The 144,179-nt window shown below is 38.7% G+C and overlaps 1 protein-coding gene across 3 annotated transcripts; it reads left to right on the forward strand.

Annotated features, from left to right (window-relative positions):
* Positions 1 to 13,518: 13,518 nt before the first annotated feature.
* On the forward strand, positions 13,519 to 70,646 carry Slc16a9 (solute carrier family 16 member 9). Of its 3 annotated transcripts, none has more exons than XM_027931414.2 (6): positions 13,519 to 13,848; positions 37,032 to 37,258; positions 52,729 to 52,872; positions 62,372 to 62,467; positions 66,805 to 67,722; positions 68,053 to 70,646. In XM_027931414.2, exons 2-6 carry the CDS (start codon positions 37,063 to 37,065, stop codon positions 68,229 to 68,231), a joined length of 1,533 nt encoding a protein of 510 aa, XP_027787215.2. In that variant the 5' UTR covers positions 13,519 to 13,848; positions 37,032 to 37,062; the 3' UTR covers positions 68,232 to 70,646. The 3 variants fall into 3 exon arrangements, with proteins under 3 accessions (XP_027787215.2, XP_071466833.1, XP_071466834.1); XM_071610732.1 differs by lacking the exon at positions 13,519 to 13,848 and adding an exon at positions 20,590 to 20,632; XM_071610733.1 differs by lacking the exons at positions 13,519 to 13,848; positions 62,372 to 62,467 and adding an exon at positions 20,590 to 20,632.
* The last annotated feature ends 73,533 nt before the right edge of the window (positions 70,647 to 144,179 follow it).

Consider the following 144,179-nt stretch of genomic DNA (forward strand, 5'->3'; position numbering starts at 1 on the left):
GTCCCAACACTGAGTTAGGATACTTTTCCATGGCAGAAGTTGGAGAAAACATGAGGCTCTCTGTGGTCTTGTCTTCCCTTTGTGCTGGCACATCACAACTCACACTGAACAGTGAACTCTTTCTCTAAGCGTTGCAGTTTTTCCATGGTTACTCTAGGTTGATCATGTTCGGCCCCTAACTTGGCAAAAGACTAAGTGGCTCAATTGTTCTGATAGATGAAGTTAAAAAAGAATTTTAGGATAGCTTTAAAAAAACACAGCAAAGTTAAAATTGTATGTGCTGTATGTTTAAAAAATAATAGCTTTACTGAGATTAATTAATATACCATTCAATTTCAATTGGCATACAACTACATACAATTTAAAATGTACAATTTAATGATTTTTGGTAGAGTTGTAAAGCCATCAACATAATTAATTGGAAAACATTTTCATTGTCCTAAACAGGAACTCTGTACACACTAATATCAAATAGGAGTTACTCCCTATTCCTTCAGCCTGTCCTGCTCTCCATCCCTAAACAACCAATAATCTATATTCTGTTTACAGATTTGTCTAATTCTGGCCATTTCAACGGAGTTATAAAATAAGAAGCCTTTTTTTTTGGTCTGGCTTCTTTCACTTAGCATAATGTTTTTAAATCTATCCATTTTGTAGTATGTATCAGAACTTTTATGTTAGAAAATATTCATTGTATGGACATACCATATTTTCTTTGTTCATTCAACAGTAGTGGACATCTGGGTTGTCCTTTTTTTTTTTTTGCTATTATGAATAATGCTGCTATGGACATTCATATGCAACTCTTTGTGGTGACATGTTTATTTATCATGATTCTATACTTAGGAATAGAGTTACTGCATCATATGATGATACTACATTCAATCTTTTAAGGAACTTCTGGACTGTTTTTTAAAGTGGCTGCCCATATTCTACAGCTTTTGAAATGTTGTCCCCTGATTTCTACGGGGAAAAGAAGCTTTTAGACACTCTGATAATTATTAGGGTTCAAATGTTAAATAGATTATAAGATAAAAACCAAAGATTAAAGCATTTTACTCATCTTCATTTGGTTTGAATTTTTAAAACATTCACCTATTTTCTTGAAACTCAATTTTAGGATATCTAGCAATCATAGTTTTTTAAAATTTTGGTTCCATATTATCAGTTTTAAGTTAAGAATTCAATTATCTAAGAAATTCCTCACATTTTCTCTTAGTACCTTAGGTCAGGTGATGATCAAAATTGACATGAGATGATTTTCACTGATGATAATTAGATGCATTTTCCTTATAATCATTGAGTACTTAGTCTTTATCTGGCATGTGTGAGGTGCTGGGTACTTTACGTGCTCTTCTCTACTTTAAGAAGTTCACTTTGTTATTTGTGTGATTAGAGGAACACTGTGAACTATAGACAATTCCTATGGCTCATTTTCTATAAGCCGACCCTTGGTATATTGAGTTTGTGGCTTTTGGCATTCATTAACTACAGACTTCTTTTAAAATACACCATTGGAGCCGCACCTAGTAAGTCAAATTTAATGCAGATCATAATTCTCAGCACCACAGGAATTCCGTTAGGTATTTCTTTTCCCACCCCATAGCAATGTTCATTTCTTGATTTATTTGATGATAAAATTGTAACACCATTGGCTAAAGAATCTACTGAAAAACATCTTGACCAGCCAAAGAAAAGTTGAACTAGTAGCCTTCCAAGAATTATATCTAAGTCAAAATACAATCCTGGAGTTCATTAAGACCATAGCAGACAGGAGATGTACAGAGTTGTAGAAAAATTGGTGTGATGTGGAATGAGGTTGATGCCCGAGGAATAACAAAAGTCTACTTGATTAAAAAGTTAATTTTTGGATTTTGTTCATCTCTAAACTGGCCACCATACCTGCCTGTCACTACAGAAACTTCCTGAATAAATTTCAATAACTGGTTTTTATGATAACACCTTAATGACTAGCATATATGGCATTAATCCTAGGCACAGTAAATTTATCAATGGATAGTACTGTTCTCTTTTAGCTATAAACAGGAGAGGTGGGTCAGAACCTTAGTTCTTTGGTACACTCAAGAAAGCAAGTACTCATATTGCATGTACTATGTATTAGGCTGCAATAAGCATGTTTTTTTTTTCTGGCTTAATTAACACATCTTTGCAACTACCATGCAAGTTAGGTGTTATTCTCCCCATTTTACAAATGAAGAAATAGACAAAGAGAAGATTGGAAACCTCATCAAAGTTACAATGCAAATTGGTAGCCTTGGCTTCAGGGATTGGGTCCTTGTCCTTGATGCCCTCTGCCTCTTCATTCAACTTCTTGAAATTTCTGTTTCTTCATCAAAATATTAGCAGATTAAATTCTACACTGAGTAAGAAGTTTTACTTGCTAATATTCAGGGTCCCTTTCAGTTCTAAGTTTCTGACTCAAATTTAGCAGTCTCAAAAGAAACCCACTCATAGCGCTGGAGTTGTAGCTCAATGGCTAAGTGCTTGCCTAGCATGCACAAAGCCTTAAGTTCAATAATTCCTAGGATTGAGAAAACAAAACAACAGCAAAATCTGTTGTTATCTCAGTTACTTAGGAGGCTTAAGAAGGAGTATTGCAAGTTTGAGGACACCTCAGCAACTTAGTGAGACCCCTTTTTTTCAGAATAAAAGGGGTTGGGATATAGTTTTGTGGCAGAGTGCTTGCCTAGCATGTGGATTCCCCTGGGTTCAGTTTTCAGTTACACACACAGATATACACACACAGCAAAACAAAAACCCTTGCATGACTGTGAATAAGGGAAATAATCAACATACAAAATATCCTAGGAATTAAAATATTCAGAAACAGCCTCTTTGTGTTTCCAAGCACGTCTGGAGGACCATGTTCAATGGAAGAAAATGCCTCTCATTAACATTGTATGTATGATTGATTAATTCAGCCTTAGCATGTTGAGCACCAGAGTCTGTATGCTTGATCCCAGCATTGATATTGTGGGTCATACTATGCTGTGGATGTAGAAACATGATGTTTTCTCTGAGTACACAGTGAAGGATTTGGTGGAAAGTAAAAGGGTTTTTGGCTAACTTCTATCTGACTTGGCTGTATACCTGCATCTGATAGGTATTTGCTTATTACTGCCAAAAGATATTGCTCTTTCTTCCTGAAGCTTTTTAATCTTAGTCATCCACTCTTGATTCTTCTTGACTAAATCAGGCTATTTCTAAATGAAACTGAAGCATTGGCTTTGACATCCACCACCGCTCACTCTACTGGCATCTAATGGGTTTCCTTCTTTTTGTTTGTGTTGCATATATTCTGTGATCTATGATCACTTATTCCAAACCACAAATAAGAAAACTGAGCCTGACTTTTGTACCATTTTCAGGTGCAAAAGAAAGTTTGGAGTTATTTTAGATTTAACAATGCTGAAGTTTCTCAGATTTTTTACGATATTATCGGAACAACAAGACATAATATTTGGAATCAGAACTGTTCTAGAGGATTCTGCTGTTGTGAGGCACACTTTCTTAATTTCTAGAAATTCATTGTGAACTCATAAGAAACCTCCATGTCACCCTGGGCCTTTCTCTTTGCTAATCCCTATATTCATCAGCTGCAGTTAGTTCTCTTACCTGTCTATGATTTTATTGAATTTAAATGTTCATGATGATGCTGAATTTAAATGTTTATGATTTTTTTTTACCTCAGTTATGAAATCAGCCTTCTAAAGAGTCTCGCTCTCAGTCCATTCTCCACCATGGCTTCAAGGAGTAATAATTTTTGAAATACAAATTCGACCATATCATTCCTCTGTTCAGCATGTATCCACAGTTCTGTTTTGCCTCCTAGTTAGCTTTAATATGGAGATAAGAATGTTCATGATCTAAACCATCAGAGAGGACATTTATTATGTTTGGTTAATCAGCATCCTGATTTGCTTTTGTAGAATTACCTTTTGAACATCCTGTCTTCCCTCACCTCAGAGATGGTTACAAGACCCCAGCCATGTCAGTCATACTCTTTCTTTTGGTCCCTTGAATCTTGAAATAAATAGAAACAAACAAACAAAAAGCAAAACAATAAACAACAAACAAAAACAATAAAATGTTATTTTTATTAGAACTTGATTTAATTTGCATGGTGGTAAACAGCCCAGAATCCAGTCAGAAGGACAGCCTGGGTTAAAATTCCACACATCTGTTTTTTCACCTGTAAAATGGGGCAATAGTGTCTACCTCTTAAGGCTGCTGTTATGAAAACACAGGGATATAGTACAGGTAAAGTGCTGAGCTCAGTGCTAGGTGGTTCAGTTCATTCCCCTTTAACTGCCTGCCACCCCAATCCAATATCTGCCCTCTTCTGGACCCTTTGTGGGCAGCAATCCGTGGACTCCCTCTCTGCCTGGCTTCTTCTTGGCTTTGGCCAATGGTGGGTACCATCAAGAAAACTGAGAACAGAGCAAGAGGTGAGAGTATTCTCTCCACACCAATGTTTGTTGTCTCTGACCATAAAGCTCTTTTCTGTTTTTTTTTTTTTTTTTGTACTGGGGATTGAACTCAGGGGCACTAGGCCACTGAACTACATCCCCAACCCTATTTTTGTATTTTATTAGAGACAGGGTCTCACTGAGTTGCTCAGCACTTCGCTTTTGCTGAGGCTGGCTTTGAACTCAGAAACCTCCTGCCTCAGCCTCCCCAGCCACTGGGATTATAGGCGGTGCCATGGCACCCAGCTAAACCTCTTATCTTTTCCCAATTCCAGCTTTCTTCAGGTGGTCCCTCCTTTGTTGATGCTCTTTTCCTAGGTGCTAGGTACACTAGGTCTTCCCTTTGTCACATAAGCCCCAGAGGCAGTTGTAGCTTCCTACTATACCTAGTGTTGGGATGGCTCTTGTCTATTTCTTTAACCCTGCCCACATCTCCACAGATAGTTGTTTTCTGGTAGGTTTCCCTTATTTAACTGTCTGGGATAAACTCTATTTCCTGTCTGGACCTTGATAGTGTGCCTAACAATTGCTTAAAAATGTAAATTATTATCATTATATATTAAATTATTAATAGTAAATGTTAATATTAAGCATTTAAATAATTAAATGTTAAAGCAAATAGATATTATTAAAATAAAACAGGGGACCTCAAGTGCATATTATGTCTATAGCTGGCTTTTTCCCCTATATTTTTTAATAACTCCCAAGTACTGTGATGGAAACATTTAAGCAACTCTATGACGTGGTTTATAGGGACAGAGATAAAGCAAATCTTTCTATATTAATCTCCCTGAGGTAGAGGCAGATAGAAGTTAATTCATTCATAATTTTAGATGATGATGATGATAAGGAGGAAGAGGAGGAGGAGGAGGAGGAGGAGGAGGAGGAGTCGTCCTGGGGATTTAACTCAGGGGCACTCTATGTGTACCCTTACTCCACTGAACTACATCTCCAGTCCTTTTAAATTGTTTATTTTGATACTGGTTCTCACGAAATTACTGAGACTGGTCTAAAATTTTCTGTCCTTCTTTCTCAGCCTCCAGAGTTGCTGGGATTACAGGGGTGTGCCTCTGCACCCAGCTGAGATAATTTCTATTTGTATTAATTTCAGTCTATGTTCAAATTGTTATGAAACTGTTATGGAAACTGTATGGACTTACATTTCTTCCCTTAGGGGTATATTTTTTTCTTTTTAATTTTTAGCTTTATGAGTTAGCTACCATCTTCCAAATCACACTCAGGAAATCAAAATTATAGCATGTTGAATAGACGAATGTTGAATTGACCACATTTTCCAAAGAAATAATGTTTTCTTGCTGAAACCATGGAGTGAAGACTTTGAACTAACTATAAATTTGGGCTGGTGTGGATCTTGTACATAAAGTAGAAGTCATTTTCTTTTCCTTACATTATGTATTGAAGAAGAGAAGAAAGCTAAAACTTAACATTTTGAACTGAAGAATTGTTTGGAATTGTCTAAATCTCTTTATGCAATACATCAAGCAGATACTGAGGTGGAGGCATATTTTTAAAAAAGTGGCACTGTTTCATAAAAAAATATTCAATTCAATGGTCTTATGCTTATTTTTAAATAACAGTCACCTACTCCATTTGTGTTTTCACAAAAAGAAACTGGATCCATTTGTACATTTGAGCTCAATAGCTGGCCACTGGGAGTAAACCCTTCTCTCCTAATCTATTATCTAACATGATTACACCACAGATCATGTAAGCTGAATATGTAATGCATGACTTCATGCATAAATTAAAAATGTGAGTCAGGTACCATGGCCCATGCCTATAATCCCAGCAGCTCCAGAGGCTGAGGTAGGAGGATCGCAAGTTCAAAGCCAACCTCAGCAACTTAGCAAGGCCCTAAGCAAATTATTGAAACCCTGTCTCAAAATAAAAAATAAAAAAGGGTTTGGGATGTGGCTCAGTGGTTATGCACCCCTGAGTTCAATTCCCAGTACCCAAAATAATTAAAATAATGTGAGAAATGTCCTTGAACTTTCCTTGTTACAAGAAGGAATTTTCTCCTCCTCTCCTCCAGTTCAGTATGAGAACCTACTGTGTGACCAGCACTCCGTTGGATCCTGGGGTACATCTGTGAATAAGCATAGCAGAGGCCGTATGCCTCAAGTGTGGACTCTTGACTCAAACTGCCTGGGTTCACCTTTTGTCTCTGCCACTTTGGTGCCCTCTGGCTCTGGGCAGCTCACTTCACCTCAAAAAACCTTGGTTTCCCTTCCATAAGATGAGTAAAAAGTATGGGACTAAATAAGAGAATGATTGTAATTAGAATAAACAGAGCTTGGCAGAGTAAAGCAACTAAGGAATTCCTAAGACCTGTTGCAGCAAAACTGTTACTGAGAGTATGGACATGCACCCATACGTTTTCTCATATGGTCATTCATTCATTCAACAAATGATTTCTGAGCAAATTTCTACTCTGTTCAAGCCCTTTTGTTATAGGGAAGTATGAAGAACAGGCTGGACCTCACCTGCTCTCAGGAGGATATAGTTTTGCCTGCAAATAGAAAACAAGCACCATCGACATGGTGAGTAAATGTGAACACCTTGAGTGCATACACATTGAGCACAAGGCTAGAGAATGTGTGCTCTGGAGACAGCATGTATGCCAGGGTGTGTGTTGTTTTGGTCAAGGCTTTAAAACCATTCAATGCAAGTCAGAAGGAGGTGATATGGAAAACATGTATTTCTGTATACATGTACTCACATATATACACATAAACACAAGTGGACATCATGCCTATTCTATGTAATAATGTTTCTGATTTCAACTTTCAAGAGAATATAGTGTGAAGGTTCAGAGCATGATTCTCTGAAGCCAGGCTGCCTGGATTCAAACCTCAGTCTCACCTTTCAGTGTCTAACTTGGAGTAAGTGATTCAACTTCTCTCTAGTTCACTTTCATTACCAGCAAAACACAGATGATAATAATAGTATTTACATCTTCGATTCCTTGTGAAACCTCAGATGAGTTAATGTTAGCTCTTACCTGCCTTGAATCTGTGTGTGTGTGTGTATGTCTCTGTGTGTGTGTTCATGTGTTGTTTCTAGGTATTGAAGCCAGAGCCCTGCATGCTAGGTTCTACCATTAAGCTACATCCCCAGCCTTTTTGTTTAGAGACAGGGTCTTGCTATATTGCCCAAGCTGATTCTCCTGCCTCAGCCTCCTGAGGGGCTGGAATTATAGGCCTGTGCCACTGCTCTAGTCTCTTGAATAATTTTTCCAAGGCAAAATGGAAAGAGCATGGGCCCACTCCTTTATTTACCCATTGAGTGATTCAGCAAGTAATTTAACCTCTCCCAATTTCAGATCCCTCACCTGTAAAACAGAGATAGCAATCCTTAATCACAGGAGATCACTTTAAGGGGTAAATGAGATAGCAGACATTGAAGAATGGCATTTATTTCTCTTCCCCCTTCCCCTAAGATTAAAAGTCATTTGAACTAGTACAGTATGATGAAAGGTAAAAGTTAGAAAAATTAAATGACTCTCCCTAGAATTACCAAAAAAAAAAAAAAAAAAAAAAAAGTAGTCCTGGGCAAGGTGGCACATGTCTCTAATCCCAGTGATTTGGGAGGCTGAGGCAGGAGGATTTTAAGTTTGAGACCGGCCGCAACAATTTGGGGAGATCCTGTCATTAGATAAAATATGAAGAGCTGGGGATATAATTCAGCGGTAGATCGCCCCTGGGTTTTCAGTCCCCATTTAACACACACACACACAGTGTAGCTTCAAGGTTAATTTTTAAAAATTTTTTTAGTTGTAGATGGAACTCAATACCTTTCTTTTATTTATTTTTATGTGGTGCTGAGGATTGAACCCAGGGCCTCACACATGCTAGGCGAGCACTCTAACACTGAGCCACAACCCCAGCCCTTCAAGGTTACTTTTAACATTTTGAAAAATTATCCTTTTAAATAAAACTCTGTAAATATAAAATAAAATGACTGACCTACTTTTATTACTTGTGGTCTTTTATCTTATTAGAGTGTAAGAGTATAAAATGGAATTTATTATTGAATGACTTATAGATGTCTAGCTAAAGTTTCTATAGTTTTTACAGTTTCTATAAAACCTAAAGTTTATCTTCTTTAGTTATTTTTAATTTCAAAGTACAATGTTTTTGTGGATACACTGTTACTCATAAATAGGGGAAGAACAACGTGTCAAAAGAAGAAAATAACTTAGGGAGGAAATCTTGGCCAGTTGGGCAACTGTGGGACCCTGCCCTACTGACACCTTTCTCTGCTCTCTCTGCTTCTCCTTCCACACTGGGATGAGGACCAAGGAGCAATTTGGGGTTAATTTCTTTCTCTAAAGTACTGACATAGCAAATAGTTTAGGAAAGGGAAACCTTAGAATATTTCACAAATTACAAAGTTCTCCCCGCCTCTAGCCCTGCCCGGTACTGGGGATTGAATCCACGGGCACTCTACCACTGAGCTACTCCCCAGCCCTTTTTTTAAAAAATTTTTATTTTGAGACAGGGTCTAAACTGTCCAGGTTGGCCTTGAATTTATAATCCTCCTGCCTCAATGACCAGAGTAATTGGGATAATGGACATGTACTACTACACTTGGCAAACAACGTTCTTAACAAGTGCTCCATAATAAGAATAATGCCAAGGAAAGCATTAACTCCCGCTTTTAGGGCATCGGCTCTGTACCGATTCCTTCAAAAGATTTGCCTCAGCCTTCTTTTCTTGCCAAGGCAGGCTCATTTAGGTCCAGCTTATTTAATGACCTACCATTTTCTCTCACTCCATCTGGTTGAAAGTACATGGTTATGGTTTGAATATGAGTGTCCCCCAAAAACTTTTGAAATAGACAAGGCAAAAATGTTCAGAGGTGAAATGATTAGATTATGAGAGCTGTAACCTAAGTGGATTGTTCCACAGAGAGGGATTAATTGGGTGATAACTGTAGGCAGGTAGGTTATAACTGGAGGAAATAGTTCACTGGGGTTTATACGTTGGTGAGCAGAGCTCTTTCTCTCTGCTTCCTGACTGCCGTGTTCTGAGCTACCTTTTTCTGCCATCCCCTTCTGCCATGATGTTCTACCTCATCTCAGGCCCAGAGTTATGGAGTTGGCCAACCATGGACTGAACTCTGAAGCCGTGAGCCAAAATAAACTCTCTCTCCTCTAAATTGTTCTTGTCAAGCATTTTGGTCACAGCAATGCAAAAGCTACATGAACTTTGGGACCTGGTGAGAGGGACTGGACAGATGCTCCTCAGAGCAAGAAAACTAGCAATATCCAACTTACATGACCCTCACCTTGCCAGCAGATCTTGCATTTTTCATGCTGCTGGGAATGAATATTTGGGAGCATAAGGAGGTGTTTTAAAAAATTTTTTGCTCACCAAAAAATATTTTAAGTAAATATTTTAAGTAAAATATCATGGGATTTCCCCCCTTTATTTTCTCTTTTAATACATAAAATGGTTTTATTTTCATTGCTACATATTCGTACATGAGTGTGCGTGTATAAATACTGACCAGTAGAGAGGTGATAATTTTTTTTTCTCTGCCAACCTAACTGCCCTTCCCCTCCCCAGTGATGGAGGCACTTCTCAAGCTTCCCTGGGTCAAATTCCATCTGTAGGTACAGTGTGGGGATTGGACTAGATCTCTGAATTCTCTTGAATGTCTCAGTGATTTGCTGCATTGTGACTGAACGATGACCTGTTACAGGACACAATTTTTACACTTCAGCCTGGCAAGTATCCCCTGTGCCAAGCAGCCATAACCCCACTGACACGTCCTATGCTGAGTTCCCCAGGATGCCTTCTATCTACTTCATTCATGAAACAACCTGGCCCTGAAGCCATTTGAGTTTTCAACCCCTAGAGTCTAGCCTTACTCTAAGCTGTGAACTTGCCTGTGTGTGAGGACAAACTCATTTTCAGTTCTGGGTAGAAATGAGAGTGATGGCTATTTACTGCATCTAAAATAGATCTGGAACAAAATTTGGTGTGGGTAAGTGTAACAAGGGTTCACTTGACGCTTAGACTATATCCCTTGTGGCTTTGAAACTTATACATTTTTTTTCCTTTTTCCCCAATCTTCTTTTCCCTAAACTTCTCCTCCCTGATCTTCTCCTACCTGATCTCTCCTCCCTATTCTCATTTTCTCTGAACCACCTCTATAAAAGCCCCCCTGTACCTGTGGATAGGCAGAATCACATCTTTGGGACAGGAGTCCCCTGTGTTTCTTCTTTGCTAGCAAAGAAATAAACCTTCTTTTCATTTTTCTCAATACCTTGTCTTTGTTATTGGATTGGTGTTGAGGATGGGGATTGAGCTTTCAGTTACATAAGTACATAGATTTCAGAAGCTATTTGGTGTGAAGAAATATTTTTCAAGTAGGGTTTTGTGTTCCTATCATAGAATTTCACATACATTGAGTGGTTTGACCATGATCAAGAAGACATGTGCTCTGATGTTAGAATCTATTTAAATCAAAGAAACAACTTTCTACACTATCTTTTATTAAAGCATATACAAAAAGTTCACCAATTACCAGTGTACATGTTAACACATTATCTCAAATTTAACACACCTGAGTAACTACAAGCTGGGTCAAAAATAGAATGTGATAAGCAGCCCCTACTAGGTCCACCTCCTCTTCAGATATAAGTTTTTGATGGTTTTGACAGTGTTACCCCACCCTATTCTCTACTGTCTAGGTAGCCTAGCTGAACTTCTTTTTCCTCCCAGGGGCTACTCCCTTGCTAGACAAACACTCTACCTTTGAGCTACATCCCCATCCCCCTTTGTACATATATATTTGTACTGGGAATTGAACCAGGGAACACTTCTACACTGAGCCACGCCCCCAGCCTTTTTTATTTTTATTTTGAAACAGGGATCTGCTAAGCTGCTGAAAAAATCACAAAGTTGCTGAGGCTCATCTTGAACTTGCAATCCAATTGCTTCAGCCTCCCAAGGTGCTGAAGACTATGACACTGCACTCAGTCCCATCCTTTTAAAAATATTTATTTTGAGATGGCTAAATTGCCTAGGCTGTCCTTGAACTTGCAATCCTTCTGCATCAACCTCTTGATTCACTGGGATTACAATAGTGGGACACCATTGAACTTCTATCCCATCCTACTCTTGCTTATTTTTGAGGACAGTATTACTAAGAGCCAGAAGTTTCTCTTCTGGTGGGCTAACTGAAACCAGTGGGATTGAAGATGGCTGCTAGAGGAATCATCAGACAAATGCAAACTTCATTATAAATCCTTCTGCATGCTAAATGACACATCCTTATGAGGTTCTTAATCGTCCTGAAAATGACCAGAAAGAATCAAGAAAGGAAGGGAAAGAGATAGCATGTAAATTTGCAGAAAATCTGCACCCATTTTCAGAAAAGGCATTATATTCCTTCCTTTATTAGCCCATCTTTCTCCCTCATTGCCTTTATATCTATAACCTTCCAATCCCCAACAGAGAGGCTGATCTTTGAGCCTTTCTCCCTGCTTCTCTTATTATTGGTCAAGAATAAACCTTCCTCAGCTGCCCAGTTGAGCTCAGTCTTATTTCTAGTTCCGCAATTCCAAGAGAGAAAAAGGAACCAATCTGGGGACAAAGATTGGTAACAACAGCACCACCTTTTCATTTGTTTTCCATCCAGAAACTATTTGAGACCACCTCTCTCCAATTCTTACTGTAGTAATATATTCCTTACTCTTTCTTCCTTTTAGGGGAGGGGGACAAAACAAAAACAAAAACCTGCTCATTTCCTTTCTCATAACCTGGAAGTCAGTAAATTGAATAGAAAGGAATTACATGGGGGAAAGGATGACCTCCACCAGCCAGATTCCACAGGCCTTTTTTTTTTTTTTTAATTCTCATCTCACATAGACTCCATGATGCAAGCAAGAGTCTGGGAATCTCATTCTAATGTCATAAGTAAGGAAACTTATAACATATAAGGCTCAAGAGAGTTACAAAGCTTAATCTGGCTTTCTGAGAGCAATTTTTTTACAAGATGTAGTCTTTGCCCAGGTCTGAAATCAAATCCTTCATTGTGTAAAGAGGATACTCACTGAGTTGGTGCATGGCTCTAGTCCCCTTTCTACTTTGAGTAGAAAAGCAGTGCTGCTTCCCAGAAAAAAAAAAAAAAGCGCGTGCACACACACACACACACCACCCACATACCACACACTAATACAGAAAGTGCCAATCACTGGAGTTGGGGTCCCACACCTGGTGAACCACTGGTATCTAGGAACTATGTCCAGTTTGTTACACTGATTTTTTTGTTGGGAATACGGCACACATCTGTGTTAGCTCCCGTTAACGGCCAAAGATGGTATTGTTAGTGCTGTTCAGTCAACTACTGGGCAGACTGACCATCCTCATATGCAGTATCAGTCTCTCTCTCTCTCTCTCTCTCTCTCTCTCTCTCTCTCCACTCCTTCTCTCTTCCCTCTCTCTGCCTCCCTCCCTCCCTCTCCTGTGCATTGCAGGACACCATCCTTTCTAGCAGAGCTGTCACAAAAGACAACAATTGGCATTTTTTACTTTCCACTGCCCAGGAGCATCGACTTCACAAAGTTCTGGTACCGGTTTCTCTGGATCAATGCCAGCAGGGCGCCAGGTGGCCTTGGAAGCCAGAGAGACTAGGGGGGACTTGCATTCATAGCCAGACCCGGGATCCCCACAAATGCACACGGTCCATGGCCTGCAGGACTACAGCACACAGTGGGCGGCAGCGGGGCTCAGTGGTGCCAAGGAACGCGCGTGTGTCCGCATGGAGAGGGCGCCTAGCCAGCGGTGCCCACCTCTCCTGCGGCCTTGGTGGCTCAGTGTTGGGCCCAGCCGCGGTTAGGCAGTGTCCTCCCTCCTCCTGGCCAGGCCGGTCTGGAGCCACGAGAGCAGGCGCAGCGCCCCTACCGCCCGCTTTTCTGCCTCCATCTCCTCCTCCTCCTTCCCCCAGCCACCAGCGCAGTCACAACCGGTTCAGACTGGCCAGGGTGCCCGGCAAAGAAGAGAAACAAGGGGGAAATACTGGGGGGGAAACTTCGCAGGGAGGAGGAAGAGAAGAAAAAAGGTGGAGCCCAAAAGAGAGGGCAGGCTCCCCAGCTCCATGTGGCCGCCGCCGCCGCAGGTTTCGGCGGGGGCAGAGGGCGGCGGCCCCCGGGACAAGGCGTAGTGGGACGGATTGCCCAATACAGCTGCAGGGGCCGGGTCCCGGGATAAATAGCCGCCTGGCCGCGAGCTGCAGGGGAGAGCGGCAGCCGTGGTCCCTACCGCACCATCTGCCCGGCCTGTGCCGGGTGCTGCGCCCCGGAGCCCCCTCCGAGGCCGGTACTCAGGTAAAGGGCTAGGGCTCGTGGGGAGGGTCCCAAGGGTGTGCGGCCGTTTCTGCTGCCTAGCCTCCTGGAGGCGAGAAGTAACTTCTCGTATGCACTCTGAGCAGTAGAAGGAGATGGCCACGACGCTGTCACCCGCGGACGGTCAACTTGTAACCGGTTTCTTGTTTGGGGTATGTGCTGGGAGCTGAGTGTGCGCGGTGCTCTCACAACCATCGCTAACACCCTGCTCTTGGATGGAGTGCTTCTCCGCGGTGAGCACATTTCCCGGGGAATCTGAGGGCTACATTGTGCGTGGAACAGGCAGAGAAAAAGAAAGTGGGTCCTAGAGGGAGGACGGTGCCCCGGGATGGGGCTAGCGGCGTTATGTCTTAGAACTCCGGAGATAGTTTCTGGAGTTGGGGGCAGAGCAAAGGCGTGGGATCCAGATGGGCCCCCATTTCCTTGAGAGAGAGAATAGGCCTCTGGTCAGGATTGGGTTCAAGCAAGGTCCCCCGAGAGAGTCGGTGTTGGGGCGCACCGGGTGCGCTTGGGCTGCTAGGAAAGCAGCACGCAGGGCTCAGGGCTGGCAGATTACGCCTGGCTTCGCCAGGTTCAGCACCACTGGGGAAAGCCCTTGGGCCAGCGGAGGAGCCCTGCCTTCTCCATGATCTCGAGAGGCACTGGCACCTCTGCTACCTAATCACCCAGCGGAACTTGCTGCTTATGCCTATCTGTGGTTCGACCAAGGTAACAAACCCTGGCTTCAGAACCGCCCAGAGGCTTACCAGAGAGATGATAACTATGTTTAAAAACAAATCAGTGCTTTGCCTTCTAGGGATGCCAAATCTACCTGGCACAAACCATCCAGGAAATATAGACAGCATTCATACTAACTATATAACTTATACAGTAAGCTACTTGATATAACTTTCATTGGACAAATCTCCTGGGCTACCACAGTTTGGAGATACATAGAAAATGTATATTGAAGCCAGGCGCAAGCCTGAAATCTCAGTGGCTGGGGAAGGCAGGAGGATAGCAAGTTCAAAGCCAGCCTCAGCAATTAGTGAGGCACTAAGCAACTCAGTGAGACCTGTCTCTAATTAAAACACACAAAAAAGGCTGGGGATGTGGCCTTGAGTTCAATCCCTGGTACAAAAAAAAAAAAAAAAAAAAAAAGATTGAAAATGTATATTGGCAGTACTGAGCATTGAACCTGGCCTTCCTCTTGCTGGGTAAGCACTCTACCACTGAGCTACAATCTTGAGCAATTTATCAAGATCTTGTCTCAGAATAAAAAATAAAAAGGATGGGAGTGTAGTTCCCTGCTCCCACACACACCCTGGGTTCAACCTCCAGTACTGAAAAAGAAAAAACAAATCCTTAAGGTAGATATAGACAGATCACTGAAGAAGCTAGAGAAGATTATGAAATGGAAGGACAGATTATACATTACATGATTACAGTCCCGTTCAGGTGGTATGTAAATGCAGATAATAGGTTTAGTTTACCAAAACCAAGATTTTCTCTCCCTACAGTTTCTTGAAAGTAGAAATTAGATAATAAAATTCTTTAACCTGAAATCTTGCACCAACTCATATTATTGGTTCCACTAAGCAGCTTAAGAGCATCTTTGGATTGTTCCATTTGTGTATAGGTTCTTGGGATGACAGGGGCCCTTCAGATCTATAGGATGAATTTCTGGAAGGGCAAAAGGTATGGTGAGGGTAGTTCAGGACATTAGGAAATCTTTACTGGTTTGGGATTGGACTCTGAGAAACTGGTAGTGATGGTGGTGTGCATTGGTTTGTGTCTGAATCTATCTGGACAGATTGTAGAGCTAGAAGATAACAACTAGATGTGGTCAGATTTTCAAGTTTTACCTTCTCACCCCAATATTTAGAACCCTCAAATATATATATATTTTTTTCTTTTCTACAGTGAGCTTTATTCATAGAATGCAGGAGAGTGTAGAAGGCCTGTGGGAAGATGAAATGAGACAAGGTCTTGCTTGAGAAACTACAACTTTACAGGAATGTATCACCTAGTGACTTAGATCCACCCCCACCACCACTCCCACCCCCATTACTGGGGATAGAACTTAGGGCCTTAGGCATGCTAGGTAAGTTCTGTACCACTGAGCCACATCCTCAGTCCCATGACTTCAATCTTTTTTTTTTGTTGTTATTTTTAGATATACATGACAGTAGGGTTTTTGACATTTTGACATATTGTACATACATGGAGTGCAACCCATTCCAATTAGGATCCCATTCTTGTGGTTGTACATGATTTGGAGTTACACTGGTCATGTACTCACATATGAGCATAGGAAAGTTACATCTGCTTCTTTCTACTGTCTTTCGTATTCCCATTTCCCCTTCCTTCTCTTCAATCCCCTTCATCTAATCCAATGAACTTCTATACTTCCCCTTCCTACCATCCCTTGTTAAGGGTTTAATTTTAATTAAGGATTGCAGCTGGGCATGGTGGTGCATGCCTATAAACCCAGCAGCTCTGGAGCCTGAGGCAGATGGATTGTGAGTTCAAAGCCAGCCTCAGCAAAAGTGAGGCACTAAGTAACTCAGTGATACCCTGTCTGTAAATGAAATACAAAATAGGACTAGGGATGTGTTTCAGTGGCCAAGTGCCCCTGAGTTCAATCTCTAGTACTACCCCACTCAAAAAAAAAAAAAAAAAAAAAGAAGGATTGTTACAAAAACACATAGTTTTTGAGCTAGCTGATGTTTTATTTGAGAATCCCCCCCCCACCCGCCATGCACACACACCAATGAACTTTCTATGGATAAAAGAATTGAACTCTAACTTAAAATTGAGTTTAAGAGAAAGAATGATCCTTTCCTTTGACGACTTAAGCTAATGGGAAAGATAGGCATGTTTATTAAATATTAACAATACAAGATAGTATGAATGGGGTCATAGGACAGAACATCAATGGGGTGCTGTTGGATGACAAAGAAAAGGAGAAGTTCATTCATTAAGAACTGAGAAATGTTTGTGGTGGGTGCAGCATTTCAGCTGGGTCTTGAGAAGGGAGCTCCCTGTTATAAAGTGGCCACTGGAATGAGAGTGGCACAGAGGTATGGAAGTCTGTTGTGATCCAAGGAAACGGAGCAATTTGAAGTGGGTGGAAACTGGAATTTAAGCTAGATAATACTGGGAGGTAGAATAGAGGTAAAGTATGGAGAACAAGAAAAGTCACGTTAATAAGTTAAAATGTGACAAAAATTATTATAGTCATACCAACAATCTTAGCATCCTTTACCTCCTTTTGACTTTAAATTCAGTTTTGTAAGTTTCCCCCTAAAATGAGCAAACAGTTAAAATCTCAATGATGTTTGCTTCCTATCACTATAAAAAAGGAATGTGTTCCAAATAGCCTTCAAAACTTTAGTCATATCCAACAGTGCTTCCCCCCAAGTTGGCAATCTTATGGTATAATAACTTAGCTGATTCAAATTGTGATAGGGAAACATCTCTATTATCTGTTTCAATCGTTAAAGTCATAGTGTTTATTAAACATACTTATGTAAGGGGAGCCACTTATGTTACCTAGGGAGACATTATTTTTATTTTAGGATGAGAATTTTGATAAGGCAAATCAATTAAGTGAATGGTAGCACAGGAATTTGAACCCAAGCCATCTGCTTCCAGAGCTGATGCTTTGAACTATTGTGATATCACTAATAAGAGTGTCATACATGGTAACTTTTATTAATAGCAGTTAGAAATTGGGCCTGGTACCTGCAGGAGTATTCCTCCATTTGTTTCTTGGCATCCTCATTCCCATCATTCAGATCAATTTTCCCTCTACACATTCAGTAATGGGGCATTTTTCAACATCTTAATACTCCTTAAAACTATTTTATGATCTGACTTGGGAGACCAAGGCAGGAGGATCAAAAGTTCAAAGACAGCCTTGGAAACTTAGCAAGACTGTGTCTAAAAGTAAAAAAAAATAATGTGAATGGCTGGCGATGTAGCTCAGTTGTAGAGTGCCCCTGAATTCAATCCCCAGTACTGAAAAAAAATTATCATATGATCTTATACTTTAATAACCCACTCAAAAGAAATGAACTCTTCGAATAGAGACAGGATATGGGATGAGAAAAACATTCGCAAATGTGGTAGCCTCAAATATGAGGTCCAAACCAGACAGATTCTCTGGAAGATTTCAGTACTTTCATTATTCCCCCAATGCACCAGATACTTTTCTATTTCAGCATCCCATACACATCAGTGTTATGTCTTAATTTTTTTTTTTTTAATTTTGAAGGTGATATAGCAAACGTACTAGTTGTACATAGAATACTAAAGTGTGTTCAGACAACAGTCTGGACTCCACATGATCATGTATAAGTTTATATGAAGCAGAAGAGGACTTCAGGGTCCATAGCATGGTCACTGATTTCTGTACCAGAACACCACTCCTTGGCCAAGCTTTGGGGAGGGTTGTATGGAAGACAGATAAGCTATAGCAAGGGTCTGGCAGCACAGAGAGCATGACAAGAATGTGGGAAGCAGGTAGATGATGGTGCCAATCTGTATCTGTGTGGATGATCCTCATTTTGCCTGTGTTTAACTCTGTTAAATTTCTAGACCTTTCCAACTATTCTCAGACTGAATAATTTACAAAGCCTGCTGCCTTCTCATCTGAGCTTGAGAGCAGGACTTAGAAATAGATGACAGTTCACTGGATTGGTAAGAGATGTTGACACTGGTTTCTGCCCCCACATGACATCTTTAAATCTGTCTCCTTGTGTAAATCAAATTAATATGATCCATGGTGGCAAGTTCATGAGGTTCACCCAAGTGAGACACGTTTTGTAAGTGAGCAAAGGAGCCTGAGGGGGAGGCATGAGGAAGGTGGGAGGTAGCACAAATGCAAACACCCAATGCAATTCAGTCTTGGCCCTTTGTCAGGGAGATTTTAGGAAGTAGGAAGAATTGGAGAGAATAAGCCTCATCCATTGAGGGCCAAGGTTACTCAGGTCCAATTAATTGTTATATAAAAATGATAGCCCAGTGTTACTATACTGACTTTTTGAGTGAATTCTAAAATTCAGATTTTTATGAGAAATCTTCTTTAATTTTTTTCATGTTTTTGGAGATGAGGTCTCACTAAGCAATTTGCTTCCAGAGCCGGTTCTTTGAAGTATTGTGCTATCACATAACAAGTGTATTACACATGATAATCTTTATTAAGAGTAGTTAGAATTTGGACCTGGTACCATAGGAATATTCTTCTAATTTTTTTTCTTTGCATCTTCATTCCCATAATTCTGATTATTTTCCCTCTACATATTTAATCATGGGACATTTTTCACTCTTAATAAACCCTAAAACTCTTATATGACCCTGAACTTCAATAACCCATTCAAAAGAAACTCTTAAACTCTTTGGGAAGAGAGAGGATATGGGATGAGGCCAAGGCTGGCTCCAAACTTCTGGGTTCAAACAATCCTCTTATCGCAGCCTCCCAAGTGCTGGGACTATAGGCAAGCACCACCACCCTTGACTGAAATCTTTCAGTTTTAAAACACTGGCAATTTATTCAAATTTGCTAAAAACAAAAACAAAAGCATTAGCACTGAGCAGGTGAAAACACACAGACACACATTACACACACATACACACACAGAGAGACACCCTAGAGATGAGATTGGCCTTAGTGTTGCCAGTCTTTGATTAGATGATGTCCAGGGTCCCTTCTGGCTTCAGCTTCTATGACCCTAGACCAAATCCACTTTATCTCCAACCTATCTTGCCTTTTTGCTGAAACACGTCAGTCTTGCTCCCTATATCCACAGGGTAATACCTTTGGAGGAGCTCTTTGGCAAGCATGTGACAATCTACAAAACCTTCAAGGTCAAAGGATATCCTTTTCCCATGGCCATGCTGTTGATAGAATTTAGAGATCCCAGCAGTTAACTCATGTTAATTATCCCTTTCAGGCACAATAGTATGGTTTAATTCCAGGACCCAGAGACCCAGAGCTGGTTCTCTAAACATTTTCCTTCCTGCCCCAGAGTGAAATAATAAACTGCTAAGAAATTGATTCTGGTTTCCACTCGGACCAAGTGTATTTGTACACTTGGCTCATGGTGCTCAAATCTTCGTCATGGCTGGAGTTGCAGCTCAGTGGTAGAGCCCTCACTTAGCCTAGCATGTATTAGTCCCTGGGTTTTCATTTTGAGACAGGTCTTGCTAAGTTGCTGAGACAGGCCTCAAATTTGCATTCATCTTGTCAGCCTCCAGAGTTGCTGGGATTGCAGACATTCACCACTGCCCCCAGGGTAGCTGAGTGTTTAAAGGTAAAAATATCTAATGTAACATGGATAAAACATGGATTTATAAAATAAATATTTTTCATTTTTATTTATAATTTTTGAATAACATCACAGTTTCAGTGAAGGAAATGATATGCTTCCTGAGGGTCAAATGATCATTAACGATTTCCTAGTGTGCTTTTAAACAATAAATGAGATTAAAAAAAGAATTAAAACAAAAACAAAACCCTCTGCTCTGCTCATGAGAAAATAGTAGGTGATGATGAACAATGGGAGGATTTGAAAAGTTGAAAGCACAATTAAGATGATCCAAGAACTTTGGTTTGGAAGCATGGGTCTGGTAGCAGCCCGACAGATGAACTGCATCAGGGAGAGAGTGGAAGCAGAGGACCCATCAGTAAGTAGGTGACTGTGACAGGCCAAGGATTTGTGGAGGAGATGGAGAGGAAGAGTATGGTACAGAGCTCATTGTCTGAAGGACTCTGGGACACTGGGTAAGGAGGAGCCAGGATGCCATGAAGAGGAGGCTTTGTGCTTAGGCTGATGGAATTACGGGATGTTGGTTTCCAGATGGAATTCAGGAAGAGAGATAAGGGACATGTTGAGTGTGAGGGGCCTGAGAACATCCAGATGAGATCTCAACATGGACAATGGTGAGAAATTGGCTGGAAATATGGATCTGGAGTTCTAAAGAGAGGTCAGAGCTGGAGATGTCAGATTTCTTGCTTTGCTTGTCTGTGATCTTACTGGAGCTTGGGAGGGTCATATGTGGGAGTGAGTTAACAAAAGCTACTGGGGAAGTTTTGATTTTGGGGGGCTTGTTTGGTTTTGTGCAAAGAAGAGGTGTAAATAGTGTTAGGCTTGAGTAGACTGCATTAAGAAGGTGCAGGGCGACACCATAACAAGGACTTTTTCTTGTTTGGATGCATCAGAAACCACAAGATACTGAGTTGAGGAAATGGAGGCAAATGGAGTATTCTTTCAATTTTTTTTCTAAGGAAATATTTAAAAGATTCAACTAGAGGTCCAGTGGCTTGAGGGCTGAGGCAGGAAGATCACAAGTTCAAAGTCAGCCTCAGCAACTTAGTGAGGGCCCTTAGCAACTTAGTGAGACCCTGACTCAAAATAAAAAATAAAAAGAGCTGAGGATGTGGCTCAATCATTAAGCATTCCTGGGTTCAATTCCTGGCACACGCGCGCGCGCACGCGCGCGCGCGCGCGCACGCACACACACACACACAATGCAACTGTAATACAATATATAACATTTACTAAATCTTTATTCCAAGCAGTGAGCCTAGTGTTTCGCAGCCATGTTTGAAATTCCATACAGGCTAATGCAGGCTTTTCTTTTTCTTCTTAAAGGTGGTATGGGCAATTGAACCTAGGAGCATTTTATTTTTCTTTATTTTTAGACAGGGTCTTGCTAAGGCTGGCCTCAAACTTGTGATCCCCCTGCCTTCTCAGACTCCCAAAGCACTGAGGTTACAGGTGTAAGCCACCATACCATGCCCAGCTCCAGCATAGATCTTGATTGTTAATACAAACATGCTCATGTGGAGCGGTGACCTTGGAATAGAGTCCTTCATTTCCTTTTTGATACACCTTGAGTTGCTACCTGTTTTCTGAGAACTGGTTTAGAAAGGAAGATCCTGAACATCTTTGGAAGAAGAAAGGGGTCTCTTTGAGTTGGATAAAAAGAGGAAAACTGGGGTATGAATGATGTAATGGCAAAGTTGACATGCTTAAGAGACAAAGCAGTTGGTTTTAAAGTCACAGGTAGCTTTTGTCAATTTTGAAGATTAATTTTCATCTTCATTTTACCAAAAAGAATTACCATTGGCAGTCTGGGGATTGTGTTGTGTTTTTTGCCTCCTGTGTTTTTACAGGAGAAATTGTCAGGCAAGGCATGAAATGTAGTAAAAACATAGCATGAAAGCACTCTCAAGAGCAGGGGAGAGAGTGGGCCCTCTTTAAGAGAAGAGAGAAATGTTGTGGCCTCTTTGTTTCCTAGGAGTGTGTGTGTGGGTGTATGTGTTTTACTAAGGATTTAACCCGGCACTTAGCCACTGAGTTACATCCCAAGACCATTTTTAAAATTTTATTTTGAGACAGGGCCTTTTGAATTGCCCAGGTTGGCCTTGAACTTGTGATCTGCTGGCTCAGCCTTCAGAGTCACTGGGGATTACACACTGAGCCACCATGCCCTGCATGCGTCCTATTATTGGAAGTCTTAGGGGAATTTATAGAAAGTCCCACCCAGGTACCACCTGTCAACTTTTGACTTACAGTAAGATTACATCAGATTTTTAAGTTCTTGCTGTGCTTGTTCTTACCCACACGTGCCCAAGCAAAACTCATGGAGGAGGTGGGATTAAAATCATATGCTAAAGATGTAAAGGCAACTCTCAGTCACCTTGGTGTGCACTAACTTGTTCTAATTGGAACTTGTTTTTACAGATTTTTATGGTAGGTGGCTTTGATCAGAGTCATAAAAGTCTCACCTTCAGGGTAGCTTATGTTCTTATCAGCAGGGAGGAATCTTAAAATCAAGAGCCTTAAGAGATATAGCTCTATGGATAACAGGTTGTTTGCCAGGAATGTAACCTATCCTGTTGACTTAAGTCAGAGCAGAGCCAGAATGGCCTTAGGTAAAGAGCTTTTTAAGAGAAAGCATGTGGTGGGTGGCTGTGGTAGGCCCAGTCTGAACTTCATGCCCACCCCCATGTCTATCTGCTTCCTATCACAAGCATCCTGTTCAGCAGTGTCTGGAGGAAGGATGCTCATGAGCCTTGGAACTTCCTGCACTGAAGAGAAAAGGAAGAAAGGAAGAAGGAGAGAGGGAGGGAGGGAGGGGTAGAAGATTGATGGGAAGGAGGGAAAGAAGGAAGAAGAAAGGGAGAGGGAAGGAAAGAAGGAGAGTGGGAGAGAATAGGGAGGAAGGAAAGGAAGGAAATGAAAGAAAGAATATGAAAGCAAACCTTGTTTGGATTTCAGTGCCTCTTGTTTTGTTTCATTTATTTATTTATTTTTAACTTTTCATGGCTGTTTTGACCTGAGGGCTCTTGGTGATCTGAAAAACAGACAATTGGTCACTGTCATTGTGGTCCTTTCTCACTGAGACTGCCTTCTTCCCATTGGTTGACTTTTCTTCTTTCTGTTAAGAAATTGTGCCAAAGGATGTTGAAAATATCATTTCGATATTTTAGGGGGTGTAGTAATGTACGTGTGGGGTGTTTTCAGTGCTGGTGAATGTGAGATAATGAAATTCTAGAACCAAGTGTCTAATAGAAGATGTTCTGTTGTGTCAGGGCAGGAGGGCAGTCAAAGACATTCTGGCCAGACTTTTTGTATAGGCTCAGTATTTTCAGATTTTAGGAGGAGCTGTGCCAGTATTTTAAAAAATCATTTTGTAAATAGATTAGGTTGAAAGGTATAAGAAATAATGATTTATGTTAAGATTGCTGTATGCCAGGCACCATGCTAAGTATTTTATTTAAATTAACTCACATAATCACTGCAACAGTCTGATGAGGTAAATCCTATCATTCCCCTACTAGATACATGAAGCAAGTGAGAGATATGAGTGACCTGCTGAAAGTGACACTGCTACATAATACCACAGCTGGGAAGTGCACTCAGTTTATCTAGGTCCCGAGCCTGTGCTCCCATTCCTTATACTGCATTTTCTAGAATTATATCTCTACATAATAATGTCTGGGTGTGTACTCTTGCAAAACTGTAGTTACTGAGGTACGAGAAAGGTGAAAATCCTGCCAGCCTTTCTTGTGGACAACATGACACTGTTACCAGAAGATCATAGCTTCCCAACCTTTCCTAAACTGAGAGGTGGTTTTGCTAATGTGAACAAATTAATAGGTGACTACCATGTTGACTGCCTTATTATAATTATCCTCCTCCTCAGCAACACCATCATCATAGTTAGAATCTTCTCAGGGTTTTTCCTGACAACCCCATAACTGCTATGCTGGGGACGGCAGAGGCTGGCTGTGGAATGTGGTGTGGACCAGGAAAGTAGGGGTGAGTATCTTGACACTGGCTGTCTGGAGATTCTTGATCTTACCTTGGCTGCCAAACAGCATAAGGATGACACTGTGGGGTGGTTGAGCCCGTGTTTGGCCTTTGTGGACAACAGGAAAGATAGGAAAGGACTTTCTTCTGGCTGGTGATGGTGTGTGCTGGCTTTCTCTGAAGCTGCAAGGGTAAAACTAGGCTCATTCTCTAACCAGAGAGCAGCCAATAGATTCTGGACATTTGCCACATCCAAGTGTGGGGTTAATAGCCTTGTTACCACCCGTGTGGACAGAGCCAAATACCCCAAGTGAGGAGGGAACAGGTGACTGTTCATGTCTCTGTTCTCTCTCTCTCTGCTCCAGTGTGCTTAGGAAAAAGGCCATGTTCTCCTATGAAGGTCCAATTGTTCTCTCTTGTTGTGCCAAATTTTGCTCCTTTGGAGAGAGGTGCTTGCTTTTCTACAATGACACAATTCACTCAGGCTCAATGGCATGTTAGAGATCTTTTTAAAGAGCCATTTGATACACTCTCTTATAACACTTTCTCCAGTTTGCGAAACAACAACAACAAAAACAACAAAAAACCTTTGCAAATCTGCTGATAAATGAATATATTCATCTTTTAAATTTTTCATCATTGGCAGTGTTCTCCTGCATTTCCCCCTAAATTTTGTAGAAAATCAAGAAAACATCTTTTTCCATAGCCATCCTCTCTGTTAGGCAGTTAGTCAGCCATGAACCGGTGAGCAGAGAAAGAACAAAGAGGGAGAACTGAAAACCACAGGAAACTTTATCTAACAGACAAGTAGGGGTGCCTAGTCTGTGAAAAACCTCCCCCACCCATAATTGCATCCCTTTAAGGAAAACCATTGTTTCAAGATCAGGTCACACCCTTCCAGGTTGGTCTAAACCCACTCACAGAGAATGTTTTCTGAAGGCTATTCAAAGGGTTACAAACCAATTAAATGGGAGGGAGGGAACTGAGGCAAGAATTGGGGGGACTCAGTTTCCTTAGCTGCAGTTCTATGAGTACTACACCCTCCTCTCTTGAGGTGGTCTGTGCAATTCCTAGGCTGTCAGTCAAAAGTCAAAAGGCAGACCTGGGTGGGATTCTCTGGAAACTTCCTTGAGACCTCCAATAAAACTGGATGGCAGGAGGGGTACCCTGTCCTTCTCTCTGAGAAGGTCCACTTTCCCTTGAGAATGTCCCTTTTCCATTTTCCTCTCTCTTCAGCAAACTCAGGGCTGCTTACTCTGAGTGACATGTCTGAAAATTTATTGTCGTGTTCGCAAGAATCAGGGTGAGAAAGGATTGCTGTAGTTGCTTCAGCTTCCTGGCAGGCCTTTGCCCTGTAACATTTCCTACAAGCATTTGTTTTCATTTCTATTTGAAACCCAGATACGAAGATTAAGTAAGATCAGTGAGTGGTGAGCTAAATAAGCTATGCCCTTGACAGTGAGGAACAGTGGAGTTAAAAGAACAACTGACTCAGGTTGCTGCAGGGGGTGGCACAGGGTGCTCTATGTTCTGAGTATGAATGTTCCTCCTCATAGATTCATATGTTGAAATCCTAGTCCCGAAGGTGATGGTGTCAGGAGGTAGGGCCTTTGGGAGATGATTAGGTTCAGAAGGTGGAGGCTTCATGAATAGGATTTGTGTCCTTATAGAAAAAAAATACCCATCCCTCCTGGAACCAGGTGAGGACACAGTGAGAAGGCACCATTTATGAACCAGGAAGTGAACCATCCATCACTAGACAGTGCATCTACCTTGATCTTGGATTTCCAGTTCCTGAGAACTCGGAGCAATTCTGTGGTTCTAACCTCCCGGCTGGTGGGTTTTGTTAGAGGAGCCGGAATGACTAAGACAGCGTGAGAGCTTACACTTCCTCCAGTCCCCCTCTTGCCCACAGCTGCTGCTTATCCTTTTCCCTCTCTAGCCTGAGGATCCATCACCTTTGGGACTAGGATTTCAACATATGAATCTGTGAGGAGCAACACTGATACTCTGAACATAGAGGACCCTGTGCCACCCCCTGCAGCAACCAGAGTCAGTTGTTCCTTACCCTCTGAGTTAGAAGAGGGTTTCACGGGACAGTGATCCTGACCCCTGCCTGTACATCAGACTCTCCTGGGAAGCTTCTGAAGGAAGCAGGGGGAGGGCACCCTTCTGGAGCAGTCTGGTGCTGGGTTTTGGCATCAGGTTTGTGTAGCTCTGCAGAGAATTTCAGGCAGGTTGAGAATCACTGTGGTTTGGTGAAGTTTCTCAAAGTGTCAGTGTGGATGACCTGGGTCAGAACCACAGGGTGCCTTTTTAATAATGCACAGATATGCAGGGGAGGTGGCACAGTTCTGTAATTCCAGCTACTTGGGAGGCTGAGGTAGGAGGAACAAGGTTAGCCTGGGCACCAGAGTGAGAAAACCTATCTCAAAATAAAAAAAAATAAAAGGACCAGGATGTAACACACACACACACACACACACACACACACACACACACGGACTCACGCACGCACTATTCGGATTCTAAAATTTTTATCACACTAAAATACTCCTTGAAGGGGAGGGGAGGGGAAGGGGGGATAGGAAGGGCAGCAGAATAAAATAGACATTATTATTTCTGTATGTATATACGTGGCTGTATAACCAATGTGATTCTGCAATCTGTACAATCAGAAAAATGAGAAATTATACCCCCTTTGATTCAAATGTATGAAATGTCAAGATCATTGTACTGTCATATGTAACTAATTAAAAAATAAAAAAAATAAAATACTCCTCGAACCCCCAAACTAAAGGGAAACAAAATTCTAACAAATCTCTTATGCAAAATGCTTGGGAAGTGTTTCAGATTTTTGTGAATTTTGGAATATTTGCTTATACATAATGAGATATCTTGGCAATAGGACTCAAGTCTACACATGATATTTATTTCTGTTTTGTATCTACATAGTCTGAAGGTAATGCTAGAAAACGTTTTTTAATGCACCTGTGTTTTGACTACAACAGTTCAGGAGTGAAATTTTCCACTTGTGGCATCATGTTGCCATCAAAAGTTTCAGATTTTGGAACATTTCAGTTATGGGATTTTTGAATTTAAGGATATTTGTCCTGTAAACACCACTTTTGAATTTATTTCCTTCCTTTGGGGCTGGGGCTCAAACCCAAGGCCTTGACCATTCTGGGCAAGTGCTCAACTACTGAGCTACATCTCTAGTCCTTTTTATTTCTGTTTGATTTTAAGACAGGTCTCACTAAATTGCCCAGGCAGGCCTTGAATTTGTGATCTTCCTGCCTCCGTCTTCTAAGTAGCTGAGATTATAGGCATATGCTACCATGCCCAGCTAAAAGCCCTAGATTTCTAATGCTCTGGGAACTAGTTGTTTTTAGAACAATGAGTGAGTATCCAGTAACTATCCAGTAACTTGAGTATGCAGTAACTGAGGAAGTGGGTATGAAATTATGAGACATTCCTTCAGGTTATAAATTTAATAGCTAGTCTTCATTAAGCATTTTACTGTATGACAGTCATAGAGCTTTGCATTTTGAATCCACTCTTATACCATTTAACATATGAGAAAACTGTGGCTCAGAGCCGTTAAGTAATTAGCCCATAATCACCTGGTAAGTAGCATAGACTGAATCAGAATGCAGATTTTCATTTAAAAATGAAGCCCATGCTTTTAAGCATCGCTCACTTTCTGTCACTCTGGAACCAGATATTAGCCACACTTCCCCTCTTCCACTCTTACCTTACCTACTAGCACTCAGAGGAATAAGGGAGTTTGTCAAGGGAAGATATTGCTAACTTGCTTTAGATGATTTTCTTTTACTTCTTTTTTCCATATGTATATAAAGCAGCCAAAGGTCTCTGGTGTTTGCTTTAGAAACCTGGGATTTATGCTGTTTTAATTGCTCTGATTCTTTTATGATGTTTAGTCATGACTGTGCCTGAGAAGCTTTGTTCCCTTGTCGTTTGAGGAGCTACAATGTCAGTAAAATAAGCAACACAGGATCTCCTATTTTATTGCCCTTGTACAAACATGTTTCTAGGTTAAAAACCTGGGTGTGTGTATATTGGTGGGGGTGTAGACATGAGTGAGAGAAGGGCCACCGCCTGGGAGTGCCTCATAGATATAGATGATTTGATCTCCAAACCAGGCCAAATATACGGTCATTGTAACCATGGGTATTCATAGCATCATTTTAATTCTTTTTAAAATTATATAAATTATTGAAACATAATTTACATACAATAGCATCAAACAATTTTAAATATAATGGATTTTGACAGTTGGGGTCTATATTCATTTTGTAAATAATAGCTTTATTAAATTATAATTCATATACCACACAATTCACCTACTTAAAGTATACAATTTGGTGGAGTTTACTATATACATGGTAGTGCAGCTATCACCATAATCAATTTTAGAGCATTGTCATCATACCCAAAAGAACTCTCATAATCATTAGTAGTCTCTCCTCTTTCTGCTCCAAAACTTCTTAGGCAGCCACTAATCTACTTTCTGTCTCTACGAATTTGCCTATTCTCTACATTTTGTACAAATGGAATTATGCATAAAAGCTTTTCTTACTTGGCTTCATTCCCTTGGTTTAAGGTATTTTTTTTTGAGGGGGGAGTAGTACCAGGGATTGAACTCAGGGGCACTTGACCATTAAGCCACATCCCCAGCCCTATTTTGTATTTTATTTAGAGACAGGGTCTCAGTGAATTGCTTAGTACCTTGTTTTTGTTGAGGCTGTCTTTGAACTTGTGATCTTCCTACCTCAGCCTCCTGAGCCACTGGGATTACAGGCATGTACCACTGTGCCTGGCTAAGTTTTTTTTTTTTTTTTTTTTTGATGTGGAGTCTCATTAAGTTGTGCAGGGTGGCCTTGAATTTGTAATTTCCCTGCTCCAGTCTTCTGAGTAGCTAGAATTACAGATGTGCCACCATCTGTGGCAGTGCTGGGTATCAGACCCAGGGCATCACTCATGCCAGGCAAGTGCCCTACTACTGAGTCATATTCCCAACTCTGATAACACTAATTTTTTTTTCTGTGTGTGTGTGTATGGCTCTACTGGGAATTGAACTACATCCCCAGAATCCTCCTTTTTACAAGGTCTCGCTAAGTTTCTTAGGGCTTTGCTAAGTTGCTGAGGCTGGTTTTGAACTTGGTAACCTCCTGCCTCAGCCTCCTGAGTCACAGGGATTACAGGAGTGCATCACTATTGTAATATTTTTTGAAATAATAGCTTATACAGCTATTTCACATTATAGAAATGTTTATAGAACTGTAGATATAAACTCAGTATATCTATATCATGAGAACAGTGATACGATTTTACAGAGTTTACAATGTAGACTCCTTTTCTTTACAAAACTGATATTGATTTATAATTAAGTTTACTTGACTTTAGAAGAAGAATCATAGACAAAAATTATTGAATGTTAGTGGACAGTGACAAAAATTGACCCAGCGTCTATAACTTCCAAAGGACAAATGTTGGTGAGACAACACTCACTCATATGTAGATTAACAAATAGGTTGAATTCATTTTCAATATGTCTTTGATCTAGATGGAACTTCTATTATTTTAAAGCTTGCTGCTATTTACAATTGTTGTAAAAAGTAGATAATAAGTATGTGGACACCACTGATGACAGCAGATGTTGTACTTTTTAACCCTTGGTAATTACAGACTGAAACTGCTTTTCATTACTGTAACAAACACCTGAGGTAATCAACTTATAAAGAGAAAAGGTTTATTTTGGCTCACAGTTTGAGAGGTTTCAGTTAATGATTGACTGGCCTGTACAACATGGTGGGGGTGGGAGGCAAAGCAAAGCTTCTCTCCTTGTAGCCAAGGTACAAAAGAGAAAGAGGGGCACTGTCCCCTTCAAAGGAATACCCCAAGTCCCATCCCCCACTTCTGACTAGCCCCCAACTCTTAAAGTTTCCACCGCCTCCCTAAACTGGTGTTTAAGCCTTTAACACATGGTCCTTTGGGGACATTTAAGACCCAAATTATAGCTGCAGGAGGGTAAGGATAGAGCTCAGTGGTTCAGCACTTGCCTACCATGCCTGAGGCTCTGGGTCCAGTCCTCAGTACTGCAAAATAAATAGATAAGTAAAATTAATAAAAACCAAGTTATAGCCAGGTGCAGTTGGCATATGCCTCAAATCCCATATGTTCCCCAAAACACAATTAGCAAATTCCTATTGAAGGAAGTGCATACAAAAAAGGGGGAGGTGAAGACTAGGTCTATTACTGGAATCACCTTATTCCATCAGAGGAATAGCAGGTGAGAGGTATGTAAGCAATAGAGGAAACTACAGGAGTAAGGTGAAAATGAGAAGTTGCTAAATGGTATTTTTAGACCATATATGTCTTAAATTATGAGATGACAACAGATCCGAAGCTTTTAGTCATCTCCATAAACACGTCTCCTTAGTTTAAGTTGATATGCATGGGCACTTTATATTTCACAGGTATGTATTTCTAAATATTTAACACAAAGAAGAATTTCTTTGGCTCTTGACCTATATGTTGAAATGTCACCAGAGAAAAGACAAAATAGAACAAAGGTTTGGGATTATTATTATTATTATTATTTTCTATGGAATCAGTTGTGACTTTTTTTTTATTGGTTGTTCAAAACATTACAAAGCTCTTGACATATCATATTTCATACATTAGATTCAAGTTGGTTATGAACTCCCAATTTTATCCCAAATACAGATTGCAGAATCACATCGGTTACACATCCACATTTTTACATAATGCCCTATTAGTAACTGTTGTATTCTGCTACCTTTCCTATTCTCTACTATCCCCCTCCCCTCCCCTCCCATCTTCTCTCTCTACCCCATCTACTGTAATTCATTTCTCTCCTTGTTTATTTTCCCATTCCCCTCACAACCTCTTATATGTAATTTTGTATAACAATGAGGGTCTCCCTCCATTTCCATGCAATTTCCTTTTTCTCTCCCTTTCCCTCCCACCTCATGTCTCTGTTTAATGTTAATCTTTTCTTCCTGCTCTTCCTCCCTGCTCTGTTCTTAGTTGCTCTCATTATATCAAAGAAGACATTTGGTATTTGTTTTTTAGGGATTGGCTAGCTTCACTAAGCATAATCTGCTCTAGTGCCATCCATTTCCCTGCAAATTCCATGATTTTGTCATTTTTTTAGTGCTGCGTAATACTCCATGGTGTATAAATGCCACATTTTTTTTTTATCCATTCATCTATTGAAGGGCATCTGGGTTGGTCCCACAGTCTAGCTATTGTGAATTGTGCTGCTATGAACATCGATGTGGCAGTATCCCTGTAGTACGCTCTTTTAAGGTCTTCAGGGAATAGTCCGAGAAGGGCAATAGCTGGGTCAAATGGTGGTTCCATTCCCAGCTTTCCCAGGAATCTCCATACTGCTTTCCAAATTGGCCACACCAGTTTGCAGTCCCACCAGCAATGTACAAGAGTACCCTTTTCCCCACATCCTCGCCAGCACTTCTTGTTGTTTGACTTCATAATGGCTGCCAATCTTACTGGAGTGAGATGGTATCTTAGGGTGGTTTTGATTTGCATTTCTCTGACTGCTAGATATGGTGAGCATTTTTTCATGTACTTGTTGATTGACTGTATGTCCTCCTCTGAGAAGTGTCTGTTCAGGTCCTTGGCCCATTTGTTGATTGGGTTGTTTGTTCTCTTATTGTCTAATTTTTTGAGTTCTTTGTATACTCTGGATATTAGGGCTCTATCTGAAGTGTGAGGAGTAAAGATTTGTTCCCAGGATGTAAGCTCCCTATTTACCTTTCTTATTGTTTCTTTTGCTGAGAAAAAAACTTTTCAGTTCAAGTAAGTCCCATTTGTTGATTCTTGTTATTAACTCTTGGGCTATGGGTGTCCTATTAAGGAATTTGGAGCCCGACCCCACAATATGTAGATCGGAGCCAACTTTTTCTTCTATCAGACGCAGAGTCTCTTATTTGATATCTAGCTCCTTGATCCACTTTGAGTTAACTTTTGTGCATGGCTAGAGGAGGGGATTCAGTTTCATTTTGTTGCATATGGATTTCCAGTTTTCCCAACACCATTTGTTGAAGATGCTATCCTTCCTCCATTGCATGCTTTTAGCTCCTTTATCAAATATAAGATAGTTGTAGCTTTGTGGATTAGTCTCTGTGTCCTCTATTCTGTACCATTGGTCCACCCGCCTGTTTTGGTACCAGTACCATGCTGTTTTTGTTACTATTGCTCTGTAATATAGTTTGAAATCTGGTATCGCTATACCGCCTGATTCACACTTCCTGCTTAGAATTGCTTTTGCTATTCTGGGTCTTTTATTTTTCCATATGAATTTCATGTATTATTATTATTATTATTTCTTTTGTAGTATTAGGAATTGAACCCAGGAACACTTTACCACTGAGCCACATCCCCCAGTCCCACTGCCCCATTTTTTTTCTCTTTGAGACAGCTTCCTGCCAAGTTTCTTAGGACCTCACTAAATTGTTGAGATTGGTCTTGAACTTGAGATCTTCCTGCCTCAGCCTCCCAAGTCGCTGGGGAGGCATGTGCCACCAGGCTGGGCAATAAAAGGAATTTCTATCTACTTAGATTTGAAAGCCAATAAGAGAGATAATCCTCTCCACTGTCATCTTCTGGAAAATACAAGCTTTCTTCATAATTCTGCTGCTCTGCCTGTGTCAGTGTACTTTTTCTGAAGTGCAAAAATTTGAGAATTTCTGAAAGATGATCCCGTATGCATTTGTTTTTGTACAAATTCTTAGTCTCATCAGTTTCTTTGACTTGATTTTTCCTTTTTTTTTTTTTTTTTGGTCATACTGGGGATTGAACACAGGGGTGCTCTACTGCTGAGCTACATGCTATATCCTCATCCCTTTTTAAAAAAAATTTGAAATAAATTCTCACTAAGTTGGATGTTTGGTTATTTCTATCACATATTATCTATTTAGTTAGGGTAAAAAGATTATACTGAATCTATATAAAGGGGATTCTGAACAGGAATTTTAAAGTACTAAATAGTCATTAGAAGGACTAAAACCATACTGTTTACTTTTATAATGGAGTAAGTATTAGAGACAGTAAACTTCTGATGGAGGGATATTACTGATTATTTCAAATGATCTCCATGTCTGGAAGTTTGAATTGTTTTCCCTTTTAACACAATTGTGTGTTTGACTGTCTACATTTTAGACTCTACAGATTTCTGTACAAATTCTAACATCTTTCAATTTTCAGTTATTAAATATGCAAAGTTATTTCATACAAAGGCCTTTGGCAGGTCATGACATGAGTTTTGCCTAGTGCTCTGAATTTGAAGTGAAGAAATTCACTACAGCCCAGGTAAATGATGGGTGTATCCATGACTCTTGAGGTAGCCAAGAGTCTTAAGAAAGTGCATGAATGGATGAATGATATTCTACTGTCCTTACCTATTATCTGATGAAACCACAGCCAAGGGAATGGCTTGGCAAAACCTGTAGGCAAACAAGATTCTTGTTGAACCTGACTATAAAACTGGCATAGTGAAGAGACACTGAAAGAATAGGTTAAAATAGGAAGGCCTATTAGAGACATGGAGGTTAGGCCTTCAGTCTTTAAACCCATGGTCATGTAAACTTTTTAAACCCAGAGAAGGAAAAATTTTATTTTTTTTTAAACTAAATATCATTTGAAAACAAAACCTAGTGAAAATTAAACCAAACGTAGATAGATATCACCTGTGAATTTAAAAATCCCTCCCCCAAAATAGAACAACATGGTAAGAATTGTGCATTAAGTAAGGAAGATTTAATTCAATGATTCATGAATATTTCAATAGTAGAATATATAAATTTTATCTTGTTAAAATCTAAAGAGGAAAATTCATATTGTCATCATAACTGTTCACTGGAAATTCATTTAATGAAATGTAATAATTATTCTGTATAATAACACTTAAAAATAGAAAAGTATACTTTCTTAACTTAATGAAATGAATCATGAGGTGACACATGCCTGTAATTCCAGCAACTCTGGAGGCTGAGGGAGGAAGATTATAAGTTCACAATCAGCCTCAGCAACTTACCAAAACTCTAAGCAAGTGAGACCCTATTTCAAAATAAAAAGTAAAAAGGGCTAGGGATGTGGCTCAGTGGTTAATGCCCCAGGGTTCAATCCCTGGTACCAAAATTAAAAAAAAAAAAAAAAAATCTCAGCTACAGAGGCAATACAATGGCATTTGAAGGCATTCTCATTAAGGTTAGGAATTAGACTAAAATAATTATTTAACATTATTCTGGATGACTAGTGAAAGCAAAGGAAAAAGAAGGAAATAAGTATAAATGTTCAAAATAAGCAGTTAAAACTACCACTGTGTAGGTGATTGTAAAACTATATTGCATTATAAATTATATATATAACGAAGAAAATCATCTGAAAATCTACTGCTAAGAGGAGAATCTTAGTAAGGTAATGAGTGGGGTGAAGTTCCTTCCCTCTCCATCATTGTAATTCTTTTCAATATTTTCTAGTTATTCTTGTTTACTTTCTTTTTAATTAATCAAATTAATCAACCTAATTAATTAATTTATTGCAGTAATTGGGGATTGAACCCAGGGGTCAGTGCTCCACCGACCTAGTAAGGTAATGAGATTCAGAATTAGCATACAGATACTGATAGCTTTCATCCATATTAAAAAAAGGCAAATTAAACAACTGGACCCAATTACAAGATTAGCAAAAAGAAGATATGTAAGGATACGGTAAGTAGAAGTGTTGAGGGAAATTTTAAACACTAAGAACACAAAAGGACACTTGAATAAATGCTAAACACATCATGTTGTTAGAAAGATTCAACATCATAAAAGAATCAGTTCTCCTAGTCTTTATGTGTGTGTGTTTCTCTGTGTGTGTGTGTTTGTAGTGCTGGAAACAGGCTGATTCTGAAGATTATATAGAAAAGTAAGCCAGCAAGTTGACTCATGCCGGTAGTGCCACCAACTAGGGAACCTAAGGGTGGAGGATTGGAAGTTCAAGGCCTGCCTAAGTAAATTTAGAGATACCCTGTCTAAAGGTCTGGGTATATAGCTTAGTGGTGGAGCACCTCTGGGTTCAATCCCCAATTACTGCAATAAATTAATTAATTAGGTTGATTAATTTGATTAATTAATTAAAAAGAAAGTAAACAAGAATAACTAGAAACTATTGAAAAGAATTACAATGATGGAGAGGGAAGGAACTTCACCCCACTAAAGACTGACATACATTTTAAAAACATTTTTTGCAATTTCAAAGGAACCCTCCCTTTGACACAGCAATTCCTCTTGAGTTCTGCCTGACAGATATGCATATGCAAAAAGAGATGTGTGCATATGTAAGACTAGTCGCTGCAGCATTGCTTTACAAGGTCAGCCACAGGGGACTCATTAAACAAATTAAGAGAAAGCCCTGTACTGGAATACAGTGTAACAGCAAGAATGAGGAAGATAGTGAGCATTAATATGAAAGGTCTTCAAGATATGATGCTGGTGTGTACAGGACGCCTTGTAAAACATAGAGGAAATCTAAGTTTGAGTCTGCTTGTGTGTGCATAAAGAAACTGTAGATATAAAAGACAAGCTCTTGTTACCTGTGGAGATGGGGATTAGATGGGAAATAGGTTGATGGGTGCTATATACCTTTTGTCCTTTTTTTTTTTTCAGTTTTGAACCACACAAGTGTTTTGCCTGTTTACTAAGTGAGTAAAAGAACAAATAAACATGACCATATAGTGAGATACTATGTGCTGATTTAAACAACAAAGGAGTAAGGATGCTTTCTGGGTGTTTGAGGAAAAAACATTTCTAAGGATATTAAGTACATGAAAAAAGGTGCAGAATATGATGTATAATATGATTATTATTTTGTTTTGTTTCAAAAAAGAGGGAAATCTAAGTGCACCTGCTTGGTTTTGCTTGTATATGTGAAAGGATACTCAAGTTGGCAAATGTTGTGGTGTGCTGCCAGCACCTGCCAGCCCCTGTCAGGAATGAAAGATTCCTTGCCCCAGCTGCTGGGACTGCTCTTGGCAGATGGCCATCAGGTGATTGCCCCAGTGGGCTGATTGCCCCCCTGGGGTCATCACATCATTACTCCTTCCTGGGTTGACCTGTATCCAGTGAATGAACAGCACTGGTGTGAGGTCCTGAGGGCAACTCTGAAGTGTCATCCCAACTTTAGAACCCCCTCCTTTTAACTGTTTTGTGGTTTATCTGCTCCCTCTGCTGTGTTCCCTTCTGTAGGTGCAGACACAGTGACACTCCTAATAAATTATTTTCTTGCTAAGAGTCTACTTCCAGGGGAGTCCACGAAACTCAAATCATGGGTTCCCTGCCATTGGGAGGGGATGAAAACTTGGTGAAAGGGGACAAGGTTGAAAAAGCAACATTTCATTTCACTCTGTGCCCTTTTTTTCAAACCCAGGGATGCTCTACCACTAGGTACATCTCCAGCCCTTTTTAATTTTATTTTGAAAAAGAATCTTGCTAAGTTGCCCAGGCTGGCCTAGAATTTCTGATCCTCCTGCCTCAGCCTCCTGAGTGACTGGGATTACAGGTGTGTGCCACACTGTGCCCTGCCACTCTTTGCCTTTTTATAATTAGATTTTTTTTGTACTAATGGATCCAAGATTTCATAAGTGAAAATTTAAAAACTAACTTGATATGTCAGTAGTATTTTATGCCTGTTCATATATATTTAGAGACTCTTTTTATTTCTTAATTTAGAAAGAGATATTTTAATCTAAAAATACTGTGGTACCACAATCTAAGTTTAATTTGCCTTCTTTTTCTGCTTTTTTCCTTTTAGGACCTACAGAAAGCACCAATTTCACCTTACAATGGAATTTAAAAAATCACCTGATGGTGGATGGGGCTGGGTAATCGTGCTGGTCTCCTTCTTCACTCAGTTTTTGTGTTACGGATCCCCGTTAGCTGTTGGAGTCTTATATGTAGAATGGTTGGATGTCTTTGGTGAAGGAAAAGGAAAAACAGCCTGGGTGGGATCCCTGGCCAGTGGAGTTGGCTTGCTTGCAAGTAAGTGGAGAAATGTATGCCCCTCCTTACTGTTTCATCCTTAATTACATTTGCTGCATTGTGCATTGTTAACATTGTGCAAGGCATAGAAAGGCTTTTTTTTTTTTTTTAAGTATAACATGGACTGGGGTGTAGCTCAGTGGTAGAGTATTGCTTAGCATGCACAAGGTTATGGGTTTGATTGCAAGCACTGAAAATAAAATGTCTAACATATTTTCCTGATGTGTCCTCTTTTGCCCCTTCTTCTAATACATCAATATGAAAACACAGGAATTCCATAAAATAATAAATTATTCATGAATGAATGAATGAATTCCTCTACTGTTCTCCCTAAAGAGAACAGAAATCTTAGTGTGCCAGGCAGTGCACTAGATCTAGAAATGAAAAAATGAACTGCAAACCCAAGGTTCCTATCATTAAGAAGCTCATAGTCTGGGGCTGAGGAGGTAGCTCAGTAAATGTGGCTCAGTGGTGGCATGTTTTCTGCATGTCTGAGGCCCAGGGTTAGATCCCTAGCACCACGCAGGGAAAAAAATGAAGCTCACAGTTTCATGAGGGGATTTATATACTTTCTTGAGTACAAATGAATCAGTGATGAAGGGAGTGTGCTAAGTATATTCAAGATGTGTTGGTGACCAAAGGACCAAAAGATGCACAGGAGATGTCTAAGTCGTTTCCACATGACTCTTGATTGCTCTTCTGGTTTGCTACCCTGATCAGATCAAATGTCCTATATTCATGACAGCTTCATAAGAAAAATATGACACAGCAAATTGTAGTCTTGTCTTACAATGATGATGTTATTAAGGATTTTAATCCGGGTTCTGTAAAAGGTAAATGTGTGGTAGTTTGTGTGTCTTTGAAAGGAAGTTTTTGAATAAATGGTTGCATATTATATAATATTGATTTCTGTCATCTTTATGCACTAGAGGATTTTTAATTTTGTTTTGCCATCATATTCTACTTCAATTTCTGACATCATTCTTTGAACTCTGCAGTAATATTTAGTGATCTTCGCTGTAATTTACTTAGAACTACTGAAGCATAAATGTGCTAAGACAGTGACTTAGATAGGGTAAGTAGCCCTGGAATCTCTTCCTGTGTGTCATGAATTTGACATGATTTGCTGAGCAAATCACATTCTTTCTTCTTGTGAGGAAAATAAGAACACTGAATTGGTTATTTATTAGATGTTTTTGAGTTCTAAAATACTAATAACAAAGTGCATTAGCTGTTCCTTCTTTTAAATATGTGTGTCTCTTGGATGTTAAAGGGACTTCTGGGCGGGAGGTGGGGGTGCAGTCAGGAAGCAAGTGCTTCCAATTGTTGTGTTACCTTTTCAAATTAAAAACAAGACTTGAAAAATAATGTTAATGATCTGGCTGTGACAGGTAAGATAACTAAGCATAATTAAAGAAATGAAAATAATATTGGCATTATGAGCACAAAAGAAATAGGAAAAGTTTACCCAGGTTTTATTTGAAAGAAATTTTCAAAATAGGGACTGTTTATAAAGTTGTCAAAGTACAAGTGGATGGTAAATGATGTGCTAATAAAGGGATTTGAAAGTACTGATTTCTAGAAAACAACCTGGAGTGGAAATGAAGAAATTTTTAAAAGTCTTCTAATTTGTCACTGTTATGATTTGGACATGAGGTGTCTCCCAAAGGCTCACTTAAGACAAACAGAAATGTTCAAAGGTGAAATAATTAGATTATGAGAGCTGTAACCTAATTAGCATATTAACCCGTTTGGTGGATTAATTTCTTGAAAGGTCTACTGTACTGGTAGTCATTGTAGGCAGGTGGGGCATGACTGAAGGTGGTGGGTCACTGGGGGTGTGCCTTTAGGGATTATATTTTGTCTCTGGCTCCTTGCATATGTCTCTCTCTCTCTCTCTCTCTCTCTCTCTCTCTCTCTCTCTCTCTCCCCGCCCCCCTCCTCCCATGGCCTTCCTGGCTTCCATGTGTGGAATCACCATACCTTTCTGCCATGATGTTCTGCCTTACTTCTAGCCCACAGGGGTGGAGATGGCCGACCATGGAGTGAGACTTCTAAAACCCGGAGCCAAAATAAACTTTTCTTCCTCTAGTTATTCCTGTCAAGTATTTTAGTCACAGTGACAAAAAGCTGACTAACACAGTTACTATTTCCATTAGGAAATATTTAAGTTAAACAGAAATGTAACTATCCACCTTCCAGCAAGGTTCCAAGGATAATTTTAAAATGGCATTTTCCTTAGTACCTAGTTGGAGAATGAGGCTTCTTTTCATGAAGTCTGTCCAGGTAAGAGAAAGCTGAGGTCTCTTTGAGGTGAGGCCAATTTTCCCTTGAAAATTGAAGGGTAGCTATATACTTTCTTCACATTCCTAGTGGATGTTCAGTTTTCTCCAGGGCCAGGGGCAGCCATCTTTACTTTTAAGCAAGAGGGTACATAATTTGTAGGCCCTGGTTCAAAATGAAAATACAGGATCCTTGTTTAAAAACTTATTAATAATTTAAAGACAATGACTGCAGAGCATTAAATAAAATGTGGGGACCTTCTAAGAGCTGAGCCTTGTGCACCTTATTAGATTATAAGTCCAAGAGGCCAACCTGGCTTGTAGGGGCTGGAGTGATGAAGAATCTTACCAAAATTCAGGGAGAGAACCAGTACTTGGAGAAGCTTAGTCAGAGGCTAACTCAAGTCCTGGCTCTGCTACCATATAGCTGCGGAACCTTGTGCAAAGCCCTTTATTTCTCTAGGCCTGATGTCATCAGTTTGATGAGGAGGCACTTGGACCTGCCAATCTAAGCTTTTGAAGATGAGCATAGAAAAAAAGGGAATAGAGAGTTCAAGATGAGGAAGCAGTGAAAAACAAGACAGCTAAAAAGCTAACACTTATGGGACTGTGTGTGTGTCCTTCGGACGTTGTGTCCAGCTGTGAGCATAGTTCAAGCCACTGAAAATATGTGATGTTTTCCCCGTGATTCTTTGTAGCATAAATTAAGAGACAAATCTTGAAAGCTGAGGTGGTACTGTATAAGCAAGCAGTGTCTAGCAGTATGTAAGTCACACTGAAAACCTGCTTTTTTGACAACTTTGTTCTAGATAAATAAGATAAATATTACTTTGGAATTGGGACAAGCATGTTTCATGTTGGCAATCCAAATGATTACTAGTGGTTCTTAACCCGAGAGATAATTAGAATCATTTATAGAAAAATTTCAGCATATGATTGCTTAGATTTTGCCCTTTAGTCATTCTAATTCAGCTGTGATGGGCCCAGGTATATTAATGTGCGTCCCTGTGTGTGTATGCGCGTGTGCGCTTGTGTGTGTGAGCATGTGCATGTGCAGGCATGCAGGGGATCAGATCAGAACCTCACTTGAGCTAAGCAGACCTTCCACCGATAAACTACAAGCCCAGTCCCGTTTTTCCCCTGAAGTCTCAAAAGTGGTTTTTATTTGGGAACTATACTGGCTGAAACATTTTCTATTTATATTTTGGTTTTGTACTTTTTTGATAAACTCTCAAGTTTCTTTGAGGGTGTGACATTGCTCATGCCATGTAAGTTATGAAAAATAAATTATGTTTCCAGTGACCCTGGTTCTGGTAGTATTATAGTGGAAAAAAATGCATAGATTCAGGGATATGTATGAAAAAAATACATAAATTCAGGGATATGTATGAATTATTTGAGTTTGTCTAAAAAGCATAGTTCCTACCCATCAGTGGATGGAGGTGGAAGTGAGGATGGGAATAGGGTATGGTCCTGGGAATCTGCATTTTAACCAGCTCCCCCATTGATTCTGATGCAGGTAGGCTATGCAATCTCTGAGATACATTGATTATTTTCTTTATTCAGTTTTGTCCAGAGAAGGCCTAGAAGACTTGATGCTTGATCAATTCTGTGATCTGACCTCTAGAACTTTATGATAGCAGAAAAAGGGCATTTGCCAAGAAACATACAAATTCTGCTTTTCATGTACTTAATTTTCCATTAAATTCTCCAACTATTCATTGAGTGCTTGGTTTCTACCAGTCACTTTTACTTGTTTTATCTCAGTCGATCTTCATCACAGTGCAGTGAAGTGGGTATTATTGTCCTCAAGGCTTTAGGGACAATGCTCAAGATGTACATTCTCTAATGGGAAGAGTAGTACCTGAGATCAGGCTTTTCTAACCTGGCAAAACTGGTCACATTTAAATTGAAGATAATAAAACTACCAACCATATAGGATTATTGTGTAGAATAATTGAGATAATGCTTGACCTATGGTAAGTGCTTGATAATGTTAGGTGTTAGAGAAGAAATTGCTCACAAGTAAAATTACTCACCCAAGTAGTTCCAACAAAACTGTAGAACCTGAAAAAGAAAGGGATCCTTCAGAATGAAAGACAAAGACACTTCTTGGAAGAAAGGGTTAGCAAAGAGTGCCAGAACTTTCCTGGGGTTGCAGTTAAACATCTGGACTTTAAAAACCCATCTCTTATCTCTGACAAAGCTGACAAAGCCAGATTTGGACAGTCACTCTTCATATTAGAACTAGGAAGAGACAGGCATGCAATTCTAAACTTTCCTCTCTCCATAACCTTAATTAAAATTTTTTTTTTTTAGTTGTAGATGGACACAATACCTTTATTTTATTTTTATGTTGTGCTGAGGATCCATAACCTGAATTCTTAATAGCTCTTCTTTGAAACTTGAATTGAAGAGAAAATACTTTTTTTTGCCTGAATTACTATTATTAATTCTGGTACTGGGGATCTAACCCAGAGGTGCTCTACTGTTGAGCTACTTATCCCCTGCCCTTTTTCAGACAGGGTTTCTCTAATTATTTTGAGACAGGCTGATCTTGATCTTGTGATCCTCCTGCTTCAGGGTCTCAAGTACCTGGGATTACAAGTCTGCACCACTGTACCCAGCATGTGACCTGAATTATTTGTTTATCCAGATGATCCTTGGGATTGTCACTGGAGGTGGTATGAGTAGGTCCTGGATAAGGGAACTTCAATTCAGGACAATGGGGTCCTTGACATACAAGACAGAAAAGAATTTCAGCACTTGTCAGATGTTGAGGCACAGGGATTTATTTAGGAAAACAAGCAGTATACAGTCAAGGAAGAATGTGGGCCATCTCTAGAGTGAGGGGTGGGGCATGGGGAGGTGTGTGGGGCTGACATCAGTCTGGTGATCACAAGATGTTTTATGGTGGTCTGGCAATTCTCAGGATCCTTGTATTGATGTATTTTCCATTATCTCATCAATGGAGAATGTTAAGAAAGTAACTGTAACAAGGACTTAGACGCTTCACTTTTACATGCAAATGTTTAATGGGTGGCTAAAAACAGGATCAAAGACTTGGCATCTCTGCCTCCATTGCATTGTTTCTAGTTACCTTGGCTTCCAGGAATAGTGCTGATCCAATAAAAATCTGGTGACCAGTCGAAGCTGACTCCCAGGCAATAGCAACTTTTATGATTTTATCTGGAACAAGGCCCTGCCCCACCTATCTTGAGACACTGAGGGACAGACAACACCAGATCAAGATCAGCTGCTTCTGCAGCTATGAAAAGACCCCACAACCCTTGCCCTCATTCCTCTTTCTATAGAACCTCAAAGTCATTTTCAGCTCCTTGAAGACAGAGTTGAGGGCATGGTTACCTTGGTCTTCCCAGAGTAGCTGTTCTAATATTTCTTTCATGCTTGTCACTGCTACCTTTTCTGTTTGTATTTTTTGGGGGTGAATACCCAGACCTGATTTATTGGATCTCCAGAGTCAAATCTCTAGCCAAGGACTCTAGTTAAAACAAACAAACAAACAAACAAAAAGCTATCCAACAAACACATATGCTAGTGCACTAATAAACAGTTTACAGGTCAATTTTTATAAGTCAATGGATTTCTAGTAACTTTAAGATTATGGCTAAAGATTTGTAGATTTCCCAGAAACTTGAGAGTGACAGATCTGGGAGATAACTGGTTCAGGAAGGAAAGATAGGAGGAACTTTAGCACAAGACTTTCAAAACTTTTGTCTTCTTTTTACCTCTCTTTTAAAATTTCTTCTTTCTTACCCTAGGGTGAGTAAATCTGGGCATAGAGGGTCTTCACTTCCTGGCTTGTACATTGCAAATGAGCTCTTCATCATGACACACATTCATAAGGTCTCATCTGTGCTAGTGGTACCAAGATATCAGACACCATTCATGCTTATAAGGAGTAATCTCAGGGAAGAGACATAAAAAAATAACGATTAATTTGAAACTTCACAAATACTAAGGAAATAGCAAGGTTGAGAAAATCTCTAGGATTTGTTGACTGAGAATGAAATCAACCTAGTCAAGACCAAAAAAATTACATTTATTTGGGGCTAATTAGGATCACAATCAGGAAAACAGATTCAAGCATCTTGAAAATGTGTTCTGACAACAAAATGATAGCTTTAAACTACAAGGGGTTTGGGAATGACATCATTTATTAATCTGGAATTAGGATTGGTGCTGTTGGAAGTTAAACTGTTTCATGAGAAAGGGATTGGGCATGGTCTCAGTATCTAGGTAGTGTGGGGAAAGGGGTTCCTTGTACACATGCGACAGACTTGGTCAACTTGCATCCAGGAGTGGGTGTGTCTGCAGCCCAGTTCAAAGGTTCAGCTCTGGATGTGTCTGAGGTCTGCTTAACTATGGCCTCCTGACTCTAAAGTGCTCTAAACCCTGAAACTCCTTTTTGATTTTGTTGCTGGGATAAGTCTGGGCTGCCCACCACTAGAAGGCCAATGTTCCAAAGATGAGCTGGTAGGAAGGAATGAGGTCTATTCAAGGGCTGAAAGGTGGAGGGTTATAAAGATGCATGTTGGGAGTTTCATGGGCACAAAACGTTTTATAGGGAAGGAGGGAAGGAGACAGGCACGAAGGTTGTGTGCTGAGCAGAATCATCTAGGCATTTCTCCTTTCTCTTCTCCTGGAATAGAACCCTATGGACCTCAGCCATCTGGGGCTAGCTCTTGTAATTCTTTTTAGTCAGAAGTAAAGACTAAGGAGGGGCATTGCAAAAGTCATCAGATGTTTTGGGTTCTGTAAATCTAAAGAAAGATTTAGCAGGTAGCATCCTAACTATTTAGGTGGAGCTTCTCTTTAAAATTTAGACTACCAGAGAGAAAGGAGGGACCCAAAAGGAACAGAGAGAAGTCAGGTGAAGAGAGGGGGAAATGAAAGTGACTATTAAGGACGAGTTTCCAAAAGAGCCACCCTGCTATAGTTTCTCTACATCCTGTTTGAAGCAACACTCATTCCCACATTAATCACAATTTAACCTGTCCAGTTTAACCATCTCAGCCTTTGAAGTAAGCCAGATAGGAGGATGCACTGTTTTACAGGTGGACAGGTATGAAGAGGGCTCTCTGTGCAGGTTTCTGTATGCAAAGGTCTGGAGTTTACACACAGGTGACAGCTCTTGGTGGAGGAAATTTGGCTGTAGAAGAAGAAATGTGTAGGGAGGTGGGGAGGAGAAATGATGATCAGTCTTCTGTGTCACCTTGGTTAGGCCACATTCTCTGGTTATTTAAGTACTAATCTAAATATCATTGTGAAGGGATTTTGTAAATATGAATAATGTCTATAAATGGTGAAGTTTCAAAAGGGAGATTTTCCTAGCTAATCCTGGTGGACTTGATTCAATCCATCAAAGGCATTAGGAGCAGGAATGAACTTTCCCAGAAATTCTACCTGAGGGCTGCCGCTGCAGACTTTGCCTGAGAGTTCCAACTTGCCCTTCCTGTGGCCTGCCCTGTGGATTCTGTACTTTCCTGTCCTGTCAAGGGCCACCTGACTATTCACCCAAACCAATTACTTGCCATAAATCTCTTCATATTTATTCCCTACTGATTTTGTTCCTCTGGGTGAAACCTGAAATACGAAAGGAATAGAAGTAGCCAAACTGGAGGACTGTCATGACCTTGCAGTTTTTTTTTTTTTTTAATGATGCATTAAAGCATCTTTTGGCTACTTGTCATCTTCAAATCCCAGAAGGGTGGAGCCGCTTCTCAGGCAACCTAGTTGCTGAAACAGCAGGGAAATCTTCTGTTCTGTAGTTTTGTACTCAAAGCAGATTTCACAGTCTCCTCCCCTATTTTTTTGTCCTTCCAGCCTCCTAGCTCCTAATATGAGTCAGTAAACTTATCCCCAGGTACACAGAATGAACCAACACAGGAAACCCCATTTGCTGAAAGAGTTCTGACTGCCAGCATAGCCAGGTTTTAGCATTAGCCCTCCAACCCTGATAATTCCTTTAAGGTGGACTAATTCCTGCCACCCACAGGATTCTGTTGCCTTGGCCAATTTTCAGTGTAATCTGCAGTTCCAGAATGGGAGTGACTGGGTGTTGGTACTCTTTCCTCCCTTCTATATGAATATCACCAAACCAGCCGACCCACGAGGCAGTCAGTACAAATGAGATCAAGGGTTTCAGTGGGATTCAGCTCCTTTGTACTTTTTTTTTTTCTTTCTCAGGGAGATGCACTTGAGATTCCCAATCTCAGCTGAGCCAGGAGTGAGGACCTGTCAGTTGAGGGCAGCCAGCACTGTAGGCTCCCTGCAATTTAGGTGGAGGGGAGGGCTCTGATGAGCCTAACTGATCCCCTCTGATAGGAAATCCTTGCCGTGAGGCAGGTTGACTACCAGTTTGTATTGTATTTCTTACTGTCCCAGAGGCTAGTTAATAGCTTCAAAAGAGCAGACCTGGCCATCCTTGTATTCTGGAGTCTCTCTGAGACTTTTGGGGTAGGGGCAAAGTGTAAGGAGGTTGAGTTTATTTCCCAAAGGAAATAATTTCTTTCTCAAAGCTACCTTATATTAATCACAAACTGGAAAATTGCATTTTGTTTCTGTTCCTTTCATATAGAATGTGTTTTCATCCTTTTTAAAATTCTTTTTTTAATATTTATTTTTTAATCTGACATAATATCTTTATTTATTTTTATGTGGTGCTGCAGATCGAACCCAGGGCCCCGCACATGCTAGGTGAGCGCTCTACTGCTGAGCCACAACCCCAGCCCCATCCTTTTGTTGATATAACCATATTTCATGGCCCAGTTTACGTACGTCTCAGTTACGAGGCCCAGGACTATCTCTCTCTTATGAAATCTCAAAATGCATGGTTTGAACCTTTGTCTTGGTGCTTTCTGCATGTGGCCTTGGGCTTTGGTTTAACTCTTGATGTGTGTGTGCTTTGCTTTCTAGTCTAGGTCCTGGATTATGTGTGTTTTTTCTGTGTTGTCTTCTAACATGGTATGAGATGCTAGTGTTCTAATACAGTGGACACATGTGGTTGGGCTGCTGGGCATTTGAAATTTGGTTTATATGATGGCTGTAGGCATAAAAATACACAAGGACTTTCAAACACTTAGTATAAACTGGGTGTGGTGGCACATGCCTATAATACCATAGCCACTCTGGAGTCTGAGGCAGGAGTTTGAAAAATCAAAGCCAGCCTTGGCATCTTGGAGATACCCTGTCTCAAAGCAAAAAATAAAAATGACTTTGATGTAGTCGGTGGTAGAGCAGTACTGCTTTCAGTCCCCAGTACTGGGGGAAGGGGTTACATATCTCATTAATGATTCTGTTTTTATTTTTATTTTAAGACAGGGTCTCACTAAGTTGCCCAGGCTGTCTTTGAACTTGAGATCCTTCTACCTGCCTAATTAATGATATTCAAATGATATTTTGGGTATATTAGGTTAGATACAATGTATTCTTCAAAATAATTTTAACTCTTTTTATTTTTAAATATTGCTGTTAGAAAGTTTAAAATTCCAAATGTGGCTCACGTGTGTGACTCTATGTATTTCTGTTATACAGCACTGCTCTAGTAGATGCTTGGTAAATAATGAAGGAATGACAATAGTCTGTTATTCATTTTCTCTTTGATTTACTCATAGACCTAAATATGATGCTATTACCTGTTTTAAAAAGTCAAGTAATTCTTCCTTCCCACTAACTTTATTTTCCTTTCTTTTTTTGCTGTGCTGGGTATTGAACCAGAGAGCTTTGAACTTGCTAGGCAAGTATTTCACCTCCACACAGACTTTGATAGCAAAAATCAAATTCTGTTGATTCTTCCCCAATTCTCTGAAGGGTTAAAGGAAGCAAAGCTCTCTCTTACTTTCTTACTTGTTTAGAAGTGATTCATCCTTTTCATTTTCCTAATTCACCTGTGATCATAACAAAATACTTCTTCAATTAGACTTTTCTTTTTCCTTTCCCTCATTGGTTGAAAATTATATCAATGCATCTGACTAGTAAAGAAGTATTTTCTGTATTTTGTTTTGTTTTATATTTAAGAAGTCACAATACTCAAAATCTCATCTCTCTTTTATTTCTTTGCTCCTCACTTTGATTGGGTTATTTGTTCTCCCCAATGCACACATTTTTACCTTTTTGAGGGCATGTGTCAGCATTGTACCAAAAATAATGGTGCCCAGGTACCATGAAGGAGGGTAGAATATATTTTACAAGATACTGCGTCACATGGCCTAGAAAGGATGGAGCCATTTACCTCCCATTGCCCCATGCTTCCATCTGCCTTCCTTAGATCAGTCCTCTGTGCTGCCAGCTCTGTCAGCTAACAGTTCAGCCAACCAGACAAGAGGGATCTCCAAAACCCAGGTAATAATAGTAGTAGTGGCTTCCAAAGAAAGACCAATTCCAACACTACTAATAATGGCTCTTACATTGACACACACCTTAAATTCCAGAAAAAAATTTCTGGAAAAAAGAGAAAAGGCAAAGAATGTAAAGGCAGTCATAGGATGTGTGTGTATATGTGTAAGATTTTATTTTTCTATTGTCTTGCATTTCATTCTGATATGACATCCTTCTTATGTTTCCTTATTAAAAGATTTCTCCTTTTCCAGGAAAGTGGTGGTGATAATGGATGGTCATCGAATTAGTTAATTAATTAATTATTTTTTGATACCAGGAATTTATCCCAAGGCACTTAACCACAGAGCAACATCCCCAGTGCCCCCCTCCCCCTGTCCTTTTTTTTTTAAATTTTGAGGGGGGTCTCAGTAAGTTGCTTAGGGTCTCACTAAATTGCTGAGGCTGTCCTCAAACTTGTGATTCTCCTGCCTCAGCTGGGATTACAAGTGTGTACCACTGTACCTCCTGGTTGTTTGTTGCATTTTAAAATGTCAATGACAAAATAAGGAAACTGCTTTTTTTTTTCCTAAAATTTTCAGGTTACTGATTCATATTATGGGTTAACTAACTTCTATTCAAAAGGTCCCTTGTGCAATGTGAAAGATGAAGCCTCATAAGAAATCTCCCTTCAGAATAGTCCTTTGATTTTACTCATCTCTTGAAACTTATCCAGTGTTGAGGAGAAATGCATGGTTACTATCTTGGAGAACTTGTGTGTTATGACAACAACTAAAACAACTAAATACAGTTTTACAGATGTGACTTGATAGTTACTAGTGGTACTTTGATCTAATTGTTTTTGTTGAGATATGAAGCTATTATTCTTTGAATCTTTGCAGAGAGAATCTATAAATACCCGCGTTCTTAGGATGAGGATTCTAACAATTTGCTCTAAATTTTTAAATACCAAGTGATCATAAATATTTTGTATTAATTGGATATAAATTTATAAAAAGTACTTACTCTGTTCAGATATTAACAAACATGATTTTTTTCACACATATTTTGATTTTTAGGGAAAAAAATTAAGATCCTGATTGAAATACGTCTCAGTGAGAAGAATGCTGGTCTGACTCTGGCCCTAGCTGGGGCCTTGACTGGCTATGTATGGGTCTTATGCAAATTACTTATCTTTCTGAGCTCTAGTTTCATCATTTAAAAATGAGGTGTTTGAGCTATTTCAATGCCTCTTTTGTCTTCTTTTCTCTTTTTTTCCCTAACTTTTGGTGGTTCTGGGGATTGAATCCAGGACCTATGTGTACTAGGTAAGTACTCTATCACGAGCTACACCCCCAGCCTTACAATTTTTTTGTCTTTAATCTCTGACATCAACATTTTTTTTCTCTAAGTAAGCAGCAGATGGCAATGTGAAAATAATTTTTTTAAAAAAAGCTTTTCATTTATTGTTTTCCTCTGTCAAAGAAGTTTTGCTCATTTCTTCTTAGAGCTCAAAGTTTTCTGGAAAGAATCATGATTTAATATTTTATCACATAATTGATTATGATATTATATTTTTACTTTACTTTTTTTGGTACTAGAAATTGAACCTAGGAGTACTCTACTACTGAGCTCTGTTCTCAGCCATTTTATTTATTTTTTTTTGGGGGGGGGGGGACAGGGTATCACTAAAAACCTGTAATTCGTGATCCTTCTGCCTCAGTTTTCTAAGTCACCACATGTGCCACCATGTCCCAAGATGTCATATATTTTATAAAATGATTAACTTTTATCACTAACTCCAGACACCCCGACTGTGTGGTTTTTGTGGCATTAATAAACGTTAAGGAACATACATTTAAAGTCTTATTTTGAAGATTCAACTTGAAATCTTTCGAGCGTGTCAGTAATAATCTCTCTGTGCTTCATTTCCATTGTGGCTGTTAAATTTATAAACAGTGACTCTCAGTGTCAATGCAGTTTGGTAAACAACAGAGAAGGGTCATGCCTTTATGTTGTCAGACATCCATTTATGAAATTTGATTCTTAAAACCATATCTATTTTTGAAACATCTAAGTATTTCTCATTGGGTATACAAACAGCTCAACTCTTGGATGTTAAGTTTCATCTTTCAAGTGGATTTTCAATTTTAAACACTGGTGCGGAATATTCCTCAGCCAGATGTGGTGGTGCATGCCTGTAATCCTAACAGCTGGGGAGGTGGAGGCAGGAGGATCGTGAGTTCAAAGCCAGCCTCAGCAATTTAGTGAGGTGCTAAGCAACTCAGTGAGACCCTGTCTCTAATAAAATACAAAATAGGGCTAGGGATGTGGCTCAGTGGTTGAGTGCCCCTGAGTTCAATCCCTGGTACCCCCCAAGCCCCAGAATATTCCTCTCTGTTTGTCATATAAATATGTCTGCTATTCTGCATTTGCTCACAGAAGAGGGCCTGAAAATGGCAGAAGCCAGTTCATGGCCAGAGAGGAATGTGGGTGATCCTTAGGTTGGAAGTTATGTGGTTTTAATCTCAATGGTCACAATTCAGTTTTAAATGTGTGTAAATCATGATATTGGGAAGAATGTTGGGCTTTGGGACATGGGATCCTGGCTCTGCCACTAACTAATAGTGTGAATTGGGAAGGCTTCCATTATTTCTCAGTCTAGGGTTACTTAAAAAAGAAGGAAAAGGCTGGGTGCAGTGGCACACATCTATGATCCCAGTGGCTTGGGAGCCTGAGGCAGGAGGATGGCAAATTCAATAATTTAGCAACTTATTGAGGACATAAGAAATTTAGTGAGGCCCTCAGCAACTTAGTGAGACCCTGTCTCAAAAATTTAAAAGAAAAAAAAAGAAATTAAAAGGGCTGGAGATATAATAGCTCAGTGGTAAAGTACCCCTGGGTTCAGTCTTCAATACTGAGAAAAAAAAAGCCAACAGTACATACAGAAGTGTGCACATAGCATATGAGTAAAGCTTAATCAATTTTCATAAATAACATAGCCATGTAATCATTCTCATGCAAACCCAGAACATGAGCTGTACCTGGAACACAGTTCAACTGTGTATTCTTCTGGTTAGTACTCTTCCCCACTACAAGGAAAACACTATCCTTGACTTTTACCATAGATTTTTTTTTCCAGTACTGATGATTGAACCCAGGGTCACTTTACCACTGAGTTTCATCCCAGTTCTTTTTATTTTATTTTTGTCTGTTTGTTTGTTATTCTAGTGTTGGGGGTGGAACCCAGGGGGTAGAACTGAGCCACATCTCAGTGATCTTTTAAAAAATTCTTTTTAGATATACATGATAGTAGAGTGTATTTTGACATATTATACATACATGGAGAATATCTTTCCATTCTTGTGGTTGTATATGATGTGGAGTTACATGGGTAGTATATTCATATATGAACATAGGGTTGAGACAGGGTCTCACTAAGTTGCTTTAGGCTCTCAAATGTTGCTGAGGTTGGCCTCAAACTTGTGATCCTCCTGCCTCAGCCTCCACAGTTGCTGGGATTATAGGTGTGCACCACCATGTCTGATCTAATGATCATTTTGCCTGTTTTTATACTTTTATGGTTGTAATTACATGGTTCATGCCTTTGCATTGTGTGTCTTTCAAGATGTTTGAGAAATTATATTCTTATCATTTGTGTAGTTGTAGATCATTTTTATTACCATAAGTAGTCCATTATAAATATAAATTGGAATTAACTCATATACTCTATTGCTGATGAATGTCTGAGTTACCTGATTTGAGCTGATTTTAAAGTCAGTTACCTGATTTTATTAATAGCTCTGCTATGAACATTTTAGTAGATGACTTTGGGTATAATAGTATTTCTTTTGGGTATATTCATAGAATTAGAACTTCTGGGTTTCACATTGTGTCATGTTCATCTTTAGTAGATTATGAGGATCCTGCTTGCTCTACATATTTATTAACAATATTGACTGCCTTTAGCCATGTGGGTAGATGTGTTTTTTGAAAATTGAAATTATAATCTGTACCTTGCAGTGTTGTTAACTCAGTTAAGGTATACTTCTCTGTGCTTCAAATGTTTTTTCTACTATGGACTTGGACAACTTACCAGAACTTCATTTTTCCTTCACTTAAAATGAGACCCTAATATCCTTTCATAGCTCTGTAATTCTGGTACAGTGTTAGTGGAATTTCACTATTATTTAAATTCCATTACATGAGCACTTACCTTCTCATACATAGAACAATAAATCCAGGTAGTGATCGGTTTTGCCAACAGTGCAGAGTAACACTATAAGGAGGGCACTTTCATTATTTTAGTTCTCAGATGAGGAAACTAAATCAAATGAGATAAAATAAGTTGTCCAAGATCAAATGACTAGCAGGTAGTTATGCTAGAATTTGAATTAAGTGACTCCAAAGCAACCCATTCTCCCTTCCTCTCCTGCTTTCCTTTCCTTTCTTTCCAGGAGTATTCTATCTCTGCTCAACATACCCACCCTGCTTTTAATTTTCCTTCCTTCCTTCCTTCCTTCCTTCCTTCCTTCCCTCCCTCCCTCCCTCCCTCCTTTCTTTCTTTCTTTCTTTCTTTTCTTTTCTTTTTTTTTTTAAGTTTAGGGACAGAGTCTTACTAAGTTGCAGAGCCTGGCCTCAAACTTGGGATCTTCTTGCCTCGGCTTCACGAGTAGCTGAGATTACAGGCATGCACCACCACACCTGTCATGGGGGTTATTTTTGTTGTTGTGTGTTTTATGATAGAAAAAAGGTCATCTTGAACTTATGATGGTTGGATCATATAATTGTGGGAAAGGGATTAATGTTAAGTAAGTGATGATTTCTTTCTTTCTTTTTTTTTTTTTAAAGGTCCTGTCTGTAGTCTCTGTGTCTCATCTTTTGGAGCAAGATCTGTCACAATCTTCAGTGGCTTCATGGTGGCTGGAGGCCTGATGTTGAGCAGTTTTGCTCCCAATATCTACTTTCTGCTTTTTTCCTATGGCATTGTTGTAGGTAAGGAGCTTGGTCACTATGACTTTTGTAACTTCACAAATCACACATCATTTCACCAGAGTCAAGATTATTATTCAATCAAGATAAGGAGTGAAAATGTTCAGTAATAATCTACACTCAGTGAAAATTCTCCAAAAATTGTTGCTTTAACAATGTATCTTCTCAGTGAATCAAAGTGTGTGAAAGGGAAGGCTGACTGGGGTTGTAACTCAGTGGTAGAGCTATTGCCTAGCACACACGAAGTCCTGGGTTTGATCCTTGACCACACATACGCACACACACACACACACACACACAAATGTGTGAGAGGATGAGCATTTGAACAATCCACTTTATGTCTGCTTGTAAGGCACAAGAACGTTTTCATGCTAGCACTTGTCTTGCTGTAAGCACAAAAAAGGAAAAGCAAGAGAGGAGAAACATACAACTTAGATGTCATGGCATCTGTTGCTTCTCAGACCTAGAAGTGATCCCTTTCATATTAGGCAGTCAAGCAGGGCTCTGTTGAACCGTTTGTGTTACACAATACCTATTGCCAGGGTCTAAATCAAAAGTTACCGTGGAAGTATAAGGTAGATTTTATAACACATTATTTTTAAAGATAAGGCATGAACCAGGTGCAGTGGAGGGTGTTTGTAATTCCAGTGACTCTGAAGGCTGAGGCAGGTGGATCAGAAGTTCCAGGCCAGCCTGAGCAACTTAGACCCTATCTTGAAACAAAAATTAAAAAGGAGTAGGGATGTAGCTTAGTGGTTAAATTGCCCTGAATTCAATCCCTAGTACACCCCCTTCCAATAAAAAACAAACAAACAAACAAAAAACATAAATAAAGCATGAGAGTGAAGAAAACTGTGGTAGGGATAATTACTGATGAATGATCTTGGTTACAGAAGAGCCAAGAGTAGAGAGCTCATGACCTAAGGATGCTGACAATGGAGGTGGGTGGCTACACTTGCCAATGTGTTCCACTAATTGCATTCAATGTTAAGAATCACCAGACTCTGTGAGGTGGTACATGCCGGTAATCCCAGCTAAGGCAGGAGATCTTGGGCAACTTTGCAAGACCTTGCATCAAAATAAAATAAGAAGAGCTAGGGCATGGTGTAGTGGTAGAGTACTTGCCTAGCATGTGCAAGGTCCTGGGTTTAATCCCCAGTACTAAAAAATGAAAAAAATAAAAAACAAAATCACTGGACTCTATTCCTAATAGCTGTTGAAATTTGAAAAAGATGACCTATAACTTCCAAAAGTTTCATCTAAGTATCTGAAAGAACCTAATTTTGTTTACTACCAATATTCTTTTTTACTTGGAAATATTTCCCCAATAATGAGTACTGGAAATTATAGCAGCTAATATCATTTACACTTTGTGTGTGTGGGTGTGGTGCTGGGGCATCAAACCCAAGACCTTATGCATGCTAGGCAAGCCCTCTACCACTGAGCTACAGCCCAGCACCACCACCACCTCTTTTATTTGGCCAAAGAACCAAGGAACAATACAGGCATTATACCAACTATCATGTTTTTGTGTTTAAACTAAATATCAGGGTCTAGAGAAATGAAAGTTGGATGGGCCCCTTGGCCCGGTGGACCTATTATTAATAAGACCTGAGTCAGATCCCATATATTACCTGGCACTCAAAGGAGCCCACTCCAAGAGGAGGCCTTGTAAACTCCTCAGGTCCTTAGTTAGCAATGTCAACCCATTCATTCTGTATCCATCAATGCACAAAAGAATTTTCACTTTCCCCAGTATATAAATAAATAAGATGCGATAGCTATCTTCAGGGGAGAATTCAGATTGTCATTACTTACATACCTGTCATAGTGCCTACTGTAATATCCTTCCTTCCAAATCCTGGCCTCTTCTTAAGTTAAGGGTTCTGATTCAGAAAACAGGCCCATGTTTGATAGGTGGTGAATCCCAGAGATTAGGAGGAAGCGATCACTTTATGAAGCAAACAGTGGACTTCAGGACAAGAGATGTAGGTTCTATGACCTTGAAAAAGCCTTTTAATATTCATGAATGACCTTCCCTTCATCTGTGAAGACTGGCTATGAATCCTACCTCATATGGGTCTTGTGAGGGCTAAAGGAAGTCAAGCAACGTTAATAACAATAAAAAAGTAAAAGAATTGAGTTGGATTTCAATGAATGAAAAAATAAATCATTCACTGTGGTAATTGTTAGGGTCCTGCAAGCTATTTCTTGCTAGTGTATTATTAATACTTACTCCCATGATTGGCTTCTTTGTGGTTTTACTTTTTTATATGTTCATGATACAGGGCTCATAGAATATTTGTGGGACAGAGAAATGGGATAATGATGTACAATACCACTTCCATTCTGTCACCATTTGAAGTAATGTATCCAGTTGAAAAATAAATGGCAGGAAATTACTATACAGTCAAATTTCTCATCTCCTTTCTGTATCATGAGCTCCTTAGGGGGGAAAAAAACAAGAAAAGTTCAGTCTAAACGTAGCATTTACTGAACCCAAGTTTTGCGAAGAATCATACTCTAAGAACTCTCATGTGTGTGTAATGAGCTAGATGGCTTCATAAGACAGAGGGTATAGCACAGGCAAAGAGCTAATGCTAACAGGCAGGCTCTGGGGTCAGACCATGGGCTGCCTTAGCCAATTCCTAGCTGTCAGTCTGTAAACATGTTTCATGACTTCTATTTCTTCTATTTTCTTGTTTGTTTTGGGGTAGTGTGGATTGAACCAGTGAGATATATCCCCAGCTCTTTTTATTTTTTATTGCAAGATAGGGTCTCCTTAAGTTGCCGAGACTGATCTTGAACTTGCAATGCTCCTGTCTAAACCTCCAAGTTCACTGGGATTGCAGGCATGTGCCACTGCACCCAGCTGTTCCTTTATTCTTAAATTCCTTTCTGACTTCAAGACTATGGCAGCAGTTTTGGCTGTCCAAGAGGCTGTATTGAATCATAAGTATTTGTGTAATCGATTAAAGAATATTAAAAAAGAAATCAAACCTATATTGGATATCTAATTTCAACCTAAAAGGCCAAAATAATTACCAAAGTATATTAACTGGCATAATTCTCTTTAATAGTTGATCTTTTAAAAAATATCATCTTAAAAATATGTTATCCTGTTTAGGTTTTTTTCTTTTTCAGCTCAAATAAAATTGTGTCTAGTTTTCAAATAACTGTAAGCCTTACAGTCAATCCTGGTAATTTAGACTCCTATTTTCTCAATAACTTTACTAAATCAGAAGAAGACAGTGTGGTGTGAGATTGGAGATTAGATGGGACAGGGGATGGTAATGTAGAAAATGTACCATTAGTGAATTGCTGAAGTCTCTTTCTAATAATTTTTTTTCTGAAAAGCATAATTCCAAACTAATTTGTTTCTGCAGAATTCTCTTTTCTGTGGAATATATTGTCTTTTGGCTGCTTGATTATGATTTTCTTAATACCCCCTTCTTGATTTTTGGAAAAATCCGATTTCTTTTCCTTATTCTTCCTTCATTTTCTATCTTTCCTTCTCCCTTCCTCACTCCCTTCCTCCCTCCCTTCTTTCCTTCCTCTCTTTTTGGTACCAGGGATTAAACCCAGAAGCACTTAACTAAGGGGAGGTCACCATTACCTCACCAGGGGGGTCCTTTTTCTTGCTCAGGAGGGTATAAGCCACTGGAGAAAATAAGTCAGAAATAATTAGTGAAAAAATAAGAAACAGAGTCAGAATTATAGTTTTGAAGCAGAGTGCCTGAGAGATCCAGTCTACACAGGAGCTGGAGCTGGACAATTAAAATTTGGCTCCCGTGATTTATTTAAGGGAGTACATCAAAGGCAGGGATAAGGTTTCAGGGGTGGAGTCTTGCTTCTCTAAGCCCTGCAGTCAGCAGGTTGATTGGCATCTTGGCAGGTCACACCTATCTCTGAGAGGCTGTGTGGCTGTACCAGGTTACCCCATCTCCAGTGCTGTGTGGGACCAGGCAGAGCTGAATAGAAATTCACATGTATTTGGGCTATCTTACCTTGTGCAATTGCCACGGGAAGTTACCAAATACCAGATGTTCCTATTCAAAGGCTACAATGCCAGTGTAGTTCACACATAGCCCATGGATGGCTCTCAACACTTAATCACTAAGCCACATTCCCAGTCCTTTATATTTTTAATTTTAAGACAGAGTCTCACTGAGTTGCTAAGGACCTTGTCAAATTGTTGAGTTTGATCTTCCTTAATTTTCTTGATATCAGTATAATCCACTGATATAGAAGGAGAAAAACTCATTTTCATCTGACTTTCTTACTCTAATTGTGGCAAAAGTAGAATTTTACAAGCCTCTCCTCCACTCCTCCTTTTAAATGGTTATATCATTAAAGATAGTCTTTTGATCATCATGGATATGCAGTTGTAGTAAGGAACTAAAATTTTCTAATACAATCTGAGGTTAAATCTATACAATGCCATAAAACTATAGAATTATAAATGTAACACAATAAGTACAATAGTGAAATGAAACCAGCATTCAGCACTGGTGTACTATGTATGTGCAGGAAGAGGGTGTGGAAATGTAAAGGAGTCTTAAAGGACAGCTGAATATCCATTGGAAGGGTAGTTTGAGGAAGACATTTCAGAGCCCAGATGCTTAGAAGCATGAGATAGAATGGATAACAGCAGTCTCTCTCTCTCTCTCTCTCTCTCTCTCTCTCTCTCTCTCTCTCTCTCTCTCTCCTCTCTCTCCACAAGTCACATGGGGAACTGTAAATATATCAAAGCATGGTGCACAATAGAGGCCTGATGAGAAAAAGTTTTATGTAGTCTTTATTGCAGGAGCACTATGTAATGAGTACCGCTGGAACGCAGCTTAGGTTGGCGGGGACAGCATTGGAGGTTGAGACAACTACTAATTAGGAGGCCATAGTCAGATCAGAAAAGCTGGAGGAGGTCAGCTGAGGCAATAGCAGTGCAGGGAGAGATGATGGTGGTTGATAATGCAGAGAGTGGGTGCAATAAACAGCTGGATGTGCTAACCTAAATAACAATCAGAGAGAGATTCTCTAAAGATCAGTTAAGCTTATTTGAGAGTATACTATCATTGAAATGGGGATATTCATGCCACAGAAAATGATGAGCATATTTAAGGAGGATGAAGGAAGGGGAAGTTTTTAAAGGTGAAATGAGGAGGATTATATAGGATTTTTGGAACAAGGATCCTTGGCTACAAGAATCAATAACAAGGGTGGCATCTGTCCAGTTGTTGGGCAGATGTCCTTGCAGAAGATTTTCCTCCTTCCTTCCTTTCCTTCTCTCCCTTCCTCCCTCCCCTGCTCTCTCTCCTTCCCTCCATCTCTCCTTCCCTCCCTCCCTCCCTCCCTCCCTTCCTCCCTTCCTCCCTTCCTTCCTTCTTTCCTTCCTTCCTTCCTTCTTTCTTCTTTCCTTCCTTCCTTCCTTCTTTCCTTCCTTCCTTCCTTCCTTCCTTCCTTCCTTCTTTCCTTCCTTCCTTCCTTCCTTCCTTCCTTCTCTCTCTCTCTCTCTCTCTCTCTCTCTCTCTCTCTCTCTTTCTTTCTTTCTTTCTTTCTTTCTTTCTTTCTTTCTTTCTGGTTCTCATGGCCTTTTTGCAGAGTTGTAGATCTGGCAGTATCTTTTGTGAATAGTTCTTGCATTCATGCATGAGATCCTCTCTTTTATAACTTCCCACCTTTATTTAGTTTCCGGTTATACATGGACAAAAGTGACTCTTTTTTTTTCTGACATCTTTTATAAATATGAGGAGATGGGGAAAAGGAGGCCTCTGGAATTGTGGTCTTACCCAAAGATGTGTGAAATCAAACAAAGAATGCGGAAAATAAATGTTAGAACATCTAACTAGATTTAGTTTTAATTATTTAAGCAAAGGGAAACAATTTTATTTAACTCATGTTTTATGCTTTGAATTGTCAGCAGTGTGGATATTTTATTTTAAAATTATGCTTCTACTGGAGATCGATGCTCATCAATTTTTTGAGTCTGATCAAAACTGATTAGGACCAGGGAACGCTTTAAAGCAGTAGTTACCATATGTTTTCATCTTACTTTCTTATTTAGGACCTCAAGGAGCTTTTGATTATGTGGATTATATTTTTCTTTATTCTATAAGAATTTACTGCATACAAGATAAGAAATTTAAAAAATATTTGCTTAGTAATTCATTTAAAGAAAGCAAACCCAGTACATGTTAACATAAATAACACATTTATTATATGAAATAACTCTGTTTTCTAAAACAAAACAAAATTCAGTGAGAATTTAGTAAGAAGAATGTTTTTGTTATTGTTGCTTTTTTGTTTGTTTGTTTTGTTTTATTTTGTTTTGTAGTGCTAGGGGTCAAATCCAGATCCTGGGTTTGCTATGCAGGTGCTCTTTCACTGGGCTACACCCCCAGCCTGAGAAGAGTGATATTGTTTTCAAACTTTTGAAAATCTCTTAGTACCTAATTTCATAGAAAACATGGATTCTCATATGTATACCAGTACTGACTCTGTTGCAATATGTTTTTTAACTCATGTTTTATGCTTTGAGTTTTATGAAGAAAATTTGATCTTACAAAAAGATGTAGGTAGAAAAGGGAAGTGTCTTTAATAGCTTTTTCAGTCAAGTGGACATATTCTTTGATACTATATGAAAATTCTGTAGGAGATAGTTTCCTAAAAGATTAATTGCAATGTGCACCTGATACCACATCAGTATACATTTTTGTACTTTGTTATATTAACCCCATTTATTTTGTAACTTGATTATTTTTTTCAAACTTGACTTTATAACAATTATTATTATTTATTTATTATTTATTTGAAAAACATTAGTTTTCTAAGTAATGCAAGAACTTTAAAAATATTAAGATATTTCATTTTTACATCAAAAATCACTTTCGTTAACATTACCAACAAGCTCATTAGAAAATCTTTATGTGTTGGAAAGCTATAAAATTCATGGTGCAAGATACAAGTTTTCTAAAATTCTATTTTTTTTTTAACTGGAAAATTTGGCTTTTATCACTGGTGGTAATTGCTGTCGCTTGCTTCCCTTGTTAGTCCATTTTTAAGGAAATATCTGCCAAAAACACAGAGTGAATAATCACAGTTTATTTATTAGACATTGTACAAATAAAAAACACAGGGTTATATAAAAAAAAACAGTGGCTATTTTAGCTGGCTACTGAAACAATTGCTTAAGTGTTTGTCTTTAGAGCAATTTTTATAAAACAGACGAAGCATTTAAAGCAATTTTGTTTGATTTCACTGTGAGTGTGTGGTGGTAAAGCCTATGAGATATGAAGTTTGGTACAAATACCTTGATTTCTGCTAAGTCTTTTGCAATTTTTTGCCATCTTTTTCTGTACCATCAGCATAAATATGAACACAGTGAAAAAAGTAAACAACATCTTGGCATTCTTGTAACAATATTTTTGGCTTCATGGACTCCATGAGTGCATCTCAGAGACTGTAGTTCTTCACAACCTCTCTTTAATAACTGTTGGCTTAAGATCTTCCTAATAGAGGTATGAGAGTAATGTGCTACTTTCTGCATTTCTGAAAACTTTGAAGAAAATGCATTTTAAATTTCTGCTCTGTTAAAAAAAATAAATAGCATAAACATTAGGAAAATGCTATTAAAAGCACAAAGAAAATAACTGGAAATACAGAGTACATAGTATTACAAAATGCTAAGAATTCTAAATCAGTTATCTTTTGAGATTTTCATGCATTGTTAAAAATAGTTTCCATTAATAATGGAATATAGTTTCCATTAATAATGCAGTTGAGATGATTTCTCATTGAGTGCATTGCAACTTCTGGAAATCAGTAAAATTCAAGAATAAATTTAAAAAAACAAATGCAAAAAGTGAAATAATCTTATTTGACATCCATGAACTTGAAATTATTTTTCAAAAATTCTATGTAACCTAAGGTTAAAAATTTAAAAGTTGTTGTCTCAACATTGTGGGCATTGGCATTTAGAAATCTGAAATGTCTTTTTTCATGTTTCCAATGCCACATATTTAATAGAACCCTGACAATCAAATCACAGAAAATTAAATCCATTTCTCCTCCAAAAGCATTCAAAAAGAGTTTCAGTTAAGGTTGACACTTTCTGGTTTCACAAAATTGACTTTTTAGAACTAGTATTACTTTACATCATGAAGTGTTTTATATGTTGTAATGACAGCTGTATAAATTAATCCAATTAATGTTTAAATTAGTGAGATTTTTTTCCCCCTCAAACATACAAAAATAAAGTATTATGGTACTGAGGATTGAACCCAGGAGCACTCTACTACTGAGCTATATCCCCAGTTATTTTGTAAAATTGTTATTGTTATTATTATTATTACTATTATTATTAATTACTTTGAGCAGGGTCTTGCTTTAATCCACCTGCTTCAGATTCCTGCATCACTGGGATTATAGCCATGCACCACTGCCCAACCTGGAAAAGATCTTAATTCACTTAATGGGTCATGGTTAAAATTCAGTTTTCCGCTTGGCTTAGAGTGAGCCTCAAAGTCATAATGTTGAAAATGACAGGCAAAACGTAAATGCATTAGAGAAAAAGGAGAATTTTGTGAAAAATAAACTGGGGTTATCAGATACTTCATAGAGAGAAAAAGATTATGCTAACAAACAATATAATATAATCTGGAGATAAATATCACCCTTAAGACTCAAGAAGGGAAATTTAGTTGTAAGATTTTTTTAATGATGAAAAATTTCAAATTTACAGGACATTACAGAATAGTATAGCAAATAATCATACTTAAATAACCACTACTTAAATTTAACAATTTTTAGTATTTTATCATATTTGCTTTTTTACACCCAAAGTTGCTTTAGACTAAATTAAATGCATCATCACCAATGCTTCTTCTAAGTTATAAAGTGTGCATCCCTAAAAGATGAAGACTTACAAATATTAATTGTTCTGTTATGAGATGATTGAGCACCCCAGAAGTACTGCCTGAGACCTTTGCTTTGCAGACTGGGTGATAAGCCAAGTTCCAACAAAATAGCTTTTGAAAAGGGGTTATCTAGAAACTGTTTAGGGTACCTAGAGGAGTAACACTGAGTTAGAGGCATTGACTTGAAAGAAAAACAGATACTCAATGGGCAAGTTTGGTTAAATTTTACTAGTTGGTGTATATTTGAACCATTTTCTCTGTCTCCTCATAATGTCTTAAATGACATTTGCATGATTGATTTATGCTTTAGAAATTAGATTTTTAAAAATTTGACCCTGACCTTAAGATAGGTGTAGGGTGAAAACTGCCCAATTTTTTCATTGGGGCATCAGAAGTAACACAGATGGAGGGGTCCAAGAACCTGAACTCTGAGGTTTTATCCAGCAGTAGCAATGTCCTGTTGGAAATACTTGGTTGTTTCTTTCTTCTTTCTTCCCTATTTCTTTTTTCCGATCCTCTCCTTTCCTTTTTTTTTTTTAATTGAAGTATTTCAATCTGTCTTAATATGTGTAATATATTCTTATGCTTAGGTCTCGGATGTGGCTTATTATACACTGCAACAGTGACCATTACGTGCCAGTATTTTGACAGCCGACGAGGCCTTGCACTTGGCTTGATTTCAACAGGTACACTTTCAAAATAAGTACAATGTTACCACTAGTCATCCCTCTAAACAAAAGTTACCAAGCACAAATATGTTCAACCAACCACTACCCAGCTAACAATCAGTCAGCAAAACTGTTGTTTACTCTACTCCTAGAAGGAAATTTCATTTTCCACTGTAAATAGAGGAGTAACTTTCAAAGAAGCCCTAAAATCACTGGGTATTGTGGCACACACCTGTAATCCCAGCAACTTGGGAATATGAGAAAAGGAGAATGGCAAGTTTGAGGCCAGCCTCAACAACTTAGCAAGGCCCTGAGCAACTTAGTGAGACTCTGTTTCAAAATTTAGGAAAAGGGGCTTAGGATATAGCTTAGTGGTAAAGCACCCCTGGGTTAAATCCATAGTACTAAAACCAAACAAGCAAACAAAAACCCCACTAAGATGCATATATGAAAATTCTGGGGCATTGTATGTACAACATCATATATAAAAAGGAAGCTTATGGGCCCAGTATATTGAGAGCCCCATGCTGGGAGGGCTTTGCTAAGAGAAGCAGAGAATGCTGTATAGAATGCTTATTCTTGAGAAGGAAAATGAATACTCCCAGAGCCACTGTCAGAGACTGCTGGCCGTCTCTACACCTCAGAAATAGCACAGTGGTGTTTTACTTTTCAGATTATTCTTTAAACTGTTTAGTGAACTTAGCAAATTTTTTGTGGCCAATATTTTATGAGCATCTTGAGAGGATATAGCTGTCATCAAAAGCTGTAAGTTTACATAAGCTAATTGTTCATAGGCAGTATTCCTTAGAGATCAGACTTCAAGATAGGCTGAAGAACTTCAGTATTTATTCTGGCAACAGGATCCACACTAATTTTTGTTAGTATTGCCACCTAGGAGCAATAAGATTTGTGGTTCAACTGAATTGAGTTGAATATTTACCCCCAGTAGTCCTATCTCCCCACCCCCCATGCTGGGGATTGAACCCAGGTATGCTCTACCATGAAGATACATTTCTAGTCCTTTTTCTTTTTTCTTTTTTTTTATTTTGAGGCAGGATCTTCTAAGTTGCTCAGGCTGGCCTCAAACTTGCTATCCTCCTACCTTAGCCTCCCTGGTCTCTGGGATTGTAGGCCTGCGATATTGTGCCCACTTACCCACAGCAATTTAAGGAAGCATTGCCAGGTGGGAAATGTGAACCATGGTCCAGGAGGAGACATGTCCAGAGTCTGAGGACATGGTTAAAGCAGAAATGGGAGAAGAAATCCAAAACACAGATGATGGGGAAATCAGAGCAGTTGGAATGCAGTTTAAAGAACCTGTCAGTGACCTGAACTGGTCAGTATCCCCACATGTACACAAGAGGGTGAGAGTAGGCATGGAAACTTAAAGGACAAAAGATATCACCTGAATGGTATGTTTTTTTTTTTTTTTTTTTTTTTTGTGGAGGCAAAAAAATAGACCCTGGAGCCAGACTGCCGGATTTTGAATCTTGATTGTTACTCACTAGCTGTCTGGTGTTGGATCACATACTTAACTATTGTGTTTTTCCATTTTCTGAATTAAAAAATGGGGATAGTGCTACTAGCCATCATATTAAGTTATTAAAGATAAAAAGGAGTGTATGTGTAAGACACAGGGTGAGGGTTCTAAAAGTACCTGTCATTAAAATTGACTGAGGTTTCCCTTAATGACCAAATTTACTTGTGTTGAAGATGTTGGAGATTGTATGCTGTGAAAGTGACTTTTGCTTTTCACTCAGTCTAGATGGCAGGACACAGGGGCTGTGCCTCATTGAATCAAAATGGAACAATTATGAACATTCAGATTTGAAGGCATTTTCAATTTCAGCTCAGGAGAGCTAGGTGAGGTGAGATTAAGAAGAGGCATGAATCTACCTTCAGTGAAAGTAATCTACCTTCAGGCAAGCAAAAGAAAAGTCACTGTAGAAATTTTTTTAATTAAAAAGAAACCGCAAATCAAAATATCTTAAATATTTTTGATTTAGTTGAAATGAAGAAAAATGTAGGCAGAAAACAAAATTTTGGGTACACCATCTTTCTCTGTGGTAGACAGGGGTTGGTAAATGGACGCCCAAATATCAATTCTGGTGCACTGTTTTTTATATGCTTCAGGAGCTAAGAATGGTTTTGACATTTTCAAAAATCAAAAGAAGACTATTTCATGGCACATGACAATTATATGAAATTCAGTGTCCATAAATAAAGTTTTATTGAAATTCAATTATGCTCCTTCCTTAATGGATTGTGTCTGGCTATTTTCATGCTTCACTGGCAGAGCTGAGTATTTGGACAGGTTTTATAGAGACCATAATGCCTTAAATATTTACTCTCTGGCCCTTTACAGAAAAAGTTTACTGACCCGTGGTGCCAATGAGTTAATCAACACATGAGTTTGATTAACTCATGTTTCTCAGTCATGCTGTTTCAGTTTCTCTGAGCACCAATTAATATTTTCCCTCTTTGTAATAATGTAAAACCTAGACAAGAATGAAAGCAAAATTAGTGTTTTATTTCGCTTAGTTCTGTACATGACCATTTTTCCAATTAGGTTGTTCTTTTTGAAAATTTAAAATTAGAGTCTTATAATTTATAAAATTGCACAAAGAAATTCTTAGATTTCTGTCCCTTACCCTGAAAGAATTCCTGCATCTTTTAAAACCATAGCCATGTTCTTGTAGGATGTAGCCTGAGGTGTATAGTTTGATTTTTTCCCTCATCTGTCATATAATTAGCATATCATAGGTATCTAATAAGTATCTATTTGATATGTTTTCTTATATTTCAAGATGTTGGCAGATTAACTTGGTTGGCAAACAATGAGAAAGTTATTTTTTTCTTGATTAAGGTCAATACATAGAACATTCCAAACACCAAGAACTTTTTAAAGTATATGGTGTCACATTTTGTTCGAATCTGTACAAAGTTAGTGGTAGGGAAAAATCATAATTGACAGTTAATGGATGCTAATGTAGAACGATGGTCCATGTAGTTTCCCTGCTACATTCAATCATTTTAATTTGTCATGTTCCACTTTTACAAAGATAAAGAGTTAAATTTTTCTTCTATTACTCTCAACAGTCAGTAAAGTTCTACAGTAGGAGGAAAAATGCAAGGGCACTTACTCTCCCACCAATGGTACTATTTCAGCTGCCAATACATTAACCTGAGTCATCAATTAATGTCTGCATGAAAAGAATTATTTCCTCCTTTGGGAATTAAGGAGTAAAGTAGAAAGGGACAACTGAGGTCTCTAAGAAAACAAATTTCTTACAACTCCATGACACTGAGCTATTCAGTTATTTATAAAATCAAGTTTTTTAAAAAATAACATGGGTTTTTACAACAAGCATGTCCATGTCATCATTTATGTGTCAGAGCATATTTGCACTTGTGTCTTGTTGGGGTTATAATATAATTTGATAGATATCCATTTTAAATATATGGTCAAATTGTGTAGACTTTTAAAAAACTGATCTGTTTATATTTCTCCTGCTTTTTCATATGACATTTTCCAATGATACTTAAATTTTAAAATACTTGATGTTTAACTAAAACCAAAATTAGAACCAGATGAGAACAGTACAAATTAATTGAGTCAATATAACTTGGCATTCTGGTGTGTTTAGTATGATTAATGCTGAAAAGGAGGCATATATGTCCTACTACATGATATACAAAACACCACACTTTGTAATTAAAATACTGTATCAAATTCTACTTTACTCTTCTCCAAATTTTGTAATGTGTTAAAATATGAATCAGTCATTCTAGTGATTTAGTAATGGATTTTAGCTAACAAACTACTATAAATATCCTAAAACTAACCTAAAACTAAGCTGTATTTTTCGTCTCAAAAATAAAATATGAAAATTTGCTTTTTCGGTGGCGATAAATACATGTTTCATGGGGTTTGGCACATAATAAATGCAAAAAGTAGTTACATAATGATATTTGTTAAGAATATGGGCTCCTGGAATCAGACCAATTGAGGATGAATCCTACTCATTATTTATAGCTTTGTGATCTCTGGCAAATTTCTCAAGCTTTCTAGTCCTCAGTTACTTCATCTGTAATTTAGAGATAATAACAGGAACTACTCAACAGGATTATTTAAAGGATTAAATAGAAAAAACTATTAGCAGAATTATATAAACATTGTATATCAGTATTACTGTTGTTGCAATTGTTATCTTTAATATTCTTGTGATTTTAACATGGAGGTACCTATGAATATCAGAGTAAATATAAATTGAATTGTGATAAATACTAATGTTTGTGCTGAGAGCCCCAAATTATAGGAAACTAAGACTAAACAACCCCCATTTCCCTTTCAGGTTCAAGTGTTGGCCTTTTTATTTATGCAGCCCTACAGAGGATGTTGATTGAGTTCTATGGACTAGATGGGTGCTTGCTGATTGTGGGTGCTTTAGCTTTAAATATATTAGCCTGTGGCAGTCTGATGAGACCCCTCCAGGCTTCTGATTGCCCTTTACCTGAAAAAACAGCTCTGGAAAATGTGGCAGAGACATACTCCATTTACAGTGAAAAAGAAAAGAACCTGGAAGAAAACATTCACATTCTTGAAAAGAGCTATAGTAGCGAGGAAAAGTGCAAGGGCACTTTGGCCAATGGTGACTGGAAACAGGACAATCTACTTCATAAAAACTCCACATCAATGACTCACACAAAAGAGCCTGAGACATACAAGAAGAAAGTTGCTGAACAGACATATTTTTGCAAACAGTTTGCCAAGAGGAAGTGGCAATTATATAAAAACTACTGTGGCGAGACGGTGTCTCTCTTTAAAAACAAAGTATTTTCAGCTCTTTTCATCGCTATCTTCCTTTTTGACATTGGAGGGTTTCCACCTTCATTACTTATGGAAGATGTAGCAAGAAGTTCGAATGTGAAAGAAGAGGAGTTTTTTATGCCTCTTATTTCCATTATAGGCATTATGACGGCAATTGGCAAGCTCCTTTTAGGAATACTGGCTGACTTCAAGTGGATTAACACCTTATATCTTTATGTAGCTACCTTAATAATCATGGGCCTGGCCTTGTGTGCAATTCCATTTGCCAAAAGTTATGTCACATTAGCAATACTTTCTGCGATCCTGGGGTTCCTTACTGGTAACTGGTCCATCTTTCCATATGTGACCACGAATACTGTGGGAATTGAAAAACTAGCTCACGCCTATGGAATACTGATGTTTTTTGCTGGACTTGGAAATAGCCTTGGACCACCAATTGTTGGTAAGATATTTCTCTTCAAGTCAATTCACTTTTACTATTCTTCATTGTGACATCTCCAGATAAAGAAATACAGATTGTGATAATAGTGCAGATTTGCACAACATTATTCAAGATCACTTTGATATAGTTGAGGAACCAAACATACTTTCTCCGGCGTGGCCCCCATTCTTTATTTGGGAGAAATGTCTGCCCACCCATGTTAGAAGTAAGTGGGGTAACATATAGAAAATTTTCCTAATCCTAACTGCATATAAAATTGATGAACTTGGATATGGGGTTGGTATTCGTACTATTTCTATGAGACTCACTTTTTTCTTACTGTCATTTCAGGTTGGTTTTATGACTGGACCCAAACCTATGACATTGCATTTTATTTTAGTGGCTTCTGTGTTCTGCTGGGAGGTTTTATTCTGCTGCTGGCAGCCTTGCCATCCTGGGATACCTGCAACAACAAACTCCCTAAGCCAACTCCAACAACATTTTTGTACAAAGTTGCTTCTAATGTTTAGAGGAATATTGGAAGCCATTCTTTTGCCATTTTATACCATAGAGCAAAACATATTTTTTAAAAATTCTCAAGCAAATTCTCTACAGTTAAAGACTGTTTTCTCACAACAAAATTTCACTGTGGCTGACTCTGAATGTGGATTTTTTAAAAACAGATTTTATTCTTTATGTACTGTATGTGTAGCCTCTATCTCCTGTATGTTTCCCCTCCCTCCCTCCCCCAAAGTAGACTATTCTGTTCTACTATTATTCATTAGTTTTTCATATTGTAAAACATTTGACCAGCCTCTGAAGATTTTCTCTGCGTAAAGAAGTATAAATTCTTTGCCAACCCCCCTTAGTTCCACTACAAAACACCCAGAGGACTCTCTTCAATTTTAAAATTGATGCCTGCTGGGTGTGGTGGCACACACCAGTTATACTTTCTGGAACCCAGGAGGCTGAGGCAAGAGCATCTTGTGTTCCAGGCCAACCTGGACAACTTAGTGAGACCTTGTCTTAGAATAAAAGATAAAAAGGCCTGGGATGTAGCCCATTGTTAAAGTATCCCTAGGTTCAATCTCCAGTATCCCCCAAAATTAAAAATAAAAATAAATAAAACTGATGCAAGCCTCATGATGGGAGATGTGTGAAGGTCACTAGGAAGTAAATGACTTCCTTCTCTGTTACACCTGCTGCTAGTCAGTAGAAGACATCAAAGCCATTTCATTTCTGGAAATAAAAGTGGTTATAAAAACAACATTAAGCCAGGCATGGTGGTGCATGCATGTAATCCTCATGACTCAGGAAGCTGAGGCAGGAGAATTGCAAATTCTAGGCCAGTCACAGCAATTTAGTGAAAGCCAGTCTCAAAGTAAAATATAAAAGACTGAGGATATAGCTCAAGGGTTGAACACCCCTGGGTTTAATCTCCAGTACTATCAAACAAACAAACAGACAGAAAATAGCATTAAAACTTGCAGTGGAACAAACTGATCACTTAAAAAAATTTTAAATTATAGTCATCAGTTTCCATTATTCTGTTTTATTTACCTTGAACTACTCACATGGTGTTTGGGGCCCATGGTGCATCAACTGTTTTGATTCCTAAGATGTTTGCTGAGATGCAGGCAAACTCCAGCAGCAGCCACCAGAGCCCTTCTTCATGGCTGTCCACTAGAACCTCACTCACTTGTGTTTGTCATCATCCATTCAGCTGACATTTCACAAGAAGTGCTGATTTTACCCATTTCCAAATTGGAAATGTATTTTTTAACCATTCCTCCTAGCAAATAGGAAATATCCATTTGCTTTGGGCACAGTGGTGATGGGTTGCAAACCTTTGCATAACTTCCTGAAAAAGCATTTATTTGCTACTATCAGATCTTACCACTATCACTTTTTAATTCAAGGGCAGAACTAAAAAGTGTGTGGTGTGTGTATGTGCATGTGTGCGTGCATGTGTGTGTGTGCTCTGAGTCTGTGTGGAACATGGGAAGGTAAAAAAATCCTGATAAGTTGATACCCTTTCCAATCTCACTTAATCTTAAGAACAATGTTCTAGAAAGAAAATAATGTTTAATAAATTGATAGCTTTTCCCTCTAAAGAAATGGGGTTTTAAACTTTGGCATGTATCTGAATCTCCTATAGATCCTTCAAAAATTATAGGGACATGGATATGCTTAGAAATTTTAATTCTGAATGTTTTAATTCTGTAAGTCTATTTGGCTGTGGCCAAGCATCTCTATTTCTAACAAACTCTACAAATGATTCTAATAATAAGGCCTGGGTTGCAAATGACTGTTAAAAAGATTGACAATAAGTAGACATTTATTCTCTTAAAAAAACAAAAACAAAACCACAAGGTCTGAGGTTTTTATAAATAGCCAAGTATTCTTTAAACAGAATCCTTCCCATTGTGCCAAAATTGTCTTTTCATTTCTTTTGAAATACATGATTATTTTTGTACTTCTGTTTTGCCTTTCTTCAAAGGCATCTGAGGCACTTTATTAATCTGAGCCCTCGCAACACCTCTGTGAGGTAGGTAAATAGTACTTTCCTGTGTAGTAAACCTGGAGTATGGAGAATTCATAATTGGAGTTAATCCTACTCAGTATGCAATAAAGGGGCTCCAAGTCCTCTTGGACTTCTGCTCCATACTCAGACTTCTGGAAAGTTTTCTGTACCTCATTCTTTAGTTGGTTTCAAGGTTAGCAAAATAAATGAACGAGTGACATTTAAAAGAAAAAAAAAACAGCTACATGTTTTTGTATTGAAAGTTCCTTTTTTGCCAATGTTATGTTCTAGAAAGTAATCTGAAAAAGTTTGACTTTTGTGATGTCTCTGCATTCATCAATGTTGATAATTATCCAAATGTATCCACCGTGTCTACTAATACCATTCAACGTGGGCATTATCCATTGTCTAGGGAATGAATTTTGAGTCACAATAAATATTTTTACATCAGTTTGTTTTGTATCAGTTTGGTTGCTTTCGGTCTTATTAGTTTTCTTCTCAATTATAGTGCCACTTCACTTGAATGCAAATATACATTTCATAATGTAATTCAGACTTCCAGAATTTGATGACCAGGTAACAGAATATTCAAAAGTCAAATTGCTTAACTAATTTGATCATTGCCTGCCCCAAAGTTAATATATCAGACCTGCAGAATCCTCTTGAGGAAAAGACAGATTATTTTTAGATTCTTAATAATGATCCCACCAATCATTTAAGGCTTTTTTTTTTTTTTAAGATGAGGTCTTGGTATGTTGTCTAGGCTGCCCCCAAACTCTTGCCTCAGTCTCCCAAGTAGCTGGTACTACAGTGAGACAACAAGTGCATGCCACCATGAAAGCCTAAACATTTTTGGAATTCTTTTTCTTTTTTACACTACTGGGAATTGAGCCCAGGACCTACACATACATTACACAAGCTCTCCACCACTGAGCTACATTACCTTTCCATTTTCTTTAGAGACAGGGTCTCACTAAATTTCCCAGGCAGTCCTCAAACTTGCGACCCTTCTGCTAGTTATATAAATAATTATTCAGGACTTGCCCTTTTTCCTAAGATTTAGCATTCAAAAAAAATACTTAACAAAATCATATTGATTGGAATAAAATATTTCTTTTTTGACTTGAAAGATACTTTTGGACCCTGGAAGTGCCTCAAGCTGAGTTCAGGAAGTATGGTGTAGAGTTTGTCAGTCGCCCTCTGCCCTGACTTTTTTTTTAGCAGTTCCTCACTCCTTTCTGCCTCCTCCCTCTCAGGATGAGCCTTAAGGAGCCAGGTGCTGATCTCATTGTCTCTAGGGCAATCTTGTTTTCAGGAGACAGTTTCAGCCACTAACTTGTAAAGGCCCCGTGAGGAACAATTCCCAACTACTGCAATTCAGCATGAGGAGTTCATGACTGGATGGCAAGTGCTGATCTAGAAGTTCCATGACCTCAGGTAACCTCAACACCATCAGGATGTTCCAGGAAATGAAAGAGAGCTCTATTTTGAAGGAAATAATTCTTACTTTTACTGAGAAGGAGTAGTTCATTAAACACAAAAAACACAATTTACATTAGCAGTGCTATACCATTTTTTCCTCTCTGATCAAAATCTTGGGACCTTTTGCTGTCTGATTAATTTTGTCAGAAGTGCAGTTAGTAAGATCCCTCTTTGAGTTTGGAGTTAGCCCAGCCAGGTGAAATGATCAGAGACCTATGAACAAACACATGGATGCTATTTGGGGATTCAGTAAACACACTGGGGAAGGTTGTGATTCCACAAGCAGATTGCCTGGGTTCGAATCCTACCTAGTCCAGTGCCTGTAGCTGGGTGACAGTGAGAAAATGGTTAGCTCTCAAAGCCTCATTTTCTTATATATATGAGCTATTTTGAGAATTAAATAGTACAGAGATCCTTGGCATGTGATAGACATCCAGTAAACATTATCCTTTGTTCTTCTTGGCCATTCTAAGATTATGGCTTCTCAGTACCTGCAGGAGGCGGCCAGTGTTCCTGGCACAGGTGAGGGGTAAATGATTGCAGTAACAGGCTTCATTTAGGAGAATAATGAGCCTTTTGTTATCCTTAACTTGTCCAACTGTCACAGCTCTTGCCCTCCCCGGAGAATGTTTCTGTCAAAATCTTTTATCCTCAGGGATTCATGACTCAGCAGATTTTTCTGGAATTGCCATTCAGAAGCTCTGACACCCAGCAAACAAAAGAAAACACAAGCTGTTCCTCCACCAGTCAAACAGAATCCACCTTTCAAGTTGAATTGCTATGGAAATTTGAACTTTTATTTTTTTGCCTTAAAAGTTTAAGGTGAGCAGCTCAGAAAGTGGGCTTGAAATTGGGTAGAAAGGAAATTAATCTGATTTGTTTACTGAGTGCTAATTGGCTTGAGCTCAGGGGCCACCTCACCCCACTGCCTTTCCAGGACACCTCTGAGACTTACTCTTGGGGGAATGTAAAGTCTTGCCAAGTCTTCTGGGATTCTATTCTCAGCAGATTACAGTGACATTACTTGCTTTTTACTGCATGTATTTTTGTCCTATAGAGTCATTTACTTTTAATGCTTTCTCCTGGCAAAAAAGAGAAATATATATTTTTTCTAAGTGGTATTTTTTATCATTCTAATTTGTTATGTATGACAGCAGAATGCATTACAATTCATATTACACACATAGAGCACGATTTTTCATATCTCTGGTTGTATACAAAGTATATTCACAGCATTTGTGTCTTCATACATGTACTTAGGGTAATGAGGTCCATCTCATTCCACCATCTTTTTTACCACCATGCCCCTTCCCTTCCCCTCCCACCCCTTTGCCCCATCTAGAGTTCATCTAATCCTCCCATGCTCCCCCTCCCAACCCCACTATGAATCAGCCTCCTTATATCAGAGAAAACATTTGGCATTTGGTTTTTTAGGATTGGCTAACTTCACTTAACATTATATTCTCCAACACCATCGATTTACCTGCAAATGCCATGATTTTATTCTCTTTATTGCTGAGTAATATTCCATTATGTACATATACCACATTGTCATTATCCGTTCATCTTTTGAAGGGCATCTAGGTTGGTTCCACAGTTTAGCTATTGTGAATTGTGCTGCAATAAACATTGATATGGCTGTGTCCCTGTAGTATGCTGTTTTTAAGTCATTTGCGTATAAACCGAGGAGTGGATAGCTGGGTCAAATGGTGGTTCCATTCCCAGTTTTCCAAGGAATCTCCATACTGCTTTCCACGTTGGCTACTCCAATTTGTAGTCACACCAGCAATGTATGAGTGTGCCTTTTTCTCCCCATCCTCACCAACACTTATTGTTGCATTATGAGTTTTTTGTCTTAATTAGAAAGGACTTCTCCACCCCAAGATTATTTTTTCTTGTTAATTTTTTTCATTCAAATAATATTTTTAGTTTATTATGTCAGGTTTTGTCCCATACTTTTTATTGGTGTATTACAGGTATTCATAATGATGGGATTTGTTGTTACATATATGTATATGCACACAATATAACAATACATTTTGGCCAATCTCACTCCCCAAGATTATTTTTACAAATGCATGTCAGGATTGTTTCACCATAAATTATAAGATATCAAATTAAAAACTTAAAGTATATTGAGAGTATTTATTATTTTGCATAGCAAAAAAATCTGGAGCTAGTTCATTTTGTGGCTCAGTGATGTCATCCGGGACCAAGGCTCCTTATGTCTTTCTGTTTTGCAGTCATAAGCTTCAGAGTTAATTCTCTTCATTGTCTGAGAAGGCTATATGTCCACCTTTGAAATATCACATGTAGACAACTACAGAGGAAGAAAATTGAGATTCCTCCTCAGACTGCAGGTTCCGACAAAGTAGAAAATCATCTCAGAAGGCCATGGCAAGTCTCAGATCTGAATCATGTCCCGTGCCCATTTCCAATGCAGTCAATGGCATTAGAGAGAAAACTCAAAATGACCCATGGAGATTTAACACTGGGATTTGGGAGGGCCCTGAAGAATATCTGAACATAATCGAGGTATTGAGAGCAAGGAAGAAGAAAGAAATCAGCAATGGGCAGTTTCACAGATTCATTTCTTACACATAAACCTTTGCTCCACCATAAATTGATGTTGGGGTAAACAATGAGTTAGGGATCAAATTTGTTTCCCTCCCAAAGTTGCTAAATGTCCTATTTATTAAATATTTTTTGTTTTAAATCAGCTTTGTTATAGTTTTCCTAAGAAATTTAAGAAAACCTGCTGATACTGCAGGAGCTTCTGGCCAATTCTCTTTCGCAATCATATAAAGCCACAGTGAGACAGACAGGTCCTTCAACTCACATTGCTTAGATCACACCAAACCCACAGTGTACGAACTCACAAAGTCATATCTTCTGTGCATCTAAAGCCTCTACAAACAAATAGTATAGGATGTAACTTAAAATCCATGTACCCTATGCTGAGAAATCACATATTTTTATGTGACAGCTCTTTTTATTCTGAAAACTGGGGCCTTCAGTGTACTTGCTTATATGTATATGTATGTGTGTGTATATGTATATGTATAAATATAAATATATATATATGTATATATAAATATATGTGTACACACACACACAAACCCTGGTTGCCTACCATGTACCATTCACATACTGGCCCTAGAAAGCTTAGATTTCATGTGAAGAAGAGAGAAAAAAAAAACAAATAGATATTGGGTGGGTGTGGGCAGACAGGGTATGATGGTGTTTTTGTTTTGTTTTTAGTTGTAGCTGGACATTTATTTATTTATTTTTATGTGGTGCTGAGGATCGAACCCAGTGCCTCACATGTGCTAGAAGAGAGCTCTACTGCTGAGCCACAACCCCAGCTCTGATGGTGTGTTTTTTAATATGAATGGCAGGAAATATTTCACTGAGAGGTTAACATTTGAATAAGGACATGATAAGGAGAGAGCAAGCTTTAGACCATGTAGGCAGATATCAACCTATGTAGAGGAATGAAGTACCAAGGGCATAGGCAGGAGCATTAACTCTGGAGGCAGAGTACATGAAGATGAGTTGAGATTAGAGAAAGAAATACTTATGGGTTTTATACAGGGTCTCAGAATCCATTGCAAGGATGTTGGCTTTTACACTGAATGAGGTTGAGACCAGGGAAAGAGAGAGGGAGGGAGAGAATGGACAGGAAATGAGGGAGGAAAGAACAAAAGAAAACTGGCCGATCTGTTTAGTGTTCTGGTTGTTTTGTTGAGAACAATTGTATGGAGACAAGGGGAGAAGCAGAAAAACAAGGTAGGAAGAAATTAAAGTTATTCAGTTGGGAGATGAGGATAAATGGGAACAGATTATAGGTGGTGAGAGGTAATCAGACTCTGGTCGTTGAAGGTAGAACCAATAAGATTTGTTGATGGGTTCAATGTGGGGAGTAAAGGAGAGAGAAAAGCATACTTTCAGGTTTGGGGCTTCAGCACTTGAAAGCCTGGAGGTGCCATTTGCTGAGATGGAAAAAGTTTTGCAAGTTATACAAATAAGAATTCTGCTGTGGATATGTTAAGAATACATTCAAGTGCAGATGAGTAGGTAGATGGATGTCAGTCACGGAGTTCAGGGATGTTGTCTGTGGACGTGCAAGTTATCAGTTCTATATCAATATGTAAAGACATGAGTCTGGAAGAGATAGACAAGAGACCAGGGAAAGGACTGGGCCTTGGAATTTCATTGTTTAGAATACTGGAAGATAAGATGGAACAAACAAATGAGGCTGAAAATGACCCAGTTAGTAAAATAGGAAGAAAAAGAGAGAAGAGTGTCTGTGAAGCCAAGTGAAGAAAGTGACTCTAGAAGGAAGTGACCATTTGTGCTAAGTGACGCAGATGGGTCAAGTAAGGTGAGGACTGTACACACATTGTTGACTTTATCAGTGTGAGTGGAGATCCTTTGGTGACCTTGAAAAGTAGTTTGGAGGAGCAGTCAGCATACAAGTGTCTGATGAGAGTGGATTCAAGGGAGAATGGGGAAAAATGTTTAGGAACCTTCAGTATCAACTCTAAGGGAGCTTCATGATGAGAATATTATTAACTCTGCTGCCTGACTTGGGCATGGTATCAATTAGCCCCAAATTTCTGCTTATATCCCTAAGTGAGATTTAAATTCAGGGCCAGTTTGTTTTGCTTTGACTCATGGTCAAAAATGAATTCCTGACTTTGATCATTCATCATACTCACTACTGGGAGAGTGTGGACAAATCATTGCAAACTCATTCACAGTCCTGGATAAACAACCTGAAATGTCTGGCTAACTGTTGATCCCTTTCCCTGAAAGGTATCTCCATTGAATGGAATAAACTGGGACAAAGCCTTTTGGTTGGACCTTTTGGGTGGCAGTCGCATGGATGGGGATGTAAAATAACAGCCTCCTTTGATTCTGTAGTACAGCCTGGATTGCAGAGTACTCTGTTCTTCATCTGATCCGCATACCAATCACAGATGTAGGCCAGGGTGATGATGCTGATTATTTTACTGAGGAGGGAACTTAGATTCCAGTGGCTTGGGAATTTCCTCAAGGCACAGGGCTAGGATGAGTACCCAGGACTGCTGACTACCTGTCTCCTGTGGTTCCCTTTTGGTCAGATTCTAGAAGCTGGCTCAGCCCTGCTGCACAGAGCTACTGTGAGCAGCAGCCTGAATTTGTTCTCCTGTGCTATGTCTTCCTGGTAACAGGAAGGGAGAGAAGGATGGCTTTTAGCTCTCACAGCCTGGTACATTCACAGCCTGGGGCAGCCTCGCCCTGCCTCAGTTTCTGGAAGTCCACTCCAGCAAAAGTTGACTCTCTGAACCTCCCCAGATTGCCTATTTGTCACAGGTTGTGTCTCAAATTTGGACAAGAGATGAGAAGACTATCAGATTGCTCTGGATCCCATCTACCTCCATTAAAATCAAGCATAGCTCCTTTTAAGCTCAAGAGATCAAAGCACTACATGAAATTGCACACAAGCACAACAGGGAGCATTTCATTTTGTGTTGCTGAGATTATATAACTACTCTCCCATTTCCAAGAATGTTCCAGAACTACTTTGAGAGGCTATAATTCTCATTTTAATATTCGTAGTCAAAGAAAACAAAAAGTTTATATGTTATGTATAGATGGGAGGGCATTAAGGGGACATTCGAAACTCAGGAGGCAGAATTAATGAATCTGAATTTCTTTCTGAAAAAGAATCTGATCATTCCTCCATTGATATGTGATAATGGGTTCAGAAAGACACATAGGAGATGTGTTGCTACTCCCAGGAAGCAAACACACAGTGAGTGAGAGTGAGAAATGTGGGCACTGTTCCAATTCCTGGCCAAACAGTAAGATGTAGTTACCTATGACAGTCTCATGATTCCAGGTTAACTTCCAGTTTTCTACCCCTAAACACTTTAATGGAATCACTAAAGACATCCTGAACTCAGAGGGGAAGGAGAGAAAATGGAAACTTCTCCACTAATCACATCTAACATGGTAGCCCTGAGAATCACAAGATAGTCTTGTGAGGATAGTAATAAGAGTGTGGACAAAACAGGGGTGAAGGTACATGTAGGCCAAGAGTGATCTTCCTCCAGTTCAGCAAGAAGTCTGATCCACAGGAGGCACATGCAGGGGACAAAAGAAAAGTCCCCCTTAAGGGCAGACACACTTTTGGTGACTATGTGGTGACAGCCACACACATACCATGATGCCAGATATCAGAGTAAACTTGCAATGGACAATCTGACAATATTTATCAAAATTTAAATATACGTATCCTTTGATTCAGCAGTTTCACTAATAAGAATATATGCAAATCTTTGCACAAATTCTCAGAGCAGCATTGTTTGTAAGGGCAAATCTGGAAACAGCTTTGATGTCTAAAGTAAGGGATTTGATAAATACATTATATTGATTACAGGGAACTGTCATGTAGCCAATAAAGAAAATCTGACTGAGATGAGCTGATATGGAATGCGCTTCAAGATATATTAAGTGAAGGGGTGTGTGTGTGTGTGTGTGTGTGTGTGTGCTGTGTTTGTGTGGTGTGTGTGTCAGTCAGGATCCTATCATGAAACAGAATTTGACTGACACACATACCATACAATTGAGGTAAGAGTGTTGGGCTTTAAGGGTATTGGGCGTTTTGTATCCCTGAATCAGGCAGCCATTGGCCATAGCCACCCCCAGGAGGAGGTGTCATCTTAATGGGCTGTCCATGTGGTGGCTAAGGGTAATTCCCAGTGTGATCCAATAACCACTGGTATTCCCAGCCCTGCAGATGGGTGCATCACCCCTGAAAAGGAGACCTGAATGGAGCACCATGGTATCCACTACAGAGTGGTAACAGTGTCCCAGTGGTGCTTGCATCTGAGCATTTTAATGTGCCCTGCCCACATTTGTGCTCACGGTTCATTCATTAAAATCACAACATTTGAGTCATCTGTGGCAAATTTGTATAATTCTGTAGAGAAACCCCAACCTTTTCAGCATCAGCCAAGGCCTCATTGAATTGTATTTCAGGTTAGGTTTCCTTTGACCAAGCCTCTTTTCCTCCTTCTTTTATAGGTGTGTCTCCCAGAGCACTACTCCATAAGCCACCTACATGTACGACTCCATCTCAATTTGTTTTCAGGAAATCTAATCTAGAGTTCAAGGTGCTAGAGCTGAAGGGGCTGAAGGTATTGGAGCCTGGAGTGGGACTCCATGCAGGGACTGAAATTGTGTAGGGATGGAGTTGCCAAAGCAGAGAAGGAATGGGTATCCTGCATTTTCTCATCTTTTGCTCACCAATCCTGTTCCATTATCTCTCATTGGAAAATCCCAACTGGAAACATGACAGCACAGGATCCCAGGTCATGAGGTATACAGGGGCCATTTCTGGAGGTAAAGAATAAGACATAAACTGGACGGAGAATGAAGAGTAGCAGATGAAGAATAAATAGCACAGTATCTCCCATTTACACAAAAAGGAGGCATAGACACATACACAAATGCACAAAAATATGCATGGTTAGGAAAAAATTTCTGAATTGATACAGAAGAAAATAGAAATAGGGATTGCTTTTGGCAAGGGCGATTTTACAACTAGAGTAGGTAGAAAATTCATCCTTCATTCTCTTCTGATCATTTAAATTTAAAAAAAAAATTTTGTTTTTATTTTTTGGTGCCAGGGATTGAATCCAGGAATTAACTACTGAGCCCCGTCAGCTTTTTTTTTCTTTTTGAGACAGTGTCTTGCTAAGTTGCTGAGGCTGGCTGTGAATTTGAAATGCTCCTGTCTCAGCCTCCAGAGACACTGAGATTACAAGCATGTGCCTGGCCATTTGAGTATTTTTATATAGAGTATATGTATTTAATATTATACTGGAGAATATTTTAAATGAAAATATTGAGCTTCTCAGTAGGAAACGGAGGAGAGCAGTTGCAGTGAATGATTGGCCCTTTCACTAATGGATGGATGCTAGGTGTCTTGCATTGTATTATGTGACTACAAAGAGGAAAGGTCACTACTTTAATGAGGAATTTACAATTTCGTGGAGAGCAAAGAGTGACAAAAATAGTGCAGCGGGTCAGTGCTTATAACGGAAGTGGACTGCAAGACGCTGGGTACCAGAGAAGAAAGTGAGTCTAACAAGCCCTCAGCTCACAGGAGATGGAGTCAGGGCAGACACTGACATGTTGAGTCAGAGTTCTACCACACTTGGACTCACAGAGGATAACAAGAGGAGGAGGCCTAACGATAAATAATGTCAAGGACCTGCTGTGCTGTATTCAACATATTCAATATTGAAAATTCGTGGGGGATAGTGTTTGTTTTTCGAGGTAAGTATACCAACTGAGGAGTTTTATTAGGTGTGTACTTGAGTGTATATATGTATCTTGCCTGCTCATGAACTTCACACAACAGAATCTCTCAGGAGCTACTCTTTTGTATCTGAGTTTGTCTGTTCAGTATCATGGTTTTGAGATTTTTTTTTCCATGTTGTTTGCCAGATACAATTTAGGACACCCAATTAAAGTTTGAATTTCAAATCAACAAAAATTCATTTTTAATAAAAGTGTTCCATGTACTTCTCTGTCTTTATTTGCTAAAGCTGATAACCCTAATCTGTATCGTTGTGTTAAATAGTTGTTTTATTCTTTTTTAATGCTGAATGGTACTCTATAGTATGAATAGACCAAAATCTAATAACTTATTCTCCTATTAATGGATATTTAGGTTTGTGGGGGCTTGGTTGTTATAAATAAAGCTGCAGGGGATATTATTGTCCAAATAGTTTTGTGAATATGTTTTTATGTCTCCTGGGAGAAGTAGATATACATTTTGTTGTTGTTTGTCTTCTTCCCTCCATAGAAGAATTTTGAGAAAGGAAGTAACAGGGTCAAGTTTGTATTTCAAAAATCTCCCTCCAGCAGCAGTCTTGAAGGGATGGCAGATTGCCTGGGAAAGAGTGGAGGCAGGGAGGCTGGAATGGCCCTTTTAAGGTCTAGATGAAAGCAATGGGTATTTGTGATGGAGCGATGTGTAGGAGGCTGACTCAGTGACTTTTATTTCTTTAATTTTTATTTTAATGGTACTTGGGATTGAACCCAGGGGCGCTTTACCATTGAGCTGCATCTCAGCCCTTTTTATTTATTGAGACAACTTGCAAAGTTGTCCAGGTGGCTCTGATCCTCCTGCCTCAGCCTCCCACGTCACTGGGTCACTGGGATTATAGGCATGTGCCACTGCACCCAGCTCAGTGAGACTTCTTGATGAGCTGTTCGTGAGAGGTTAAGAGAGAATGAAAAGTTTGAGTGTCTGTGTCCTGCCAGAAGTCGTCTGTGTGTCACTAAACTGTATTCAGTTCAATGTTTAATCATAGTAGGCTGCAAATCAACATTCATTTCCTAACTCGTACTTTCTGTGACTCTAAGGAGAAAAAAAAAAATCCCTTCTAAAACTCTCAGATGATTATATTCCCATCGATATTTTTAATTAGTACAAATATAAGTACTGTATTCAATGGGCTATGACAATACAGAGAAAAGATGACATTTAATTAATAAGGATTACCTTTGGCAGGCACTGTAATTTCAAATTCTTTTTTTTTTTTTTTTTTTGGCACTTGAATTTCTCCTATGGTCACACAATCATAAGGTTCAGAATGACCTTGAAAGGGTATCTCATCCAGGCTGGGAAGAAGCAGCCTGTTACTATAGAAGCTGATAAGTCCTCACTAGTCATGTGACAACTGTCAAATCACTTAACATCTCTGAGCCTCCATCCCCTCCCCTAAATGATGCCAGGGTAAGTGGTATGCACATGTACTTAAACACACTCTTTTGTACCTCTAATTAAGTAGCAGTGGATCCTCACATACAATTGATTGACAGTTATGCTCATCAATCATCTCCTGGATCAGCCACTTGAGTTGGAGAACAGTTACAAGGTGTCAGCTGTGACAGTGTTACCTGAATGTCCTCCCTCCAGGCCAAGCCCCACTGCCCGCATGTAGAGACAGGGGTTGATGAGACTTATCTTCTGTCAGGCCAATGTTTTGCACAGTCTCTTCTTGAATAATTAACAGCCCTTACATATGAGAAGCAGCATTTTGTCGTGAGTAAGCGCTGGACTTTGACTTCAGACAGAGCAGAGAAATTCTTAAAATCGATTTGCTCAGTGATAAGTGGCTTAACCTGTCAGTTTCCCCAAGTGTAAAAAAATGAGGATCCATAATAGCACTTATCATTCTGTTTAGGTCGTTGGGTGAAGTTTGGAACCCCCTTGGAACAGAGCTTGGGACCTCAGGAATACTCATTACAGTGTAGCAGGGAGGCTGGCCATGACTGGGGACTCTACTCTTGGGAAGGAGCTGTTCCTTCTTAATGAAAGTCACCTGCATTTTTTATCATTATGTGCTGATATCTGCTGCTCCTGCCTCCCCACCCAGTGGAAACACCTGGGAGTCTGAGAAAATCTCACCATTCATCTCTACATAGAGATAGCAAGCCCTTTCCCTCCACACTTATGATTAGAGAGCTGAGAAAAAAAAAAAAAACAACCCTGGAGCAGAGTTTCTATTCTCCATATCAATGCAGTCCTTCCTGTGATTGTTCAGGTATGGGGGCCAGAAACTCCTGTAGGTCTGCTGACAAGTTTAAGTCTCCCTCAGGGCATGAATGAATCAATCCACTGTTTGTCCTTTCAATCTGACAAGGGATTCCTCCCTAGGGACCTCAGGTGGCAAAGGCAGCTCTTCTTCAATTGATCTAGGTGGCAATGACTTCATTTCCCAGGCCTGTTGTGGCAAGGATTATGTTAGACCTACAATCAGAGAGGAGAAAGCTTAACTAATTCTGTGTCCTGGATTTTTTTTGACTCAAGTGAGAGCTTGGAGAGAAACAGACCTCAGTAAGTGGGAAATTGGAATGAAAGGGGGTTTAAAGAACTAGCTCAGATGGAACTGAAGCCCACAATGAACGTGACTTGGTCATTTCATGCTATGAGAGTCCCAACAGAACAGTTCAATTCTACATTCCAGCTTTCTTCCCCATGTAAACTCTTCAAAGATTTCCTGCTTTGTGTTTTTCCCTAGACTAACATGAAGGGGGACACTGAGTCAGTACTTCCCTGGGGAAAACAGCCTCCTTTCTGGATATGAGAGGCAACTTGGTCAACAGGGCCTCAGGAGTCCAGGGGCACCAGGTAGCCTCCTGATACTGGCTTGGGGTCTTTCCCTTACTCACCTTCAACATCTACACCAAGAATGTATGCATAAAGGACATGAGCATGTTCACACAGTTCTGGGAGCAGGCTGGTTAAGATTTTTCCTGTCACCTATGAAGAGACCAAGTACAATTAGGTTGGGTCATGCAGGGCTCAGACCTAGGAAACAGACTCAGAATTCTGGCAGGTGAAAGAAGACCCAAGAGGCAGTTAGGATAGTACATGTGCTTTATTCAGAAGTGGCAACAGCCTTCAGCCTCCAGTCTCCAGCCTCCAGCTGTAGCTTTAGCCTCCATCAGTGTCATTTAGTCCACAGTCAGTTCCATTTAGCCCCCATCAGTATCATTTAGCTCCCATCTTTTCCATAGGCCCTTTTTATATGCAGGTCAAACAATGAAGGCATACTGCCCACAGGTCACATCAGAGGGCACATGCTCACAAGTAAATGTTTATGACCTTGAGCACAATATGCTGAATCAGAGTGTTTTTCAACCTTGGCTATTCACATAATTTAGCTGATTCATGGCCTCCGTTACACACTAAAAAATAAAATATACCCAGCCAGAAGCCTCAGTAAGGGATCCTAACTGTAGCCATTTGGTTTCAAGTTGATAAATGTCATGATAGTAAAGATAAGCATAAACTTATCTCTACCATTCAAAATATCTCTACCATTCAAAATATCTCTACTCTTCAAAATCTCTGACAACCAATAGAGTCACTGCAACAGCCATGGTAGGGTGACTAAGGGGTGCCAAATGGGCACAGGGTAGTTTTCTGTAGGGGGCCAGCATTACCACCCCCAATGCCAACCCTCCTTTGGATCCATTCTGGAGGTGATAGAATGAACGCAAGGGCTGAAGGGCTTAACTTAGGCTGACGGGGTGACAGGTACCGCAGGATTCTGAGGGACTGAATGGCCAAGGCATTAGGGACGTGAGGGGTCGGGGGAGACAGGGGACAGACTGAGGTGCTGCTGTTATCCTGGTGGTAAAGAAGTATTTCAGAATTTTTCAAATGATATGGCTGTACTGATGCCGTGCTGCTAGAGCATCATTATTCAGCAGAAGGGTAATGTGAACCACGTATGTGATTAAACAATTTTTAAGGATCCAAATTAAAACAGTAAAAAGAAACAGAGAAAATTAATTTTTCTATTTTATTCACTGAATAGATGAGAAATGTTATTTTGGCATGCAATTAATATGCAACATGAGCTAGTTTATGTGTTTTTTTTGTTTTGCTTTGGAAATTCAGTGTGAATTTAGCACCCATCTTAATTCAGAGAGCTCAAAAGTCACGTGTGGTTTCGGTGATGACTGGCACAAGGCTCTAAGGAAGGGGTGTGGGCAAGGCTGTTTCTTTTTCCTCGCTCTCTGGATTTTGGAGATGGTGTCTGGGACTTCTGGAGGATCGGCCTGTGGTTTCCTTCACTGCTAGCCCATGTCTAAAAATGCACAGCCCTTAACAGGTGCAGAATTTATAACAGAGAGTGGTAGCCTCATGGTGGCTTTCTCAGCTCTGAGCTCAATTATATTAATTGTCCAGCCTATTGCTTAGCACTGCCTTCATTACTAAATTAAAGACTTAATTGCCCTCTTAGGTGCCTTTGAATTTTCAGACCTAATATGCCTGCAACCTTGAGCTCCTGAAATCAGACTCTGGTGAGTTTAAGGGGGACTCTGTTGTGCACTGAGGCCTGAGACGATGGATCTGTTTCCAGTTTTCCCTCCTCCAAGCAGGTGACAGTGGCAAGTTTACGAAACATTTCCTGTGCTTTACCACCATCTTGTGGCAGGAGGAAAAAAAAAAACCCAGAGATGGGTCGCATCCATTTTGGAATGATTGCGCATAATGAACAAACAGCCTTGAAGGGCCATCTGGCTTTTGTTGTTTCCTTAAGTCTGAGAGGAAAAGACATTTGTTACTGATTATGGAATGTCTCCCACAGACTGAACTGCGTGCTGGGAAATCAGGCAATGTAGAGGCTCCCATTTGACCTAAGCAGACATCATGCAGGAACATAAATCCTGGCTGCCTCTGCTCTATTATTTAAATTCAACCGTGTCCACATTTCACAGATGACTCCGCTTAGCTGGAGAACTTGGCATCTCTATCTGCTGTTACTGTAAAATGGTGAGTTAATGTTGTCAGTTGCTCCAAATTAGGAATTAACTCCTGATCCATTATCTCAGGTGAATGCATTTTCAAAAAGAAAAAAAAAAAATGGCCTGGAAATGACCTCATAAGGCTGAACCCAGTCTCTCTGACCCTTCCTTGCTATCAACTGAGCTGGTAGCTCTGGTCCAGAGCGATGAGCTCAGACACAAAGAAATGCACATGTACCTGCAGGATTTGAACTAAGTACTTCAATGATGGCTGGGAACAATGATGGTACTCGACAGGGCCAATCTACTAATACCCTCTCCCTGAATCCCCCAGATTAATGGTTCACTGGGTGTTGTAGCTCCCCTATACCTTAGAGTCTGAAGGCATCTGTACTTTCAGATTCCAAATAAAATCAGACCCAGCCCCTGACTTTGCAGGCTCCCAGATCAAAGGCCACACAAGATCAAGACATGTCTGCTCTTGGTCTCATTCTTCAAATTTTTGTTGAGGCTCATGAGCTGCTGTACTAGTCACACCTGGTTACAATATGTGAGGGATGTAAGTGACCAGGGGAAAAGAAAGTCAGAAATAAAAATTCCTTCCCACCAGGTGGCCTCAGCACCCATAGTTCCTGACTGAGTTTCTCCTTTCCTTTAAAGCATTGGAAGGCCTTAAAAGTACAATCTTGCTAAGGGAGCAATTTAAGCTTTTATGTGACATTTTAACCTTAGCATAAAAGTACATTTTATATGGGTTCTGTGGAGGATGAGTTTTAATGTAAGTTAGTGGCATGAAATTTGGGAATTTCCCTGAAAGAAAATGTCAGCATACAATACTGCAAGAGGTAGGACCATTAGGAACATTGCTGCTCATCGGCTCTCTCTGCACGTTCTCTCTCTCTCAAGATATATATATATATATATGATGGAGAAATGTCTGGAGTCTATGAGGAGCAGAAAGTTATGCTACATGAGACCAGAGTATTTGCCTATCATTTATTTCTCATTTGCCTTGGGCTTCTGGACAGCACCTGGACACTTCAGTTGGTCCTTGTAGTAGGAGGAGTTTAATGCTTGGGCGGTCCTGCTGGAATTGGAACCTAATGGCATGTTACAGCTTTGAAGGAGAGGCAGATTTAGGGCCAACATTAGTTGATAAGTCATAAACCAAACTATTGGACAGTGGGCCTAGTTCAGGAGGGAAGCAAACATAGGTGAGGAGCTGAATATGAGGCACAGGTGTGAAGACAGCAAGGTAGAACCTGGCAGGAGGAGTAGACTCTCTGAGCTTCCTTTGAATATTTTACAGTCCAAGAGAAGCAGACAATTGAAACTTCTGTTTTCAAGGAGACAGAATAGAGTTCAAACCTTTACCCTTGGCTTTCCTAGTGAAAGGAAAGCAAGGAACCGGGAGACGGGTGAGCAAGAAATGTAAGACGGAGACCAGGCAGAGATACACACACAAGTTTGTCAGAGCTGACAAATAAAGGCCGTCTCACCATAGATGGAGAGAGGCAAAACAGGCTTGGGGTTTGAGCACGGTCAGGGATTAGAGCCTGGCAGGTCCTACTGCGGGTGGTTAAGGGTGGGGCTGGTATGAGGGAGTGGTGAGCCTTTCTCAGAAACACCCTGGGGTGGGAAAGCAAATTTTTTCTTAAAATGGTGGCTGTCACTTAAGATGGCCATCCAGATGCTAAGCAAGGAACTGACACGTAGTTTTTCAGTTAGGATGTGTAGATGAACTTTATTATATCATGTAAGAGCAGGTTGGACCTCAGGGCAGTTCCAAGGCTAGTCACTTATGCCATCAGATCCACCAGTCCTATCTCACTTGATGTTATAAAGTCTTGTCTTTCTGTTCTGTCATCATTAATCAGAATTCTGTCTTTTATCCTCAAAAAATTGTCTCATGGTATAAGATGACTGCCATAGCTCCAGGCCTCACATTCTCACATAATCACAGCAAAGACAAAGAAAATGATAAAGGGTCATTTCTCAGGCATTCCTTTCTAGGAGAGAAGGAAGCATATCTCAGAAGTCTGAAGACTGCTCCATGAATACCACTGGTCTGGATGGTGCACATGCTCATGTGATGTTTTTAGCTTCTGGAGTGAAGGTGCCCTCTGCCAGCGGGATGTAGTGAGGTAACATGGGCAGAAAGATAGCTCAGAGTATGAAACACAGGGCAAGAGCCTTAATATCTCTTTCTACAGTTTCTATATTCATAAATGCATGTTCCAGAATTATGTTCCTAACAGAATGTCCAATATACAAGATAGACTCAATAAAACTATATTCTTTCATTTCCAGCATCCACAGGGCAAGCATTTCAGGAGTCTGTTGCCCCAACGCTTGTATGTTGTTGGGTCATGAGAGGGGAGTGCCATCTTAGAACAGATAGGCATGGGGTGATAGTTTCTGAAGATGTGACCACAGTTAACTACCTCCATGCTGAGCAAGGCAAATGTGGAAGCCCATACATTCATATGTGCTCTTATTAGCCAGAATATTAAAGGGACCATTAACATGATGCCCTGGAAATTCACTATGGGATTGGGGACATTCGTGATGTGTGGGAAGCCGTTCTTGCACGTGATTGGTCTACCTCCCTGACTGGGTGTGAGGTGCTCAGGCCAGCTGTGTCAGAGCTTTATCCCCACCCCTTTCCAGGTGCGAGGGCCTGTCCGTGTGGGGGTGTGACTGACCATTGACCCTGAAACCAATCATTGACCCTGACCTTGGAATGCTGTCCCCCTTGACCTTCATTGGATGGAATTTTCCCCTGAATTTTTTGTTCCCCAATAAAAGCCCACTCTCTGGCATGCTCCCTCTCTCTCCTGCTGGTATCTTGTGTAAACCTTGCTATCACATTAGGTGGCTCCAGGCAGGAGCCAGGAAGGGCCATCTCTTAGCTGGGCAAGAAAAAGGTAAATTGAGTTTTCTGTGTCTTTATTTTGATCTCACTAGTTAACTTCTATGTTTGGAACCTCTAGTATGAAGCTAGCGTGCTGGTCGCGCAGCAGTGATGCTCAAAGGGGAATGGATACTTTTAATATGCAAAGAAGGAAAGAAATAGGAAAATATGGTTTTGGAAACTCATAAGGAAATTATTGATTCATACCTAAATAGTCAATTTGTGCTTAAATATCTTTGGATGGATGGCAGAAGGAGAGGGCCACAGTAATGTCTGACAGAACTGCTTGCAGATGCAAGGGGAAAACTTTACAATAAAATGTGATACTAGATTGTCACCAATGCAGGGGTCAAACTTAATATCACCAATAATGTGTTAAGATATGTCCTTTGATATGATGCAACTTGAATCCATCAAGACTTTAGATTGAATTTCTGGTTTACAGGAAGAGCTAAACAACAAACTACAAAATAGAGAAATAAAGCAATAATAAAATGTAAATAGGTAAAACTTCAAAAATAAAAACAACAAACTACAATAGAGAAATAAAGCAAGTCCAAACCCAGAAAGAGGGACAAACAAGGCTATTTCACAGATCCAGGGTCTAAACTAGATTTTAAAAGGATGAAGAGAGAATTTTAAAAATCTAATTTAAAAAAGCCATCAACATCCTGGGTAAAATATTAGTTTAAACAAATCAGATCAAGGAAATTTTGGGGTCAGCTGGGAAAAGTGGATATTGTCTGGATTTTAGTTGAAATAATAATGTAAAGAATATTGACTGACTGTAGAAATATATTACGTACAATTTATATACATAGATACACATACATAAAATTCGAATTTTTGGAAACTTTATCTGTGCTGTCAACTTTGGAAAAAGTGTTCAAGTTTACTATGCTCAGTTGGCATTGTACAGAAATTAACAGTCTTATTAGAATGTTAAACTTAATCTCATATGCATTCCCTTTATATTGCATTAAATATATAAGGTCTTATCTGTGTGAGTTTCATTACAAAAACTAATAAAATATCCTCTAAATAATAAAATAAATTTCTTGATGGTAAACAGAGGTAATAAAGTGGCCCACGACCTCATTCCCACACGTATGTCGATATACACATGGAAAATGATCCAGAATGACACATGCTAAAGTGTTGGGGCAACCTCTGCATGGGGTTGTGATGTCTTTATGTTTGAAGTTTTACCTACTTATATTTTATCATTTTCTACAAGGCACATGTTCTGTTTCTGTCATAACAGTTGCTTTAAAGGTGAAAATTTTTAGACTGAGCGCACAAAGAGGGAAGAGGAATGGAAAGCAAAAAACTGTTTAATTCTCCATTTTGCTGACATTTGGCTTGGTCTAGAAAAGAGCCTTGAAGAACAGCTGCACTGTTTGTTCTCACTCCCCTTTTGAACCTCAGGAGCAATTTGTGGAGGCAGCTAGAAGTGGCAGCCTAGATGTTTTCTGTGACTGTCACAAAACTGTGATCAATCTGGCTACTTTCACCCAGCAGTGACATTTTCTCAGTAGGGTTCCTGGAACATATTTTGAAGACCATGAACTTTCAGTAAAAAGTATGCAAGAATGTTTTTGCTTTTTAATGGTTGGAATCAACAACTTCCCTCATCCCTGCTTGAGAAAAATGGAAGCCAAGAGTTACCAGGTGGTCACGGAAGGGCAGACAGCTAGGTAGTGGGCCTTCTAACATGGGAATCTGAGTCTTCTCAACTAGTTGATTGATCACTCACTTTGTGTTTACTTACCATCTATTATATTTGTGGGCACCGAGGGGTACAGTGAGGCAGCTACCGTCTGCCCACTGCGCTTGAATCCTCTGAGAAGAGTGCTTTGTTTCTCTGGGAATGCCCTTCCCTGCATGCACAACTCTCCCATTTTTTTTTTTTTTTGGAATAATGAATTAAAATCCAAATGTACTTATGAACTTTCATATGACATATGAGAATTCTTAATTCAACATCAAAGTTTAATTACAGGGGCAAAAAATGGTTACACATGAGGAAATAAAAGAGAAAGTTCTATGCAAAATCAGAGTTTCTGTCTGAATCCAGTGCACCCTAGGAGAAAATTCTCTTAACCACATTTTTGGATTGGTATTCAGCATTCTTAAGAGATTTAGGGACTCACTCTTTTGTTGATTGATCATTTTGCAAGTACTTCTTAAGTGAGTATTGCAGGCAGAAACCACAAGACAGGTGTGGTCGGAATGAGAAAGACTGGGCTCAGCACTTAGCTTTTATTTTTTTTTCTATTTTCCATTTTGGGAGAATAAACTGTAGGAGCAGAGCTGGACATGGAAACAGATTGTTCCAATAAACAGCATTGATTATTTAAGCAGTACAAACAGCCTGAATCCTTAGTCCTGTTTTCCACTGGAACATTGTATTTTATAGCTTTGTAAAAGTACATTATGTATTATTCCGCTTTCAATTATTATAACAAAATAGATGAGGCAGGGTGCTTTATAAAGAAAAGAGGTCTGTTGAACTCATGTTTGGTAGATTTACATGACCTACTTGTAAGAAATACTACATAGAGATTCCATATGTCCTTTACTCAGTTTCCCCCAATGGTAGTATTGTGCATAATTATAGTATAACATCACAACCAGGAAACTGCCATTACTATAATCCATTGGCCTTGTTCATATTTCAGTAGTTTCATGTGCACTCATTTGTGTGCATGTGTGTGTGTGTGTGTGTGTGTGTACATGTGCATGTCATTTAGTTCTATTCAATTTTATCACTTATTTGGAATGGTGGGATTAACACCATAACCAAGATACAGAAGAGTTCCATCAGAAGGAACCCTCATACTGCCTTTTGAGAGCCACCATTACCTCAACTTATGGAAACCATGAATCCATTCTTCATCTTTATAATTTTGTCATTTTGTGAGCACTGTATAAATGGAATCACATGGCATGTAATTTTTGAGAAATTTTTCACAGGTTATTTCCTTTGTGATTTACTCAAGTTGTTATACGTACCAACAGTTTTTAATTTGTTTTTATTGCTGAGTATCATTCCATCATATGGACATGGCACTGTTTGTTAAAGCATGCATTGGTCGCATGCATTCAATTTGGATTGCTTCCAGTTTGGGAAACTTATCAATAAAGTTGCTGTGGACTTTGTTCATAGATTTTTATGCAAACTTAAGTTTCCATTACTTTGGGATAAATGCCTAAGAGTGAAATTGCTGAGTCACACTGTAAATATATGATTAGTTTTGAAAGAAACCGCCATACTTCTTTTTTAGGAGTGGCTGTACCATTTCACATTTCCATGAATAATGTATGAGTAATCTAGTTCTCAACTTTTACAGTTATCACTATTTCTTGTGTTAGCCCTTTAGATAGGTATGAAGTGATAGTGCTTTGGCATTTTAAATTGCCTTTCCCTAGTGGCTAATAATGTCGAACAACTCTTCATGTGATCCTCTGCCACCTGCAATCCTCTTCAGTGAAATAACTATTCATGTCTTTTACCTATTTTCCTATTATTTCTAATATTTTGCTTTTTTCACTGTTGAGTTGGGAGTATTCTATATACATTTTAAATACAAGTTCTTTGTTGGACTTGTGTTTTGCAAATATCTTTTTCCAATCTATATGTTGTCCTCTCAACCTCTTCACAGGGTATTTCACAGTGTGGAAGCTTAATTTTTTTTGTTTTAATTGTGATAATTTCCAGTTCATTGATTTTTTTTTTCATTTTATGGATCATACTCTTGATATCCCACTTTATTTTCTATATATTTTCTTGAGGTATGCATATTTATAGTTAAAAGGAAAACTTTGAGCAGAGCATTTTTTTTTTTTTTGTACTTTCAGCTAATTGCTCATGTGGGTGAACTTGGATTGTTTCTTTTATAGTCAGCTGTGCAGTGCAGGTGATGTCTGGAGCCTTGGTAATTATCAACTGCATTTATTAAGATACCTTCCTCCGTGTTTCCACAATTGATGTTCTTTCTCAGGCTCTGTCATGGTTTTGGTTTTGAGGATTGCACCTACTTGGTACATAATCCAAGCTACAAGCCTAGGCTACTAGCTGTACAAAGGCTCATTTATTTTATAGCAGGAGATCTATGTATCACAGGGAGAAAGCACATGTGTGGAATTCCAAGGTGGCCATGCCCAAACTTGACTCTTCAAAGCTGTATGAACTCTTCATGCTTCCACTTTCTCACCAATATAATGGGGCTAACAATCCCAAAGTCACCATGAGATCAAAATATAGTAAAGTATGTAAAGCAGTTTATAGAGGATCCGGTTTATTGAAGTGCCGAATAAGTATTACCTATTATGGTTATAGCTTTTCCTTTTCTTTTTTATAATTTGAGATGGAATCTCATTCTGTTGCCTAGGCTCACCTCAAATTTACCATCATCTCACCCCAGTTTCCTAGATAGCTGGGATTATGGCAGGAACCACTGAGAACAGCTTTAGCTTTTCCTTTCAGCATGTATTCTGATTATTTTCACCTAAAATAAAGAATTTTCAAGTTTCATAGCTACCATCACTCCCTTACCAAACTCTTTAAGAATAGGGAAGCCTAAAAGTCAGTCCTCTGACAATCCCCTATTGCCCCAAGGGGGATGAAAACAGTGGATTCATGCCCAGAAGAGGAGCAGATCCTCTTAGGTTTTATCCAGTAAATAAATACATCAATAATGAATCCACTGAAAGAGAAATTAAGAAAAGTATTCCATTCACAATAGCCTCAAAAAAAAATTGGGTGATCAATCTAACAAAAGAGGCGATTCTTTTGTAATTGTGTAACAGAAAATACATTCCTAACAAGTGTGTCTTCTTAAAGCAATTTCCAAGACAAGGATTCAAGTTATTTGGAAGATGGTCAAAGAAAACACTGGTAGTGGAGTAGAAAAATGAAACAGGAAGGAGAGGCAGCTAAACAAGAATCATTGTCCAACAAGATCCTGCTGTATGGGCAGCAGGAATTTAATTCTTCTGGGAATTCTAGACGATAGTATAGAAGACAAACTTGAATTACCTCATTGGAGGACTGAGGAACCTGGGTGTTTCATCCATCAATTCCCTTGACACTGATCAATAGTTGCACCAGAATAAAGGTGCATTAATCCCAGTTACTTTTCATCCATTGCAGGACAAAGAAAGCCCTCAGGCAGGAAGTTGGAGGTGGTAGACTTTGGAAATCGAGCCAAGAAGATGGTGTCAAGGGGACATGGGTGAGGCTCTCATGGCTGCCATTACAGTCCCTTGCCCCTCAGAGATATATTTGTGTCCCATGTTATGTTTACTCCATCACATACTGTTTCTTCGAATTTGTGGCCAGTCACAGTTTAAAAAAAAAAAAAGTTCTAACAATAGAAGAGTTCACAGAGAAGCTATAGTCTCCACTGGCTGCAGGTGGTCCCAAGGACATAACTGATACTTATAATCCCCTTCCTCCACTGTCCACTCTAAATGCCCCTCACCCTCAGCCAGCAAGCCAGCACTTCTGCACATGGAGGTTGTATATGTAGAGGGGAATCCTCACCTTTACCTTCAAGGATCTGGGTCCCTAGGACCTTTCCCTACCTGTCCATAATGAGAGACTTGGTGGAACACTTATCATTTTCCTTTATAAAAGTATTACCCTCACCTTAGGCCCATCCACATCCTCATTACCCAGATTTAAACGAATGTGAGAGTTTTAACTGGGATAAGGTTATCATCTTTATTCTATCTAGCAATTGAGAAGTTGACCACCCATTGTGAGACAGACAGGCCAGGACTTCGTTTATCACCTAAAGGCCAACTGCTCCCCCTCTTCTATTAGGGAAACTTCTGGTGATTTGCATTCCCCCATATTTGCCCAGACCCCATATCAAAGAATTCTCAAGCAATCTGGTCAATCCCCTTTCCTCATTGTATAGTTATGTGGGTAAATGACTGTAGGCCATTTTTAGGTGGGATTAAGGGAATCACTTTTGTACATATTTGTCTTGGTATTGCAGGTAAAATGCCTTTAATTAATTGGCTACAGATTGGAAAACCAATTCTGCTGTAGACACCAGGTTAGGGTTGTAGGGTTTACCCTTCAGCTCTTAGCAGTCATTAATTAAAGGTTTTTCCAGACATCATTAATTTCCCAGCACTTTTTGGTCTGCATGGTGGGAGCAGAGTGGGTTCCTGTGCTCAGAGAAAGGCCTTAACGAATTGCAGGCTTTGGCAGTGACAATTTGGGCAGTCATATATGGAAATGGTAAACACAGAGGAGCTATAGGATAGAGGGCACCCACTACATATGGACAAACACTAGTTTGGAACAATTTGGGAACCCACTGGTATCAGAAAGTTCAGTGGATTTCTGCATCAGCCAACTAAAACATTTATTTTCTCCTATAATCTCAGTTTATAACCTGATATGGCTAAGATCTGTTTTTTTTTCTTTTAAATTAAAATACAAAGTTCATTAATTAAAAAAAAATCATTATAAAAGCAATAGGTATAATCAGTGAGATAACACTGTAACACAAGGCATGGAGTAAGAGCCACAGAAGCATAAAAAGAACCTTAAAATTGTGATGAGTGAGTTAAGGGATAAAACTAGGCAGGAACCTTGAGCATCCCTGCAGATTCCCTTGTGGTGTGGTCTCCTATGGCATTAGAACGTCCCCGTGAGATAGATAAGATCTGAATATCATTATCATTTTATCAAAAAGGAAGATGAATAATAAAACACTAAGATGTTCAAGGTTACAGGATAAATTTTAGAGATACAGCTGTGCCTCTTGATTACCATTGAGTATTCTGATACTCACTAAACTACTCTTTATCTCATTTCGATTGCTGTCTCAAATTATATTGGTAAGCCCATACTCCACAATCTGTTTTCGCTAGGGGAACAGAGAATGACAGGCTATATATCATCCATCTTTGCTTTAGAATGAAATGTGACTTTTATATAACTATGGTAATATATGTATGCTGTAAAAATGAATTGCTGTCTGAAAATGCTGCAAATAAATTGGGAAATGAAGACTAATATGCTACTGAAAGGTTATAATTTTCAACTCTCAGCATAATTCAGGTTGCATGTGCCAATGCTCCTTTGAAATGAGGTTGACAGTTCTTCAGCTTTAAGTGGAAATATGATAGAATTATAAATGTCTTGCATCCAATACCACAAATGACACATGAAAAACTTGGAGCTTTTTGTTGAAAGAGTAAATCCAAAAGCATTGTAGCCCCACAGTAAGATTTTCCGATTATTATTTGTTCTTACCGAATTTTCCCTTTCAGGAATATTCTACACCAAATGACCACAAAACATGTTTTCAGTTATGTCAGAGAGATTTGTGTACTGAAGGTGTCAATCCTTTACCTCGGTGTCGAACATCATTTCAGCAAAAGTTTTGTAAACACACGCATACACGGAAGATGGGGTGTGTATGTCAGAACTGCTTCTTCAAGTGGTTCATTTATTCTGTACTTACAAATGAAATCATAAATTCTTGTATACAGCAATCCTTCTAGAAGGAAGTCATATTTTCCTCCTTGTTTTAAGACTGTGGACTCCTGGAGTTATAAAGCTTAATTCAGCTTTCTTCTCAGAGTGGTAGATAGAAAGAATATAGGTTTAGAGATCTAATTTCAAATTCAATATCAACACTTATTAGCAGTGTATACTCAAGTGAACTGCATACTCTCTTTGACAGTCAGTTTTTCCATCTGCAAAAGGAAGAAAGGAATGTCTACCATTCAGGATTATAAGATAAATGAGGTAACATGAAAAGTGTTTGGAGTAGTTCTCAGACAACCCATAACTGTTTGGAGGGCTAGAAGAGTTAGAAAATTCTTACAGTTGGTAAATCGAAATGTATCTTTAACTTTCAACCACTGAATCTTATTTTTTTAAATTTATTATTTGTTCTTTTTAGTTATACACGACAGTAGAATGTATTTTGACATATCATACGAACCTGGAGTGTAACTTTCCATTTCTGAGTTTGTACATGATGTGGAGTTACACTGGTCATGTATTCATATATGAACATAGGAAAGTTATGTCTGATACATTCTTCTCTTTCCCATTCCCATTCCCCCTTCCCCCCCCCCCACTCCCTCCTGTCCAATCCAGTGAACCTCCACTCCACCTCCCCATTGTGAGTCAGCATCCGCATATCAGAGAGAACATTTGGCCTTTGGTTTTTTGGGATTGTCTTATTTCACTTAGCAAGATAGTCTCCAGTTCTATCCATTTTATCAGCAAATGCCATTAATTTCATTCTTCTTTATGGCTGAGTAATATTATATATTGTATATGTACCACATTTTCTTTATCCATTCATCTGTTGAAGGGCATCTAGGTTGGTTCCATAGTTTAGCTATTGTCAATTGAGCTGCTATGAATATTGATGTGGCTATGTCACTATATATACAGATTGGATACAAACTGAGGAATGGGATAACTAGATCAAATGGTGGTTCCATTCCAAGTTTTCTAAAGAATCTCAATACTGCTTTCCAGAGTGTTTGTATCAATTTGCAGTCCTACCAGCAACTTATAAGTGAACCTTTTTCTTACATCCTTGCCAACATTTATTGTTACTTGTATTCTTGATAATTGCCATTATGACTGGGGTGTAGAGTTTTAATTTGCATTTCTCTAATTGCTAGAGATGTTGAACATTTTTTCATATATTGTTGACTGTATTTCTTCTTCTGTGAAGTGCCTATTCAATTCCTTAGCCCATTTATTGATTCTGTTATTTGTGTTTTGTTTTGGTGTCAAGTGTTTTGAGTTCTTTGTAAATCCTGGAGATTAATGCTCTATCTGAGGTGCTGGTAGTGATTTTCTTACATTCTGTAGGCTCTCTCTTCATATTCTTGATTCTTTTCTTTGCTGTGAAGAAGCTTTTTGGTTTGATATCATCCATTTATTGATTCTTGATTTTACTTCTTTAATTTTCAGAGTCTTGTTGAGGAATTTGTTTCCTAAACCCACATGACTGAGATTTATAGCAACTTTTTCTTCTAGTAGATGCAGAGTCTCTGTCGACCACTTCCTTTTGATCAACCTTGAAAAAAGCATGTATAGACAGTCTAATCTTTCTTTTAAGTTGAGATCCTTTGCATACAGGAAGTTTTCCTTCTTATAAGATATTAATTTACAATTTCTCACTATTGTGGTTCCTGCCAAAGGCCCCTTTCATTGTTCACTCTATACTCCCTTTATGGGTCTTCTCATCCATTCCCAGGCCTTAATGAAATAAAAATCTTCTTGTGTAAACCTGTTTGTTGGTCAGTGTCTGAGCCTCAGTGATGGTGGCACTTATATACCCATATTTGAGCATTTGGGGGCTGCTATAACAGTCTCACTGAGTAGAAGACTGGGAAGTCCAAGACTAAGGCACTGATAGATTTTGTGTCTGGTAAGAACCTATTCATAAATAGTGCCATGTTGGTGGATCTTCATAGTGGGGAGGGACAAACTCTGTCTTTTGGCCTGTTTCATAAATACACTAATCTCATTTGTGAGAGTTCCTCCCACATGACCCAATCACCTCCCAAAGGCCCACCTTCTAATCCCATCTCTTTGAGGGTTAGGATGTCAACATGCATTTGAGTGGAACATGATCATTTAGACCATAGTATCCCAGTTACTTATACCAGAAATCTGGAGGTTAACCTAGATTTTACTCTTTCCCACACTGATTTGTGATTTCTACCACCTCAATATCTCTTGAATTTACCTGCACCAGTTATTCAAGACTAACACTCTAGTCCAAACTGCCACACTCTCTAGTCTTAACAAAAGCAGTAGCTCCCGACATGGTCACCTCCTATGTCCCCCATTCAAGTCACTTCTCAACCCTGAATGTAGGGTGATACTTTACAGCTGCATATCTGATCCTGTCACTCTCCAGTCAAAAATAAATTAATGGCGTCTTATTGTCCTAGAATGAAATATAAACTCCTTAACATAGCTATAAGGGTGGCTATCAACTGCTTAGTCTTGTTTTTATCTCTCTTCTCATTATTTCACTGACTTAAACCATGGCAGACTTCTTTCAGTTCCTTGAACAGGACATTCTTTCTTTTGCCTCTGGGCCATCAGTCATGTTCCTCCTGGCTGAAAACCTCTTTTCTTTCTACCTTCCTTCCCATTCATTTGGCTCAATGTTGTCTTCAGGCCCAGCTCCAGGCTAATTTCTTAGGGCATTATTCCCTGACCTTCCCTACCCTAGAATATGTCTCCCTGTTATGAATTTCAGAGCAACTTATACCTTTTACTTCTTAGTACTTTTCATGATTGGGATTATATTTTGTGTTATAGTTAAAGCTTTGTCCTTGGGTTTCATAAACTGACTTCCAGACCACTCACGACTCACGTCTAATCTAATCAAACCTTTATTGAAGCACACCAGTGGCGACTGACCAGAGCATAAAGCTGTTCCCCTGATCAGCCCTGAACAATTGCAAGGGCGCTCCTTATGAGCCTGAAAATTGCAAAAGGGGTGTTTGGAGGGTCTAGCCAATGCAAGCAAGCCAAGTTACGGAAGCGGGAGAGTGCAGTCAGGTGGCGGGACACTTAGCCAATCACAATTATTCCAGTCACCCCAGTTACAGAAACAGTGCCCTGTTACCTTAGTTACAGAAACAATGCCCCATTAGGTAGTCCATGTTCTTAAAGGTTTCTATAGCAAAAGGAAAAGAACATCTTGCTCTGATCATGACCCTTCTACTTGGCATGGTTGTTTTACAAAATGGAGTCACAAACCAAAATGGAGTCACTTTGGCTTGACTATCACATTTGTTCCAATTATTTTCACCTTTAGACTACATACTCTATTAAGGTTGTGAATTATCAGGTATATATATCAGGATATTCATCATAAAAACTAGATGTCCAACAATGGGAAAGATATTTTTTTTCCCAAGGGGCATCTCTAAGATAGAATGAGTACTATATCATCATTAAAAATTATATTAAGGAAAATATTAAATGGCAAAATATCTAATAGGAATTTTTTTCATAGTATGCTGTTTTATGAGAAATCTTTATGTAGCTTATCTCATTTCTGTATCTCCTTTTTATCAGGGCATTAATCCCATCCCTCATGACCTGATCTATGCAGTATGTTGAAAGGTGGGGAAAAGATACCTGGCATGTCAAAATCTCTCTGTGTTCAAGTATAGAGGAGATAGTACTTGCTTGGGGGCTATGTAGGCTAGGGTTCAGATCCTCACAGGTATTTACCAGTTGTGTGTGTGTATGTATGTGTGTCTAAGAATCCTGAATATAATGCACTTTTTTTATTTTTATTTTTTAAATATTTTTTTATTTGTCGATGGACCTTTATTTTATCTATCTATTTATCTATTTATTTATATGGGGGTGCTGAGACTCAAACCCAGTACCTCTTACATGCTAGGCAAGCATGCTACCACTGAGCCACAACCCCAGCCCACCAGTTGTGTTTGTGGACTGAGTTGGTTGACTTTTTAAGGGTCAGTTTCCTTATTTGTAAAATTGCAGAATTGTGGAACTTGTGTCATAGGGTTACTGTGAGCACTGAACATGGGACCTGGCATATGCCAGGCACTCTGTATTAGGGACCTATTCTTTTGTTCCATGTTCTGTTTGTGGAAGTGGAGCCCTGGTCATGGCTAATGTATCTGGAGGCCTAGCATCGTCCTGCTGATGCTTGAGGAAGAATGTACAAGTCACTGGGTCTGATCGCCTCACCTGTTTCCTCCCTGTTGCTTAGCTTTCCTCCCTTTTGCTTCATAGGATGTGATCTCCATAGTCTTGGGGGCTCAACCCAGGCCATTTTATGGATCTTTGCTCTAAATCGCTGCTCTTTTTTTCAAATATTGAGTGAACATCCCGTTCTCCTTCACTTCAACTTTGTAGGACATGAACTGGATGAAAAGGAACTGGTTCCATTTCTTTGGTCACCTCCCAGTCACCAGGCATCCATTAGCACAGTTGGTAGATCACATTAGGCCTTCTACAGTATTTCTGTTTGTATATTTAAACTACTTGGAGCTTGTAGGTTCCACTGTTTCATTTGTGACAATAGGAACTATAATTATGCTTTATTTTCCTTTGATTTCTCAAAAATTATCCGCATCAATTCCCTTGGCATCCCTTGGACTCATTCTTTGAGCTTGAAACTCATTTATAAGCAGCTAGGTCTGGTTTACAATCTCCTTATTTGTATGTGGCTTTGATGCTCTCTTACCAATATTAGTTTCACCTTTCCCAGTGTAACAACAATGTTTTTTGACAGGGAGATGAAAATAAAATTGAAGTTGAAGAACACATTTGTTCTTATGGTTTGTTAGTATTAAATCTTTGTCCCTAAAGCAGATGCAATACAGCTTTTATCATGAGCTAAAACAAAACAAGTGGCAAAAACTTGAAAATAAAAACCAAAAATAACAATGCCATCACTGTCACCATCATCTTTTCCTCTAACTCCCAATACCTCAAATTTTAAAAAATCCTAATTAATTTATTTTATACCATAACATTTTTGTTTATTAATTATGGCTCTTATTAAGGCACCTCCAAATAATACATTTTATTATTTCTATTTTACTCAAGAATTGTAGTGTTGAAGGCCACAGCCGAGTCGGGATGACGAATGGCATTTTTGCCAGAAGTAGTGGTTGAGAGGTGACGCCAGCGAGTTCTCGCGGAGTTCCCGTTGAGTTCCGGTTGAGCTCTCGCGGGGATTCCTGAAGAGTTCTAATTGGTTGGGGAAGTGCTGGAGGAGGGATTTTCCGGTTGGTGGTTCCTGGAGGAGCCGCCTGGTGTTTGGGAGAATTCCCTGGGAGCGTGTGTGGAGTGTGCTGGTGGAGTTCAGAAATAAAGTTTGTTCCTGCTTCAGTGGCTCGTGATTTGTGCCCAGCCAGACTGCGGCATTGTAGACAATTTTCATTTTAAAATATTTTCAAGTGAACCGTTTATTTTGAATTATGATTGGTACATTGAAATTACAGAATGATTTGGAATTTACTATTTCAAACATGGGCTTTGTAATCTAAGGGCTTTATTTTCTAGCATTTAAACACTTGGGTGACCTTCATCAAGTAGATTAACATCTTTGAGCTTTAAGTTCCTCCTCTATAAATGGGCTCTTAGGATTAATAAAATACCATATGTAGAAAGCCCTGATTAGGGTGCTTGACATAGGACAGAAAATCTGTACAAGTTCCTTTGCCCTTTCTTTATATGAATTGTGACAGGATTGAATCAATCAATTTTGAAGCAATATGAGAAGTTAATTTTTACAGATTTTTTTTTTCTGTAAAATTAAGGCAACAAAAAGGTAAATTCATTAATCAGGATTCTGGATATATTTCCATTTATATTTTTATATAAATATTTCAAATCAGTACTTTAAGCTCTCCCGATGAATTTCCCAATTTTCCTAACAATATTTATTTTTCAATGTTTATAATTTATGATGAGTGATATGAATACTATACAATTTGTCAGAGAATCTTTTAATTAATATGCCCTCTTTCTCATAATAAATTCATACATTGTACATTCACTATCATTCAGATAGTTAATAAAATTATTTTAATTGCCAGACCTACACAATCTTATGTATTTCATTATAAGGAGTTTTATCATGGAATGGAGAGTGGAGATTGGTGCTAGTTAGGCTGGATTGAAAAAAAACTTTCTGTTTTCTATTATCTTACTTCCATTATCAAACAAGAGGTATAAATGAACTTAACGCAAAATAAGACTTATTTATTTATTTATGGCACTAGGAATTGAACCCAGGGGCACTTAACCACTGAGCCATATCCCCAGATGTTTTACTTTATATTTTGAGACAGCGTCTCACTGAGTTGCTGAGGTTGGCTTTGATCTTGTGATCCTCCTGCTTCTGCCTCCCAAGCCTTTGGGATTACAGGCATGTACGACTGCACTAGCATAAGACTACTTTTGAAATAGAAAAATGAGTGGGAAAATTCAACTTTAAAATCCTTAATTATTTTAGTTTCTGCGATCTGTACAATCAGAAAAATGAGAAATTATACCCCAATTGATTCAAATGTATGAATTGCCAAGATCATTGTAATGTCATGTGTAGCTAATAAAAAATAAAATAAATTTTTTAAAAAAGGTGTGTTTTTAAGGCTTCTTTTGATTGTTGATAAAAACCCAGTTCAACAAGGTTAAGCAAAAATAAAAAAGGTTTATTGCAGGATGCTGAGGTACTCATGGAAAAAGCTAGCCATGGTGTGACAGAGGTGCCACTGAGCCCTAGAAATACAGACTAGAAAATAGAACACAACTGGGACTTTATCCTGCCTTCCATGTCTCCTTTCACTTGCTGTAGATTGACTTTCCATGTGGCTTAAAACTCAAGCTGGTGTCTTCTGAGTTCATAATTTACTGCTCCGGGACCAGAGCGCATGTTATTCTGATCACATGGAAGACCAGCAACCCAGGGGAAGATGGTCATTGGCTGAGCATTGGTAAGCTGTCTATTACTAGTTGCAACAAGTGTAGGGAGGGAGAAGATAGAAGAAAATAAGGCCGTCCCTGTGGAAATCATTAGATTGTGTGGAAGGCAGGCGAGAGTTTGCTGGGTAGAGAGAAGCAATAGGGATCTTTACAACTGGGCTGTTATCTGTAAAACCATCACAAGTCCTCCTTCTACTTTCACCACTGTGAATGCCATCTTTCATCCATGGGCTTATATTTATTTCTCTAGGTGAAATACTATTCCTCCCATCTATTACTTTGTCCTGATTTTCCTGTTATTTGCATTGTGACATACTAACCCACAAGAAAGCCTTCCCTGATCCCAGTCCAGGTGGCAACATACCCTAGGCTAGGGAATCCAATTATAACCTAAATTTCTCATCTCAAGGCAAGTATCATGTTATATTTTCTCAGCTCCAACTAGGCCATAAAACTATGCCGGCAGAGAGCTTGTTTATCATGTTTATAGCTACGTTTTAAGCCCTTGTCCCAACATCTGTCACAAATAATCATTCAATAGAAATTGTTTACTAAATGAAAGTATACACAGCAGAACAGGGAGTGAGCACATTTTAAGAGCTGAAAAAATCTGGGAAAAATGTGGTGGTAATGGTAACAATACAGGGAATATGAGTTCTTGAATAAAGATCCTTGTAGCCCATTTAGAACACCTATACATCTGACACTGTGCTCAAAACTTGACATATGTTATTTCCCTTAATCTCCTCAGGATTCCCATTTTACATATGAGGGAGCTGATGTAACATGCCCAAGGTTCCACAGTGAATTCATGGAGTAGTTGGTTTTAGAACTTATATTAATTATAATTCCTGTGTCCCTAACCATTGTCCTGCATTGATTTCTTTGTAAGCAGCCCCCAGATAAAGGAAAAATGGATGACGGATCTTCCAGATAAGACACCCATTTTTCAGGAAGGAAATTTTCCAGGTACCATTAATACCTTTAGGTTTTTTGACAATTGAATAAGTTGATAAATTTTTGTTCTTTCTTATAGTGAATAAAAATGTGAAAAATGAAATCAGGAATCATATTTCCAACTATGAGGGTGAAAAAGAAAAGTAAATTGATCAATCTATTGCTGTAGTTTGTTTAGATTCAATGGTACAAATTATTTAGAGTAAAAACATATGCTGAATTTGATAAGTATTTTCATTCATTTTATTTGATAAAAATTTTCCAGAATCTAATGAATTATCTGCTTCTGAATGACTAAGCCATAATTACCAAAAAAAAAAAGAAAGTTTTTAAAAAATTTGCTCCATCTCAAAATTCATTCTTACATAATAATTAGTTTTCAGGTGACAATTATCAGACATGTTTTACAAACCTATATTTGTTTTTATTCTGATGGCAAATTTGTTTCAGGTAGCTTCCCCAGAAGGCAAGTTTCTTTTATTTTACTCTGTGCTCTTTTTAGTGCAGAATCCCAAACACAAGTTTGATAAGTAAAAAAAAAAAATGTCCATTATTCTGATAGCCTTTTCTTTTCAGTGCTGGGTACATTCAGCTCAAGAATAAAACAATAACTATCCTGCCATTCAATGACAGGCCATTATGCAAACATGAATGCTAAAGATGGGCATGTGGGATTGACTTCCATATGTGCCTTAATATCTTTTTAACTGTGATCATTTCCTGACCTTGTAATTATATACCACAGAGTTGGATTTTTGATCATAATTTCTGAGTTACAATTTTTGATGAAACTGTGCTAAGTACATCAGCCTCTTTGATTAATCAGTGCATGTGGTCACATCAACCCTCAAGTACATAAAAATCTCGCGTTTATATATATTTGTTCTTTCTCTGCCTCACTTATAAGTTCATAAATTTCTTTTTTTCCCCCCTTTTTATTTTTTATTCTGTCACCATTCAGGAAAAAACCTTCTGGTTTTATTTATTTATTTTTTTTCATATTTCATACATTAGATTCAAGTTGGTTATGAACTCCCAATTTTACCCCAAATACAGATTGCAGAATCACATCAGTTACACATCCACATTTTTACATAATGCCCTATTAGTAACTGTTGTATTCTGCTACCTTTCCTATCCTCTACTATCCCCCCTCCCTCCCCTCCCATCTTCTCTCTCTACCCCATCCACTGTAATTCATTTCTCTCCTTGTTTATTTTCCCATTTCCCTCACAACCTCTTATATGTAATTAGAAAAAATCGGTCCCATCTCTTTCTTTTACACATGTTTAACAATGTCCCCTACCAGTATTTTAGTACCCAGTGTGCATTTACTAACAGTACATAACCAACCCTTCTGTCTTTGGGGCGTAGCTGCCTTTAGAGCAGCAGTATGGAGGTTTCAATGACATGCTCTAAGTGTAAGGCAAATTCATATTTCCACAGAAGTTGTTAGATTCCCTATGACTTGGTAGTAATTTTCCTCATTTCTCTTTTTTCCTGTACATTCCACAACCAAACACTTAGTAAGTTTAAACCCCTTAGCCTTTAAAGTACATACCATTTCATGGAAGAAACTGGAGATTATCATGCTAAATGAAATAAGCCAATCCCCCAAAGTCAAAGGTCAGATGTTTTCTTTTATATGCAGAAGCTAATTCAAAATAAGATGCAGGGAGAGGGGGATAGAATAAAAGAATAGAAGAAAAGTCAGTGGACTATACAAAGGGGAGAGAGGAGGGATGGGATAGGTAATGACTTTCTTATGTACATTTATGTAGACCACACTGAATCTCACCATCATGTTCATCACAAGAGATTAATTTTTTTTAAAAATATAAATAAATAGCAGAATAGAGGGAAGGGAGCAAGAGGTGCAAGGAATGGAAAGGAAAGTATTGAAGGCTGAATTAGAACAAATTGTATTCCATGCTTTTATAATTACATCAAAATAAATTCTGTTGACATGAATAACTAAAAAGAACCAACACAAATTTAAAAAAAATATATAATTTCTTTCCTTCTCTACCAGGTCCAGCCATAGGTTTATGTACTTGCCTTTTATACTTCATCCTATGCTTCTGCTTTTCATGAAACAGAAAGAACATGTAAATTTGGTTGTATAGCTACTCTGTTGAAAAGTCTCAATGACTTCCCATTATACTTTAGAATAATATCTAAGCACCTTACTACTGCATACTTACCTCTCCAACTTTTTTTTAAGAGAGAGAGAGAGAGAGAATATTTTAATATTTATTTTTCAGTTTTTGGTGGACACAACATCTTTATTTTATTTGTATGTGGTGCTGAGGATCGAACCCAGAGCCCCGTGCATGCCAGGTAAGCGCGCTACCACTTGAGCCACATCCCCAGCCCACCTCTCCAACTTTAGGTCTTACCACCCCTCTCCAAGTTTACCAAGCATCAAACACTTCAAATTTATTTCATTTTGGAGGCTTTCCTGTACTTATACCTTCTGCCCAGAAAATTCTTTCCCTTTGTGAGGCTGGTTCTGATGGTCATTCAAGTTTTGGCTCAAAAGTCCCCTCTGGGAGAGATCCTGAAACTCTTACGACTCTTCTTCCATTTAATTATCTATAAATATATATATATATGGCATACACTGAACAGTCATATTGCATACAAAGGATAATGACTTTCCATTGGACTTCATCTTTCAGTACTTTAATAATCTGAATCAAATTCAAAACACATTTTTCTCATTGTAAAATTAGTTTATACTTATGGAAATGTGAAAACTCAGAAAAGTAAAAGGACAGTAATTAAAATTACCATTAACTCTACCTATCATGGGTAACTATTGTTAATTTCTGCTAGTTTCTCTTTTTGTGTACAATGATATGTATCATATATCTTTCTTTCTGTTTAGGATTACATATTGTGCTTATCTTCCCTGGTAATCTCAAGGGATATATCTCAATATATCTTATTAAAATTTTACTTTAAACCAAATAGGTTCCAACTATTTATTAATGTGAATATCTTACCACATTATAGCCATGCTCTTTCCTGTCTGCTCCCATATAATTTATATAATTCACAGTTCCAACTGTGACTTTTACATCAAACTACACTAAATTTCCTTTTTAATTAATTTATTTACACAAATATTTATTGAAGACCTACAATGTGCAAGGCACTATGCTTAGGCTGGAGACACAGTCATAAATCTGACAAAGTCCCTTCTCTTATGGATTTATTCTGTGAGTTAAGTAATCAAATGTTCCAAGATTAAAGTGAGATTAAGGGGAAGAGAATCATGGAGGTGAGTAAGACATTATTTTTCAGTTGTGGTCAGGAAGATTTAAGCAAAGATCTGAATGAGGTAAAAGAGTGAGCTACACGGATATCTGCAGTAGTCTCCCAGACAGACACACAGCAAGTTCAAAGACCCAGAGGCTAGAGTGTGGTTGGAGGATTTGAGAACCACAAAAAGGCTAGTATGACTTAAACTGATCTCTAAAGCAGAGAAAAGGAGGCAGATGAGCGAGATCAGTGGGGTCACAGAAAAGACTTTGCATTTTCTTCTGCTCTGAGATGATTCACCAGTGAGGAATTTGAACAAAAGTTTCATGTCCTGTAGTCAGTAAAAAGGTTCCCCTTATTTCTTGTAGGATAAAGGACTAGAAGGAGTCAGCAATGGGAATAGGTAGCCAGTCAAGAGGTTATAGGAAAAATCCTAGCCAGAGATGACTGTGTTAGTTATAAGTGGCTAGATTATGGGTATATCGTGCATATATAGCCAAACAAGCATCATTTGAGAAGTGGGGACTCAAAGAGAGAGAAGGGTCAGCATGAGTCCAAGGTTTATGCCCTTTGTGACATGAAGTATATATTTATGAAAATGGTGAAGAATGGGTAGAGTTGGCAGTAGTGTTGTGTGGTGGTGCTTATTAAAAGTTTAATTTGAGAACTCCATATGGCAATGTCAGATATGCAGCTGGATATACGACTGAATTTCTGAAGAGAATTGAGTCATGGAAATATGAATCTGGAAATTGCTCTGCTATATAGATGACATTGGAAATCATAGGACTGGATATGGTTACCATGAAGTTGTTACAGAAAGAGAAAAATGAGAAATGGAAGGAGAGATGAGGGAGGGGAAGGGAGGGAAGGTATCTATAAGCTTAAAAAAAATCTTCCACACTCAGATTGTTTCACTTTCTTTTCAAAGCTTGTCATTACCTAGATTGCATTTATCTTTTGATTTTCTGATCTTTCTATACAACTTTAATCCTGTATGATGGAATTTAGCATTCAATTCGATTATATTAATTGGGTGGGTACTATTTGTGAGTCAGGTTCATTGCTAGGCACTGGAAAGCCAATGATGAAACAGACAGACATGGGATTTCCCTAGGGAAGTTTTCTTCTCAGTGGAATAACCCTATAAAGTGATATGCTATAGATGCCTAGTATATATAGTAGTATATATAGTGTATATAGTGATACCGTTTTACTGACTACTAAATATTAAATCCATATCTTTCCTTCTCTTGGTATTTCTTTAGTGGTGTAAACCCTGAAGAATGGAAAAGAGTTAAACATTGATAAAAAAAACATCATTCATTTGCTTTCTCAAGGAAATATTTTAAAATGCACAAGTAAATCTTTTCAGATTAGATCTGAACATTGCATTTAATCAGTATCTACAGCATGTACTTTCTTGGAATGGCAAGATCTGTTACAATGTTGTTCCATAAAGCTGTACCACTTTGGCTAATTCTGAATGTTTTTCCAGCATATTTCTCTAGACTAATAGCACTATCCTTTATTATGTACAGAGTAGACTTTGTTATCCTGCCCCAGAAGCAGCGTATCCTTGATTTCTTGTCCCGTCTCTCTCCGTCTCTGCTCTTCTGGTAAGTAGCTGTGTCCTCAGACTGACCTCTCTGCCCTTCTTAACCCATCACTGCTTTCCATCTCAAGTGGGTATCCAGGTGGGGGGTCAACATCAGGAAGCTAGCTGCAGAGGAGAGAGGGGTACAAAGCCCATCCCAGCATAATTAAATTCTAATTTCCTAGGGTGAAGCTCAGATCTGAATTTTAACAAGTTGATTCTGAAACTAGTTTTGAGACCTGCCAATGGATTTGTCTAGATGAATGTACTGGCTGGCCCCAGTTGACCACACCCTATGGAATGAAGAATACGGCCTCAGTAGGGATTAGATAGGCTCCTTGGGGCTGAAGTTTTGTTTTGTTTGCAAACACCTTCAGTTTTACATTCAAGATAAGTTAAGTGCCTTACTTGCCTCACCCTAGTCTTATCTCTGCTTAGAATCACTGAGCAGTGGTTAAGAGCCTGGATCCACAGCTGCTGACACTTCTTAGCTGTATTATTTACATTCTAAACCCCAGTTTCCCCTTCAAGAAAATAGGAATGATAATCACATCAACCTTACAGAATTTGCTGTGATGAACAGATGAAATAATTTATGTGAAAACCTGAGAGCAATGCTTTTGCAGTGCAAGGGCACAGTAATGGGCCATGCACTGCTTCTGCTAGGGAACATTTTTTTTTTCCTTCATGGGAAAACTTTGTCCTCAAATGATGAATTCACATATTTCCCAAACAACCCATTCATCACTTGGGGATATTCAACCTAAATGGTTTTGGCTTTGCTGCTGTTTGGAAGAGTTAATCAGTACTGGAAGCCACAGTTATCCCCATGCTAATTAAAAGAATAAAGCCCTGGGCAGCAAACCAACCCAATGGTCTGTGGTTGGATCTTTCTTTAGAAGAGCACTGAACACTTGATTGAGATTGTCAACTTGATAAACAACCTTCACAGAGTCTCTTGAGGAAGATGTCTTATTAAAGTTAGATTGTCTATAAGTCCTTTTTGCAAATATGGTAAAACACAAAAAGTTAAATACTCCTAGAGAGAAGGCAAAATCAAATTGCAGATAATTCTAGAGGCATGTAGAAGGGAACTATGGGTATTTTACTTAATTTTGTTGGTATCTATAGGGGTCCTTTATTTCATATTCCTTCATTCAACCCTAGAGGCTGTACCTGCCTTACCTAACCTGGGGACCACTTCCAAATGAGTCTTTGTTTCCCCAACTCTCAGCCTCTGTTATATACTGCACATGCCCATTGGAAATATTCCTAAATGCTCTCTGCATAAATCTCTCTCCAACTTTAGAAACTTCTATGATTCCAAGTGCCAGAGGATGAAAACAATAGCATCTCAACATGCTCCCTTCACAAACTTCCTCTTCCTGGCTTCTCTTTACCAATCCTGACATAAACATTTTTTTTTCCTAAATAGATGATCCTTTTTGCTTTAAGAGCATGCTCTCTAAATTCTGACCTCTATGCCCTTTGCCCATGTCATCTCCTCTTGCTTAGTTTTCTTTCCTGCCTCCAGTCTATCTCCTGTAACACCTTTTATCTTGAGTGAATTCTAACACAGACTATTATTTTTCTCCCTATTGAATCCCCCTCAGAGTAGGAGGAAGGGCTCAGGCTTTTTTGTATTCCTAGTATCTGGTGGCCTAGATGCTTAATAAACATTTGTTGATGGTGAGGATAATGATGTTGACTCAAAATTAGATTGATTCTCAGGCTGTTGTTATGATTAGAGTCTGAATTAACTTCAGATTTATTATAGCAATGCATAAAACCAAAATTGCTCCTCACCTTGGAAATTAGAGTTGTGATCAAGCAGAGTAATTCCCAAAGAAATTCTCTAAGTAACTCCCTTCCTTTCCCTGTGTCTGCTTGGTGTGATCGTCAGGTTTTGAGTAAATTATGTGTGGTATCAGAAATCTGCTAGCAAGGCTACTTACTACCATGTGCTTCCATGAATTTCTTTCTTTCTTTTAGCTGCAGAAGGACACTAGCTTTAATTTGCCACTCCCTCCACCCCCCCTCCACCATTGCTCTCTGGTTCTAAAGGATAAATGTTAAGAAAGGCTCTGGAGGGACTGGTTTCTACATGTCATCAAAGGCGTGTTATTAAAAGTTAATGTATTTCGCTCGCCAGGTTTGGGACTAATGTAGCAATAAATTGAATGAAGATGGCTTGCACTGTCTACATAATGAGAAACCAGTTAATGTGGAACTAGAGGACCTTCTGTTTTTCCAGTGGGGGGAAGGGCAGGAGTTAAGCATTATTAAATGTCAGTTTCCAAAGCATTCACAGCTGCACGTGAATCCAGGAAAAGAGGGAACACTGCTCCTATGCTCACAGTCACACTGCTGATTGTGGGTGTGGGGCCAGCATGATCCCATGAAACCCAGCATTCGTGGACACCTCCAGAGGTTTGTAGGGAAGGGAGAGGAAGCTCCTGGTTCCTGTGACATTAAATTAAAGAATATCAGCTTTAGACTAGGGTTTAAATCTCAGTCGATCACTAGTTGCCTTTGGTTAGTCATTAAACTACTGGGTCTCACTTTCCTCTTTGGGGGGTTGATAATAGTATGTGATCCATGGAATTATAAGGATTTAATAAACTTCCTAGCTGGAGGATACTTCAGAATGCCTAATGCATTATATATTCACAAGGAAGGGCAGTGGTTTTTACTATTACTATGAAAGAATTTCAATTAACTCCACTCCTGAATTGGTGAAAATGAATTCAAAATTTGTCCCTTATTTTCTCATTTCTTTTGTCGTTTCTGTTTTTTCCTCTTCGACTTTGTTTCCCTTTTAAGCCTTTATAATTCTATAGGGCTTTAGAACAATAGGACACATTGAAATTTTTATTATTGAAGAGACATGATAAACAATAATGACTGTAGTATAGGATAGAATAGAATGAGCGAGGATTTCATTGCTAGACACTTAGGACAATGATTACAAAGGTCTTCTGACTTGGGAGAAGAAAGAAAATGGGCTTCCACTTTCTGGCCCTCAAACTGTGCTATAAAATGACAGGTTGTACTGGATGACATGCAGCTGGGCTTCTAATGTGGTAGTATTTTCTCCTCTCTAGCAGTGACTCAGATGAAGTGACACCTTATACTTGAGCTAGCTTTGATGATGAGAAACTAAGAGTACCTGGTACTCCAGCAAAGGATGGGAAAGGGGAGGCCCATTCCTAGAGAGTTTTCAATTGAGGCTGGGTTTTGATCTGCGCTCAAACATGCATGATTGAGAGTCTCTTGTGACCAGTGGTCACAACTCTAGAAAACAAGTGCCAGTCATCTAAGCTTTAGGCTGCTGATCTGAGATCTGAAGAGCCTGGTTCTCACAGGGGTGGATAAATGGATGGGTTGAGGCAGGCAAGAAGTCAAACAAGAACAAGGGATTGTTTGGGGATGACTGGCGGGAAGTCAGGGCACACTCTGGTTGATATGTCTGTAGAGTAAGCAACTGAGTAAAACCAGATGTTGGCCAAGAGCTGAATGACCTCAGAGATGATCTGAGAAGTGTTATGCAATGGAGAGGAAAATGCATTATCTTTCAGTCCCTCAGGGAAAGGTTTGCATCCTGGCTCTGCTGCTTTCTAACTTTGCAAATGGGAAGCTGTTTTTACTGCTTGTGGCCTTGATTTCCTGATTTGCTAAATGGAAATGTAAGTGGCAGTTTTTCAAGGCCTTTGTGAAGATTAGCAGCAACAAGTGCAAGGCAAGGTGCTCAACAAGTGGAAATGCTTATTACCAATTCCCTTGTTTTGTTTTTTTGGGTAAAAAAGCCAATGTTAAGGCAGGTAGATGATTCAGCTCCGAGTTTGTTTGGGAGCTATAATTGTGTTTCTCCAACTGTATGTGCATAAAAATCAGCCAGGGAGCAGATTAAAAAATACTGAATCTGGTTTTGTAGATTTAAGTCCAAGAATGTGTAGCTTTAACAAGTTTTCAGGTAAGGACTGTGCTGCTAACTTGTGAACCAAATTTTGAGTAGCAAGAACCTATGCAATACAATTTACTAGACTGTAGTGAGATTATGCCTGGTACAGTGGTACACACCTGTAATCCCAGCTACTCCAGAGGCTGAGGCAGGAGGATTGAAAGTTGAGGCCAACCTGGTCAATTAATAAGAACCTGCCTTTATTTATAAAATAAAATTTATAGAAGAGTTGAGAAGGTAGCTCAGTGATAGAGTTTTGTCAAGGGCTGGCTGGTATTCAACCTAGGGTCTTGCCTTGTGTGAGACCTTAGGTTGAATACCAGCATAGCAAAGAGAAAAAAAAAATGCACAAGGTTGTGGCAAAATGAAATTAACTAGTATAAATACAGTTCTTAGCAAAAAGCCTGACCTATAGTAGACCTCTGATAAATTGTAGCTACAGGCGTTATTGTAATATTCAAATTTCCAGGCTAGTGTGCTATCATATCCCCTGAAGCAACCCTAAAGAGGGAACAGATTGTCAGCTTTTCAGGAAGGCAAGAGTCTTTCCATAAAGTTCCCCTTTAAGTCTTAGTAGAAAATATGCTAAAACAGAAAGAAATTTGTGGAGACCCTCACAGACAAAAACCCCAGACTCTTTCTGGATTTTAGTTATCTGGGGCATATTTAGTGGATCCATCTTTAATGGCTCCATCTTTAGTGGCTCCAGCTGCCAGGGACCCACTGGAGAATACGGTATTCTTCGGGGTGGTTGGAACTCTCTTCTGGAGGTGGCTTCAGAGAGGCCAAGGAAGTGGGAGACCAGCCAAAAGAAAGATGGCCCTTCTTACGAGTGCTCCCTGTAGGCAAGTTTATAGCTTAGAAAAGTACAGACTGTTCTCTGTGGGTCCAGAAAGCACACATCTTCAAGTTTTATGAGGACATTACAGCACTTACAGTGATATTAAAAATTTAATGCCTGTGTCTCGCTCAGCTAATAGTATTCTTTTGAAAATGGAACTAGATATCAGCTCATGCTGCCTGTCTGGCGCTGTGTTTAAGCTCTCCTTGTCCTGAGTTGTCCCCAGCTGCTGGCTTAGGCATTCATTGATATTTCTTTATCAGATGTCTCAATCCTGTCATTACTCTCTGGAAGTGTGTCAGAGCTCTTGGGAAAATTCTTTTCAAAGGTCAGCTCTTGAGGTAACTTCCTATCACTAATCTTATGGAGTACTTGCTCTACTGTTATAGCTTCTCATTAGAATCATAGCCAGATTAGGAAAAAATTCTCCATGTACTTGGAATTAATGAGATCAGCACCAAGGATACCTATGACATAAGTAAGAGGGTTCATTGCACACCCCTAGGCACCACTGAGGCCATCTGATTCAGAGGCTATAAAGTGGGGACCTCCAAATCTCTATTTAAAAACAAAGTACACATGGTTTGAGAATCACTGACTTGAACATGAGCAGCAGTCGGGATAGTCAAGGGGAAACTGGTATAAATGCACCTTCTGGCTTTAATTTATGTCCTGGAGGTCTGCATAAAATTTCAATTGCAATAGATGTTTCTATGACTAAAAATAGAATTATAAAATCTTTGGTGTACTGCATACAGAATGATTCTCTTCTGAGTTTGGATCCCAACTGCCAATTGTTTGTTGAGTGACCTTAGGTCAGGGATTGGCAAATTATGGCTGACTGTCAAGGGCCAGCCAGCCTGTTTTTGTAAATAAATTTTTATTAAAACACAGCCCCTCTCATTCATTTACTATTATTGGCTATTTTCCGTTATAGTGATAAAGTTGAGTACTCATGGCAGAAGGTTGTATGGCTTGCCAAACCTCAAATGTTTACCATCTTGCCCTTTAAGAAAAAGTTGACCAATGTATGAATATATAATGATAAACCCCACCATTATGTACAGCTATGTTGTAAAAATATGTAGAAAAAAAAGAGAAAAGGTGACCAATGCTTTACTTAGGTAAATTAAAGTATCTCTCTCAGCCTCAGTTTTTTTCTCACGGATAACATGGAATTAATGACACCTATCTTGTGTGGTAACTGAAATGTTTAAGTTATGTAATTTATGAAATTTTTTTAGTATGACTTCAAACAACATTGACTAATATTTATTGGGTGCTTGTTGGGTGATGGACCCTGATTAAAGCACTTTATATATTTCTTCTTCATAACAAAACCGTGAGAGCTTATTATTCCCATTTTATGAGAAAATGGAGGCAGACAGATGGTAATTTGTTCAAGGTTATACGTGCTGCTTGGTTGAGCCACCATGAGGATATATTCTTCACCACAATGCTGAATTCTTCCAAATAATGTTAATTTACTGTCTTTCTTCCCCTTGTTGAAGCTGGCATTGACTGTCCCTCTGATCACAAATCTTAAAATAAACACCTTGAACATAAAGGAATCTGATTAGGAAAGGTATTGTAGAGTCTACACAAAACAAACTCACCCCTTTAAAGTTGTGGATCGACAGCCACATAATCAGATATATGCATAATGAATGGTAGACCCAAGGGAACCCTCAATCACTAGTTGGATAATAGAAAATGGCTCACTAGTTTCCCTCAGTGTGGGAGAGCATGAATAGCTCTATGGGGAGTTGAATATACATACTAAACACACAAGTCCTTACTGTCCTCATGGTTCATAACTCTCCCAAATATATTCACAGATCTTAGATGGGTTAAGACTCAAATGCCTATTAAATCCAGATTGCCTCATAAGGTAGCCATATTGTGTTCTTTATGTCCCTGCCCCTTCCTACCTTCAGGGATTTAGTGGTATGCACCGGTATGGACATACTGCTTATTAAAATATGAAAATATTTCTGAATGCATTGGAAAGCGTGGCTGCCCTGAGCCATCTGGGTGTCCTCCCACTGACCTGGTTGGCTGAGCTCTACCTTCCTATCAATTCCCCACGATCCAGTAATTGTATTTAACCCTTAGAACATCCTGCTCCAGGCTTCAGGTTGAGCAACTCCTGCTCTAGGCTTCAGGCTAGCACCAATTCTCATTGTTCAGTGTGAGTGCTCACCTAACTGATAGCTACAGTAATTTGGATGACAACTCGGCCTGGCATATAGTTGTTTGCTGCAATAGGATGAGCTGAGCCAATCATATTTTCTCTTTCAACCATTTGTACCTGGAACACAAGACAGTGAGGCCTTTAGTAGTGGAAGATAAACATTCAAAAAGCTTGTGGCCAGGGTGGACTCTGAAAGACTGAGATGCAAAGAAACTGGAGGTTGGAGGGGAGAGAGGAGGGAGAACACATAAACAGAGAGAAACAGTGATACCATGAGAGAGAAGCAAGTAGCCCAGAAGAGGGACAGAGAGAGTAGCTGGACCTAAGATCCACCCGAGTTGTTGATTACTGTCTTCTTCCCTTAGTCTCTTAGTCCATTTGTGCTGTTGTAAGAGAACACCACAGTCTGGGAAATTAATAAAGAACAGATTCTTAGTCTCACAGTTCTGGATAGGCTGAGAAGTCCTAGATCAAGGTGACAGCCTTTGGTAAAAGCCTTTATGCTGTGTCCTCATGTGGTGGAAGGCAAAATGTCAAGAAAAGGGGGACAAACTCCCTTGTGGAATGTTTTATAATGACAGTAATCCATTCAGGAAGGCAGAGCCCTCATGACCTAAACATCTCCCCCAAAAACTTCACCTCCCACCACCATTGCTTTGGGGACTTTGGGGAACACATTTAGATTTAGGCCTTAGCTGCCTCTGTATAGAGACTTACACCAAACTTATTTTCTTGAGTGAATCTGTTCCTTGAAATGGGACAGCCAGACTCATCAGTAAGGTTTCGGGCCACAGTCATTATTCCATTTAGATAAAACTACAATGAGATGCATTTGAATCATAAAATCCATTACAGGTGGCACCATGCCATGGATATCCTTGACATCATCTACGTGACCATCTCAGGGTGGTGAGAAGGCAGACCTTGACTGTGGCTGGGTTACATGAGACTGAGAAGCCTGTGTCCTCATGTTTTGCAGACTCATTATTGGCCTGGATTCAGGGCTGCTGCCCCTGAGCATGAATTATCACTTTTAATAACCAAATGGACGTTGAAATGGTAATGAGAATATTATGGTTTTTCCAAATGAAAAGCCTCAATCTAATACTTTTTCCTTTGAGAACACTAATTTGAAAATAAAGTCATAGCTACTTTGAGTTGAGTTAAATACAAGGACCAAAAGAAAAGAAAAAGCAAAAGTCATCTATACTACTGCTTTTTTTATATGGGTGCAGGGATATTCACATAGATTTGCTATCATTTTTTATTTGCTAGGAAACTGAGGATAGTTAGTGAGAGTTCTGTTGTAAATCAATATTTCCTAATGATTATAAAATGTACTTAAATTGAAAGAGATGGAAATATTTTAAGTAGGGACATTGATAATAGGTAAAATTATCTCAAGAGCTAGACTGAAAATGGAATTTCTAGATGATCCAAGACTCATAGAAGAAAAAATACTCAGGAGAGAAAAAAAAATATATATCTATATATATCTATATATATATCTATATATCTATATATATATATCTATATATATATCTATATATATCTATATCTATATCTATCTCTCTCTCTCTCTCTCTATATATATATATATAGATAGATAGATATAGATATATATATCCCTAAACAGACCTGCGGAAGTGGCTCAGTGGCCTAGCGTGTTCCAGGCCCTGGGCTTGATTCCTAGTTCTGAAGGAAAAAAAGGGATGGGAGGCAGGGTGAAGAATATCTAATCATCTTTCAAGCCCTCTGAGATCTCCTCCAACACCTGTTTGCTCCTCTTGCCCTCCTTCTGCACACCCCCTTTGCTGCTAGCTCAGGGACAGTCCTCATTGTCTCTGGTCTCCCTGTCTCTGCTTACCCTTTCCTTCCTACCTAGAAAGTCTGATCTCTGAGGATGGAAATTTTATGACCCTTCAACACTCTCACCCCCACACTGTTCCACTCACCATTCTGCCTCCGAGTTTTTATTGCATTCTGCATGTCTTCCTACCTCATGATTCGTATGACCTATTACCATGTTATTCAACGTTTGTGGTACATGTTTGACACTGACAAGTAGACCGTAAGCTACCTATGATTTTTCTGTATACTTGAAATATTTGTTGGCCTTTGTCCTCATCATACTTAGTTAACTTACTCATCTTTAAATCTATGTTTTTAATGATCTTGCTGGGAAGATCTTCCTGGGAAGTCCTTCTGGATTCCTTAGACTAAGTTAAATGTACACATATCTTGTTCTTTGTAATAACACTATATATTTACATAATTATTTTATAAATCTCTCTCTAACTCTAGATAAGTTAGGAAATGTGACAAATAGATTCCCAGGTCCCAGAGATCTGATCTGGGAGACATGAGAGTTTCTAAGTTTAACAAGGACCCAGGCTATTCTTTTTTAAAAAAAATTATTTATTTATTATTTCTTACATACATCACAATAGAGGAGTGCATGACATTCATAATTTTTTTGCTATTCTTAACATATGAAAACACTGAGGACCCTGCTCTAAGTCCCCCAAAGACTCAGTCTTAATTGGTCTGGGGCAGAGCCTTGGCAAAGTGTGGGAAGAGATAATATTTTCCAATATCAGTTTATGGTTTAGTTTCATGCATTTTTGGAGGAAGATTTGCCCCCTCCCCCACCTTTTCATACTGCATTATTTTTTTGATCAGGAGTGACGAGAACATTTGAAAGTTCACAGTAGCAACCTTTCCTCATTGATCACTTTAATTTTACCTGTTCCAATCTCTGTTCCCTTCCTATCTCTACACATGATGCTGGTTGGCTTCTTCTCCCCTCTTGTTCTAGATTCAAGGAACCCTGGGATAGCAAATAAGATAAAGTCTTGATCAAAAGACATTTTGGAGAGTTCATTGGCCATAGAGCATTTCCCAAGAGATGCACATGAAGAAAGAGGTGAAGCTAAATCTGATGCCGAGAGAGTATTCCTGAGTGATTTTTCCCATATTTTTTATTGGTGCTTTATAGTTGTACATAATGGTGGGCTTTGTTGTTACATATTCATATATTCACACCAGATCACAATGTAAGTTGGCCAGTATCATTCCCCAGTATTTCTCTTCCTTTCTGAGTGATTTTATAAACTCATTCAATCACAAAAACAGTGATTCCTACTGTTTCCATCCTATTCGTAACACAACTAGGTAAGTGAACACGTTTGGGTGACAAAACAGGAAGATGAGAAGAAGCACCTTGAGTTGAGCTTCTGTGTTTGTCTGAGTGCCTGCTCCCATCTCTCAGCCCTGAACCCAGAAATGAGTTTCTAAATTTCTAGTCAAATTACAAAACTTTTTTTTCCCCATTTCTAAACTGTTTTATTTCTATTTAGGGCAGATCATTGAGACTGTCCACAGTATTTGCTTGTGTTTTTCAGGGGAAATATTATGTCTATCTAAACTAAAGATTATTAACCTTGTCCATACAGACTAATATCTGGAAAGTCATTTATGTACACAATAACTCTGTAGAATATTTTACCTGAGAGCAGAACTCTTCTGTCTTCACTATCAAAGCTTATTATAAAAGTGGTTTGTTCTTAGAGAATTCTGTTAATTTAACTTCCCTGTTTCATCTTTCATCTATTGTTTAATTTAAATAATTTAAAATTCTTTTGTTTTGTGGGGGTGTCACTGAAATCTTGTATTTTTCTTGATAAATTAAACACTTTACACAAGGGCTTTTGTGGAACTGTCCTCCTGTGTCCCATGATCAGCTTTTGCCTCTGCCTGCCAAAGGTTCCTGGGTGAACTCTGCTCTTTGCTTCTCCTTAACCTGGCTGTTCAGTGGATGGATGAACACAGGGCATAAGAGCATGCTGGTCCTTGTGCAGTTGCAGCTTACCTCTTGATTTGGGGATCAATCATCCATCCACAGTAGTTGTGAATAAAAGTCAAACTTCCCCCAAAAGCTTATTATAAATGAAAAAAATCAAATCATGTTAGTCTTTCTCAAACATCTTTAAAGCTCAGCAGCTTTGTCATGCATGTGATATTTCTCTTCTGTCAGATCCTATGGGTCTCACCTCTGCTAGGGACATTGAAGTACCACTTAGATTTCATTCCACTTGGGGTCAGTATTGTGCTCCTTATGTCAGAAGTGTTCTTCTTCTTCTTTTTCTCCTCTTAATATTTATTTTTTAGTTGTAGTTGGACACAATATCTTTATTTTATTTATTTATTTTTATATGGTGCTGAGGATGGAACCCAGGGCCTCACACATGCGAGGCAAGCGCTCTCCCGCTGAGCCACAACCCCAGCCCTCAGCAGTGTTCTTGTTTTTATAACTCTTAAAAATATTCATTTGGGAATCTCAGTGGAATTGTCATACAGTAACAGTATTGGGAGCTGGTAGCAAGCTCCAGCCCTGGATATTGTTACTCCCTTTGATTGCCAGCTACCAACTCACTTTATAGCAAACTTGGTGGCCAGTTCATTATTGCTTTAATAATGATTAATATTCCTTTAATACCTTCTGAACCTTTTCATCCTCATAAATGCTTTTATGAGGTGACTTACAGTGACAGCTTAGTAGCTACACAGTTATAACAAAGGCTTATCAAAAAAAGAGGAATTTACAGGATCATGTTTTACCTCCAGCTTTTTCTCCTTATTGCTATGAGCAAAAATATTTTATCATTTTAGGGCACAATTAATTATTTGAGGTAGAAGCAAATACAAAAACAGTGATTCCCATTCTTGCCAGGAAGATGAAATAAAATCCTGATGTCCAGAAATTATCCTACAGCAGGGACAGGAGAGGAGGGGACATTCAGGGAGAAGCATAATTTTATGGCTCCCCAGACAATTTTAATTGTGGACAGGTTAAGAACCACTGACATTAAAAAAAAAAAAAAGATTTGGAGAGCTAGACTTAATGGTAAATACAGAAGAATTCTAAAGCTAAGGTAGGCTGAACATGAGCCAGAAATCAGAACTGGGTTCCAATTCCTTCTAATCTATTGATGAACCACATGACTTGGAACAAGTCATATCACTACCTTGGATTCTTCTCCTGAAAATGCTATAAGGCCAAGGGTCATGGAATGTGACAATCATCTGCAAACAGATTTTTACTACTATCTACATTTAATAATCATGGTAGTTCATTTCATTGTTTCTGGAACTTAAAGAGTGTCCTCTTTTTTCTGTGTTTGTCTTCCATGTTTCCTGGGCTTCATACTGATGTAATGGAAGCAGAATTTCTTAGAAGGGTGGTGGGCAGGAATCTTCATTTTCAAAAACAGATCATAGGGTCTTCAATTTCAGACATATAGAGTAAATATATTTCTCCCTAAACTTCCTACTACAAATAGTCCCAAACCCTGGACATTATGTATAAAATACCATATACAAAGCTTTTTTTGGCAATAAGTACCCTACTTCTGCAAAACACCAGGGAAGAAACCATGCTTCATCTTTACCTTGTTGAAAAGTGTAGATAGAAGACCCAGACTTCCACTTCACCTGGAAGCAATGGACCACTGCTTCCCTGCCATACTGAAGTGGTGTCAGAGGAAGCCAAATGGGAAAACTGGACTCCTGCCTCTGCTTTGTGGTGAGGAGGCTCCCCTTCCTGGAAACCTCCCTACCAGTGCAATGGAGGCCACTCCAGGAGTATAACTCCCACTGTCACCTGCTGGTAACAAAGTGGGGCCAAGTGGGGCCAACGTGGCAGCAGGAAGGCTGAGTGGGCAGCCTGGACTTCCAGTCCCTCCCAATGGCAAAGCAGTAAAGATTTGCTGACCCTCTTCCACTGTTTTAGTCAGCCTTTTTGCTGCTCTGACTAAAATCTCTGACCAGAACAATTGTAGAGGAGGAAAAGTTTAGTTAGGGGCTCAGTCCACAGATAGCAGGCCTCATTCCTTGGGACTTGAGGTGAGGCAGAACATCATGGTGGAAGAGTGTGGCAGAGCGAAGCAGCTCACATGATGATTAGAAAGCAGAGAGAGACTCCCACTTATCAGATACAAAATATATACATCAAAGCCATGCCCCCAATATCCCACCTCCTCCAGCTACAGTTCACCTACCTTCAGTTACCACTCAATTAATCCCATCAGGTGATTAATTTAAGGATTAGGTTAAGGCTCTCTTAACTGAATTATTTCTCCTCAGAACCTTTCTTGCGTTGTCTCACATGTGAGCTTTTGGGGGACACCTCACATCCAAACCATAACATCTGCTATCAGCTCAGCTTCAGCCCAGCCCACTTAAATTTTTAAAATTTAAATAAGACCTGGAATCCCTAATGCCTAAATGTCCAGAATTCAATAAAGAATCATTCTTCATGCCAAGAACCAGGAAAATCACAAATAAGAGAAGAAAGTCAACAGATACTGTTACTGAGATGGTGCAGTTGAAGTAATCTGGAAGCATTTTAAGGCAGACATCTTAAAAGTGCTTGAATAAACATTTTTGAACATGTCTGAAACAAAGGAAAACAAACTGTTCTGGTGATTTTTGTGCCCATTAATGATCCCTCTGTAAAGATCACCTAGTTGGTAAGTTAGTTTAGGCTTTTCTTAAGAGATAGGCAGATGGCCAAGAGGTCTTACTTTCTTTAACTCTGAACAATTCTATGAGGACCTTAGGCCGTCTTGAATGTAGCAACTTATTTTTTTGGCAGTTTCATGTTAAATCAAAATAGGATGAATAGGAGCTTATTATAATATTCAAACTCATTGTTCTTGAAGGTTGAAAGTTTCAGGAACTTAGAAGTAAAATACCTTGGTATCAGAGGGTTCAATTATAACTGTCTCTGCCTATATTCTAACTTAATCTTCATCTCTTAATGGGGACCACTGCTACTCTTTGTACTCCCTAGAGCTCCCATACCACCTCCAGTTACTTCTCTTTCCCTGTGCTTGCTTCTCTACATGGTGTCAGTTTAGGGGAGTTTGGTTGATAATTGAGTGATGGTCATTTTCATGAAAATCAGTGGAAGTAGTGAGAGGATTGAGCAGAGACTGATCTCTTCAACTTGCACTGTTAACTTCTGTTGGTGGGAAAGCCCACACCACAGCCCTGAGAAACTTTCCCACCTCACTTCTGTCAACATCCTCTGTCCACCCTCACCCCAGCTCCCTTTCATATGCTTCTTTCATATGCCCCAGACTCCTACAGTAACATGCCCAGGAGAGGTTAAGTTTGAGTGTTCTCTCAAACTCATTACTAAAACATACATGTCATCTGGCCCCTTCCTCTTTAGGATTCATGAGAAAAGAAGGAGGACAGTGAGTTCCACATTGGTTTCCCACCTTCGACAATATTGAGTTGCATTTTAAAGAAAATGAAAGGGGCTCTGTGCTGGGGGAAAGGGAAAATTCTGTCATAGTGCCTCAAAACCTCCCCCTTTGCTGTGAGGATCAGACAAAGTCATTGTTCTGTTGTCTTATTAGAAACTCAAGATACCTGGGAATGAAAAGATTGCTTTTGGCCTAACATGACCTTTAAGTGAAGAGAAGAAAGTCACCAAGAAACAGTAACACTTGCCCATATACTCAGGATAAGTTGCTACCTAGTCTCCTCATATTCTTAACCTTCTAAATTCCTTGTCTGATCATATTCCTGTGCCCCCAACCTTGGGGGCATTATTTCCTATCATGTGTTCAGTTTCAGAGAGCAAAGTATCGCTCAAACAAAAGTATAATTGTTTTTGATCTTGTCAAGCCCTGTGATTCCTGCGTCTGTTCTATCATCCACAATTCTCTGGACAATCAGCTATTCTTCAAAGGGTTGGGTGATCTTCCAAAGAGAAAGTTGGAGATCAGCTGGAGGATGATTTTCCTCCAGAAGACTCTACTAAGTTTAGTATAGTTTGTTGATTGCAAGTCTTATTTATTCATATAGGTATAATTTTTTGACAAAAGTCTACTTTGTCTGCTCACAAGGGTAGGTAAATTTTAGGAAAGAAAAGTAAGCAATGGAGTTGAGGCTTTTTGATTAATTTTTTCCTTGGTTTGATATATTGACTTATGTAGGGATAAATGACTATAATGATTATTATTTCATATCAAAGTTCTGTACCAAGGGCAATAGTAAGTTCCCAATTCATTGCTTCTCTAACACCATCAAGTAGATCTTCAAGAAAATCAGGAGACTGGAAGAAATTTGTGGTGACATTTTTGAAGTTACAGCTTCAAAGATGAGATAATAATGAATTAGGGAATGTAATGACCCAGGCAGGACCTCATATAATAGGAAATGAGGACCATTGAGAGAAGTGAGGATGTTTTCAGCTAATGTGATCATATGCAAGATGAAGACTTGGATAATGAACTTATGAATAAAATATAACTTATGCAGTAACAGATTGCTTAAGAAGAAAATATCTAAGACCTCTGTAGTAGAGGCTCTTGAGGGACATGCTAGTGAGGTGACCATGGATGCTGAGGGACAAAACCTCTTAGTCTTTAGGATGCAATAAGAATCCCTAGAAAGTGTGGTTGCAATCTTCAGAGTCCCCACATCGTCCATTCCATCACTCTACTGACCAGTGAGGAAGTAGTGTCAATCACAGCAATCCAACTCATTTTATCTGTGCACTCCATCTCCTAGCCTAGAAAACTATTTATAGTGAGGAAGCTCTGATCAGATCAATCAACAAATGGATTAATCCTGACTAATCAATCAGGATTAGCCTGAGTTTTTGTCAGGTGAGCATTATGCAGAGGTTGAACAATATGCCTTGACAAATACAAAGTCTAAATAAAAAGCCAATATTCTCAGGCTGTGTTTCTTGGGTAAGATGAAAAAAAATGTGGTAAAGTCATAGACCTGCAGATCATGGTTATAAAACAGGAAGGAAGCATAAGCGTCACATTACCCATCCCTCAGCCCCATCGAGATCACGTATTTCTTTATAAATTAATTGCTTTCATGGAAAGCTATTGCAGTTTGAAAAACCATCACTTTTATGAATTTTCTCTTTTATATTTCTTTATATTTTACCTTTGTGAAGATTAGTTTCTTGTCCTTTGAGAGAACGGAGAACAGATGATCTGGCTAAATAATAGTCTTACAATATTCCCATTTTTTTGTGTGTGTGTGAGTGTGTGTGTGTGTGTGTGTGTGTGTGTATTTCTGGGGATTGAACCAACCTAGAATCTTCTACCACTAAGCCACACCCCCAGCCCTTTTTATTTTATTTTGAGAGAAGGCCTTGCCAAGTTGCTGAGGCTGATCTTGAACTTGTAATCCTCCTGCTCAATCCTCTCCAGTCACTGAAACTACAATTGTGCACCACCTAGCCCAACTTAAATATAACACTCTTAATAAAACAGTGCTAAATTTTTCCTTTCCCAATCTAAATAGTCCTATTTTCTTCTTTGTCTTTATTTCAATTATCTCTATTTGCTACTAATTGATTTCTTTAACATAAATAAACCAAATTGAACATAAAAATGTAATAAGAGGAGAAATGTGCAGAAAAGAAAAAGAACTTTGTGATTTTTACCTCCTATATTTCCAGTTATGAAGAGTATGTTGACTCAATTTAACTTTACTAATTTCTACACATAGTTGTTCTGAATTAGTAGTATTCTAACTCAATATTTTTAAACATCTTTACTGAGTTATAATTGACAAACAAAGAGCTTCACATATTTAAATTGAAGTGTTAACAAGTGTTTGCACTTGACAATCCATCACAAACTCAAGATAATAAATATGAACATTATTTCTAAAAGTTTCTTTTGTTCCTTAGTAATTTCTCCCTCCTACTCCTTTCTCTCTCGCCCCTCAACCACTGACCTCCTTTACTGTCACTCTAGATTAGTGTATCTTACATTTTTGTTTAGGTTGCTTTTAATTTATTTCTGCAATGCTCTGTAGTTTTCAGGATAAGATCTCTAAATTCTTTTACATATTTTTTCTTAAATACTGTGTATTTTTGATGCTATTGTGAATGGTAATTTAAAATTTTCAACTTGGATTGTTCGATTACATACAATTGATATTTGTACACTGACCTTGTAGCTTGCAAACCTGCTTAAATGAATTCATTTATTGGTACCAGTAAGTTTTAGAAGATTTCACCAGATTTTTCCATATAGGAAACCATATGATCGGTGAATAGAGGAGATTTCTTCTTTTCATTGTCAATTTCAATGCCTTATTTTGCTTTCTCTTGCCTTATTAGGCTGGTTGGAATCTTGCGTTGAACAGAAGAAGTAAAAGTGGACTTTCTTGCCTTATTTTAAATTCCAGAAGGAAGACATTCAGATTTTCACCATTAAATATAAGGTTAGCTGCAGGATTTTCACAAATTCCTTTTGTCAGGTTGGTAAAGTTCTCTTTCCTCCTTTGGGGATTCCACTACATGTATGTTAGGTGGCTTGAAGCTTTTTTGCAACTTATTAATCTGTTCATTTTTTCCTTAGACTTTATGTGTGTTTTATTTTAGATAGCTGTATTGCCATATCTGTAGTATTTTTTAACCTTTTCCATGAAATTTTAATTTATCCTTAAATATTTACTTTGTTAGTACAAATGAAACTCAAGGGCAAGAGCTCCTCTAGAGGTGACCTCAAGTCTCTGGGTAGAACAGAATGGGCTTTCACAGAACAAAGAATGGGTCAGAGCCTAGTGCAGTCCAACTTCCCAGACTTTCCTCTTTTCCCACACCTTCTACACTTTGTGCCATATTGGAAAGAAGCTGCCTGTGAGACCTCACCCCAGCTTTCAGGGACTCTGGGGGTCACCTCTGACTGTTGTTCCCTGCTCCAGACACAGCCTCACATGATTACAGATTACAGGTCTCAATCCAATCAATTAGTAGCAAATAGTTTTGTTATCTCAGATTGTTTCCAGATTTTTATTTGAAGAAACGCTTAAGTACATGTGTGTCTAAAAGGACTTAGCTGTTCATCAGTGGTTTCCAGGAAAGATGTGATCCAGGTCTTGGCTGTCCTGTATAGTTTGTGTTGCCTACAGAAGTTCAAAGGCATCTGCTCAACACAGTTTCTCAATATACATGGAGGCATTATTACTGTGGTTATATCACCACCCAAAGGGTTCTGCAATGTCAAATTCCCTTTGTCATTTTTCATACAAAAGCAAAGTAAATGTGCACCCAATTCTATTCCTGATAAACAAATAAGAGTGGGAGGTGGGGGTCTGGAACCAGGGAGGAATCCAGGATACAGGTGCTAAGATCTTCTCACAGAGTTGTAATGAAGGCCAAGTTCACAAGAATGCTTTAGTTGCAACTGTCACCCATCTCTTTCTGACCTGGTAAACAGTAAACAAATCCACAACTACAGCATTTCCTAAGATATTCAAGGGATACTTCCTTCAATGATTTAATCATGCCAGAGACTAAATAATGTTAACAGTATAATCCATTGGCTTGGAATGAAGACCAGTTTGGTGGCCATACTAGATTGTATGGCTTCTGACCTGCTCTTTATAGGAGATAGCTCTAGGATTTCCCAGGGAGTTTAGACAAGGCTTCTCCAACAGTGATTTAGTTGTCAGCTTGTCCTTTAGCAATTTTGTGACCTGCTTCACAGCTTGGTGCTGTGTGTATTTCTTGCTCATTTTATTAGGACTTTTCACTGCAATCAGTTGTCCAGTGCCATTCAGAGGATGAAGCTGATGGCAGTGAGCATCAATAAATTTTAGCACAACAGCTGAGGGCCTCTGACTTCTTGTAGGCATGAGGATCCAAGGCATCAGCCTCTGCTGCTCCAAATCACTGGTTATCCTTGTATAACAGACCTCCTTGTCCCCAAGTTTTCTGCCTTTTTTCTCCTCCTTTTTCTTTTCTCCTCATCCTCATACTCCTCTTGATTCCTCTTCTGCCTTTTTCTCCTCCTCCTCACAATTTGGTCATAGTTCTCTGTATTGCTCTCCGATCCTTGGCTATTTATGTTGCTGAACAACTTAGCAACCGGTCAAGTTGTAGAGGAAGAAAGCAGTTGCTCCCCTCACCCTCAAATGTTATCGATTTGTGCATTTGTCATTCTGTTTTCTACAATCCTTGGATATCTATTAAGAAGATTTCACCCTATGTCACTCTGTTGTGTGATTTCTAATTGGAGACACAGACTCATTTCTGCAGAGCCCTGGTTGTCTGGACAGGGGGATCAGGTTGAGTGCAGTGGTGGAGTTGGCAGCTGAGCCCAGTCTGGGCCCTGCTTTCCCATGGTCCTCTTTGGAGTGGATACAAAGCATTGTGGTTGATGATTCCCAGCACATCTCTCCTCCCTTCTATGTTGGGTATAACTGGAGAGCAGAGATCAAGTCCTACTCAGCCCTTTGTTTTCTCATAGGTTCCTTTCTAATTCCGCCTTAGAATGTCCTCAATAAATGTTTGCTGAATTGAATTTAGATAATTTTGTGCACTATGGGATTCTAAATTCCCTCTGAATCTCATCATGGTAGAATTATAGAGCTGGAAGAAACATCAGAGAACTTTTAAATTCCCCACAATTTGGAAGATTACAAAATCTAGTCTCAGAGCAATTAAATATCTTGCCTCAGGTCACATAGCTAGTCAGTTGCGAAAGCTGATACTGGAACCTAGTCTCCCAGCCTTGGTTTGGTGCCCCTCAGAAAGACTGAATATTTTAGTTAACTTAGATTTTGCATTCCATCAAGTACCCTCTCCTACCAAAATAGACTGTAGTAAAGCATACCTAACCCTGCAGTTATTGGGTGCCATGTGATTAGCATTGCAGCATTTGCATGCTTTCTGCATACTTAATGTGTAACTTTGCAAAGTCAACTGAAGCGTTTCAGTTTCTTGAAAAATATTATTGAATGATATTAAGGACTCACCAAGAGACTCACCTTAGAATTTTTGCCATTTATTCATCATGGTGGTGTTATAAGTAGGTTTGGAGGAACTACTTAAAAACCTCTTTGAAGAGATGTTTGGAACAATGAAAACTGCTAAATAGTTAACAGCATGACTCACACAAAGCCATCTGTACAATATCCTGAAACACTGAGAAAACTTTTTTTAGGGGCCCAATTACTGCATAAATCTGTGAATGCAGAGCAAAGTGGGAGTGTCTTTTTGTTATGTGAATGACATATCAAAGGCAGGGAAATGGAAGCACCCGTGGGAGAGAGGTACCATCCTGTGTATAGTGCAAGGGAAAGAATGAAAGAAGAATAAGAAAAAAAAAAGCCCAGAATAATTAATGTATCATCAGAGGCTGAGAGATTCAAATCAGATAATCGGAAAGTTCATGGTCATTATCTCCTTTTCTCTCAAACTAAAGATATGAGAGAAATAGCTCTGCTCAGAGTTAGAAAAGTAGAAACTCTGGAAAATCAGTTGTGACTTCCCTCACCTTTGTCCAAGTGTAAACATAAGTCAACCCTTGCAGATCACCCTGGATGTTGTCCTTAGTTGTGAAAGGTCAGGCTGGGAAATGTCCTCTGTGAACAACTTCTGTGAGTCTTGATAAGTATCTCTCAAGCAAAGAGCTTCTACTTTTGGAACACCATTGTGCTTATGTAGGTGAGATACAGTGTACCAAACCTTGGTTCAAAAATGCTGGTGTTTGAAATCTTGCTAAAATATTGTTAATGGCTGAATTATTAAACATTGTTATTAAATATTATTATTTGCTATTAAACATTGTTCATAGCAAAATGGAGCTGGGTTTCCATAAACATTAGCTGCAGTAGAGAGGGTCTCAGCTGGGAAAGCAGGTTCTTTATTTCGGCTTGTGAGTCTTACAGTGGTGTTACTGAGACAAGTTATGTGACCTGCCTGTTGTGCCCATTTTCTTACAATGGGATAGGTGGAACTATAGTTTGAATGTGTTCCCCAGAATGCATGCACGGAATCTTAATCTACAGTGCAGTGTCCTCAGAGGTGGGACCTAATGGGAGGTATTTAGGTCACCAGGGCTCTCCTTCATGAGAAGATTAATGCCATTATGAAAGGTCTTGTGGGAGTGGGTTCACTCTTGCACTCCTGACTCTTCTACCTTCTGCCATGTGAAGATCCAGTGCCTTTCCCCTGTAAAGGATAAGGTATGCAAGCACCATCTTGGAAGAGAATGGTTTCACCAGATGTTAAACCCATCTGTGCCTTGACTTTAGACTTCCCAGCCTCCAGAACTGTGAGCCAATACACTTTTGTTCTTTATAAATCATTCAGCTTCAGGTATTCTTTTATAGCAACACAAAATGTACTAAGACAGGAGGAATAGGTGACCTCAGAAGTCTTTTCTGAGATATTCTATGACACTTTCCTTTTCTGTGGACTGTGGGAATATTCAATACCCAGGTAAAAACCACGTTCCTGATTATCTTGGAACCTTTCTATGACTATTGGCAATTCAATTCTCCTGGATTCTAAGTCCCATTAACCTCACTGAGACATTCCTCCTTTACTTAGTTGCTATTCTGTGTACTGTTTTACTTTTAACAGACAGGAAACTATCTAATCATAAAAGCAAATCCCTTCTAATTAATTATCTAAATAGTGTGTTAAACATCTCAAATGGAAAAATAAAATGTGTTGTCCAGGATAAGTCATGATAATACTGGAAATTCCAGGCAATGGTACAGAAGGGAGTGTGTGTGTGTGTGTGTGTGTGTGTGTGTGTGTTTGTGATGCTTGTAAGGAAGAGCATGATTGCTGCTTAGGCTTAACTCACAATGTTGCTGCCTATTTGCTTATTCACAAGCTTATCAGGTCCAGACACTCAGGTCAAGTATTATGAACTTGAACAAAGTCATTTTTTCTAAGTCAAGAGTAAGGGTTAGCCAAGAAAACATTTTTTTCCAGTTCTGATTGTTGACAATTGCTCTAATTGGTACCTGTAAAGTTGGCTTAAATTTTTATGTTGACTTTTGGGGGGATGTTAATCAACTAACTATAAACTAATTTCATAATAATGGACCAAGGTGGCAATGGAGGACAAGGAAAGATCTATTTAGGATGTGATAAATGAGATTGGGTGAATCTTGCCTCCAGCAAACTTTTGGGAGCCCTGGTGAGAGCAACTTCTGAGCCTCCACTCTTCTGTTTGCTCTCAGTGGAGTTCAGCTATCCTCCTAAGTGTCCTCTATTTTCTAATCCAACTGACTCCTCTTTCCTCATCCTTTCTGCCCCCCCTAACTTGAGTTTTCTCAGTCCATTGGGGCCTTTGAGTTATAAGTCTCACATCTTACATGTCAATTTTTTCCATGTATCAGCTCATTTTTCTGGGAAGTTTAGTATGATTGACCCTGAACATTCTTAGGTCTTTGCTCAGATGTTGGAAAAGTGGCTTTTTGTTTCAGCCAATATGTTTCTGTGGACTTGTGGGTGTGTGAAAATTATTATTGTCACATAAACAAACATGGCTGCATACTTAGTAGTAGTAAATTCTGTGCATGGGAAAGTATCCCTTAGAAGGATACATGGGGGTGGGGGAGACAGGGTGAGTTTCATATTAAATTAATGTCTCCAATCATGATCTCATTTTTGTCTACAGAATAACATTGGAACACAGCGTTGACAGAGATAATCTCTATTCTTTTAACAGGAAAAAAGAAGTTCAGGGAGGATGTGGTTTGTAGGAAAAACACAGCATGTGAATCATACTTTTGATATCCTTTCCCAATCTTAGAATATTAGACTTGAAGAAATGAATATAATCCAGCTGCATATCTACTTGTACCAACCACACTTTTTCCAGAGAGGATACTATGGGCTATTCATTATGCAATTTAATTATTGTATTTATTTGAATAAAAAACTACAGATTTTATTTAATGAAAAACTTGGGAAAGTATCAGGAGCTCGCTGATGGTTGCTGTTGTTTTTTCTTTCTGATTTGTGGGTTTTAATTTTACAGAATAATGGGTTTCATTATGGCATATTAGGAGTTCACTGTTTTTCACAATGCTGGCTGAATTATGACACCATTCTATTTTTCCTTACCCAAATGTATCTTCCCTTTACAAAGGAATAACTTCAGGTCACAAAACAAAAGATCAAGGCTATACAATAGAATTTTCATGAATTTCTCAAGAGTCTTTAGATGTTCTATGTTCTTTACTTTCAACCAGGCAAGGTTTGATTCATTCCATTCAGATTCTCATAATGATCCCAAACCATCCACGATGTCAGTGTTAGGAAAGTATTCTGTTCATGCAGAAAGCAGAAACTTTTCACATCATCCCAATCTCTCAAGAGCTGATTAATTGCTGGACAGTGAGGAGAAAGAACTGAGAAGGGATGCAGCCCAATGAGCCCAGGATTTTCACTCCACTGACTGGAAACCTGCTCTGCCCAGGCACCATGCAGGACAATAGCCATAAGGTAGAAGCTGCCCTCTGCAGCAAAGAGAACAGATACTTGCAATGCTCTGTGAGAAGATGCAGTGGAAAATAACAAGCAAGACGGAGGGGAGGACAGAGGATGAAAGACTGAATTTTACCTAAGCTTTGTCTCCCTACTGGTGTGGGTGACAAACAGATATTTTTTCCTGACCATTGTCATCACAGATGGCTTTCATTTGGCATATTGACCTCCTTAACTGTTAATGAAATTTTGAGGTCCTGGAAACTCCATAGCAAATACAACCAAAAGGCAATTTATAATTTTTAAAGGATGGGAGGAAATTTTCATTGGCAAATTTTCTCCTTAGGGACTTGAATTTAGGATGGTCATGATGTCTATTTTCTATTTTTTATTGATACACTGTGACTTCCAAGTGATTTTTTTTAACCAGTGACTGAACCCCAAAGTGGTTAACCACTTAGCCACCTTCCCAACCCTTTTTTAAAAATTTTATCCAGATACAGGATTTCACTGAGTGGCTTAGGGCCTTGTGAAGTTGCTGAGGCTGGCTTTGAACTCACCATCTTCCTGCCTCAGCCTCCTGAGCTGTTGGGATTGCAGGTGTGTGCCACTATACCTGGCTCTCTGTGTGAATTTCTCTGGCCCCTTCTCTCTTTCATGCTAAGGACATAGACTGAGTGCAGACCATACATATGCCCTTTGCTACCAATGAACACAGAGCTACTAGGTTGGTGGCACAAAAAAGATGAGTAATTACAGAACTTCCATAAACTAGCATTCATGGCAAATCTGAAATTGCTTGGCAAATGTGAACCATGTTAAGAGCTTTGGATGAGTATATCAAAATAAAATTCATCTGATTTAAAAAAAATAAATTCAACCATCTGCAATAATCTGAAGATCAGGAAATTCAACATTTGGAAACTACTTGGGATGGAAAATGGTTAAGAATGTTCCTAAATTCTGCACATAGGAAAGGAGGGAAGGAGAAGAAAATGGTGTATAGAATTCAATGCAAGCTGCAATCAGGCGTCCCAGATTCCTGGATTCCAGCCTTGGTTGTGCTTAAACAACTTCTTACGTTATGTGATTTTCATTCTGAGTGACAAAATTAAAGTTTTCGACTAGGTGATCACTGAAGTCTCTTTTAATTTAATGGTGTTGTGAAATTCGTGACAGGAAGACCAATTCTGCTTGTGGCCACATTTTCTTCCATTGGCCTGATTGCAACTTCTGAGATCATAAGTAAAACCTCATTAACTGGTGTTGAGAAGGTTGGTTACAGTGCAGCCTAATTACCCTCAACATCTTGTTCTGTTCTTTTAATCTCCCTCCTTTTCCCCTCTCCCCTGAGAAATTTGAGAATCACACCTGACACACTTATAAATTGGATACTCAGAGAAGTGATGCATTTTAAAAAACAGGAATCACATTTAGACATTTGGCGAAATGTATTTAATTCTGGGAAATGAAAAAAAAATCTGATTTATACTCTTCTTTGCATAATAGTTTAAATTCAATAAGCAAGGATTGCTTATTGGAGCTTGGTAGGAAAGGTAGACAAGAGCTATATTTATGTGCTATCTTGCCTTTAAATTAATCCCCCCACCCCCACACACATACTTTTTGCCTGAGCCCTTTGGTTGCCATAGAAACTGGCATGGCCTCCAGCTGAGATTCCTCTGAGACTTAATTGCATTCGGAATTTCATAAACTCTCTATTAACCTTTGCCTGACAGGTTATGTGTGTGATGCAGAATGAGGTAGATTCATAGTTTTAAATGATATGCATAGCTGGGTTTCTTGTGCCTAATGCTGTCAATTAAACATATCTATAAATAATTGTGGTATTGTTATTGTTGATGTGCTTCTTCCTTTTTAGAAATAATGCTGGATTTACGATATATATAACCAAGAGTTTAGGGCATTTCTAAGAAAAGGTCTAAAATGGAAGCTGAATAGGCATGTTGTATGTTTGAATATAGTTAGATGCAAAATATCTATCTATTTATCTATCTATCTATCATCTATCCATTTATCTATCTTCATAATACACATACTTGCATGTGTCAGGCTCCATTCTTAGTATTTAATATATGCAATTTCACTTAATCCTTATAATAACTCTACATAGCTGGTAAAGGGATTGCCTCCCTTTTATAGTCGAAGAAACTGAGACTTCAGGAATTAGAGATCCCACAACTACTAAATGGTAGAGCTTGGATTAGAATACATATTTGTCTGACTCCACAGCTCCTAAACCTTCCCTATGTATCCATTTGGTTAACCCTCATGCAGTTCTTCCAGAACTCTCCTGGGGACTCCAGGTAGGATTCCAGAGGAGTTCTCATCTTCTACAGGAATAATTTATTAGGAGCTATAGTCAGATTCTGGTCTAGTAGCAGGGAAACAAATAAACAACGCATAAATAAGTTGAGTCTGGAGACAGGGGTGAGGCAATGAAAGGAGGAGACTCATGAAAGGAAATTCCAAGTTGCTAAAACTGACATGCCATGTGAAACTAACAACTGACACAGTTGTGTTCAAAGACACAATAACTTGAATGTACAATGACAGAAAAACAATTTCAGTTCTATGGAAATTTCTTTAAGAATGCCAAGGGCAATCCCATTTGTACAGCGTAACAAAAACATCAGTTCCTCCATCCCCGCGCATCTCATATCACCTGCAATAGCTGCAATGGTGCAGGGACCATTTTTGCATCTGGATATCTAATCATTCCAGCACCATTTGTTGAAAGTGCTCCCTCTTTTTCATTGCCAATCCCCCCAAATTCTCAAAGACTTGGCTTCTAGAGGCTTCCTTGGTGCTGTCTAGTCTATTCTTAGGTCTGTCTCTTTATTATATAGATCAATTCCATTTCTTTGATGGATTTTACTTTTATCGTTCTTCCATTACCCAAATTTCATATGGTGAAGTTCATTACTTATGCACTGTCCAGAAGGTGAGTTTTTCTCCTCAAACGAGAGATGGGTTAAAGAGAAGACAACAGACAAAACACACTGCCTTTTAAGAAGAACTCTCTGCTATGGAGGGATAAATTGAGCATGGTGGGAATTAGAGTTGGGCATGCAATCCTTCTCTCCTAGGGAGGAGATGGGCATTCACAGAATCTTACCATGAAAGATAAGGTGGTGTTCCCCTGGTGCTGAGTGGGAAAGAGGCATTCCCAACGAAGGAATGCAACTTATGCCAAAGTCCATGGGCATGCATACAGCTTCCTTGAGGAACAGATAGATGATTGTCTTGAAGAGAAATTCCAAACACTTCAGATAGAATTCAGTCCATTATCTTTCACTCTAAGTCAAGATCTCTTGCTTTGAGAGCTTATGGGTGTTCCCTTCAGCCCTGCACAAGGGTCCTGGTCATGAGATATCTCCACTTTGAGGAGAGGTTGTTCTGGCATAAAAATAAGAAGGTTTTTCTAACATTTTTTTTCTATATAAATTCATTATGTATATTCAGTCAACAAATTTAATAGAGTGACATCTCTAATAGTGATCCCAATTAAATGTATGATAAAAGCACTGGACATTTAAAATGAAAGACAATGATTTTTTTAAAATGTAAGTTAAGATGTATATTTGTGTCAGCCCTACCGGAAGTAAGTAAAATTGGAAACTATAAGGGAAGAGTTCTTGTGTGGGAGTGCCTAATAATGATCACAAAGGACTCTAGAGTCACAAGTTTGTCCTGAGTCAATTTGAGCCCAATCTCATAGACCTACAAATCTTCCTAATTTCCTATGTAGATAAACTCAATCTATTTTTCACTGATACAATTATGAATTACTATCTTCATGGTTTTTAGAGACTAGCTGAAATACTAATTGCTTTTGTGCTAATTGTTTACAAAAAAGTAGTGCTTTGCTCTCATGTTTACTCTTGTCTTAGCGTGATCCTTGCCCTATATGTGCCGCATCCAGTCATCTGCCACTGTGGACCTCTGGACTGCCCTGATTCAAATCAGATACATCTGGTTTATCATCCTATCTAAACTGGATGGGGTATAAACCTGAACTGTTATTTTTCTATTGTCACAGCCACCCTCCCACTATCTGCTATTAACCTACATTGAATCTCCCTTCTCTGCAGGATAGTGGATTCCTTACTGACATCTTAGGAAAAATTCATAATTTCCTGGTCACTCTGGTTATTAGAAGTCTGATTTGTTTACAATTACAATATCATATCAGATTCAAAAAATTTTTCCAGTCATAGGCTAAGCTTGTGGCTCTAGGAATTAGAGAGAGAGAGAGAGAGAGAGAGAGAGAGAGAGAGAGAGAGAGAGAGAAAAGGTGGTGGCCAGAGAGCACATGACCTGATCTTTTATTTTATATTCCCCTCCCTCACATTGGAGAATAGAATGAGCTCATTTGGTCTCCTACCCTCTTCTTCTGAGCTCAAACCCTTCATTGTCTTGGAACAGAGAAGAGGACTATAGAGGACAAAAGTCTCTTATTTGACTGGTTATGTTGTTCTATCTGTTGGTTATTAATGCCTTTCTGATCCATGCTAACTGCCTGACCACTGAAGCCCACCGGGTGGCAAGTATTATTACTGGATCTTGTGGGGTAGAAGTCTGACCAGTGCTGGTTCCTTGGCATAGGAGATCTGTTCCCAGCTCCTGCTCCAAGCCATCCATCTCATATGCTTATTACTACAGTAATTCCCTTTAGAGTTGAGATCCTTGGGTGGCTCTCAGCAAGATGATTCAAACCTAGCTAGCTACTCTAGTGATATTTATTTGACCCGTGTAACCACAAGTATTTCCACAAATTCAAGCAACAAGAGCAAAGGCACTTGGAAAGTAAAAAAAGTTAAAGCAAGTACATTAGAAAGAAAGAAAATGGTCTTATACTTGAAAACAACATGACTATCTTTGTAGAAAATCTTATGAGACCTACAAAAAACCTGCTATATAAAAATGAGTTCATCTGGGCTGGGGTTGTGGCTCAGTGGTAGAGTGCTTGCCTAGCACTTGTGAAGCCCTGGTTTGATCCTCAGCACCACATAAAAATAAATAATAAAATAAAAATCAATCCAATCTAAATATATTTGTATAATAATTAAGCAAACATTTTTTAGCATTACTTTAAAATGAAATCAGGTAAAAATACAAAATTTAATCATATTTTTCTATTCTGGCAAGGAACAATTGAAAATTGAAATATCACTTATAGTAATAACAAAACAAGAAATACTTAGAAATAAGTTTGATAAAAGATGTGCAAGGCCTGCACATTCAAAACTATGAAATGTTGCTGAGAGAATTTAAAGAAGACCCTAATTAAGTGAGGAAAGCATATCACATTCATGTGTCAAAAGAAACTATTATTAATATGTCAATTCTCTTCAAAGTTATCTATAGATCCAACATCTTCAAATTGAAAGCTTAGAAAACATTTTTTTTAAAGATACTGACAGAATGATTTTAAATGCAAGGGGCCTCAAATAGTCAAGACAAAGTTTTAAATTAAGAGCAAAACTGAATGACTAACACTACCTGATTTTAAAACATCCTATACAGCTACATTAATCATGACAGTGTGGTATGGGTGTCAAGACAAATAAATAGATCAATGGAACCAAAATAAAGAATCCAGAAATGCTTAATACACAGAAACAGATTTTTTTAACCATGGTCTTATAACTAGCAAATTGAGAAAGAAAGATCTTTTCAAGAAATGGTGCCGGATAGTGAGATATTTTATGAACAAAAAACAAAAACCGTAGCTTTGATCCATACCTTACACCATTTATAAAAAGTGACTCAAGTGGATATGGATTCATTGTCAAATGTTAAAAATGAAAACTGTAAAACTTATACAAGAAAATGTAGGAGAAAACCTTAGTGACCTTGGATTGGGAAATATTTAGATATGATGCAAAAAAATGCATGAATTCTAATTTTAACACTCTTAAGAAAATGAAAAGACAATTCATGGATTGGGAGAAAATATTTGTAAAACATATATCCAACAAAGAACATGCACATAGAATATGTAAAAATCTCTTACATCTCAATAATAGAAGAATACCTTAATTACAAATGTTCAAGATTTAAATAGACTCTTCACCAAAGAAAAATAAAAGCAAATAAACACATGTAAAGAGGCTTACTAAGTTTAATCTTTATGGAAATGCAAATTAAACCCACAATGCCCATATAATTGTGCTTGAGGATGTGAAGTAACTCAAGACTCTCACACTTGTAGTAGGAATATAAAATCTTATAATCACTTTGGAAAGCAGTTTAGCAGTCAAAAAGTTAAACATACACCTATGATATGACTCCATTCTTCTACTCTTATTTATTTGCCCAAGGGGAAAGTGTATACAGAGAGACTTACACATAATCAAATGTAAAGTTCTTGCATGTTCTAATAAATACTTTTTTTTTCCCTGTGGCATTAACTTAACTCTGTATCTCTTAACCTTGACTTTCAATGGGTTACGCATGTAACAAAGCATTACATGGCCTGTTAAGCTCAACATTTAATCTGATTGATGGTGCTATAACAGTATATATACTCAGTCTTAAAAAGAATTTTACAGGGTGATCAAATTGCACATAACTGTGAAGCATTCAAGATGTTCAGTAAATGGCTTCTGAAAGTTTTCTCTTATGTTAGTGGCAGGGGTGACACCTATACCCAGTCTTTCCAACAACCAATCTAGAGCTCTTTCTTCAGATAGCATCCTCAAAATTATTTTCTGCAGGAAGATTGAATATGTCATTTTTTTTTCTTATGGTGCTGGGAATATCTCATAGTTGACTGAGAGGAAGTAAAATGAAGTCCATGCCTTCAAACAACTCCCAGGAGAGTGGATCATTTTACTAAGCAACCTTAGGCTGATGACTTAATTTCTACAATCTTCAGTTTTGTCAGCCATAAATAATAATTGCCATTACCTATTGATCTTACTCTTTACCTGGAATTACACTGAGAACCTCACATTAACCCTAAGCAATCTGTGATATTCTTCTTCTTTTTTTTCTTAAAGATTCAGTTATTTAAGTCTTAAAGGTAATGCTATACTGTCCAGTGTCTGATCATTAACTTGCTTTAAAAAAAATCTACATAAGCTGGGCATGGTGGCACATGCCTGTAATCCCAGAGATTTGGGAGGCTGAGGCAGGAGGATCCCAAATTTGAGGCTAGCTTCAGCAACTTATGGAAACCCTAAGCAATTTAGTGAGACCCTGTCTCTAAATAAATAAATAAATAGATAGATAGGGCTTGTGAGGTAGCTAAGTGGAAAAGCACCCCTGGGTTCAATCTCTAGTTTCAAAAACAAAAGAGAGAAATTTAAAAAAAAACACTACATAATTTATCTAATTTTACTGTTAAAAAGTGTGTGTGGGCACAATTTAAAGATAATGACAAAAATAAGAGTTTTTACCAGACATGGTGACACATACCTTTAACGTTAGCTACTTGTGAGGCTAGAGGATTGCAAATTTGAGGCCAGCCTGGGCAATTTAGTGAGACCCCATATCAAAATAAAATTCAAAAAGTGCTGGAGATGTAGCTCAGTGGTAGGGTAACTTGCTCAGCATGAGCAAATTTGCTTTATTGTGAATCCCACTTAGCCAATGATTCAGAACTTATTCAATGTATCCATGATTCTTGCATCCATAATCAGATGTTCCAATTCAACCATAATTTGACAAATGGAGTTGCATCCAATCCTCTACATTTTCCTGATGAATTTATTGCTATTAAATATAATAAAATATGGTATTTAGCCTATTGCTAACCTTCTTCTGATACCTATACAAAATCATTAAGTTAAATATAGCTTCATGCATTAGAATCTCACTTATTCCATTTGTCAATGATATGAATGACTTTGTTAAGTCAGATAATAATTTTTGACTACTGAAAGAATGTTTTCTCAATGTTTTGCATTATTCATGACACAATGACTCTATAGACATGATACACTTTTAGGCTTAATATGCATTATTAACATCTTCTCTATTATATTCTTAAGTCTAGACAGTTGATAAATCATGTCCTCACTTGGAGTTCTTATTGAGTTCCTTCTTTTATAAGATTTTTTATTGGTGCATTATAATTATACATAATGGATTCATTGTGGTGTATTTGTACATGTACATAATATAATTTGATCAATTTCATTTCCTGATATCTCCCTTTTCCCTCACACTTATAGATTTCTGTGGTGTAAATACCACCAACATGACCAATTTCAAGCTACAAATGTGATTGATGTCATTGAAGAAAAGTTGGGAGAGATGTGAAGTGACACACCATTATGTAAAATTTCTACCACAAGGATACAAGAGTCCTAAAGGACCTGAGTATAGTTGATAATAGTGAAATGTGGTAAAATAAAAGTAAATGATAAATTGTAAATGATAAATTGCTTTGAAATATAATTATTTAAATTTAAGTTAATACACCTGATTTTTAATAGTTGGCTTGTGGAATTAAATTCTTTAAAACTTTTCATCAAGTGTTTGTATTTTTTTAAAAAATTTTTTAAGTTGTAGTTGGACACAATACCTTTATTTTATTTATTTACTTTTATGTGTTGCCTAGGATCAAACGCAGCGCCTAGCACGTGCTTGACCAGCACTCTACCGCTGAGCCACAATCCCAGCTCTCAAGGGTTTGTATTTTTAATCCAAATATTTGGGAGTTTAAATGAAACAAGATAATAATGGAGAGAATTCAGAAAAAGTGAAGGACATGCACGGTTTACACTTGGTGTTGTGAGGAGCCCCCCTTTTTTGGGGTTCCATACCTCTCTATGTAAACATCTGGGGTTTTCTGCTCAGCATACAGTTGGTCTTTCTGCTGTCTCTATGTCTCATGTGGTATGAGAACTGGTTTGGATAGTTAGGCAACCTTCTAAGCAATCATTTTAGCAGGGAAAGAGAAACTGCTTCCAAATTGTAGCATGTTCAGAAAAAAATAAAAATTTCTTTTAGTTGTATCTCATTTGCATTCCAAAGGAAAGCATCTTTTTTTTTTTAAGTCTTTTGGACAGACAAGTCTTCCTATAACTAGGTTACTTGCAGAACCACATAGAAAACTGCCAGTGAGAAAAATCATCATTGTCATCATGTTTTAAGGCACTGAAATCTTAATATTTAAGCACCTTTGAGAAACTCTGGGGAATCTTTGTATCTTTTCATCAAAAAAAAAAGGATGAAATGCCATCAAAAGAAATCAGGCAGCCTTCATATATCATACCCACTGAATACCATAGATTGGAAGACTGGAACTGTGTGTAACTTGTAGCTGGTTCTGATTCTGATATTTGACATGCTCTACTACTATGGAATTTGGCCATCAGGGCAAAGTTGCATAAACAACAGAAAAGATACAAAGGAAGTTAAAATAGATGTGGTACCTGTTAATATCCATCCTTGTACAAACAAGGAATTTGAACTTGATGTGTTTTTCCCTGCTTAGTTAAAGAACTGAGCTGACAAGTGAATGACTCTGTGTTTGTGTATTTCAGCAGTTACTCTCTGCTTCTCAGGTGGAATTTTTCAGGTCTAGGAAAATGTTACAGCTCGGTTTTATTTGAGAGCAAATACTAGAGAAAGGTGCTACTACCACTGAGCTATAGCCCCAGCCACTCCCCCGGTTTTTGTTTTTTCTTTTTTATAAATTTTGAGACAGGGTTTCTCCAAGTTGCTGAGGCTGGCCTTGAACTTGAGATCCTTCTGCCTCAGCCTCTACAGTCTTTGGGATTACAAGCATGCACTACGACTACCCACTGTAACTTCACTTTTTATGAAAACTCCTAGGTGGAAAAACATGTATCTATCTGACTGGCTACCTGCTTGCACAAGACTTTTAGTTTCTTGACTTCCAAAAGAGGGCAGTGAAGGCTACACAAACTGAGGCTAAAATTCTACACTTCATCCTGCCCCCGGATCTTTTCTTCTTGCCTGTCCTCTAAAGAACAGGTTAAATCCGTCATCCATTTCTGCTTCCTCAAACATCGGTTGACCACTAAGTGTGCAAGAAGGATGCACAACAATACTGTATAAGGCACAACTTTTAAATACACCATTTCATCATTTTTTTTGGATCGATAATTAAACTTAGTTGGATAGTGTCCTGCTCAATTTCAACTCCTACCTGGAAACCAAAAATGTGAACTTATTTGGAAATAGGGTAATTGTAAGCTGTAATTAGTTAAGATGAAGTCATACTAGAGTAGGGTGGGCCCTTAATCTAATGTGACAGAGTCTTATGAGAAAAGGAGAAGCAACACAGAGACAAAAGACACAGGAAGAAGGCCATGTGAAGACAGAGACAAATTGTAATGATATATCGAGAAGCCAAACATTCCCAGGATTTGCTGGCAGTGCCATAAGAGAAAAGAATGGAACAAGTTTTCCTCTAGAACCTAGAGAATATGATCGTGCTTATACCTTGATTTCAGATTTCTACCCCAAAGGACTGTGAGGGTTTGGAATACTGTGTTATGACAGTCCTAAGAAAGCAATACAGTAAATAAAAGAAAAATAAAGCTATTGTTAAGCACTGACTATAGTCCAGGTCCTGCTCTTAGACCTGTTTTCCATTATAAGATATTATCTAGGTATTATCACTATTATCCCTGAAGAAACTTAACAACTTCCTCAATATCAATAGCTCTGCCTCTGGACAATCTGACCATTTTTCTAAACCTGGGAGGATGGCCTGTGTAAGTAGGCAGAAGGCAAAGTGACAGGCAAGAAGGGGACAAGACACCAAACTGGGAACAGCCTGGATGTCTATAAACAACAGAATGGAGAAAGGAATTGTAGAACATTCATATGGTGGAATACTATTCAGTGATCCACAGGAACAAACCATTAGACCTACACAACATGGATGAATCTCAGATGAGTAGGCTGTGCACATGAAGCCAGACACAACAGAGTGTGTACGGCCTATGATTCCATTTACACCTGAGAATGTTAAAAATAAAAGCAAAGCATCTCTGTGTGAGAGATGCTCTTTGAGGAACTGGGCACTGGGTTCTTGATCTTTGTTTGTTCAGGGTGGTAGCTTCAGATCCAAGACCTGCTCCTAAACACAGAGCACCCACCCATGTGTGTACACACATCTGGGAAGAGAGCCTGCAAATGTCATGAGGACCATGCCAGTTTTGCTCATTGTTGTTTTCTAGTGTCTGCCACTGAACCTGGCTCACAATCCCTCAATAAGTATTTGAGGGATAAGACCACCTATTCACAAACTAACTAGATATGTCTATATGGTGGTATCCATTGCCCCTAAATCCCTGCAATTCATGCCACATAATTTAGCACTTAATTATATACCATATGGTAATGTTCTCTAATGTGTGTCATTATATCACCCCAATCATCCAAACTTATCCAGCAAGCAAAAAAGCAATAGAAAGAGATAGCAAGAAAGAGAAAATATATGTGAATTAAGAAGTTCTGAGATGGCTACAGAAATTGGGTAGCAAACTAATAGGATCTCTATGTAACTCTGCAACCAGGACTCTAGCATTGCAGGGAGTTAGTGATGATAGTTCAAGTCAAGAAAAATAAATATATAGGCACTGTGTTTGGCATGGGAAAAGCAGAATACAGTAGTCCCCAACTTGTCCACGGGAGAGATGTTTCAGGAACCTCAGTCTTGTGCACGCCCAGTAGATGCCTGAAACTATGGAAAGTGAAACCCTATATATGCTGTTTTTCCTGTATATTCATACCTATGATAAAGTTAAACTTATAAATGAAGCACAGTAAGATATTAATGACAATAACTAGTATAAAATAGAAGTTATATATACTGTAATAAAAGTTATGTGAGAACTGTGTCTCAAAGCATCTTATTGTACTTTATGTACTCTCTGTCTTCCTGAGATGATAAATCCCTGTTCTGTGAGATGACATAGCATCTATGTTATGAGATGAAGTGAGGTGAATGAGGTAGGCTTTGTGCCTTAGCATTAGGCTACTGTGTAAGAGTAATGTGGCTGCAAGCACTGTGTACTACAGCTAAAGATCTGATCATTGAGATGGCAACTAAGTGACTAACCGGACAGGTGGGCAGTGTATGCAGTGTGGACATGCCAGACAAAAGGATGATTCAACACCCAGGTGGGGGAACAGGGCAGAGTGGGAAGGTACAAGATATCATCATGCTACTCAGAATAACATATACTTTAAAACTTATGAATTGTTTATTTCTGGAATTTTCCATAAATAGTTTCAGACTGTGGTTGAGAGTGCATAGCTAACTACAGAAAGTAAACCTGCAGATAAGGCGAGTCTACCATATATGATTTAGGCCTAAGGACTTCATGTCCTCTTCAGCAAGATAAGGTAAATAGCACAGAGCCAGGAAGGTTAGAATCTCACTGCTCCTCTCCTGTGCTCATGGAGACATGGCCAGCAGGCTCCTACTGAGCCCCACACTGGCTCAGAAGGTTTCCTGCTGACAGCCACAGTAAACACTGGAAATACAAGAAGTTGGAGAAAGGCAGCCACAAGGAATTGAGGGTTTCAGAGGTTGGAAAAGGCCTCATCATGGAGAAGGTGAATTGATCTGAACACATAAATCACAGCTCTCTCCCAGTGATGCTCTCATATCTTACACTG

The sequence above is a fragment of the Marmota flaviventris genome, chromosome 4, assembly GCF_047511675.1.
Source record: "Marmota flaviventris isolate mMarFla1 chromosome 4, mMarFla1.hap1, whole genome shotgun sequence".
In the NCBI taxonomy this organism is placed as follows: Eukaryota; Metazoa; Chordata; class Mammalia; order Rodentia; family Sciuridae; genus Marmota; species Marmota flaviventris.

Coding starts and splice junctions, on each gene's coding strand:
- Slc16a9 (XM_071610732.1), top strand. CDS start 20,592: ATGGTACAGAGCTCATTGTCTGAAGGACTCTGGGACACTGG. Junction 62,468..66,804: donor ACTTGGCTTGATTTCAACAG/GTACACTTTCAA, acceptor TTTCCCTTTCAG/GTTCAAGTGTTGGCCTTTTT. Junction 67,723..68,052: donor CCTTGGACCACCAATTGTTG/GTAAGATATTTC, acceptor CTGTCATTTCAG/GTTGGTTTTATGACTGGACC.